General features: G+C 44.4%; 4 protein-coding genes and 1 pseudogene across 12 annotated transcripts in view; 1 reads left to right on the top strand and 4 right to left on the bottom strand.

The window, feature by feature from the left end:
• Nucleotides 1-18,397: 18,397 nt before the first annotated feature.
• LOC134729433 (serine/arginine repetitive matrix protein 2-like) lies at nt 18,398-22,149 on the bottom strand. Its single transcript, XM_063598619.1, has 2 exons — nt 21,734-22,149; nt 18,398-21,339 (listed from the first exon to the last, which is right to left on the bottom strand). Exons 1-2 carry the CDS (start codon nt 22,147-22,149, stop codon nt 20,697-20,699), a joined length of 1,059 nt encoding a protein of 352 aa, XP_063454689.1. The 3' UTR covers nt 18,398-20,696.
• A 2,745-nt stretch (nt 22,150-24,894) lies between these two features.
• LOC100967292 (pleckstrin homology domain-containing family M member 3-like) lies at nt 24,895-62,559 on the bottom strand. Its single transcript, XM_034942741.3, has 4 exons — nt 62,018-62,559; nt 27,538-27,601; nt 26,857-27,014; nt 24,895-25,655 (listed from the first exon to the last, which is right to left on the bottom strand). The coding sequence occupies exons 1-4, from the start codon at nt 62,416-62,418 to the stop codon at nt 25,577-25,579; spliced, it is 702 nt and encodes a 233-aa protein (XP_034798632.3). The 5' UTR covers nt 62,419-62,559; the 3' UTR covers nt 24,895-25,576.
• LOC100988541 (monocarboxylate transporter 7-like) lies at nt 42,879-57,587 on the top strand (annotated as a pseudogene).
• Nucleotides 62,560-69,021: 6,462 nt separating the features above from the next.
• Nucleotides 69,022-74,841, bottom strand: LOC100967639 (uncharacterized). 8 transcript variants are annotated; one of them, XR_010110702.1, is made up of 5 exons: nt 71,794-74,831; nt 70,790-70,875; nt 69,810-69,923; nt 69,475-69,585; nt 69,134-69,159 (listed from the first exon to the last, which is right to left on the bottom strand). XR_010110702.1 is itself a non-coding variant. In XM_034942743.3 (3 exons), exons 1-2 carry the CDS (start codon nt 72,462-72,464, stop codon nt 70,809-70,811), a joined length of 738 nt encoding a protein of 245 aa, XP_034798634.1. In that variant the 5' UTR covers nt 72,465-74,841; the 3' UTR covers nt 69,022-69,159; nt 70,790-70,808. The 8 variants fall into 8 exon arrangements, 1 of the variants encoding a protein (XP_034798634.1); XR_004667306.3 differs by lacking the exon at nt 69,475-69,585 and having other exon boundaries at nt 69,026-69,159; nt 71,794-74,838; XR_010110703.1 differs by lacking the exon at nt 69,475-69,585 and having other exon boundaries at nt 69,026-69,159; nt 71,185-71,800.
• Nucleotides 74,842-105,521: 30,680 nt separating this feature from the next.
• Nucleotides 105,522-144,179, bottom strand: part of GNA13 (G protein subunit alpha 13) — a 47,505-nt gene continuing 8,847 nt past the window's right edge. For both annotated transcript variants that reach the window (XM_034942744.3, XM_063598789.1), the window contains exons 3-4: nt 114,455-114,505; nt 105,522-111,049 (exon numbers count right to left, since the gene is read on the bottom strand). In XM_034942744.3, coding sequence (XP_034798635.1) covers nt 110,477-111,049; nt 114,455-114,505 — 624 coding nt within the window. In that variant the 3' untranslated portion in view covers nt 105,522-110,476. The remainder of the gene's footprint in view (nt 111,050-114,454; nt 114,506-144,179) is intronic.

Genomic DNA, 144,179 nt, shown 5'->3' on the forward strand with positions numbered 1-144,179 from the left:
TATTTCAGCTTCCCAAAGTGCTGGAATTATAGGCGTGAACCATCATGCCCAGCGGCGTATGGATTTTTTATTTTTATTTTTTTTCTTGAGACAGAGTTTCACTCTTGTTGCGCAGGCTAGAGTGTAATGGCAAGGTCTTGGCTCACTGCAACCTCTGCCTCACAGGTTCATGCAATTTGGAGTATGGATTTTAAGGAGAGAAAAAACACGTCTAAAGCAGTACTTTAGGAAAAAATTCAGAAAAATAGCATTTGGCACAGAAAGAAGGAAACAATAAATTAGGAGGCTACTGTAAATATTTCAGGAGGAAAGACCTGAACAAAGCTGGTGACAAATACAAAAAAACACAGAATACCAAAAAAGACAGAAATAAACCAGAAATGGGCTGGGTGTGGTGGCTCACGCCTGTAATCCCAGCACTTTGGGAGGCCCAGGTGGGTGGATAACAAGGTCAGGAGTATAAGACCAGCCTGGCCAACATGGTGAAACCCTGGCTCTACTAAAAGTACAAAAATTAACCAAGCCTGGTGGTCTGTACCTGTAATCCCAGCTACTCGGGAGGCTGAGGCAGGAGAATTGCTTGAAACTAGGAGGCGAAGGTTGCAGTGAGCTGAGATTGTGCCACTGCACTCCAGCCTGGGCGACAGAGCAAGACTCCATGTGGGAAAAAGAAAAAAAGAAATAAACCAGAAACTGGTTGGCTCTGGACACACTGGTCAGGTCAAGGTACCCAGCTAGTAGCTACAAATGCAGGGAAGTCTGAAGGAAGGTCAGAGTTAAAGGAAGATCCTAAATCAGCTTCAGTGGATTATGGAAGGCAGGAAAGAAGATAATTAGTAATTGCAAACAGAGAAAAAGATCTTCACAGATAGTTAAAACCATAAGACTAGAAATGTTAAGTTTACTTGAATTTCTAAGAAAAGTCCCTACTGATTTTCTGGATTTCATGTAACTCATAATCTAAAATATATTTTTTTACCTGGTTGTTGCAGTTTTCCTGCAGCGGAGAAGTAGCATCATCAGGAAATGAGCTTACATTTCTCCTCTTCAGCATCTGGTCATCCTTCTTAGCTTTCCTCAGCTCCACACTGACCTCTATTCTGTGACGCCTCGTTTCCTTGAGAAAAGATAACATGCCGTTTCACCTACCACATCAGTTTTTGTTGCTAAGTGAGGAAATTTTTAAAAAGATCCCTAAGTTTTCACCCCTTTCCAAATGTCTTCCCATTTAAATAACACCATAAGAAAGCAACAGAAGGTACTCACTGTACTGTCCTTTCCCTTGTTCTTAAATCTGTGAAGGTGGGCAGCTCATGTATTAGCATTCTCATTGGTGGACATGGTTATGAGACAAAGGGAGAAAGCTAAAAGATGGGGGAAGAGAAAAATATTTCCTTTATCGTTTTCCTTTGTCAATAATAGTACCAAATAAGAACTGAATTATCAAGCATCTACTGAATCCACACCTGTGTACTAGAGGGATATCATCATGTTTTCAGCACTATGGAATAGTTTTAGCCAACGGATAACTGTCCCCCTTCCATCTGAAGGGCTGAGACTTCCTAGAGCAGGGCTGTCCATCAGAAATAGAATGCAAGCTATATAAATTGAAACTTCCTAGTAGCCATTTTTGTTTTGTTTTGTTTTGAGATGGAGTCTCACTCTATCGCCCAGGCTGGAGAGCAGTGGTGCAATCTCAGCTCACTGCAACTTCTGCATCCCAGATTCAAGTGATTCTCCTCCCTCAGCCTCCCAAGTAGCTGGGACTACAGGCGTGTGCCACCATACCTGGCTAAGTTTTGTGTTTTAAGTAGAGATGGGGTTGCGCCATGTTGGCCAGGTCGGTCTCAAACTCCTGACCTCAGGTGATCCACCCACCTCGGCCTCCCAAAGTGCTGGGATTATAGGCGTGAGCCACCACATGCAGCCAAAAAAAAATTCAAAATTAAAAAAACCCAATAAATAATAATGAACTTAGACAAAAATACCTTCTTGGCATCTAATGAGATGATCAAAAGGTTTCGTTTCTTTAACTTTTTTCTTTTTGAGAGTGTCTTGCGCTGTTGCCCAGGCTAGAGTGCAGTGGTGCGATCTCAGCTCATTGCAACCTCTGCCTCCTGGGTTCAAGCGATTCTCCTGCCTCAGCCTCCTAGCAGCTAGGACTACAGGCATGTACCACTGTGCCCCACTAATTTTTGTATTTTTAGTAGAGATGGGGTTTCACCATGTTGGCCAAGCTGGTCTTAAACTCCTGGGCTCAAGTGATCCACTCGCCTTGGCCTCCCAAAGTGCTGGGATTACAGGCATGAGCCACCACATCCAGCCTTTCTTTGACTTCTTAAAATAGTATGGTATTAGTAATCTCCTAGTATTGGAGATTGGTGTCTAAGGTGAAGCCAATTCAGCCATGGTTTCTTATTCTTTAAATTTACTCCTGAATAGATTCGCATACCAATATTTTGAGATTTCTTATAGACATACCTATTTGCTATTAATTATTAATAATAAATATTAATAAAGGAGACAGGGCCATAATTTTCTATTTGTCTATTTCTATTTATCAAGTTTTCTAACAGTTTCACACTAACAGAAACAATAATCTGTAAAATTTCCTCCTTTTTCTATTCTGGCAGAATATCCACCCATGGGGATTGGGGGAAAGCAGGCCTGCACTTCTGCTTTTCTGACTTCGGGTTTCGATTGGGTGCCCTCGGCTCTGGACTGTGTCCCCAGCCTCTGGGTGACCTCATGGGGCTGCTTGCCTGGCCTGCTCCTCCAGGACGGGCTGGGAGCTGGGGTGGGGCCTCCTCAGGGGTCACACCGCCTGTGCTCTAAGTAATGTTGGCAGAGACCCAGCAGGGCCGCTGGGGCCAGGAGGGATCAGAAATGGTCCACGAGGGGCCAGGTGCATTGGCTCACGCCTGTAATCCCAGCACTTTGGGAGGCTGAGGCAGGAGGATCACTTGAGGTCAGGAGTTTCAGACCAGCCTGGCCAACATAGTGAAACCCAGTCTCTACTAAAAATACAAAAATTAGCTGGGCGTGGTGGTATGCGCCTGTAGTCCCAGCAACTCGGGAGGCTGAGGCAGGAGAATTGCTTGAAACTGGGAGGCGGAGGTTGCAGTGAGCCAAGATCGCACCACTGCGCTCCAGCCTGGGCGACAGAGCGAGACTCCATCCCCCACAAAAAAAAGAAATGGTCCATAAGGGAACCTCCCAGCTAGCAAAGGCTGTAGGGATGAGCCAGGCTAGGGAGGTAGGAAAATGAGACCAAGGAGTGGTCACCTTCTGCCCACCCCCTCAAACGTGTCTGTGTTTGCACCCACAATTCCTTCCCCCTCCCCCAGGAGAAGGCACAGGGGCCTGCCATCCAAGCCAACCTCCCCAGCCCAGGCCTGAAGGACCTCCATAGCTGCCTCCCACTTGCTCAGAAGTGGCTTCACCTCAAATTTCCAACCCTTCCCTTCTGACTACCTTTGTGCCTTTCTCATTTCAACAAACTCAAGGCCTCTTCATCTTTTTTTTTTTTTTTAAGACAGGGTCTTGCTCTGTCACTCAGGCTGGAGGGCAATGGCACGATCACGGTTCACTGCAGCTTTGACTTCTTGGACTCAAGCAATTCTTCTGCCTCAGCCTCCCAAGTAGCTGGCACTACAGGCCCACACCACCACCCCTGGCTAATTTTTTTTTTTTTGTAGAGACAGGGTCTCACTATGTTGCCCAAGTTGGTCTTGAACTCCTGGGCTCAAGAAATCCTCCCACCTCAGCCTCCCAAAGTGCTAGGATTACAGGCGTGAGCCACTGCACCCAGCTGGTCTCTCCATCTTAAAAAGAAAATGTTGGACGGGTGCGGTGGCTCATGCCTGTAATCCCAACACTTTGGGAGGCTGAGGCAGGTGGATCACTTGAGGTCAGGAGTTCAAGGCCAGCCTGGCCAACATGGTGAAACCCCATCTCTACCAATTTTATATATATATTATTTATATATATATATAATTATATATTATATATATTATTTATATATATAATTATATATTATATATATTATTTATATATAATTATATATTATATATATTATTTATATATATAATTATATATTATATATATTATTTATATATAATTATATATTATATATATTATTTATATAATTATATTATATATTATATATATTATTTATATATATAATTATATATATAAATATTATTTATATATATAATTATATATTATATATTATTTATATATAATTATATATTATATATTATTTATATATATAATTATATATTATATATTATTTATATATAATTATATATTATATATTATTTATATATATTATATAATATATAATATATATTATTTATATATAATATATAATATATTATTTATATATAATATATATTATATATTATTTATATATAATAATATATAATATATTATATATTAAAATTATATATATAATTATATATAATATAATATATATAAAATTATATATTATAATTATATATATTATATAATATATATAATATATACATATTATATATTATGTATAATATATATAATTATATATAATTATATATATTATAATTATATAATATATAATTATGTATATTTATATATTATAATTATATAATATATATAATTATATATATGTATATATTATAATTATATAATATATATAATTATATATATTTATATATATATAATTATATACATATATATATATAAAATTAGCCGGGCGTGGTGGCGGGTACCTGTAGTCCCATCTGCTTGGGAGGCTGAGGCAGGAGAACCACTTGAACCCTGGCGGCAGAGGTTGCAGTGTGCGGAGATCACACCATTGCTCTCCGGTCTGGGCAAAAGAGAGAGACTCCATCACAAAAAAAATAAAATAAAATAAAATAAAATAAAATAAAGTTTGTTCCCTGGATCCAGCATCCCCTTTTAACAACTAAATCCTTTTTCCCTTCCTCCTTTTCGAGCCAACTTCTCTGTCCCCTCACTTAGACAACCAGCTCACTGCTCAGAGGCCTTCCACCACTTCCTTGATGACAGACCTGGTCCTTGTTAAGCGCGTCCGTGTGAAGAGACCACCAAACAGGCTTTGTGCGAGCAACAAGGCTGTTTATTTACATCCGGGTGCGGACGGGCTGAGTCCAAAAAGAGAGACAGCGAAGGGGGATAGAATAGGGGCAGCTTTACAGGACTTGGGTAGGCAGTGGAAAGGTACAAGTTAAAGGTGGTTATCTATTGATAGCAGGGGAGGGGGTCACAAGGTGCTCAGTGGGGAGCTCCTGAGACTCACTGTCCAGGAGGAGATTGTCACAAGGTCAATTGATGAGTTGGGGCAGGGCAGGGACAATGCAAGGAGCTGGCTGTTTTACTCCTTTTTGCGGGTTTTTTTTTTTTTTTTTGGCTGCTCCAGACTTTGTGGCTCCTGCAGGCCATTTGGATGTATATGGGCAGGTCACAGGGGTTACAAGGACCTTGCTCCGGCTTAGAGGCCTGACAATCTTCCTCTGGCCTGACTTCTGTCCAGTGTTTGCTCTTTAAAATCCTCTCCTTGGGCTTTCTCGGGCCAGGCCTCCTGGTTTTCCTTCTTTTTCTCTGCTACTGCTCAGCAGTTGGGCCCCAGGCTCCATCTCCTCCGCCATGGCCTCATGCTTGGTGTCTCACCTGTCTTCTCACTCCACCGCCTTGGGAGAGCCCAGCCCCACTGGCTGTAGATCAACAACTCGCAGCACAGTCTCCAGGCTCACATAGCCCACTGCCATCTGGATGTCCTTTGTACATGTTGAAAGCTGTGTGCCCCAAATCAAATTTGTCCTCTCCCTCCTCCCTCCCCATTCTCAGCATCTGAGTGACATCTACTTCTGTCACCCAAGGTAGAATCATCCTTGCCTCCTGCTGGCTTTGCCTCATCTGTCACTGAGCCCTGTTGATCTCACCAGCCTAAACCTTGCAGACCTGCCTACCAGTTCTCACGTAACACCAGGGTTAGAAGAACATGAAAACACTGCTGCAAGGAAGCAAACAGACACCTTGCAGGCAGGCAATGAGTCAATGTCCAGGCAGAAGGAAAGGGCGGGGCTCTTCAAGGGAGATTGAAGAGACAGCCAGATACAAGGCATGACCTTGCATGGGATCCTGAACCAAACAAACCAGCTGTGAGAGAGATGTTTTAGGATAAGGTGGAAATCTGACGATGGCTTAGGTCATAGATGACATTAAGGAACTATTGTTAATTTTGTCAGACATAATAATGGAGGGTGTTCATGGAGAAAGACATCACTTTTCAGAGATGCATGCTGAAGTTTTCAGGGTGAAATATGATGCCTAGAATTTATAATTCATCAGCAATAAATAAATAAATATAAATAAACATGGCAAATATTGTTTTTTCTCTTTTCTCTTTTTTTTTCCTAGTAGAGCAGCCAGCAAGGAGCAAGTATTGTTAAATCTAGGCAATAGGTAATTGTATTCGTTTTTCAAAAATATTATTTTTGGCTCAGTGTGGTGGCTCATGCCTGTAATCCCAGCACTTTGGGAGGCCGAGGCAGGCGGATCACCTGAGGTCAAGAGTTCGAGACCAGCCTGGCCAACACGGCAAAACCCCTCCTCTACTAAAAATACAAAAATTAGCGGGGCATGGTGGCATATGCCTGTAATCCCAGCTACTCGGGAGGCTGAGGCAGGAGTATCACTTGAGCCTGGGAGGCAGAGGTTGCAGTAAGACGAGATCATGCCATTGCACTCCAGCCTGGGTGACAGAGCAAGACTTGGTCTCAAAAAAAAAAGAAAAAAATTCTTTTTGGCCAGGCATGGTGGCTCACACCTGTAATCCCAGCACCTTGGGAGGCAGAGGTAGGTGGATCTCTTGAGATCAGGAGTTCAAGACCAGCCTGGCCAACATGGTAAAACCCTATCTCTACTAAAAATACAAAAATTAGCCAGGCATGTGCCTGTAATTCCAGCTACTCAGGAGGCTGAGACATGAGAATCACTTGAACCTGGAAGGTAGAGACTGCGGTGAGCTGAGATTGTGCCACAGCCCTCCAGCCTGGTGACAGAGCAAGATTCTGTCTCAAAAAAAAAAAAAATTATTTTTACTTTTCTGCATGTTGGACATTTTCTTAAGTTTTAAATTTATTTACTTATTTTTAATATAGAGGTAGGGTTTCACTGTGTTGTTCAGGCTGGTCTCAAACTCCTGAGTTCAAACAATCCTCCCGCTTTGGCCTCCCAAAGTGCTAGGATTACAGGGGTGAGCCACCAGGCCCAGCCTAATTGGACATTTTCATAATAAAAATAAAATTTAAAAAAAAATTCCTCAAACATTTTTACTATTCTCCATCCTCACTGTCACTACCATATAAGCCTGTGCTCTCGGCTACTTGGAAGGACGAGGTGGGAGGATTGCTTGAGCCCAGGAGGTTGAGGCTGCAGTGAGCCGTGATTGCACCACTGCACTCCAGCCTGGGTGAAAGAGCAAGACCTTGTCTCAAAAAAGAAAAGAAGAAAAAGTTGTTCATTATTTCTCACCTGGAAACAGACTTGCTCTTCCAGCAATCCCTGCCCCCGATGTATTACAGATGAAGTAGTTCCTCTCCCTTTCAGACACAGCTCTGGAGCCAGGATTCTGGGAATAAGGCCACTTAAACATGCCCTGTTTCCCCTCTGCTCCCAACTGTGACCTGCTACTACTGCCTGAGTCAAGCAGAGTCTGGGGCAGTGGGTGGGTGGGACCTGGCTGCGACAGGTGAGAGGCTATGTCTGAGGTGGAGGCTCCCAGGGGAACCCTGGGGCAGGCTGGCCCATCATGGGACACCAGGGAGAAGGCAGTGTGGCTCTTGTACCCTTGTGCCCAGGAGCTGAGGGGGGCCAAACAGGTGGGCCAGGTAGTCTCTACCCATAAGGCCAGGGCACCAAGGAGACAGAGAGAATTCCTGCTGGTGTTTTGACATCACGGATGTCCAACGCCCACAGGCTCACTGGCAGAGACCACCATCCCTTCTCCACTCTAGGGCCACCCCTCCAAGTGGGGTACTCCTGCAGCTTGACCCCAGCTCTGAGGAGCAAACTCATTCTGTGACAGCTCAGCAGGGGCAACAGAGAGAACCACCAAACCAGCTGCTGCCACCAGACCCCAGCACAGCCGGGACCCAGGACGCACTAAACCAGCCGTTGCTACCAGACTCCAGCACAGTTGGGACCCAGGACACACTAAACCAGCCGTCACTACCAGACTCCAGCAAAGTTGGGACCCAGGACACACTAAACCAGCCGCTGCTACCAGACCCCAGCACAGCCGGGACCCAGGACGCACTAAAGATGCCATCACAGGTCATGGGGAAAGACAGACTTGTCAGTGAAAGGTCACAGGACAACTGGGACAACTTAGCCCATCCAGAGATAAACAAATAAACACGTATATAAATAAGGGAGGGTCCACATCTCATTCTGTCCATCCACATTAACCTTCAAAGGATTAAAGATTTACATTTTTAAAAATGAAGCCATAAAAATAATCAAAAAAGAAAACAAAATCCAATATGCTGTATGTACATATATATAAAAGCCCATATATTTTATATATATGTCTCTTTATATATATAAAAGACTTCAATACGCTGTATGTATATATATAAATATATATTATATATAATATGCTGTATGTGTGTGTATATATGGCTTCAATATGTTGTGTCTGTGTGTGTATACATATATGTATATATATAAATATAAGACTTTATAACAAAGACTCAAAATATAAAAGCCGTAAAATAAACGAGTGATACATTTGACTACATAAATGTGTTTTAAGAAAACTTGTGTGGCAAAATAATGCTATTAGCAGAGTCAAAAGACAAGCTCAGGGTGGCAGAGGGAATTACGACTCACGTAATAATAGACAAAGGGCTATTTTCTCTAGTATAGAAAAAGCTACTAGAACTCAATAAGAAAAAAACCTAACAACCCAATACACAAACAGGCAAAGGATATAAACAGACCATTCACAAAAAAAAAAAAAAAAAAAAAAAAAAAGGTGGAGGGGGACAAACAGCCCTTAAATATATGAAAAGATACTCTTTCTGGAAAGAAAAATGCAAATTTAAAGTACCTTAAGATAAGACATATTATGGTCAGATTGGCAGAAAAGGAAAGTTTGACAACAGTTAGTTGGCAAGGCTGTGGGGAATAAGACACCCTCATTGGTGTTGGTGAGGTCAAATTGGTATATGCCTCATGGGATATACCCATCGAGTATCTATTATTTACCTTTTGACCCCAAAATCCCATTTTTGGAATTTTTCCAACATCTACCTATACATATATAAAAGAGTATTCATTATGGCATTGTTGTAATAGCAAAAAATGGGAAACATTCCGAGTGCCCGTCAACAGGAGACTGGTAAAATGGATTATTTGTAGTTGTAGGGAAAGAGATAGAAACTCTCTAGGTATAATCTCCAAGATACATTGTCAAAGGAATAAATAAAAGTAAACAAGCTTGTTTTTTTTAAAATCTTGTTTTACACACAAGATGGTGTGTACAAGGTACTACCTTTGCTTAAGAGAGAGAGAAAATTAAGTAATCAGATATGTAGTTATACTAGTTTGTACTTAGAAACTCTGGAAGAATGAAGAAAGAATGAATGAAAGGGGTGACTTTTGAGTTGATGGAGAACAGAGCAGGGAAACAGGGTACATGTGAGATTTTTACTATAGATTTTTAAATATTGCTTTGATTTAAAAAACCTGTAAATACATTACCTAGTAAAATAAATTCAAGGCTATTGGCAAAATAGAGGGCCTGGAGAATGCAATTACAACTTGAATACAAACTCTTAAGGAGACTCGAATCAAGCAGAATTTTTAAAAAGGACTGATTTTTAGAACTTAAAATATGTCATTGTATTAGTTGAAGGGGAATAAATTCACTCTTGAGATTCAAATTTGCAGCCTGGAAGGTCAAAAAGAAATATCAAATTTCAGAGCAAAAGTACACCAAGATTGAAATAAAGATGCCAAAGATAAACTGCAGGGGACCCAGTCAGGAGCACTCACATGCACAGGAAAGAAAAGGTAAAAGAAACAATAATCAAGCAACAGGCCGGGCGCAGTGGCTCATGCCTGTAATCCCAGAATTTTGGGAGGCTGAGGCAGGTGGATCGCTTGAGCCCAGAAATTTAAGATCAGCCTAGGCAACATGGCGAAACTTTGTCTCTCCAAAAAATACAAAAAAAGTTGCTGGGCCTGGTGGCGTGTGCCTGTATTCCCAGCTTCTCAGGAGGCTGAGGTGGGAGGATCACTTGAACCCAGAAGGTGGAGGCTGCAGTGAGCCGTGATTGTGCCACAGCACTCCAGCCTGGGTGGCAGAATAAGACCATGTCTCAATAAATAAACAAACTAACAATAATCAAATCAAGGAACAAATAGATGTTCCTAAGCTGAAAAAAGACCAGAGCCTACAGAGTGACAGGTTCTGTGAGCTCCAGATGAGGGTGCTGCGAAAAGAATCCCCATCGAGGCATGTGCTACAGAATATGTGTTTGATTAGGAACCCCAGAGAAGGGACAGCTGCCAATAATGAAATGGAAAGTGCAACAGGGGAAGAAAAAGGAAATCGATAACCAGATCAGAGGGAAGAAAAACACAAGATAAACCAATAAATGTAAAATAAGCCAAAGGTAATTAAGTACAGTAGATCAATTGTTAAATGAAATGTGAACAGAGTGAATTCTCCCACCAAAAGACGAGTCAGCTTGGGTTTAAAAATACAGTGATAGGCTGGGCACAGTGGCTCACACCTGTAATCCCAGTACTTTGGGAAGGTGAGGCAGGTGGATCGCTTGAGGTCAGGAGTTTGAGACCAGCCTGACCAATGTGGTGAAACCCTGTCTCTACTAAGAATACAAAAATTAGTTGGGCATGGTGGCATGTGCCTGTAATCCCAGTTAATCAGGAGGTTGAGGCAGGAGAATCACTTGAACCTGGGAGGCGGAGGTTGCAGTGAGCCGATATCGCACCACTGCACACCAGCCTGAGTGACAGAGCAAGACTCCATCTCAAAAAACAAACAAACGAAAAAAAATGAAGACAACAAAAATACAGTGGTGATGGGCAACATGAAGAAACCCCATCTCTACAAAAAAGACCAAAAAAAAAAAAAAAAAATTAGCTGGGCATGGTGGCACACAGGCCTGTGGTCCCAGGTTCTCGGGGTGCTGAGGCAGGAGAATTGCCTCAGCCAGGGAGGTTGAGGCTGCAGAGAGCCATGATCACACCACTGCACTCCAGCCTGGGCAACAGAGGGAGACCCTGTCTCAAACAAAACAAAACAGTGATGTGACATATACAAGAAATTAGTAGTTTCAAAAAATGATAATGGTAGAAAATAAAAGAATGCTAAGCAAGTGCAAAAAAAAAAAATAAAGTAAAACAAGGAGTGGTCATATTAACAATAGAAGGGTGAAATTTAAGGTTAAGCACTATAATAGGATAAAGAGGGACACCATGTAATGATAGAAAAGCACAATTTGTAACGACATGACAGAATACTCAAAATCTGCAGGCTCCCGACAGCATCGTAGTTAAATATAAAAAGCAAAAACTAGGAAAAGCACCAGAAGAGCTTTATAGAGAAAATGTGAGTGGAAGGTTTAACATAACACATCTCTATCAGAATTAGAGTAAAAGACCCCTGCCCCCAAGCAAAGGACACAAAGGAAATGAAAGTTTGAATAATGTGATCAATAAACTTGATTTGATGCAGTTAGGACCTTATATCCCTTAAATAGAAAATATGCATTTTTCCATCCAGGGATTAATATGCATTAATCCCAGCACTTTGGAAGGCTGAGGTGGGTGGATCACTTGAGGTCAGGAGTTCCAGAGCAGCCTGGCCAACATGGCAAAATCCCCTCTCTACTAAAAATACAAAAATTACCTGGGCGTGGTGGCGCACACCTGTAATCCCAGCTACTTGGGAGGCTGAGGCAGGAGAATCGCTTGAACCCAGGAGGTGGAGGTTTTGGTGAGCCAAGACTGCGCCACTGCACTCCAGCCTGGGTGACAGAGTAAGACTCCATCTCAAAAAAAATAAAATAAAAATAAAAATAAGAAAATATGCATTTTTCTTATATGTCTATGAAAAACTTAGAAAAATCATTTACTTGGTCACAAAGAAATTCATAATAAATTTTAAAAGTGGAGATTTTACACATCTGGAGAAAATGAATGCTTTCCTAGTAAAATATAAAATGGCCAAAATTAACTAGAAGGTGAGTAGAAACTTAAATAAACTAATTACCACTGATGAGAAAAAAAATCTGCCACTGAAAAAGGCACCAGGTCCAGAGGGTTTCATGAGAGGGAACTGTAGAAACCTTTTGAATTCATCTTTGCCAACACCTTCCTCCTCCAGGAAGCACTCCTGGATTTCCCTCTTGCGAACAAGATTCTGGGAGGATGGCTCCTCCAACATGCCCCCCACAGCTCTTTGCAGATGCATCATGTCATATCATATCATATCTGCCATACCATAACTACCATGCCATACCATATCATAATTGGATCTGCTGTTCAATTTCTCCTAGACAGTAAGCTACCTGAGGGCAGGAACCATCCTTTATTTTTCATTGCTCCCTAGTGCCCAGTACAGCAGCTGACATTCACTGACTAGGTGAATATGGTAAGTGAAAAAGCAGAAGGCACAATCGTCATTACGCTGTGATGTCTCTATGGGAACTGCCCAAGACATACACATAAGAAGGCAGAATAAATGGGAAGAAACCAACATGCTAACAGTCATTCGATTGAGATTTCCTCCTATTATTCAAATATTTGTAATGGAGTTAAGCTATTTTTATAGGGAGGAAATAGTAATTTACACATTTAACTGGGCCAACGAGGAGAAAGGAAGGGGGAGGTTGGGAGGATTCTGCAGGCAGGCCCTTCTGCTACCTCTGCTTCCTCTTTCTGGCCCAGCCCCTAGACAGACACAGAGGCCTGGACGGGGGCCCCTGCCCCACTCCCTTCATGCCTCACAGGGGACCCACAGCCAGGAGAAGGCAAGGAGGCAGGGTGGGCACCCACAGGGGCCTCAGCTGGACAGAAGGGTCCTGCGGGGCTCACCTGGCAACAGCTCTGCAAGTTCCCTCAACACCAGAATCCTTCTGCAATCTGGAAACAGAGCTTCCCAAAATTTAGCAAGAGCACCTGTGCCCCTATGCTCCTGTGCCCCAGAGCCCTAGTCCTGGCAGCCCTATTTCCCCCTCAATATGAACCAACAGCCGCTGACCTCTCACTCCCCGGTACAGATCCAGCTCTGAATCTCCCTAACATTCAGGCATGGAGCCTCGACCGCATTTCTGGTCAGCAGCTACCCCCGGTCACGATCATGGACTTTCCCATTCCCCAGGGCCTGGCACTGACCACCCATCCAGGCTGGCATTCAGAAGTACTGATGCCCACCCTTCCCTGCACTGGACATAGTCATCTCTAAGAAGGGCAGAGAAAATAGGTCCATGGGAGCTAAGCTATGAGGAGGCAAAGGCCTAAGAATGATATAATGGACTTTGGGGACTTGGGAGTGGGGGAAGGGTGGGAGGGGGGTGAGGGACAAGAGACTACACATTGGGTACAGTGCACACCACTCGGGTGATGGCTGCACCAAAATCTCAGAAATTGCCACTAAAGAACAAACACCACCTGCTCCCCACAACTATTAAAATAAAATAAACATTAAAAAATAGGTCTAGAGTGAGGTCAACTACTGAGGCCTGGGAAGGAAGTGAGGGGGCAGGTGGGGCCCATCTCAGGCCCCTGGGGGCCGAAGGGAGCCAGGGACTAAAGAGGTGAGAACCAGGCGCAGGCTCCAGGGAGACCCCCAGAGACCATGTGGCCTGCAGGGGAGTTGGGGGGGTGTGCAGGGAGATCTCTGGGGGGACAGCAATGTGGGGTGAGGGTGGGAGGGGTACCCAAGAAGCTGCTCTCTCCTAAGTCAGGTCCTAGGCAGGCAGAGGGGCTCCTGGGACAGCCTGGGGCTGCAGGTGAGTCCCTGGGAGGGAGACAGCTGAGGCGGCTGCCCCAGCTGGAGGGTGGGGGTGAGGGTTGTTGGAGGAGGGAGTACAGGCAAGGGGCTAGCTGGAGTCCCCTCAATTTGGACTTAGCTTCCTGCTATTACCAACGCCCCTTGCCAAAGGCCCCCTGGCTGGCCCCGAGTGGGGACAGGTGGGTCTGTCCCGAGGCCAGTTTCTTTCTCTCAATCACAGCGGCCTCGGGCTGCCCTCGGAGTTTGTCCTAGGAAGTGGGTGCTGGGCCTGGATCCAGAGAGGAGGGGCCCCCAGGTGGGTTTTAGGATTTGGGAAAGGGAGGGGAGAGAGTGGAGAAACTGCTGTGGCCGCCCTCTATTCCCTCAGGGGCAAGGGCTCACTCACAGTTCCCAGCGGAGGAGGAGAAATGAGGGCCCCCGCTCCTTCTAGTCGGGGCTGCCTGCTCAGGTGCGGCGCCTCCAGGGTTGCTTGTATAAGAAGGTGCAGCAGACCGGCTGGAACTTCCCTCCCAGCGGCCAATGCCCCAGCAGCAGGGGCGGGCTCCAGGCCAGCTCCACCCACCTGGGCCTTCCCACTTCTGGGTGGGGATGGTGACTGCACCCTGAGATCCCAGAGCCAGGACCACAGCCATGGGGAAGAGTCTCAGAGGCCCCTTTATTGCACCGCCTTTGGCCTGGCTTCCCAGGGCTCCCTGAGTGGCCTCTTTGGGAGAGAGGAGGAGTCATCCCTGCTTACCTCTCTCTGTCTCCCTGTCTCCCCTCTCAGAAGGGTTTGCTTCTGCCCTCTCCTGGGCAGCAAGAGAACAGGGGACGTCCCTCTCCTGGGACATCAACTCTCCCACCACAGGGCTGGGCACGCAGGATGCTCAGAAGAAGGAGCGCTTGCTTGCCTTCAGCTTGTACTGTTCTTGCTGAGAGGAACAGGGTGGCCAACCCTAAAGGCCACCTGGCTGAAACTGAACCTGCTGTCCAGGGTGGGGCTTGGGGTCAGGGGGCCTGGAACTGTCCTGGACACAGCCACTTCCTGGCTGTATGAGCTTCGTCCTGTCACTAAACCTCTCTGAACCTCTGTTTGTACTCAGGGCAAATGGAGGTGCCTACGCCTGCCTTCCAAGCTGCTGGGAGCTTAACCCTGGGTTACAAGCCTTTGAGCAAGAGCCCACAGGACTGTTAGCCCCTTTGGGACTGCGTCTTACCACACTTTGTCCCCAGTGTCCAGCACGGTGACCAGCCCACACCAAGTACTCAATATGTGCGATTAGAGTGCATGGAGAGTGACAAGGCTGTGAAACACCATCCATGGCAGGAACTCCTCTGTTCTGGGGGTCCCTGGCCTTGCCCAGTAGCCTGCCCTAAGCCCTGAGCTGCCGCCTGACAGACGGGGGTCCCTACACACTCCCCAGTGCCCCCGTGCCATGCCATCCCCACATCCTGCCCCCTCTGTTCTGCACCCACTTTCTTCCGAGATCCCTTCTCAGCAACGATCTCCTCCCCATCTTCAGCCTCCCCATCTCCTGCCCACCCACCTGAACCTGGGGATGTTTCCATCTATGACCTACACCCCCTCTGGCCACACTGTGTCTCTCTCTCTCCTTCTGCCTGTTGTCTACACACTCAATTCGCACCCTCACTTCACTCCTGACCACTGCCCTCTGCCTTCAGCACCCCCCTGACCAGCTGAGCTTCTAGTGGCCACTTCGGATAAGTGTTATATGGCCTTTCTCTCACGTGACCTTCCTGTGCATCTTTCTTCTGGACACTTCTTGTCCTCTGAGCCAGCACTCTCATGCTTCTCTTTCCTTTGTCTGGCACCTAAATCCAGGCAGGCCCCACCTTTCTCCACCCTGCTCCTCCCCAAGTCCCCCCCACCCCCCAACTCAGTAAGCAGCACCACTGTCTGCCCACAAGTGCCAGCTGGGAATCTGGAACTCAACCCGATTTCCCTCCCACCTCCCTCGGCCCCCAGACCCTGCCCATCCATCTCCCAAACCTCTGTTACCACCACATGCCCACGAGACCACCAAGAGCTTCGGCCATTCTTGAAGCCCTGGCCACAGGGATTTTTTTCTCAATCCCATTCCTGTCTCTGCTAAAAGCCTCACAGCAGCTGCAGGATAACGTGCACATTCCTGGCAAGGGCTCATGAGGCCCTGCCCCGGTGGGCACCCACTCTCAACCCCATGCTCCACTCTGAGCCCCGGCCCCATGTCTTCTGTTGCTGGCCTCCTATCCAAGAGGGTGAGTCCCCCAGGACCGTGGCTGTGCCTGAGTCCTCTCTAGATCCAAAGGCTCACCAGGGCTCCGCAGCTATTTGGCTAGTTAATGCCTAATGAACGAGTGAATGGGCCTGGAGGATTATGGTGGGGAAATGCCGCCTGGGACAACTAAGGGCAGGGGTGGGGTTCCCTTGTGGGGGCAGGACCAACTCCCTACCCTGGACTTTGTTGGGGGTGGAGCACCAGGGAGAGCCACAGCTGCCTCTTGAATAAAGCTCCGTGGCAGGGAAGTGGTACTATTGCACTCATTGCACAGGGGAGGAAACTGAACCAGAGACGCAAAGTGACTTGTGGAGGTCACATAGTGAATTAGGGCCACTGGGGCCAGGGAGCTGCCTGTCTCTGGCCAATGTCCTAGTTCCCCCCTGGGTAAGTCCCCTGCCCTCATCACCTGTGCCCCTCCCCCCATATGCCACTGCAACTGGGAACCTGCTGGGAGCTGGAGGAAGGATGGGCAGAGGGGCCACCTGGCAGGCGCCCTGGCAGCCGGGGTGATCTGTCTTCTCAGGAGATGTCAGGACCTGGGCAGTCTCCTTCCTCTTTGGTCCTGGGGCCTGGGGTGGTGGCCCTTGGGCAGACCTACAGAGGCCTGGCTCATAGGTAAGGGGCTGCCGCACCTCCGCCCTATTCAACATACACTCTCTGTGCACTCTGTCTGAGCCAGACCCTGGGCCTGATGCGAGGTTCAAAGAGCAAGGCCATTCCCCCACCTCCAGGGGCTCCGCTCAGACGGGCAGGCACCCTCCCACCGTCACTAGGACAGAGAATGTGGAGAGGCCGGGAAGTGCGCCACCGGGAGCCTGCGCAGGAAACGGAGGGGTGCCGGGGGTGGGGAAGAGCGCTGGCATCCAGCCACCCATCCCAGAGAAGCTGCCTGGCTGGCTGGCAGGGGCGCGAAACAGAAACCAGCCGCGGTCTCCAGCCCCGCCCGCCGGGTGCCGTTTTCCACCCTGGCCACAAGGCGGCGGGCTGCCGCTGCAGGAGCCAGAGTGAAGGCGGCGCAGACCCAGGGAAGCCAAACGAGGATGACCCAGTCTGGGTGGACCCCCTGCTGCTGCCAAGCGCTTCGAAGCCTTACTTCATTTAAGGCTCACAACCCTAATCCTTAGGTATTGTGCTTACACCAGAGGACGCTGGGCCTGGGCGGGGGGGGGGGGGGGTCCTCGCTTGTAAGTTAAGTGGCTGTCAGCAGCTGGCAGGTGACCCAGCAAAGTCCAGTTCCCCTTTCCCTAGTCTCAAAACCTGAGCTCTGCATTGTAACGAGACAGGCGGAGGGAACACCCAGCAGCGGGCCTACGGAGGCGTGTCTCCTTCGTCTGGGCATCCCGGACTCAGTCCTGGCACATGGTGGGCATCAGTGTTCATGGTAATGACATCAGGCACAGCGAAATAAATCAGAGGCTCCCAAGGTTCAGAGGTCATCTGTCCATCCCCTCCCTTTGTGCTAAAGAACAAACCGAGACCCTGACAGAGGAAGAGAACTGCCTCTAGATCATCACACGGCCGGTGGCAGATGGCAGAACGGTTCTAAGCATCCTTTTCTCCCCCTCGGGCTGCCCCTCCCTGAAAAGTTCCTAAAGTTCAAAATGTCAGAGTCCCCCAGAGTGTTCTGAGGATGCAAGAGTGTTTGTAAAACGTGCTCTATTTTCGATTTCCCAGATTAACACAACTGGATTCTGAAGAGGGGAAAAAACAACCTCACTTAACACGTCTTTCTGAAATAAACCCATCAGGAGTTCTTTAAAAAAAAAAAAAAAAAAAGGAACTGAAATGCTGGAAGCACCCTCAAAGGGAAGCAGACGCCTGACTTTCACATCCACCCTCTCATCTGACTCCAGGCTCCTTGAGCTGGCGGCAGGCCCGCAATCCCCCGTTCCGTGCCCAGATGCACTTTGGAATATAGAACAGCTGGGACTTGGAAAGATAATATGTGGCACCCACCTGCTGTAGGTTACATAACCTCCCAGCAGGGCTTGGGGCAGCAGCCGGCCATCGAGCTTATTTGCATTTCTGCAGCAAAACATGAATATTCACACAAGTGCGATAAATAAAGACCATCAACAGCCTCATATCAGTTCAAGCGCAATTTTGCCACCAATTTGATTACGAAAAATCTTTCGGGCTTCCAGGGAGCTTTGGAGCCTGGGAATTGCAGATGAGGGATGGGGGCCTGCACTGTTTCGCGGTTGGGGAGAGGGAGCTCATCCGAAGTCTTCCAACAGAGGTGGGCGTCATGCCCGACGCTGAGCGGAGTGGGTCTCCTCGAGCCCAGGCTCCCTGCGGGCGCGGTCCTCAGCGAGCCTCCCCGCCTCCGCGCCCGGGGTCGTACCTGCTTCACGATCTCCTACCGCGGCGGGCCGCGTACCTCCTGGATGGCCTCTTAGACGTTCTCTGAGTCGCTGCGCGACAGGGGCAGCAGGCACACCCAGGAGCCCGCTACGCTGCAGGCCTTGAAGCTGCCGCTGCTTCCGAGGTTGCCGGCGGGAGGCGAGACGACGGCGCGCGTCAGGTCGTCCAGGGACTGCGCGGGCCGCACGGGCGCCGTGGGCCGCAGGTACAGGCAGGCGGGCAGGCCGGGCGCCAGGCTGCTGCGCTGGCTCGCGGCGCCGCGCTGCGCAGGGCCGCACAGGGAGCTGGCCCCGCCTCGGGGCTCCGCTGGGGGGCCGTTGGGGGCCGCTGCCACAGCCGCGCTCACGAACCGGTAGTCGTAGGCGAGCGGCTCAGGGGCTGCGGGTCCCGATGGGGGGACCTGGCGGCGCGTCAGCGGCAGGGTTGCCCAGCGCAGGCAGCTCGCGCACGTACTGCGCGGGCAGGTAGAAGGGGCGGCCGCCGGGCTTGCGCCGCACGTGCCACCAATGCTCAGTGCTCTGTGCTGCGCCGCAGCGGCCGGTAGCGCTCATTGGGCGGGATGGCCACGCGGCGCCCGTCCTTGCCGGTGTACTCGAAGGGGTGCTCCACCAGTACGTACACGTCCCCCTCCACATCCGCCGCCATTGCGGCCGCGGCATTTTCCTGCAGGCAACAAGGAAGAGGGCCGCGGAAGTCAAGACCACTGAGCCCGGAATAGCCCCGCACTCGAGGAGAGACTTGGGTTCGAGTCCCGATGCTGCACTTGCCGTTCGCCTTCGGGCCTCAGTTTTCCCATTTCTAAAATGGGGACTTGAATAAAATCACATGCAAGGCTTCCATTCTTACACTCAGTGCTGGAATTAGGACAACCCTTTCATTCCATGGGGTTGATGCTAAGATTTGAGCCTCGCTTCAGTCCTGCGGTGGGGAGATTGTGGGTAGTCTTGGTCCAAATCGACTGCGAGGGAAACCTTGGCTTTAAAACGAGGGGTGATTACCTGCTCTAAGGTCGACACCACGCTTGCTTGATAGTTGACCGTGCCTTAGTTTTCCCGTCAGTCCAGTGGGAAGAGCAGCCCATTTCCTGCCGCTCCCCGGGCCCTGTCCCGCCTGGACGCCTCCCGCCCGCAGAGAATCCGCAGAGGGTCCCGTAGCACCACCTCCCTCCAGGAGCCTGCGCCCCGGCCCCGGGGTCAGGGTTGGGATGCGGGCTCTGCAGGCGCCCCGGAGAACAGCTTTACCTGGAGGCTGTCCCTGCCCCGCTTAGTCCAAGGGCCTTGGTGTGGGGGCCTCCGCTGTCAAGGCGGGGGAACCGGTTCTCTCGGTTTCTCTCCCCTTCCCCAGCGGCTTCAACGCAGACGTGAGCCCGAGCCGGGCCCGCCCCCGCCCCCTGCTCTCCGGCTCTCACGCCGCCCCCCGAGAGAGGCTGCCCACCTGCCCTGTGACCCCTACAGTGTCCCCACGAGAGTGGCCCCTGGAGAATGCACTCTGAGACAGTGACTGTCCGTGCGGAGTCCCAGAGCAGGGGCCCCCAAAGCTCTCCGGAGTGGTCACAAGCCCCGCTCCCGCCCCGGCTCGGTGTGTCAGGGATGGGGGAGAGCTTAACTAAATCTGCCGGCGCCCCTCCACCAAAGCCATGAGTCGGTGGTCTTCTCCGGAAGTGCATGGCCCCTCCAAGCTCCCACACTGACCACATCTCCTCCTGCCTCCTAAGGTGACCCAGGCCAAGGGCCAGGAGACCGCGGCTTGCCGAGGCTGAGGGACCGAAGGAGCAGGGTCCAACCGGGACTCCCGTAGGGCTCCTTCGCCACTTTGTCAAGCGTTCCTCGACTAGGAAAGGGTATACACTTGAGTCACTAAGCACACTGGGCCCCGGAGGCGGGGTCATTGAGCTGCCCAGAGCCAACAAACCCCCAGGTGCACACTGCCTCGGCGCCCCTTCCCCCTGGACCCCGCAGCGCACTCACGTCTGCTGGGCGGGCCTCAGGGAGCCCAAGGGCCGGGTGGGCGGGGCCGGCAGGTTAGGCCCGGACCATCGCCCTGGGCGGGGCTTCCGAGGTGGTGCCGGAGAGGTTTCGCGGAATCGGAGCTGGCAACGGCAGCGAATAGGGACAGCGACGCTCAGGAGTGCTGTCACCCATACCCAAAGAAGCTGCGTCTGGGCGGGGCGAGGAGGAACCTGAATGCCTCTGCTGGGGACCTTGGGGGGCATTGGGACGAGGACCGGAGCAGAAAGCCGGGATCCGGAGCCAGGAAGGCTGCGTCTGAAGGGGCGCTGGCTGGTCGCTAGCGGAGCCCAAGGAGGGTGGGCCTCCCCTGCCCCGCCTTCCCCCTTCCCTTCTCCCCCGGGGATTTGCTGTCCCGGAGTCCCTGCGTCCCTCCCGCCTGCGGCTCTGGGAATGCCGGTCTGGGGCTGGTTGTCTAGTGCGGGCGTTCCCGTTCGTGGGGAGGTCATTGGCACCCTGAATCACCCACTGCGAGCCCTTCCAACCGGATTGTAGACCTGCCAGCTCCGGGCCCACCTCCCCCAACAGGGCCTTTCCCGGAGCAACCCGGCCGGGCCTGGAAAAACTCCGAGCGGGATTCCCAGCGCAGGGACGCCCACCGGAGCGCAGTGTCTCGGGCTGGATAAGAAGGGGACCCGGCCACAGCTCCTTCGCCAACCTGCGGGAACACAGAGAAGGGGAGGGATTGGTGGGGGCCGAGAGGATCCCTGGAGCGCGAGAGCGCACCCGTCGCCAGGAGGTCCCCTGCGTCCACTGCCCAGGCGACGCAAGCTACAGCGGCGTCAACGCCTGGGTCGGCGCTAGGGGCCTGGGCCTGCTCCCCTCCCGCCTCCAGATGGAGGGCAGCCCTTCGCCTACCTTCTCCTCCCCGTGGGATGCGGCCCGAGCAGCTCCCGTCCCAGCACGGAGACAAGGGGAGCAGGCGCGCGGAGCTCCCGGGTGCGGACCCGCCACCTGCCGCACCCTTCCCTCCCCAACCCTGCCCCTTTCCCCACCCCCACCCCACCTCCCACCTCAACTCCCGCTCGGCGGCCCACTGCCTGCCCGGGCACCTCGGGGCGTCCGCTCGCCGGCCTCGTCTCCACTTGTCCCGGCAGGCGCGCGTGGGCTCGGCGTCCCGCGCTCCCTCCTCGACCGCGCGGCTCCGGCGCTGCCAGGTTTCCTGTATAGCAGTATAACCAGTGAGGCACCGGCGGAGAGCGCCCGGCAGAACTTCCTCCCTGACTGGGGCTGGGCTGCGGTTGCGAGAGACAATCCCCGGCGTCCTGGCTTCCTGTAGCCTCTGGGCCAGGCCCGCGCCTGAAGAGGAAAGATGCCACCCCCTCCCCTGCATTTCCCGGGATCCTGGGCCACTCCCGGGATCCTGGCTGTCTCCAGGGAGGAAGAGGCCGCGGGGCTGAGATGGTGGGACTGGGGATGGCGGGAGTCTCCCGCGCAGCTTCTCCTGGCCAGATTGCCTTCCCACCATCCCCCACTCCCTCTTGATCCTTGCGGGGAAAGAGGTCCACCCTCCAATCCGTCCACAGGGTAAGCTCAGAACAACCTCCTGGGGGCCAGGAGTCCAGCCCCAGGGCCCTGCGCCTTGGGGGTCTTCTGTTTGGGAATTATCTGCCTCTCTGGACAAGCTGCCTCGCCCTGATCTTAGCCTGCGCTCACTCCACACATCACAAACCACAGCCCTAGCAGACCCCCTGCCCTCAGGGGCCCCCAGAAACAGTTGTGCCTATGGACCTGGCTGTGTGTGCGGAGAGCTGGCTGATTCAGGCTAGTGTTCTGGGAGGAAGAGAAGCCCGCACCCCAGGCCATGGCCCCTCTTGACTCCACCTCCTGGGGGCCCAGGGTTGGGTGGGAAGCTGAATATGGCCACACTGGTTCTGGAACTCCCTTACCTCTGTATCTTTGCCCCTGCTAGGCATTGCCCACCCGTGAGTCTACACTTCCTCTGAGAATCTCAGTGTGTCTGAGGCCTGGTGGCACTTTGGGACCCTCCAGGGTGGGCACACAGCAGAACTCAGCATTGGTCTTTGGTGCCCGACATGCTTAGAAAATAGTGACTGGAGGAATCTTCTCTCCCTCCCTACCTTTTAGGTCTCTCCCCACCTGCAGCACAGCCAGGCAGCGGCTGGCAGTGGTGATGGTCTTTGCGTGGGGTCAGGCAGGTATGATGCCCCACTCTGCTGCTTGGCGGCTGGTAGGCCTTGGGAGTTCTGCCTTATCTCTGCAGCTCAGCTTTCTTTCCTATCAATAGTAACACCCACTTCACTGGATTATTGGGAAGATTAAATGAGGTCCACTAAGCAGTGCTTATCACATGCCCAGCGTACACCATATATCAGCTATTTTTTTTTTTTTTTTTTTGAAATGGAGTCTGGCTCTGTCGCCCAGGCTGGAGTGCAGTGGCACAATCTCGGCTCACTGCAACCTCTGTCTCTGGGTTGAAGTGATTCTCCTGCCTCAGCTTCCTGAGTAGGTGTGATTACAGGCACCCACCATCATGCCCAGCTAATTTTTGTATTTCTGCAGAGACGGGGTTTCTCTATATTGGCCAGGCTGGTCTTGAACTCCTGACCTCAAATGATCTGACTGCCTCAGCCTCCCAAAATGCTGGGATTACAGGCGTGAGCCACAGTGCCTGCCTATATCAGCTATTATGACACTTTTATTATGTGATGAGCTCTTGGGGTTTTGACTGGAATCTCCAAACCACCCGTCCTCCTTCAGGCAGAAGAGAAGGGGAAGTCCCAGCTATTCGGGAGGCTGAGGCAAGAGAACTGCTTGAACCTGGGAGGCGGAGGTTGCAGTGAGTCGAGATCACACCACTGCACTCCAGCCTGGGCGACAGAGTGACTCCGTCTCAAAAAAACATGGGTGAGAAGGGGAAACAAGTGCCCTCAGAGGCGCTTGGCTGAGGATGGAGAGGGGCTGAGCCCACTGGCAGGGCAGAACCAGGTCATGTGCCATGGCCCTCCACTGGGCCTCCCTCCCCCAGTTTCTCTTCTCTTCTCTGGCCCTACCATCTATTGTCCTTGGGGGAAGCTGCGGCACCTAGATGGGCAGAGGGTGCCAACTTGTAATCTGAAAGGGGCCTTCAAGGACAGGAAATCGCAGATCTGAATGTTGTCTGTTTCCATCCCATTTTACCGCAATCTGATTTCCCTGAGAATTAGTCTGTTTCCAAGGGCACCTTCGGGAAGAATCCTCACAGGCCTAAGCCCTCCCCAGGCCAGACTCCTGCCCACTCAGGGATGGGGCAATGAGGGCTCTGACCAGGCCAGGCTTGTGGTCACGGCGGGTGCATAACCCAGCTCCTGGCTTAGGAGGTATTGGCATCTGGGCACAGGTGTGCGCCATGACCGGGAGAAGCTGTGCACAGCCTCCGCCTGCCTGCCACCGCCACCTCTGTTCTGCACAGGCATCCAGCTCCAAAGCTGGGTGGGTGACTCAGCAGCTGATCACCGCCAGGGAGGGGTGGGGGTGGGCTCATCTCTGACAGTGACAGGTGGATCTCCACCTGAGGCCTCAGACTCCAAGCTGAGCGCAGGTAAGACAGCTAGGACTGAGGGCCTGCTGGGTCCAGGAGAGATGGGAGAAGGCGACAGAGAGACCAGCAAACCCACATTTCCCTGAAGCCTGGAGGGTCTGAACTTCACTTCAAAAACAATTCCAGGCTCCCACCCCAGCACCAAGGCCCCTTCAAAGGCAGTCCTGCTCCGGGGAAGTTCTTCAGTCTCCAGTGTCCTGGCTGGGCAAGTTCAGTGATGCTTTGGGAATTCATGGCTTTGTGAGGCGGCGGCTGCATCCACAGGGCAGCTCCCCCGCATGCCCTGCACAGCTTAGGGCGAAGGACCAGGTCACTTCTCCACAGTGCAGGGCCCAGCTGCCTGCTGTCTCTAGGGTCCTGCCTATCTGTGCCCTGGCAGGGGTCAGTCAGGCAGAGAGTGTGACCCCGGGCACCCACCAAGGTGGGCCTGGAGCATCTGCAGCAGTGCCCCTGTCTGTAGAGGGGTGAGGAGGGCACGGGGATTGGGGGTGGGCAAGACGGCGACCCTCCCTAAACCGAGGAGGGCTCAAAGTGCTGGTTTCCAGTCATTTCTCCTTCTCCTAATGGGGCCAAGGCCCCAGGCTAGAGAAGAGCTAGGGGCTCTGACGCTGAGAAAGGGGTGGGTTCAGCAGGTGAGACGCACTGGGGTGGGGAGTAAAGAGGAGACAGAGAGGAAGTGGGGTCACCAGGACTGGCCCTGCCCTGCTGAGGGGCGGTTTGGCACTGGCAGTGATGGCCAGGAAAGGCACTGGGTGGGCCCACAGGCCCTGTCCCAGCAGTGGCCTGCCCAACAGCCACCCGCTGCCTCTAGGACAGGCCTGAGAGGCTCCTGTGTATCCGCTGGGGGTGAAAATGTCTGGATTTCATGGGTGACTCGCATACGGTCAAGAATAAAAAATACTTTCTGTTGAAATATGAATGGGAAAAACCCACCTTAAAAAACCAGACCTTTTAATCAGGAATGTGGAATTGAAAATGTTCCCCAAGTCCCCTTTCCACAGTGTTTGCCCAGCCCTAACGGAGGTGCCGGGATGCTGGTGAGCCAGGGCCTGGTGAGTAAAAGGCCCTGTCTGCCCCCAGACAGGGAGCATCTGGTGGTGGCCACGCCTCCTGCAGCAGAGGGGTGGGGGGAGGGCCAGGGGACATCATGGGGACTTCCTGGGCTTTCTGTAGGAGGCCAGTGCTCTGGTCACATCTGAGGTCTTCCTGACAAGGGGACACAGCTGTGACACGGTGAGTATCCTGGGCTGATAGGAAACCCAGCTGGGATGGCTGAGCCACACTCACCCCCGGCCTTCAGAGTGGGATCAGCAGAGGGGCATCAGGCGAAAACGTTCTGTTGCTGGTACTTGCGTCAGCGAGCACAGCGGGGGCAGTCCTTCTTCACCACAGCCTGGCAGCTCTGGTGGAAGACGGTCTTGCACTTGGCACACCTGGGGAGAGAGCAGCACACCTGCTGGTGCCGGCTGGGCTGGAGGTTGACCTGTGGCCACGCTGGCCAGCACTTTTGACCAGAACCCACGATACGGCTGTGACATACCGTGTAACCCATGCACGCACGCTGTGCCTTTCCATCCCGGAACAGGAGATTCTCGAAACAGTGCTTACCCATACGTCACACAATGCACACTGTGATATTCTCTGTCCTATTGCATTTTTTATAAATGCTGCTTGAGATTCATTAAAGATTTCTTACCTATATTTTTAAAAGCATTTACTTATTTATTTATTTATTTTTGAGACAGAGCCTTGCTCTGTTGCCCAGACTGGTGTGAGGCTCACTGCAACCTCTGCCTCCCAGATTCAAGCAATTCTCCTGCCTCAGCCTCCCAAGTAGCTGGGATAACAGGTGCCCACCACCACACCTGGCTTACTTTTGTGTTTTTAGTGGAGACGGGGTTTCACCATGTTGGCCAGGCTGGTCTCAAACTCCTGACCTGAAGTGATTCACTCGCCTCGGCCTCCCAAAGTGTTGGGATTACAGGCGTGAGCCACCGCACCCGGCCAAGACTGTATAATTTTAAAAACTCACTCCCAGGCCCATTCAGGGCTGAATCCCGGCCAGTGGACACCGATAAAAAAAGAACTAATGTTCCCAGTTCAGTTTTCCACTCCCACATGGGTTGCAGGAAGGTCTGGATGAATTTTTCCATTGAGAGGTTGCTGATAATGAGCAATAACTGGGAACAAGAGGGATCATTTCAGCAACCGAGGCAGTAGCAGTGGCAGTGGCAGCTACCACCCACCAGGTGCCCACTTTGTGCCTGGTCTTATGCCAACAGTGCAGGGCGGTAACTCATACAACCCTCCTCAACCCATGCATACACTGAGGCCCCAGGAGGCTCCACTCAGAGAGCCGGCAGCCACCTCTTCTTTAGGAAGACAGATGGTTCTGTAGAGGCAGAGGAGTCCTGGGAGAGCTTGTCTTGCCCCCTGAGCTGGTCCAGAGCTGGCCATGACTGCCCAGGGCGTGGGCTGCCCTGAACAACTGCACCGCCCCTTGGCACGGCACAAAGCAGATGTTCAATACGTTCCTGCCCATAGAGCGAAGCCTGCTGCCCTGCGTGCTTGGGCCAGGCTGTGGGTGTGGCGAAGGGTGGGGCTGGGAGGCAGCTGGCTGGGTGTCCCGCATACCTGACTGTGGTGTCAAACTCAGAGGGGAAGATGATGTCGTGGTGCTGGCAGATCTGGCAGATGAAGCTGTGCTGGGTGCACAGGTCGCAGTGGTAGACATGCTGAGAGGCAAATTCAATCAGGGCCTTGAGGAATCCTTCATACACCTCATCTGCGATCTGCGGAGGGCAAGTAGGAATCCTTCATACACCCCGTCTGCGATCTGCGGAGGGCTGGTAAACTGAGGCCCCAGGCCTTTCAAGCAGCTGCACTGAGTCACCATGGCACCCTGCCTAGAGAACTTCTACCCCCAGTTTCCATGCGGGCAAGAAAAGAAAACCTCCCTGAATCAGGCTGAGCAGTGGCAGCATCCAGCCCGTGGGTACTGAGGTCACTCGGGGCTTATGGGATTTATAGATGAGACCCAAATCCACTGTACCCTCCCCTTGGGGAAAGGAGTATTCCAAACTCTCTTCCCTACGATCCTGGGGTTGCTGGAGTTTTATTTCAGGGGTGCTGGGGGTATCCGTCCCTGCCCAGGAAGCTGGGGCAGCAGGGCAACCCACCCTGAGCTGCAGAAAAGCTGCAGACTGCTGTCTTCTTCAGTAAACTACAGACACCCTCTCTCCCATCTTCCTTGCTGACTTCTCCAGGAATGAAGTCTTTCTAGAGTTCTGGGCGGGGGAGGCATGACACTCTCACCTGCTGGAGGTCAGCAACACGGAACCTATGCGGAGACTCCAAGAGATAATTCCGGTGGTTGAGCCTTCAAACAAAACACAAGAGATTCTTTAGAAAAGTTTCGAAGACCCAGGCCAGCCTGTGTTGTTTATTTTCATTCCCCTGGCGCTGCTCACCAGGCAGACACCTCCCGCCTGGGCGGGGCAGGGCCTAGGAGCACAATTCAGCCTGCTTGGGACCCGGTCTTCAAGGTAACTAACTAGCTGGTTGGACCTTGGACATGTTACTTAAGCTCTCTGAACCTTGGGTTCCCCTCTCTGGGAAATGGAGTTGTCTGGATTGAGTAACTTATTGAAAGCATTTGGCTTGGTGCAGAGCTCACAGTAAACATGTAATTAATTAATTAATCATGAGGAAGATGAGTGCTGATATCTGGGACCAGGAACTGGGCTAAGAGCTTCATACGCACTCATTCATTTGATCCTCACAATAATCCTGTGAGGCTGGTACTAACACAACCCCAACTTTGAGAAGAGGAAACAGAGAGGTTAAGTCACTTGCCTGAGGTCACATATCTAGTAGGTGGGAGAGCTGGAGTTTGAACACAGGGGCCTGGCTCCTGAGCCTGCACCCTTGTCCACCTGGTGAATGCCTAGAGATGCAGGCTGTTGTCATTATTGCCACAGTCACATACCAGGGACAGTGCTGGGGACAGTAATGCACAGGATATGGCCTCTGCCCTCCTGTGGCCCCTGGTTTGGCCGAGGGACAGACATCCAAGTGTCTGGTTTCAGTGCTACATGAGAGCAACCGAGACGTATCCTAAGTACAGCAGATCCCATTTCAGAGGTGGCGGGGGGAGCAGAGGACAAGGGCTCAGCTGCCAATGCGGCTCTAATTTCCACCACACCAACGGCAGGGATCCAGCAGGCCCCATCCAGAGAGATGGAGAGGAAACACTTGCAGAAAGTCCCCTGGTACAAAACCTGCCTGGCCTGGCTGTGTGTGTTTACATGGGTACTGGGGGTGGGAGGTTACTCCAAGTCAGAGGATGCTTGGGAACCTGCTCCAGGATGCCCCAGACATCTGGGGACAGGATGGTGCCAGCCCTGGGTCTGGGCCTCCCAGGTGCAAGCTGTGGAGCATCTGGAATGGGGACTTGGCCTTGTCCCAGCTAGTGGCCTCAGCTGTGGTCCAGGGGAGCCCAATCTGGGGTGGAGAGGGTGAGTCTCACCAAGCAGCCACACAGGCCAAGATGCCAACTGGCCCCTCAGTTTACCATGCTGGTGTCCCCAGTAAACTTCCTACACTCTAGGAAGGGAAGCTGCCATTTGTCACCAAGAAAACATGGGACACAGCGGGCTGGGGGGACACAGGTTGGCCCTCAGCTGGCAGGAGGGTGGGCTGATCTGGATGGAGAATTAGCTTTGCCATCTGTCCTCTGACCACAGTCATGGAAGCCCTGGGAGCCCCTGTGCCCTGGGCCTGTCACCCTCTCAGCAAGGGCTTGTGACTGGCTTCTCCACAGTGCTCAGTCAAGGCCAGAGGGGAGAGGGCGCCGACCCAGGGGTGAGAGGCCACTTCCCCTCCTGGCTTCCAGGAGAGAAACTTTCATGCACCAGGGCACAGTCAGCCCTACTTAGGGCCTCAGTTTCTCCGCCCACACAATGAGGAGAACCTCTTTGTCCTCTGGCGTGAGGCTGGCTACCTGGGAAAGAGACCAGAGGAATCTGGACGGCTCTCCGGGAGAGAGGAAGATGAGGGGAAAGGTCGAATCTTAGCTCCTGGAATCGATGAAGTGATGGGGAAGGAAAGGGTCCGGCAAGGGCTGGAAGATCCGGGGGACATGGGTGGGGGGCCTGGGTGCCACCTGTCTCCTGAGCCCTGGCTCCTCCTCTGCCCACCCCTCCCCGGCTGTCGGGAGGGACAATGAGGTCTGGTGGGTGGACAGGGTGTGTGGCATTTCTGTGATGGCTTCCTCCCAAGGGCTGGAGAGGACACTGTCAGGGGCTTCTCTGGCCCTTGGAGACATGTCCCAGGTCTGCAGGAGAGAACCCGGCCAGGCAGCTGCCACTAGTGCAGGACAGCTCCTCCCTGACTCCCTGACATCCAAGACCTTCCCATGCCTCAGCCCTCTCCTCTCAACCTTCCCTCTGGCTGACTCGGTCCAGGCCCAGCTCCCTGGGCTAATTACTAACACCAGCTGCCACCCAGGGCTCTCCCCTTCACCAACTGCACTCCGCTGGGGCCACAATGGTCTTTTTGTGTGTTTGTTTTGTGTTTTTGAGACAGAGTCTCGCTCTGTCTCCCAGCCTGGAGTGCAGTGGCGTGATCTTGGCTCACTGCAACCTCTGCCTCCTGGGTTCAAGTGATTCTCCTGCCTCAGCCTCCCTAGTAGCTGGGATTACAGGTGCCTGCCACCACGCCCGGCTAATTTTGTACTTTTAGTAGAGACGGGGTTTTGCTATGTTGGCCAGGCTGGTCTCAAAATCCTGACCGTAGGTGATCCACCCGCCTTGGCCTCCCAAAGTGCTGGGATTACAGGCATGAGCCACCGCACCTGGTCTTTTCAGAGTGGTCTTTTCTAAGCCGCTGACCGGAAGTGACAGCCCTGTGCTCAAAACCCTTCAATGGTTCCCCACAGGTGGCAGATCAAATCCAAAGGCCTCGAGGGCCCTTTGAGTTCTGGGCACTGCACCTGAAGCCCAGCTGCCCAGAGGCCCTCAAGGGTGTCAGTGAGCTGTGCTCCTGCCAGCCTCTTGCTACCGGTCTCTTAGCCAGGAAAGCCAGGTTCTCCCCTGCCCTTTCTACTCTTTTCTCATTTTTCTAAGCCCCAGTTCAACAGACACACAATGCCACTGGTGTGGCAACATGTGTGTGTGGATGGAGTGAGGTGCAGAAGCAGGTGGTGGTGGGCTCTGAGAAGGGCTGATTGAATGGTCTCTTTATTCCCTTTCATAAATTTTCCTCGCTTGGAAGATTGACCTTTGTAAAGAAGAAAAACATTTCAGAAGGAAAAAGGAAAATATCTCTGCATGTCCTCAGCTCAGATGCCATCTCCTCTGGGGGCTCCTCTGGCCCCTGCCAAGGCTGGATCAGGTGCCCTCAGGGCACACACGATGCTGACCCAGGGCCATCTGTGGCCCAGACTCTGGGTCCCTCATGCAGCCCTCACCACTGCTCAGGAGGCCACAGGAACAGAGGAATCACTGGCCCATTTTATAGACGGGAAAACTGGACCCGGAGAAGTGAAGCAACTTTCCTGACTCACAGTGGGTGAGGGCCTCCCACGCTCTTTCCCCTGACCCACGCTGTTTCCATGGGACTTCCACAGGCATGGGAAGCAGGCTGAGTACATAGCAGGAGTACAGCGCTGCTGCCCAGGGATGGAGCAGGAGGGTCAGGGAGAGAGAGACAGGGCTGCCCCTGGTGCCCACAGAGACAGGTCTGTAAAGCTGATGAACAAACTGTCTCAGCAGGGCGGGGATGGGTGAATGGGGCTGGGGCCCACAACCCATACCACAGGCATCTGGTCTACACAGGTCTGCATGCCTGTGCAGGTACCTGGCTCCTTGACCAAGGAGGGTGATAAGGCCCCACCTGACCCCAGAGATTTCGCCACCTGGTTAGGTGGGCAGGAGGATAGTCTCTCTGGAGCCCTGGGTCATGGACTCTCAGAGGTAGGGAGTGAGTCAGCGCTTGCCAAGAGGTGGAGACCCAGTCACCCGCGATGCTTGGGATGGGCAGAGCCTCCTGGGGCGAAGCCTTCTAGGGTCTAGGGTCCCACATGGTGGTCCCTGGAAGGCTTTCTGTTCTTCCAGGCCCTACAGAGGAGACCAAGGCTCAGCTGGCAGCTGTGGGGCCAAATTCTCCTCTCTGCCTAGGGGAGAGCCCCCGCAGCACCCCTTGAGAGCCCCTGGGGACCTGCTCGAGGCACACCCTGGCCCTGAGGAGGCCCGGCTCTGGGAGCACTGCAGCCAGGATGGAGGAGGCAGTCTTCACAGAGGTGCTCTCTGGGCCAGCCCTGTGGGGAGGGAAGGCCAGACGGGGGAACCTGGAGGGGCTTGTGAACTGGTTCCTGCCCCTAGAAACCCAGCAGAGGTGGACTCGAAGCCCATTCTGGGCAGAAGGCACCGGCAGGCTTCTCCGCCTGAGGTCTGCCCTCCTGAGGGTGCCAGGAGAGCACAGCCCTGGGAAGACTGTAGCCTGGGCTGTGACCTGAGGACTGGGAAGCGTTTATGACAGACATGGAGAGGCCTAAGTCCCTGCTGAAGCCCAGCATCACATCCCATTCCTGAGCACCAAAGGCCCCAGGCCCTGGGTAAGAGAAGCTTCCTGAAGGGCATCCTGAGGGCCCCGCCCCGATCACCTCTTCTTTGGAGAATTTCAGGAGGGAGGCTGGCATGGGCCAGACGACTGGCTGGACAGGGAAGAGGTGGGAACATCTGGACCTTGCCTGCCTCTCGCCACACTCCCCACTTCCCTCGTCACTGTAGCCAAAGTTCTCCCTGTGCTTTCCACCGACAGTTCATGGCCTGTGCGTGCTATTCCTTCTGTCTGGAATGCCCTTTTCCCCTTTGCTTCCCCTTTCTAATTCGTCATTTTTCAGGTCTCACCTTAGAAGTCACTTCCTCCAGGAAGTCCTTCCTGCTTTGTCCTCCTCTGATCTGGGCTGGATGTCAAAGCCTCTGTGCTTCCAGGACGTCCTGCCTCTCACCCTCACCCCCGGATGGAGTTGCTGGCTTTCCCACTTGTCTCCCTCTCACCCTCACCCCCAGATGGAGTTGCTGGCTTTCCCACCTATCTCCCCTCTCACCCTCACCCCCGGATGGAGTTGCTGGCTTTCCCACTTGTCTTCCCTGCCAGGCCAGAGGCTTCCAGCGGGTCGGCCCTGGCTCTGCCCGGCTCAGTGTTGGAGCCCACATGCCTTGCCAGGTGTGCAGTGCTTAGTATGTTCTCAGTCCATGTTTTTGAGTGAACAAATAGATACGTGAAAAAAAAACCCAAAATCACCCCCAAAAGATGTGATCATTTCCCAGGCCCAATGGGAAGATCTCTGCCCATGTTTCCTCCAAGTGGACGCCTTGCCCTGGGCACTGCCCCCGTGTGTGTGTGTGTGTGCACGACTGCCTGCATGTGTGTACATTTGTGTGCATGTGCATGTGTGTGCAAGTCTGTGCATTTGTGTGTACATTTATGTGTGTGGGTGTGTGTGCGCATGTGTATGTGTGTATTCATGTGTGTGTGTTCGTGTGTGTTCATGTGTATGTGTGTGTGTTCATGTGTGTGTGTGTGTGTGTTCGTGTGCATGCACGTAAAGGGTGCTCACCTCCTCCTGAGCTCCTTCAGGGCACCGCTCCAGCACGGGCCCAGGTAATCCCCCAGGAGCTTTAGCTGCTCCCAGCTCCTCCCGATAAGGTGCATCCGCTCCACATGCTCGTACAGAGATGCGTTTGCCATCTGCAGGTTGATGAGGGGCTGGGCCCAGATCTGCATCAGAAACTTCAGGGCCTGCCTGCAGATCTGGCGGCACCACCAGGCATTAGGGATGGGAAGGAATCGCTGTTCAATGAGCACTGCCTGGCCAGGTGCCACATGACCTGCTCACTTACCTGAGGGGCTATCTTCATTTTACAGATGGGGAAACTGAGGCTCAGGGAGATGAGGGGATTTGGCTAGGGTCACCCAGCTTGTAAATAGTACAGTCAAGCTCTGAACCCAGTTTATCTGACTCCCAAACCCACTCTCCCTCTAAGGGCAAGGGTCGCTGCCCCCTCCCCAACCATGCTGAGATGAGGGAGGGACTGCTTTGGTTAACGCCCCCTCCCTCTGGGCCTCACAGATCAGGGTCTCTGGGTTCAGGAACCCTTGGAGTTCTTTCCCCAGAGTTGTTTCCTGGCCATGCCCATCCTATTCCTGGAGTCAGAGTGCCACAGCAGACACATCTGAGCCGAGGGCTCCCTGTGACCTTCCTCCCTCTCCCACAGAGGCAGCCTTCCAAGTTTTCTACCTCCGACTACACAGTGGAGCTGAAGGGCGCCACTCTCTGCTGGGCCCCCAAAACAAATCCAGTAAGAAGAACGTGCTGGAGGTGAGTGGTGGGGGTGGGGAGAAGGAGGGAAGGGGCTTAGTGATGCCTGCCAGCCCTCTGAAACTAGTGACCTGGAAATGACCTGGGGGTTTTTGACCCTTAATTCCCTATGAGCCAACACTGAGTGCAGCTTTTGGCTGTATTAATAGAGGTAAGAATCCAGAGCCAGAGAGGTGATACTGGTGCAGTTGCTGGCAGTGCTCTGGGACCCTTACTGTAGGCAAGCCCCAAGTAGGAGGACCTGGGAAGAATTGGGGCTACCATTCTCAGGGCTCAAGGCCAAAGCTGCACCCCCGCCCCAGGGGACCTGTCCTGTGTTTCTAGCATCACAGATTCTGCAGTTCCCCCTCCAGGAGCTGAGTTAATAATAATCCTTGCCCTGGAGGGTGGTGAGGAGTAGGGCCTCTGGAAGAGGAAATTCTCATGCCTAGAATGGCAGCCCTCGTCCCAGCCTGAGAGAGACAGGAGGCTCCGTGTCCTTGGCTGCTTACTGTGACAGGCCTGGTTGGGAAACCTCTTTCTCCCCAGGTGCCCTTCCCTGTCCCTGAGCCAAAGCCCCATTTCTGTCTGGACTGCATCCCCAGTGAATAAACCGGGGCAGTGGGCAAGACTACCAGGTTACCCCCACATGAAGGGACAGAAGACCCAGGATGGGTACTCCCAATGCCACACCCTTCACTGTCCACGTCTTATCTTGTTTTTAAACTACTCTTACCCTGACCTCAGTCCCTAGAAGGTTTGAGGCAGATCACAACAGAAACACACGTGGTGAACTGGCAAATTCACTGAAAAGCCAGGACCACAAAAAACAAGTTAGAGATGGGACTCAAGATGGAGAGGAATTAGGGGGCAGATGATGTACAGGTGCTAAGGTGTGGTTGCTGAAGAAAATTTAGCTCTGACTTTCCTGCTAGGGAAGGTGAAAAGAGAGGGGCTATCAGGTGCATGTCTCTTTGTTGTTGAAAAAATAATAAAACCCGCCCAGATGTTGAGGGAATCAAAGCTTTTTCCTAACCCTTCGCTCTTAAATTTCTTGTGTGTAGCTCCGTGAACATGGGATCTAGAAGGACAAGTCAGGTACCCTGCAAAACACCTCCAGGGAGGTTTAATGGGGCTGCTTCAGGTGGCATTATTATGATGAAGGCCAGCAGCATGACCTCATGTCTCAGCTCAGAAAAAGCAATTCTGCAAAGAACCTGACTGTGTAGTTTCTTGATTATTCACCAAGCTCCATTCAGTTCTAGAACCAGGATATCTACAAAGCAAAGTTGGAAAACTGGTTTCATCTCATGAGCTACTCTGATGACTAGGTCTGGAGTCTTGTGGGGTTTTGTTTTTATTTTTTGTTTTTGTTTTTAGAGACAAGGGAGTTTGGGTTTCCTTTCTACCCAGCAGGCATGGCTCAGTGGCAGACACCAACCACTGGCATCTGGGTTGTATTTCATAATTTGCACGGTACTTGCAGAACCTTGTCTCATTTAAGCTTTGTAATAACCCCACAAAAATAGCTGGTAGTAGCTGAATTTTACAGACACTGAAATAGAAGCTTGAAGAAATTAGGTGAAGGTCAGGGTGGGCAGCTAGTGAGCAGCAGAGCCCGCCCTCTGGTCCCAAGGCCCAGGGACCCTTCTGCCTGCCCCTGGGGGAGTCAGGGCCTTTGCTTTTTGCCCAGGGCACACCCACTGGCCGCTCCCACTGGCCCCCCGCTGTGGAGACACCTCTACACTGTAAGAACTATCCAACCAAGGGGGCCAAAGCCAGCCTTGCTCCACAGTCCTGAGGCATCAGACACTGTGCAGACTGCCCTGCCCCCTGCTGGCTGCCTGTCTGCTTCCCGTGGCCAGCCCTGACCGCGGCCCCTGTCCCCCAGCCACTTCGTTGCTCGCCACAGCCCCTACTCTGCTGCTTCCATTCTGGGGCCCGAGTGGAGGGGTGGACCTAGAGGAGGCTGGCATTGCTGAGCCAGCAGCAGGGACACTAGACACAGGCAACAAGGGTAATGGAGCAGAACACAGGCTCTGGAACCAGCCAACATGGCAAAACCCTATCTCTACTGGAAATACAATAATCAGCTGGGTGTGGTGGTGCACGTCTGTAATCCCAGCTCCTGGGGAGGCCGAGGCACTTGAGCCCAAGAGTCAGAGGTTGCGGTGAGCTGAGATCATACCACTGTACTCCAGCCTGGGTGACAGAGCAAGACTCTGTCTCAAAAAAAAAAAAAAAAAAAAAAGGAAGCACTGGAGGACATTAAACAAATAGCAGATCCTCCAGCCTGGCCAACATAAAAATACAAAAATTAGCTGGGCATGGTGGCGGGTGCCTGTAATCCCAGCTACTCGGGAGGCTGAGATAGGAGAATCACTTGAACCCAGGAGGCTGAGGCTGCAGTGAGCCGAGATCGCGCCACTGCACTCCAGCCTGGGCGACAAAGGGAGACTCCATCTCAAAACAAACAAATGAACAAACAAAACAAAACAAAACAAATAGTAGATCTGGTCAAGCCCCTCAGAGCTGTTACATAAACCAACTACTGAGGGTAAAGACCTTTGGAAGGACCATTTAAAACACCTGGGGCTTCATCGGGCTGGATTTGCTCTGAGCTACAGGTGGAATCAAGAGTTCTCTATAATCATCACTTGCACAGCGTAGTTTTCAGGGAAATATTTTCCTATTTGACAGGTGAAACAGTATTTTTCACCTGCCTGTAGGCAGTTTTGAGACAATATAGTACTTTTCCAGAAGTGCTTCCCTGAATGACTGCGCACGATTATGATGACATTCTGGAATGGGGTTTTATAGCACTTGTGGGAACATGCTGCCCCTTTAGCAATGGAAAACAGGACTTCAGAGCTGCCTTCTGAAAGGCCTGGTCCCTGCAGATGGAACCCACCTGGGACCCTCCTGGTCACCTACCCATCTGCCTCCAGTGTACCACCCGGAAGCTCTTATGCCCCTGTGCGGGGGCTGCCTGGGGGCATTAGACCAAGCATGTGTGCCTTCCCCAGGAAGCAGGCAAACCAAGGAAGCAGGCAAACCCAGATCTGAATGCCAGCCACACCACTTCATCACTATGTGACCGGACAGGTTTCCTAACCTCTCTGAGCACCCATTTCTTCAGCTGTAAAATAATGATAGTTCTTACAGTGTGTTGTTGTAAAGATTAATTAGTAGGGGGAGTTCTGAGTGGTGGAAATATGAGTGGTGGTTATTCTTGACTTTGTGCCTACCTTTAAAAAAAATTAACAGATCCTTTCCACCACAGAAGCTCCCAAGTTACTAGGAGCTGACTCTGGCCATACCACTCACTCTCTACCCATCTCCCAGGCTGCTTCCAGCAGATCGGCTTCTTCTTTGTACGACCCAAGCTCTGTGCCTTCTCTGGCCTCTATTACTGTGACATCTGCCACCAAGATGATGCCTCAGTGATTCTGGCCAGGATCATCCACAGCTGGGACCTCACCAAGCACCTGGTAGGTCTTGAGCCCAGCTCGTCACAGCCACTCAGGGCTGCTGAGGGACAGAGGGGTGTTCAATCCTCTTTGCTGCTGCTGTTTATCTGTTTAGAGGAGTTTGGCTCCTCTAAACAAGGGAAGCTGGGGTCACTGGTTCAGGCACTGTGACGTGGGGGAGCTAACCAAGAGAAAAGCTTGGTGCCTGTCCACAGCCCTGGGCAGAGCTCCGTCGGTGGCTGTCTTGGTCCCCAGGAGGGAGTCTGAGGATGGTTTCCTGCAGCTACAGACATAACCGCTTAAGGCACCAGCAGATAAATGACTGATAGATAGATAGATAGATAGATAGATAGATAGATAGATAGACAGACAGACAGGCAGGTGGATGGTGGATGAGTGGATGGGTAGGTGGATGGTTACCTGGGCAGGTGAATGAGTAAATGGGTAGGTGGATGAGTGGATGGGTTGGTGGGTAGGTGGATCAGTAGGTAGATGGGTAGATAGGTGGGTGAATGGGTAGATGGCTAGATGGGTAGGTGGATGGGTAGGTAGATGGGTAGATGGGTGGGTGATTGTGTAGATGGCTAGCTGGGTAGATGGGTAGGTGGATGGGTAGATGGGTGGGCAGTGTGTAGATGGGTAGGTGGATGGGTGAATAGGTAAGCGGATGGGTAGATGGGCTGGCCAGTGAGCTGGCTATACCTTGGAGCAGTCATCCTTAAAGACTATCAAGTAGGCGTATCCATGAATTAATGACAAGGAACCAAGAAGATAGTAAATGACAAAGCTAAACGCAGTAGCAAAGCTGATACAAGGTGACATGGAGCTCAAAGAAGGAGCAGATTTTTAATAATATGTCTAAAGCAATAGTTTCATAAATGCAATTGTTAGCTTAGAGGAAGTAATAATGACCCACATGGTGAATGGTACATGGTAGAATGCATAGCTTTCTGATTCTATAGCAAGCTGAAGAAAGAGAAAAAAGAACGTGCACTGTGGTAGACTACAAAAAACTGCTTCAACAAAATTTTCAACTGAAATTGGTCTTCCAGACCTTTCTCCACCCCTTTATCCTGAATGGGCTTCTATAAAATCCCCAACAAATAGAATATACAGAGAATGACAGTGTAGGATTTCTGAGGATAAGTCATAAAAGTTAATACAGCTCACTGTCTCTATTGAAGCTTGTTGTGGAATTTAGTACCAGGTATAAGGAAGCCAGTGCCATGCAGAAAGTCAGCATGTAAGTCTTCCAACAGATAGCATCAGCTAACATCTAAGCCAATGGCTGGCATCAACTTCCAGATTTGTGAGTAAGCAATCTTTAGACAATTCTAGCAACGAGTCTTTGCAATACCCCCCCAATGACCATGATCAGAGCAAAATCAAAATAAAATTGCTGCTTTATGAAAATAAACGTTGTCATTGTTTTAAGCCACTTAATTTACGGTTAGTTTATTACAAAGAAATAGATGACCAGTAAAAACTTTGAGTAGTGAAGATGTAAGAGCACTAAGGATTAAAAGTGCTGAAAGAACTGGAAGTGAACAGCAGAGGAGGAAAAGTTAAGAAACAAATGAGAGCTCCTGAGAATGTCAAAAACAGAGAGATTTGCATTTTGGCTGAGGATAAGAAGAATATAGATCAAAGGCATAGAGAAAAAATGTGCTTGAAATATAGACTAAACTCCCAGAGTTTCAGCTATTGATAAAATTCAGATTTTTTTCACGAGTTCAAGAGATCAAGACCATCCTGGCCAACATGGTGAAACCCTGTCTCTACTAAAAATACAAAAATTAGCTGGGCGTGGTGGCGGTGCCTGTAGTCCCAGCTACTCCGGAGGCTGACGCAGGAAAATCACTTTAACCCGGGAGGCGGAGGCTGCAGTGAGCTGAGATTGTGCCACTGCACTCCAGCCTGGCGACAGAGTGAGACTCCGTCTCAAAAAAAAAAAAGAAAAGTCAGATTTTTTCAGACAGAAGTGTTTTATCAGCATTCAAAATAAATTTACTAAGAAAATCACAGTGTCTATTTTGGGAAAAGTAACCATCTCCTAGTCCAACTGTCTACCTAAGAGAAAAGTCTGAAATATATATAGCACTTAATTGTTATTGTATTTCTTTTCTCATAGTTAAAATCATTGAATGCCATCTTTGCATGAAAACATTGTGCAGAGTTCAAAACACTAAAAATATACGAGTAGTTCTTGGTTTTTGGTCATAAAAACAAACTATATTAGATGAGATAAAAGAACTACTGCTTTTCATTTATTCAATAATAGTTATATTGAATCTTTCTGCCATTGGTCTTTACATATACTCAGTGGAAGAACGAGTTTATTAATAATATCTCAAAATTTTAAAATAAACTGAAAATTCAAAATTATAGAGCTAAATTTACATATAATGCTACACTAACAAAATTCTGTGTGGTCAAGGATATTTATTTGAAAATAATTTTATATTTAGTTAATGATAAGTAGCCAGATAATTACTTTTCTATGAAGAAATGCTGAAAAGGATGAGAAGGCACTATTTTAAAATGAACATCTGAGATTTAATCAGAAAACCATTGGTCAATAACTGTTTTAAAATCACTGAAATACAAATCATCTGACATATGTTGTTTACCTTAAGTATATACTCATTTTGTAAATTTTTTTACCCCCTGACACACACACACACACACACACACACACACACACACAAACACACACACACAAGCACTATTCCCAGCTTTCTCTTCATGGAGTAATTTAATTTATTCCATTTTAAAAATCTTAGACTCAGAAAATAATAAATAATTAAGGAATATTATAGAACTGATTACATGATTTCAGTAAGCTAAAAATGTTCACTCTGTATTTCTCACTATATCAATGAGATTCTTTATTATACAAGTATAACAGCTCTTAAGAGCAATTAGTTAAGTAAAATTTTGTCAGAAGATATGAGGATTACTCTCTTATGTAAAAAAAGTAACTTGCCAACAAACAGGCATGATTGAATTAGAGAAGCTTCAGTTTTTTGTGACCCTGCTCCTGAAGTGAAACTTGGATCCTAAACACCAAATGGTGGGTTCACCTGCCATGATACATGACATTTGTTTTATCAAACAGCATAAACTCCGTTAAAGATGTTCCTTGAAAGGTCTAACTTCATGTATACCCTGCCATCAGAGCTGATCTACCATAGATAGACTAACAAATACCAACCGAATACAATCTAATGCACAAAGGACAGAAAAATAAATTACATTTTTCCCCAAATGTACAAAATTGATTGCTCATTAAGATGTTTATGGCCGGGTGCAGTGGCTCACGCCTGTAATCCCAGCACTTAGGGAGGCCAAGGCGGGCAGATCACGAGGTCAAGAGATCAAGACCATCCTGGCCAACATGGTGAAACCCCGTCTCTACTAAAAATACAAATTAGCTGGGCGTGGTAGTGCACCTGTTGTCCCAGCTACTCAGGAGGCTGAGGCAGGAGAATCGCTTGAACCTGGGAGGTCGAGGTTGCAGTGTGCTGAGTTTGTGCCACTGCACTCCAGCCTGGTGACAGGGCAAGACTCTGTCTAAAAAATAATAATAAAATAAGAAGATGTTTATATGTACATCTTAATTTAATTCACTATCTCAGATTAGTTTTAAATTTGCCTTTAAGCTTAATGGAAAATTCCCCTGAACTGTGGTATAATTTGAGTTCAAAATGTATTAATCATATCCAAATCTTCATCTTGAATCAGGAAATGTTCATTTATTATAAGCCATTTCTAAAATTGCTTTTAAACCTATACAATATGAATATGATTGGGTTACTAAGGTAAGCCTGGACATGATAAAGTAGGTTGTAAAAATTTAGAATTTTTAATCCCAGTAATCAAATCAGCATTCTAGGAAATCAAGTATGATATCTATCGAAAGGGTGATGACACCTGAATTATGGTATTATGCTTTTATAGCCAGCTTCTGAAACTGTAATATCACTGAGTATCACAGACAAGACACAATAATAAGGTTACCCGCAGAGAGAAGGTAAAATGCCTTGTAAATTTAACTTTCTAGATTTTCAAGTTTTTGTACTAAATACTAAAGTTGTACTAAAGTTGAAGCCTTATGTTCAGAAATGTTCCTGTATCTAAAAAATAAGCTTATGGCATTTCCCCATAAAACACATTTCTAAGTCCCAAGATGGAGTAATTAGAGAGATGTTTCTGCATGGAATTCTATAAATTGTCACACCTGTTTAGTTGAACAATGAATGAAAATATGCAGACTTGAACAGAATTCAAGAAATTATTAAAAGACTTACACTTTACCAGCAGAAATTACTTAATATAGGAAAAACATCAGTCATTTTTCAGGGAGTCATCAAGGGATTTTTAAATCACTAAAAATGACAAATAAGAAGCGGAAAATTATCACAATTATATAAGCAGTATTACTGCGATGTACAGAACATCTGTCACCAGTGATAGCCATTCAACATTCTACAAGGGGAGCCAATTGACGCATTCAATATTACAAGGCTAAAAGCAGTTATTACTTTTTTTTCACTTTTAAAACAAAACGCAATCATGTAATTTTCAGTTAGTATAAAAATTGAATGCACTCTGAGTCAAAAATAAGCAGGTATCATATTTTCCATATGGCCATTTGTAGCAAATCATACATTTCATTTTTGAGAAATGGTATATTTTTCAAAGTATTTTTCTGTGTGTTAATAAAACATGGAGAGAAAGCTGTGATTCTTTCTTTCTATACATGGCAATAAGAGTGTACAATACTCAGTCAGACACGGTGGCTCATGCCTGTAATCCCAGCACTTTAGGAGGCCGAGGCCGGTGGATCATGAGGTCAGGAGTTCAAGACCATCCTGGCTAACATGGTGAAACCCCATCTCTACTAAAAATACAAAAAATTAGCTGGGCATGGTGGCATGCGCCTGTAGTCCCAGCTACTCTGGAGGCTGAAGCAGGAGAATCACTTGAACCCAGGAGGCGAAGTTTGCAGTGAGTCAAGATCGTGCCACTGCACTCCAGCATGGGCAACAGAGTGAGACTCTGTCTCAGAAAAAAAAAAAAAGAAAAAGAAAACCAGAGTGTACAATACTCAAATACAACTCTGTGATTTCAGACTAAAAAATTGTGTAGCACCTATTTTCAAATATGTCTGTCAGAAGAGAATGATAATACTTTGAACTTCTTTTAAGATTAAGAACATCCCCACATCTTGTACTCTTCTCATTATCAAACATTTATTCAATACCTTATATATGCTGTAAAATAGGGCTGTAAATTTGAATCAATCACAGGCTTTGCTGTCAAGAACTTTGCAAATCAGTAGGAGGAGTAAAGGAAGGGGATTTTTGCAGAAGTGAAGGAAAAGAAGAAAGACTTTATTCTAGAGAAGATATAATATATGAGTGACAGCAGAGAAAATATGAATGTATGTGGCCTGTTCATAATACAATCACTAACACTAGTTGATTAGAGCAAATGATTGGTTAAGAAAATATTGAAAAATGCTTATAAAAGTAGATAGACATCAATTACATAAACACCTGAATGCCATAAAAAGGATACCGGATTTGACTGTATTCACAAAATGGTGGAAATAAAATTAAATGAGAAGTTGTTATGCCAAACAATAGCAAAAGTAGCCAAAGCTAAAATTAATTAAATGCTTACCAAGTATTTTACATTAATTGGTTCATTTCATCTTAAGAAAAACACATGAAAAATGCTACTCAATTCTCTTTCCCCTTAAATTCATCCTCTTGACAGTGTTCCATTTACTGGTTTCCTCATTTATATTAGTGAATTTCATTTTTAAACAATTACCAAATTATAGTGAAGTCAGGACCACTTTACAAGAAATTGATCTTTATGCCTAATTATACATAATTGATTTTAGTTAAATGTCCCAAATTACTGTTTCTACTTGAAAGGGCCCTGTTTAGAATCACTGAAGAGTTGCTTGTTTCACTGGAAACACAGAAAAGTTCTGAAAATTAAACAGAAAGAGAGAGAAAGCCACATTGACATTTGCTGTTCTGTGTCGGTGGTGTAGCTTTTTTTCAGATGAACTCTCTCACTGAAAACTACAAAAGTTCTGTATAAAAACACACAGAAATCTGCACAAAGTCCTTTAAGAACGAACAAAACCAGGCAGAAATAGAATGCATGAGTAAACTCAAAAACTTATCCAAAGAAATTACCTAATCTGAAGAATAGTGAGAGGACCACAAATGGTTGAACTAAAATGAACAGAGCCTCAGTGACCAGTAGGAGAATTGTGAGTCTACCATATGTGTAACTGTAGAAGGAAAGGATAGAGATATTTTGGCAAATAACTCCTTGGCAAATATTTGGCAAATATCAAAAGAGGCTGAATTAAAATTCTGGTAGAATTTTTAAAATAAATTGACAAGTGAATTCTAAGATTTATATGTATATGCAAAGGATCTAGAATAGTCAGAACAATTTTGATAAAGACTAAGAAACTGGAGGATTTGTTTCATAGAACCTCAAGTTTTAATATAAATATACACTATCAAGAGACACTGGTATTGGCCAAGGAAAGAAAAACAGACCAATAGCATAGAATAGAGATTACAGAACTAGACATACACACATATGTGTTTAATTTATTTTTGATAAGATGCCAAGCAAATCTATGGGTAAAAGAAGGAGTTGCCACATGGTGCTGAACTGTATTTCCATATATTAAAAAAAATAAACCAACCTTCCATGAAATGCAAAAATTAACTGAGTGGATAATAAACGTTAACAGAGGGCTAAATAACTGTATGTATTCTAGAAGAACGCATTGAAGAAATTACTTGTGACTTTGGAACATGCAAATGTTTCCTAAAGAAGGCACAACACCTACAAAATGTGTTTTAAAACGATAAATTATTTTATTAACATTGAAAACTTTTGCTTATCAAAATACATGAAAAAAAAAATAAAAAGGTGGCCGGGCACGGTGGCTCACACCTGTAATCCCAGCACTTTGGGAGGCTGAGGCGGACAGATCATGAGGTCAGGAGACCGAGACCATCCTGACCAACATGGCAAAACTCCGTCTCTACTAAAAAGACAAGAAAAAAAAATTAGCTGGGCGTGGTGGCGCGTGCCTGTAGTCCCAGCTACTCGGGAGGCTAAGGTAGGAGAATTGCTTGAACCCAGGAGGTGGAGGTCACAGTAAGCCGAGATCGTGCCACTGCACTCCAGCCTGGCGACAGAGTAAGACTCTGTCTCTAAATAAATAAATAAATATCAAAAAAATAAAGAGCCAGAGACAGAAAAAAAATTATTTGTACTATATGCATACCTGACAAGTGACTTCTATCTAGGACATACACAGTTTGACAGATTAATTTTCCAACTTCTATCAGAATTGAGTCTCAAAATAGGATTAAAGTTCAATTATTAAACATGAAGAAAGTTATATCTGATTTAGCTCCTGCCTGCTTTTCTTTCCATGAACCAAATTCTATTCTTCATAAATTCTACCCACTGGTGAGGATTATGCAAATGGAGAAATATGTACTTTACATTGGAAAATAATCTGTCTACCCTCTGATTTAAACTGCTAACTATTCTAAATGTCTTACACTATTCTCTGCTAGTCAGATTGGATCTCTTGTTATCTGTCCAAAATGGTAACTGAAGTTACTGAACTGTAAAATTCCTATGCTATACATTATTGGTTCCTGACACATTTTCAAATATGAATGTGATGTAGAAACAGGTGATTGTCAGTTTAACTCTATCTCTAACCCCCTGCCATGTAGAGAATTGAACTAGCCCTCACTCTCATAAGTGGAATTTTAAAAAATAATGTGAGTTACATGAGCTGATAAGCACACATGTATAGTCAACGTTAAGGCTTAGTATTTATGAAATTTGGAATGATAATTTATGGCAAATGTTTAACACATTTAATAATGTAAATACTTTTTAAGGCATTGAATAGGTAGGAGTTCATATAAGTTTACTGTGGGTTGGTTGTTTACTGAACTGTAAACATTTTTTATTCATTGAATGCCATTGCAAAACCTTTTTAACATCACTCATCTTGGGTTCAAACATCCCAGCATCCTTACAAATAAACTTTCCTATCTTGAAACTAAATTTGTTTTTGTTTTTGCTTTAATTTAGTCTTAAACTAAAAACAATGAGTTTATTTTCTGACAATCACCTGTTTCTACATCACATTCATATTTGAAAATGTGTCATGAACTAATAATGTATAGCATAGTAATTTTAACATTTCCTTGCATTGATCAAAAATACACCTTTAAAATTTAGCAATAAATCTTATACAATTACAATAAATCACTTTCTAATGGATGCACAAATCTTATATAACGTTTTCAAATTTGGGATTACAATGAAGAATAAATTTTCATGTGGCTTTAGATTAGATTTTAATTCTTAATTTTACTTTTATAATGTTTGAAAATTAAGTTTGACCTCATGGCTAATTATTCTTAGATATACTCTATTTCACAATATTTGAGATATCTGAAAAATCAAGAATTTGTTTTTCTAAGAGCTCTTTAGTTTTGAAATAGGATTGTCATACTCTACACCATAATTATTTGCAGTCTTAAAGTAAATTTGTATTAGAAGTGGGTTATTAAACTGCTTTAGGTATGACAACTATAGTATTCCAAATGATATGAATTCCAAAATTCTGTTTGGAATGAAATTCAAGAGCAACGAGAATTTGACATAAAGGCTAGTTTTATAATAATCATCGGTTGATAAGGCATTAGAAATATTAATTTTCTTTTCCTTTTTTTTTTTTTTTGAGACGGAGTCTCGCTCTGTCGCCCAGGCTGGAGTGCAGTGGGGCAATCTCGGCTCACTGCAAGCTCCACCTCCCAGATTCACACCATTCTCCTGCCTCAGCCTCCCGAGTAGCTGGGACTATGGCGCCCGCCACCACACCCGGCTAATTTTTTGTATTTTTAGTAGAGATGGGGTTTCACTGTGTTAGCCAGGATGGTCTCAATCTCCTGACCTCGTGATCTGCCCGCCTCGGCCTCCCAAAGTGCTGGCATTACGGGCATGAGCCACCGCGCCTGGCCGAAATATTAATTTTCTGTACTTTTACGATGATTCATTGGAACATAATCTCAATTATGAATCCAGATTCATATATAAAATACTATATATTAATATGCACAGTTGATCATTGTGGAAAATATACATATATTAATTTCTGAAGAGTTTTGAAGAAACCAATAATAAAATATTAGAAAATATGTATGAAATAACCAGATAGATGATGTATTAGAAGGAGGAGCAAGTCACGTCTTACATGGATGGCAGCAGGCAAAGACAGAGAGCTTGTGCAGAGGAACTCCTTTTTTTAAAACCATCATATCTCGTGAGACTTATTCACTATCATGAGAATAGCACAGGAAAGACCTGCCCCCATGATTCAATTACCTCCTACCAGGTCCCTCCCACAACATGTGGGAATTCCAGGTGAGACTTGGGTGGGGACACAGTCAAGCCATATCAGATGGATAGATATAGAAATATTTTATACATCTTTTAAATGTGATGCTTCCTGTACACTTTTGGCACAGGCTGTAGGTCTCAAAATAATGCAAAAAGTACCCCTATTATAGTTACTGAACCTTCACAGGGCAATCATTCTAGTTTTCTCAGGATAGTACTAGTTTATGCTCATGGAGTAGAAGATAGAATATTGCCGAAGTATCAGTTGTCTCCATTGGAGCCAAACTTGAAGAAGCTGTGTGATAAGACTTAATGGGGAGCTGGGCGCAGTGGCTCACGCCTGTAATCCCAGCACTTTTGGAGGCTGAGGCGGGCGGATCACCTGAGGTCAGGAGTTTGAGACCAGCCTGGCCAACATGGTGGAACCCTCTCTCTATTAAAAATACAAAAATTATCCAGGCATGGTGGCACGCAGGGCAATTATCTATAAACCCTGTGACAAGACTGGTAGCCTCAATTCTCCTCTCATAAGTAACATAAACTTAACTCATAATTTGCTGTGGTTCCTACTGACCAAGCTCACTGGCAGCCAGGAAGCCTTGGCTGGAAGAGCAGTATTATTAGTAACCTTCTCTTCATACCAACTGAAATAAGGAGGAATTAGCTAGTTTTTGGCTGCTTGGGTCTTCAAAGTCCTACAAGCTGCCCTCGAATAATTGATACGATACAATTTGCATCTGGAAAGCATTGAAAAAGAGAGGTAGGTTATCACTGGTTACATTACCATATTATCCTCATGTTAAAAAATAATTTTCTGCTTATGTATATGTCTATAGTTCACACTCCTAGAAAAGATGATGGCAGAATTTAAAGCACCAAGTGGTGATTTATCAAACCCATCCCTATTTATTTTAACGCAACTATAAATAACAATACTTGGTTAAAAAATCCAGGACAAATGGTATATATATGTATATATATGTATTTTTTTATCTGAAAATTGTTCATCACATTCACAAATGAAACTATTTGAAGTAATGTTGCTGCAGTTTCCATGGAAACAGATATGTGGTTGACATTGGCCAATTATTTCTGAGCAATTCATTCCTATAACAATGAAAAAAGGTTTATTTACATTGCATGTCAATATTATAATCATCAGTTTTCCCTCAATTCTTTAATAAAAATGTCAAATTCTGACAAATGTAATTTCAGTTATGAAACCATGTTATATGATGCTGCATTTAAATTGAAATAAAAATTAATTTTGATACTTTACATAAGTTTTTCCTCTTCTGACCCCAGACTATAATATCCAAATATTTTTTCTGGCTAGTGGTATTTGAACTTTATTTAATTTACATAATATTTTAAAATTTTAATTGTTTTTTCATGGTAGATAATATTAGTACATGTAAGTACCAGTTTTTCAACTTACACTGATAATATTGCAGTGGTAATTTACAAAGTGACACATTCAAATGTGTATTGTGTCTCACCCTTATGCCCTAGCCAAGGGAACAATTCAAAATGAGAAACAGCTGCCTGGATTTTCAGAATATGTGCACAAACTTGCAAATTCAACACTTCTTTGCCCTTGCTGGCCTATCAAATTTTCCAAATCTCACTTACACATACTATTGTGGTCCCACTATATCAGTTAACACAGCCTTCCATAACATACTTGTACTATGCATATTTAATCATCTTATAATACGCTTAGTAGAGGAATGTGCCTTGGAAATCTCAGGGCATAGCAAGTGGACAAATGCTGTTACAAAACAACTGCATGTAATTTGGCAATATGCTTTTTCCCTCAGTTTAATTAAGCTCTTAATTTATAAGCAGCTTTTGCCATTATCACTGATGTCTTTCCAATTCCTTATATACTGACATCCCTGCCTCACTAATGCGGAACTCTTCTTTCTTCATTTACCTCCAAGCAATCCTAAACATAATGAAAATATAAATAATGAAATTATAAATAAAAATCATTATGTTTCAAAATGTTTTCCAAACATAAAAACTAAATTAACAGTAGAATGCTCAATAGTCCATGCCCTAATTACCTAATTAAACCTTGGTGAGTTTTATGAGCTAAATTGTGCCCACCCACCCCCACCAAATTCACATGTTGAAGTCCTAACCCTCAGTATCTTAGAGTATCCATATTTGGAGACAACGTCTTTAGAGAAGTACACAATTAAGGTTAAATAAGGTGAGTAGGGTGCGTCCTAATCCAATGTGACTGGTATGCTTCTAAGAGGAGAACATTTACACACAGACACATACATTGCTTTCGCACCAGGTAGGTGGACTACAACAGTCTAAGTATGAATGTGGATGAGGGACGTCACTCAGGTATTCTTGCTACGCTAACTTTTGCCAACAGTATGGATGACTTTAAGTGTATACATAATGACAAGTTATTTATGTCTCTTCTCCAGCTCATTTTTAGGATCTGTCCTCCTTAACCCCCACTTTGGGAATTCAGACCACCTTAATAATAGGTTTGAATTCCTAGCTGGGCACATATGCAGTGGTAGGGCTTTCTTGACACATGCATTCCAGAATAATCTAGTAATTTGCAGTTGTTCACCTGTTATGTCCTCTCCTTTTTCAAAAGAGCTACATTCAATGTGGATTTAGATTATGCTAATAAAGACAGCATTCTTACCTGTGTGCAGATCATCTCAAAACAAAATTTTTGGCCAGGCACAGTGGCTCATGCCTGTAATGCCAGCCCTTTGGGAGGCCGAGGTGGGCAGATCACCTGAGGTCACAAGTTGGAGAACAGCCTGGCCAACATGGTGAAACCCTGTCTCTACTTGAAACACAAAAAACAGCTGTGCTTGGTGGCACACGCTTGTAATCCCAGCTACTTGGTAGGCTGAGGCAGGAGAATTGCTTGAAACCAGGAGGCGGAGGTTGCAGTGAGCCAAGATCACATCACTGCACTGCAGCCTCGGCAACAGAGCAAGACTCCATCTCAAAAAAAAAAAAAAAAAAAAAAAAGATTGAGTACATTCATAATGCTGAGTACAATAAATTTCCACAAAACTTATAATGAAATCTGGATCCATATTTCTTCTTGATGGCTTCTCCCGCGTCTTGAGTCCATGATTGACCTTATATTTTATTTCTTCTGCACTCCTGCCTATTCAAGCAATTCATGGCTCTGAAGGAGCGCATTGGCTGGAGATACAGCCTCCTCTTCGTGGGCCTACTACAGTTAAACATTGTCGTCTTCGGAGCACTGCTCAGACCCATCATCATCAGAGGACCAGCGTCACCAAAAATAGTCATCCAGGAAAATCGGAAAGAAGCACAGTATATGCTTGAAAATGAGAAAACACGAACCTCAATAGACTCCATTGACTCAGGAGTAGAACTAACTACCTCACCTAAAAATGCGCCTACTCACACTAACCCGGAACTGGAGCCGAAGGCCGACATGCAGCAGGTCCTGGTGAAGACCAGCCCCAGGCCAAGCGAAAAGAAAGCCCCGCTATTAGACTTCTCCATTTTGAAAGAGAAAAGTTTTATTTGTTATGCATTATTTGGTCTCCTTGCGACACTGTGATTCTTTGCACCTTCCTTGTACATCATTCCTCTGGGCATTAGTCTGGGCATTGACCAGGACCGCGCTGCTTTTTTATTATCTACAATGGCCATTGCAGAAGTTTTCAGGAGGATCGGAGCTGGTTTTGTCCTCAACAGAGAGCCCATTCGTGTGATTTACATTGAGTTCATCTGCGTCATCTTATTGACTGTGTCTCTGTTTGCCTTTACTTTTGCTAGGGAATTCTGGGGTCTAATGTCATGTAGCATATTTTTTGGGTTTATGGTTGGAACAATAGGAGGGACCCACATTCCACTGCTTGCTGAGGATGATGTTGTGGGCATTGAGAAGATGTCTTCTGCAGCTGGGGTCTACATCTTCATTCAGAGCATAGCAGGACTGGCTGGACCACCCCTTGCGGGTAATTTAAATACACAAAATACAAACGCTTGTCTACTTTCCCTTATGAATTGTGCTAGCTTCCTGTTCAAGCCATAAAAAAACTTACTGCTGTTTTATATTTCCATTGAATTTTAGAGCTGCCAGGGATTAGAGATTACTTGAGCCAGCCCTCTTGATTTAAATATGAGGAAACTGGCCAGGCACGGTGGCTCACGCCTGTAATCCCAGCACTTTGGGAGATCAAAACCATCCTGACTAATACGGTGAAACCCCGTCTCTGCTAAAAATACAAAAAATTAGCTGGCATGTGTGGTGGCGGGCACCTGTAGTCCCAGCTACTCGGGAGGCTGAGGCAGGAGAATGGCATGAACCCAGGAGGTGGAGCTTGCAGTGAGCCGAGATCATGCCACTGCACTCCAGCCTGGGCGACAAAGCGAGACTCTGTCTCAAAAATAAATAAATAAATAAATAAATAAATAAGGAAACTGAAGGCCAAAGAATTGAAACCAAAGGACACATGGTAAATTAGTGGTTGAATCAGGACTGGAAGCTGTATCTGCAGTCCAGACTGACCCAGGCTTTTTTTTTTTTTTTTTTTTGAGACGGAGATTCGCTCTGTCACCAGACTGGAGTGCAGTGGCCCGATCTCGGCTCACTGCAACCTCCTCCTCCCGGGTTCATGCCATTCTCCTGCCTCAGCCTTCCAAGTAGCTGGGACTACAGGTGCCCACCACCACGCCCGGCTAAGTTTTGTATTTTTAGTAGAGACGGGGTTTCACCATGTTGGCCAGGATGGTCTGGATTTCTTGACCTCATGATCCCGCCCGCCACGGCTTCCCAAAGTACTGGGATTATAGGTGTGAGCCACCGTGCCCGGTCGACCCAGGCTTTTTTTGTCACCTTGCCTTCTCTCATGCTAGACAGGAACGCATGGATTTATCACCTTCAGAGCCCACCTGACTTTTGGAATGACAGAAATATCGGACTTCTGTAAGTCATCTTCCCTTCTTAGGAAAGGTATTTGGGAATAGAAAGCAGCACTCTGTAAATACCTAATTGATTTGTATAGAATATTTCCTTGTAAGAGGGACATAGGTATGTTTCATAGCTTAGATCCCAAATGGGTCTTTAAAGTGTTGTGATTAGAAATTGTACCCCCTGTCAAAAGATACCTACAGTGGCCAGGCGCAGTGGCTCATGCCTCTAATCCCAACACTTTGGGAGGATGAGGCGGGCAGATCATTTGAGGTCAGGAGTTCCAGACCAGCCTGGCCAACATGGCAAAACCCCGTCTCTACTAAAAATACGAAAAGTAGCTGGGCATGGTGGCAGGCACCTGTAATCCCAGCTATTCGGGAGGCTGAGGCGGGAGAATCGCTTGAACCTGGGAGGCGGAGGTTGCAGTGACCCAAGATCGTGCCATCGCACTCCAGCTGGGGCGACAAGAATAAAACTCAGTCTCAAAACAAACAAACAAACAAACAAACAAAAACCTAAAGTGAACTCAAGTGAAAATAATACAGTTCCTTCCTACCGAAGAATATTACCTTTTCAAAGAAGTATGCATCGAAATGTCCCAGGTTTTAGGTCCTCTGCGAGGACAGACTTAGCCCAAGAAGAACAAGTATATTGGGTGTTTGTCTCTTTCTCCTCTCCAGTCTAGTAAAGATTTCTGCCCTTAACACCCATTTTTCTTTAGAAACACAAAAGGAAACAAGGAAGGCAATGAAACTGAGAGGCTTCTGAATGGGATGGTCGCCTGGGTGAGGGGCTTATGTCTAGGAAGGATGCTGTTAACGGACGCCATGCTCTCTTCCAGGTTTGTTGGTGGACCAAAGTAAGATCTACAGCAGGGCCTTCTACTCCTGCGCAGCTGGCATGGCCCTGGCTGCTGTGTGCCTCGCCCTGGTGAGACCGTGTAAGATGGGACTGTGCCAGCGTCATCACTCAGGTGAAACAAAGGTAGTGAGCCATCGTGGGAAGACTTTACAGGACATACCTGAAGACTTTCTGGAAATGGATCTTGCAAAAAATGAGCACAGAGTTCACGTGCAAATGGAGCCGGTATGACACACTTTCTTACAACAACAGCCACTGTGTTGGCTGGAGAGGGATGGGGTGGGCCCAACGGGGACACAAGGAGGTAGAGGAGCCAACCCCTCTACTCCACTTTCAAAACTACATTTTAAAGCGAATGTGTATGTGAAGAGCACTACCAACATCGCTTTTGTTTTGTTTTGTTTTAAGTTTTCCTTTTTGCTTGTTTTTAAAGCCAAAACAAAAAACAACCAAGCACTCTTCCATATATAAATCTGGCTGTATTCAGTAGCAATACAAAAGATATGTAAAAAGACTCTTTGGTTCACATTCCAATATTAAAATAGTGACACGAACTGGCAAAGTGGTTTTAAAAGCTTTCACATGGGATAAATGATTTTCTTTCTTTCTTTTCTTTCTTCGTATGGTCTTGTCAGAATAAACTACTATCTTGAATAAAACAACATCCAACCCAGGTCACTGAAATGAAACTGACCAGTCAAAAAAAAAAAAAAGACTTCAATCATTTAAAAAATTCCTAATTTTCAGAAATATGAATAAATAGTTTTTGTTAAACCCTTTGTAAAATACTGAGGTTCCCATTAACAAATTATGGCCTCTGCTTGCTGGAAATGAAGTATAGTTTAAGACCAAACATTTTACTAATAAGCAAATTTTAAGTATATATATAACTTGAACTTCATAAATGTGAAGATTACCACTTCTTTTTATGGCCAGTCCTTACCAGAAGTATTTCAGTACAGAATATACAAAATGGCATTTCCTGTTGCTTTTAGTTATGCAGAAATATGTGACTGTAGTGTCTTTAATTTAAACCACTATGTATTATTAAGTTATTCTAGGATGATTAAAGTAATCAAAAGAAATAAAATCTCAGACATAAGCAGCATTTTTACCTCCTTTCTGCAGTCCTTTAAATGCCTCACAGAATATGTCTTATCTTGTAAAAAATACTTTCATAAAAGGCCAAGTTGTCATGATTCTTCCATTTGATTAAGGGCAACATGTGCTATTTAAAGGGGAAAAAATAACGGATAGCAAATCACCTTAGCTTTCAAAAATAATTTGTTTTATCATCTAAGAATACTTGAGGAACTTCTTTGATCAGAATTATATTTCATTGAACTGTTAAAGCATTTCTGATTTAAAGAAAAAACCATCTAATTGTTGAAGCATTTCTGTATTTCACATGGGGGTAACAGAGACATTTATGTTACAGTGAGTTACAAGTTGCAATTTACATCTTCTATAACTCACGACTTGATTGCTCTAAGTTGCCAGAGGTATCGGGTAACTGGTCATTGTTTTTGTTGTTGTTGTTGTTTGTTTTATTTATTATTTTTTTTTGGAGTTACACTACATGTATAGTATTGCTCATGTTAGCAGTTTTCTGTAAAGAGGACAAGTGTCAGGATAATAGGTGGACTTTTTACTCACCTATTTTACCACAATCTCACCCTGCAGGTGATGGTCAATGCTTGCTGCTCCATCTTTACTCACCATTAATGTTAATTTATGACAACTCGGGGGAAAAACATAACAAGCCTAGTTTGGTTACAGGTACACACAAGCTTGAATATTTCTCTGCGCTGAAAGGAAAAGTGGCATAGTTCATCACCACCTGCTACATTTTGTAGAGCATCTTACCAGCCATAGAAATAGGACAATCTATAAAACTTTGGGGAGGGTAGGGGAGGAAATGACAAAATGTCTGTCAAAAACAGGCATAACCTAAAACAAGGTGGATATAGCAAATCTCTGCCACTGCTTGAGAAGAACTTTGAGCTTGTGGCAGTTTTGCAGACTTACATGACTTCAGCACTTTACAATGTATTTTTACTATGAATGTTCAATACAATTTAATATTTATAACTGATTTCAGAGGGATCTGCTCCATGTCTATTCTGTTACCTGCATGAAAACAGAATGCATGCCAATTTCAGTATGTCAATAATCAAGGTTTTAAATGTTTGGAAGAAAATAAAAACAAGATTGCTGATTTGTTCTGTATTAGTGACATTCTGGTACTTCTAGATTTGCAATACATTTATGGCTTTTTTATTTAAAGAGACTGATTTTCTTCTGTTATAAGATTTTTTTATTGACTCTCACAGCATTCAGTATTTGATGCAATTAAAGTTATAAAAACTCACCAAAGATTCACTCCAAATAAATAATTTTTTAACGTTTATCTTCTGCAAAACCTTTTAACTCTACTAGAGACACATAAAGTTTCCCAAGAAGTGTCTACTGAACTTTTTATTTATTTATATTTACGAGTATTTTTTTTTGAGATGGAGTTTCACTCTTGTTGCCCAGACTGGAGTGCAATGGCACAATCTCAGCTCACTGCAGCCTCCCAGGTTCAAGTGATTCTCCTGCCTGAGCCTCCCGAGTAGCTGGGATTACAGGCACCTGCCACCACGCCTGGCTAATTTTGTGTATTTTTAGTAGAGATGGGGTTTCACCATGTTGGCCAGGCTGGCCTCAAACTCCTGACCTCAGGTGATCCACCTGCCTCGGCCTCTCAAAGTGCTCGGATTACAGGTGTGAGCCATCGTGTGTGGCCTGAACTTTTAAATCATTTTTTCTGGTCATTGAAAGCAGGACAATTTTATTTTATGTTGAGTTTTTCATGCAAATTACAGCACCTTAGAAAAAGACTAAATAATTCAAGAGAAATATTAAGTAATGAATAACAGGAGAGGGAAATAAAAATTAAACAATATAATCAAATGAAGAAGCATGTTTTCATCTAAGAATTAAGAATGAAAGCAGCGATGGTATTTAATTATTAATGAAAAATACATGAATGAAATGATATCATGGTAGCCAGAGTAAGCCTATCAAAAGTCATAAAGGCAAATAGTTAAAGACCACAACCAGTTACAGAGTCGTTCCAAGAACTGTTGCAACCTGTAGGTAAACAGCACAGACTCTACATGCCAGGGGTTGGCAAACTTTTTCTGTAAAGGTCCAGATAGTAAATATTTAAAGCTTTGCAGGCCATGAGGCCTCTGTCTAGTCAACTCTGCCATTGAGGGTCAAAAGCAGCCACAGACAATATATAAATGAATGAATGTGGCCATGTTTCAATGGAATTTTATTTATGGATACTGAAATGTGAATTTCACAAGATTTTCATACAAGAAATATATATTTTTTCAATCACATAAAAATGTTAAAAACACACACACACACACACACACACAATTAGCTCTCAAGCTGAAAAAAAAAAAATTCTAGCTCCTTCACCACACATCTGTAACACTGGCACAGGTCAGTACCACCAGAAGCAAAGCTCTGAAAACTAACAGTCCTGACTCATGGGAAAGGATTCATTGTGGTCAAAGTAATTCTTAGATCATAACTGCCCCAAAATAGGAAAGATCAAGCAGCTAACACTTTTTCGTTGTTGTTGTTTTGAGACAGAGTCTTGCTCTGTCACGCCGGCTGGAGTGCAGTGGCACGATCTTGGCTCACTGCAACCTCCACCTCCCGAGTTCAAGCAATTCTCCTGCCTCAGCCTCCCAAGTAGCTGGGATTACAGGCATGCACCACCACACCCAGCTAATTTTTGTATTTTTAGTGGAGACAGGATTTTGCCATGTTGGGCAGGCTGGTCTTGAACTCCTGACCTCAAGTGATCTGCCCACCATGGCCTTCCAAAGTGCTGTGATTACAGGTGTGAGCCACCGTGCTTGGCATTATAGCTAACACATTTGTTAATTATGTTTTCTTTTTTTTTTCCTTTTTTTTTTTTCTGAGATGGAGTTTCACTCTTGTTGTCCAGGCTGGAGTGCAATGGTGCGATCTTGGCTCACTGCAACCTCCACCTCCGGGGTTCAAGTGATTCTCCTGCCTCAGCCTCCCGAGTAGCTGGGATTACAGGCGTGTGCCACCACGCCCAGCTAATTTTTGTATTTTTAGTAGAGACGGGGTTTTGCCATATTGGCCAGGCTGGTCTCGAACTCCTGACCTCAGGTGATCCACCTGCCTCAGCCTCCCAAAGTGCTGGGATTACAGGCGTAAGCCACCACACCAGGCTGTTAATTATGTTTTCATTTCTCCTGATTATAAAGATTCTGCTTTAAGCTTGTTGACTTCAAGAAGTTTCGGTATAAACCTTATGTAGACTTTCTCTCCCCAAAACTAAAATTATTCTAGTTATAAAAATGAGTTGGGCCCGGCGCAGTGGCTCACGCCTATAATTCCACCTCTTTGGGAGGCCGAGGCGGGTGGATCGCCTGAGGTCGGGAGTTCAATACCAGCCTGACCAACATGGAAAAACCCCGTCTCTACTAAAAATACAAAATTAGGCGGGCATGGTGGCACATGCCTATAATCCCAGCTACTCGGGAGGCTGAGGCAGGAGAATTGCTGGAACCCGGGAGACGGAGGTTGCGGTGAGCCGAGATTGCGCCATTGCACTCCAGCTTGGGCAACAAGAGCGAAACTCCATCTCAAAAAAAGAATTAAGATCATGTACTCTTTTAAGACCTATGTATCCGTAACTAATACAAAATGTGTCCAAACCTTTTAACAAAGTTATACATTTTATACTCTAATAGCATGTAATGTAGCTTTTGAGCATTTATTTGCCTTTCCCTTTGCTTAATACCTGGTGATAAAATAGAAAATGGATTCTATGTCAGCATTCTTGTGGCGCAGATTCAAATCACCAGGTGGTATTTATTAGATTTAGATTTCCATACTCCAATTCAACTATTGTAAATTAGAAATCATCATGATCCTTCACCTAGGCATGGTGGCTCACACCTGTAATCCCACCCAGCACTTTGAGAGGCCGAGGTGGGTGGATCACTTGAGGTCAGGAGTTCGAGACCAGCCCAGCCAACATGGTGAAATCCTGACTCTACTAAAAATACAAAAATTAGCCGGGCATGTTGGTGCATGCCTGTAATCCCAGCTACTCGGGAGGGTGAGGCAGGAAAAGCACTTGAACCTGGGAGGTGGAGGTTGCAGTGAGTCAAGATCGCGCCACTGCACCCAAGCCTGGGCAACAGAGTGAGACTCCATCTCAAAAATAATAATAATAATAAAAAATAAGAAATCATGATCCTTATTTTCACAAGTTTGCAAATATGGGGCTCACAAGGAACTAGAGTTTAGAAGCCATTGTCTTTAATTCTTTAAACGGTGGCCAGGTGTGGTGGCTCATCCCTGTAATCCCAGCACTTCAGGAAGCCAAGGTGAGTGAATTGCTTGAGCTCAGGAGTTCAAGACCAGCCTGGGCCACGTGGCGAAACCAAAATTAGCCAGGTGTGGTGGCTCATGCCTGTGGTCCCAGCTACTCGAGAGGCTGAGGTAGAAAGAGCACTTGAGCCCAGAAGGCAGAGGTTGCAGTGAGTCCAGATGGCACCACTGCACACAGCCTTGGCAAAGAGTGAGACCCTGTCTCAAAAAAGAAAAATTGTAATGGTTATGCACATTACTTAAAATGACCTATTTAAGGAATTCAGACATGTTACATGCAAAAATGATCACTGCTATAAATATACATTGCATTGAGAAAAGAGAAGCTGCCCTTGTTTTCAGATTTGTGTTTATATTGCATGTGTCCTAAGTGAGGGCGATCATAGGTAGAGCTGGGCCAGCCGCCGTTGCATAAGTAAGGAAACTGGGTCCCCCTAGTGTTCAGTTCTCATAATGACTCTCGAAAGGTGCAGAACAAGAAAAGTGGCAAGAGAACTTACAACTTCGCTATCCGTGTAACAACTCACCCAAATCAAAACTACTTCAATGACTATCCGTTTCCTACAGGGAAAGTTAGACGGGAAACCTGATGCCCAGAACATTTCCCCAAATATTATTGAGAAAATACACATTGTGGCCATGTATTTGTGTCATTTATATGCCTTTCCAGCAACTCAAGAACAAGCACGCTAACTTCCCTAACAACTTATACACCCTGGAATTCAACCAAAACTTTAAGCACCTTCTCTGCACTGGCACCTCCCATTCTCAGTCCCAACTTTGTCCCTGAGCTTCTGATTTACATCTGCCCGCATGGCAGGGCATGGATATAAACTAGGCATCTTCTACTTAAAGTGTCCTCAGCAGAACTCTGGATCCTCCTCCTCAAACCCACTCCTCCACACATCCAATCGGCTCTCCTTTCTAAATATATCCAGGTGCTGACTGCTTCTGCCAACTGCACCAGGACCCTCGATCCAAGCCAGTATCATCTTAGCTGGATTATTACAGTAGTCTTCTAGCTGGCCTGCCTGCTTCCACTCTTGCAACACGCCACCCCCACCTTAATTTTCCATACAGCAGCCACAGTAATCCTCTTACAGCACAAGTCTGAAATAAATCCTTGGCAATGAGCCCTGCGTGAACTGCCCGATGGTATTTCTTTTCCCTCTGCTCCTGTTATACTAGCCCCACTGGCTTTTTTTTTTTTTTTTTTTTGAGATAGAGTCTCGCTCTGTTGCCCAGGCTGGAGTGCAGTGGCATGATCTCGGCTCACTGCAACCTCTGCCTCCCAAGTTCAAGCAATTCTCCTGCCTCAGCCTCCCGAGTAGCTGGGACTACAGGCACATGCCACCACGCCCGGCTAATTTTTTGTATTTTTAATAGAGACGGGGTTTCACTATGTTAGCCAGGATGGTTTCTATCTCCTGACCTCATGATCCACCCGCCTCGGCCTCCCAAAGTGTTGGGATTACAGGCGTGAGCCACCACGCCCAGCCCCCCCACTTTTTTTTTTTTTTTTGAGATGGAGTTTCACTCTTGTTGCCCAGGCTGGAGTGCAAAGGCACAATCTTGGCTCACTGCAACTTCTACCTCTGGGTTCAAGTGATTCTCCTGCCTCAGCCTCCCGAGTATAGCTGAGATTACAGGTGCCCGCCACCATGCCTGGCTAATTTTTTTTTTTTTTGTATTTTTAGTAGAGATGGGGTTTTGCCATGTTAGCCATGATGGTCTCAATCTCCTGAACTCGTGATCGGCCTGCCTCGGTCTCCCAAAGTGCTGAGATTACAGGTGTGAGCCACGACACCCAGCCTCTCTTATTGTTTCTGGAATTGTTCTTCTTGTTGCAAGCTTCAGGCCTTGGCATTTGTGGTTTCCTTTGCTTGGTACTCCCTTGCCTGAGATGTATATGCAGTGTGACCCTTCAATTTGATCACTTCCAAATGCTACCTCCCTAGGGAGGCATTCCTGTCTATCCTATTCAAAATGGTACTTGTTTCTATTTGTTTACTTTGACATTAGGTTATAACAGCATCCACTTTGGGAGGCTAAGGTGGGCAGACTGCTTGAGCCCAGGAGTTTGAGACCAGCCTGGTCAACATGGTAAAACTCCTCTCTACAAAAAGTACAAAAATTAGCCAGGTGCGGTGGCACGTGCCTGTACTCCCAGCTACTTGGGAAGCTGAGGCGGGAGGACCACTTGAGCCCAGGAGGCAGAGGATATAGTGAGCCAAGATCACACCACTGCACTCTAGCCTGGATGACAGAGCAAAACTCTGTCTCAAAAAAAATTAAAAATAAAAATAAAATAAAGCATCTGTTTACTCCTTGACTCTCTGTCTCATCCACTAGTGTATTAGGGTAGGAGTTCTTTGTTCACTGCTGTATTCCCAAGGCTTTGAGCAGGGCCTGGCACCCAGTAGGTGGTGCTCCATGAATATTGTTGAATGAAAAAATACATGAATGAATGAGTTATAGACTTTTTTCCCCTTTAGTTACACAAGAGAAGAAAAAGATATCTATTGACAGTTACAGCTCAAGAGAGTCTTTGCTGCTATGAAACAGCTGGATAACCACAGGACACTGAAAGCACTGTGCCGAGAACCCACCGGTTCAGCATCTGAGGATGGATGGATCTCAGACTGCCCAGCAGTAGTGTACTATATGGGTGGGTCAGTTGTAAAGAAGAAAAAACTGATCCATGAGCAGACACTAAAGAAAACAGTGGGATGAAATCAATACTGGGTTAAGTATGGCAGTCTGTGAGTTTGAACATATTGCCCCAATAGATTTTGTTTTAACTATTTTCCAGTAGACATTTTTTTTCATAATGCTTTCTTTTAATGCCTCAACTAGTCGCAAGAGCTTTACTAAATATTGCAACTCTTGGCCGGGCACGGTGGCTCACGTCAGTAATCCCAGCACTTTGGGAGACCAAGGCAGGCAGATTGCTTGAGCTCAGGAGTTCCAGACCAGCCTGGACAATGTGGAAAAAATCCCATCTCTAAAAATTAAAAATAAAAAAAATACACCGGGCATGGTGGTGCACACCTGTAATCCCAGCTACTTGGGAGGCTGAGGTGGGAGGACTACTTGACTATGGGAGGTGGAGGCTCCAGTGAGCCATGATCATGCCACTGCACTCCAGCCTGGGCAACAGAGCGAGACCCTATTTCATAAATAAATAAATATTGCACCTCTCTTTTTTTGGTACTAAGGCAGAACTGTACATAGACTGATTTCTCCAACTTTGAGCAACCCCAGATGGCTCTACTTGAACAGAAAAGAAATTGAAAGTTTAATCGTGTATAATCCCTTGTAAACAACCTGGGGGAAAAATGGTTAGGTTCTCGCTGGTGATATTTTACTTCAATGAGGTCATGTAGCACAATGAAAATAACGAATAACTCAGCATTAGGGAGAATTGGGATCTGATCCCATTTTTGCCATTGGTTACATGACACGCAAGTTTACTCGGCTGCTGCAGGCTTGTGTCCTCATGCATGAAATGGACTAAATAATCTCCACATTATTAATGCTTTACGACTCCGCTTTCCAAAAATGGAAATGCATTTGAAGACAATACCAGGCCCTTGAAAATGAAGAGGGAAGGGTAAAAAACAAGCTGCAACAGAGAATAGTATCAAGCTTTTAAAGAAACAAATTAACACCGAAGTCAGAGGCCCTTACAGTGTCTACACCCTTTCAGCTTGAATGTCAGCACTGGCTGTACGGAGAGAAGATTTACATGACCTTTTCCTGAAATAAGCCTTCCTCTCCTAGTAACTCAATATCACGGGTACATTTTTCCAGGTACACTAGAGTTGGGTACTGCTCTAGAGCTGCACTGTCCAATACAGTAGCCACAAGCCACATGGGGCTGTTGAGCACTTGAAAATGTGGCCAGTTGGAAGTAAGACGTACTGCAAGTGTAACATACACACAGGAATTTGAAGACGGTAAAAAAAAAAAAGGATATAAAATATTCAGCATTGATATTGATTGAAATAATATTTTGGATGCACTGGATTAAATAGAATATACTATTAAAATTAACTCCACCTGCTTCTTTATGCATTTGCTAATACGACTACTAGAAACATTAAGCTTACATAGGTGGCTTGTATTATATTTTTGTTGGACGGTGCCATTCTAGATATCCGAATCTACAAAGTGACTGAGATTCAAACTCTTCAATGAAGCACTTTTTAAATGCTCTACTTGAGAATTAATTCCACTCACTGCTCTGCTGCCGTCGCGGTCCTGACTTTCCAAGGCTGTGCCCAGAGCGCGGCACACGTGGCTCTCACACAGGCAGGCCTGCACGGCACGCAGCAGTGGAGGAGGTTACCCTGGGTCGCTGACGCCAGGGGAAGCCAAGCGACCGACCCCACACTTCTGGGCCCCGCCGGGGAAGTCCCCGGGCGCGGAAACAGGTGGTGCGCCGGCGGTTCGCAGCTGCTGGGCCCGCTGGCCTGGGCGCAGCCGGGGACGGCGACGCGCTTCCTGCCCGGGAAGGGCCCGAGCGCAGGGCCGGCTATAGCGGTCCCGCAGCTGCCTGCTTCGATTTTAGCACTCCTGCTCCCAAGAGGGAGCAACGCGGCCCTCTGTCCCTCGTAGGGCTTGAAATGTAAATTATTCATATCAGGGGAATGTGTGCTTCAAAAAGCAAGCTGGACAAGAACCGACGGGTAATCCTCGCCAAATTCTTCTATTTAACCCTCACCATTAGAAGTCTGAGGCCTGAAAAATCTCTTGACCGGAGAGATACTAACTCCACAGGTGCCCAGGATCAGGATCTACGACATAAATGAATCAAATTCACTGATTTCTAAGATTAGACAGTAGAAAATTATTAATCCTTTTTATTAGTTCAATACTTCATTCAGCATTTGCAGAGCAAAATCTGCTTGGATTTATTTACTGAAAATTATCTTCTAAAACTACAAAGATTTAACCATAGTACATAAAATTTAGTTGCAGTAGGCAAATTATATTTTTAAGCTGAACCCTAAGAAATTGTCCAAAAATATGTACAATAGTTATACACAGCACTTATGATTGCTGAATAAATGCATCATATAAAATTTAGTTCAGTTTTTAGCAAGAGTGAACGATTTCTTAGATGATTTTTCTCCTGGTCTCATAGTGCAGAGTATTCACAAATGGACCTTATATCTTCTCCAGACAACCGTCATCCCCAATTTATTCACCTAGGCAAATCTTAGTTCAAAAGAGTTTGTGAGAAAGGCTGACCTACAGGACTAAAACCGTGCTTACATTGTAGGCAAATAAAAGAAAATGTAATCGAATGGACAATAATTTTTAAAGCACATTATTCAAGGAGGAAATAAGCCCTGTAACAGAATCCATAAAACACCATGCTCCATCAGTCTCTTTTTGCTAACAGAATGACTAAGTGTTCTCTCCAATTAATTTTAATAGCAAACCACCATTTCCTAAAATGACTTAAATGGGTTCAATCAAGTAGGAGAATGAATCCAAGGGAAACCACTGACTAGGGGTATAAAATGTGCCTTACATCATATTGCATACATCAAACAATGAAAGAATTTAGGCTTCAAATTACAAGGAAAAAAAATACCTTTAAGTCTTACCCTCAAGGTAAGATAGGAAAGTGGGAAATGCTGTCTGCTCACTGGCATTCCATAAAATATTCACTGTAATTTCTGGATTTCCAAGATACATCTATCTAGCAGAGGTGGTTTGTCAAGTCTGAGCTTTTCCACCTGTCCACCCCCGTAGCAATGGGGCTGATGTTCACACCCTGCAGACCATCATCAGCATTCATGGCACCCCGACAGATAACCCCATTAAACTCTCTCCCTGACTCAGGTAAACACTTCACAATGTGAGAAGGTGAGAAAGACATTGTTACTGAAATAAACCTGAAAGCTGCTCTAAGTCTATAGAGAAAGTGTAACACTCACAAATATAAATACCATTACACACTATTTGTAAGATCCCTCATAAATGACTATGTTATAGCTGAGACCTGCAACAGAACTCCCACCACCAAATGTTGTGGTAGTGTAAGGACCATTGTTATTTTCACTTGCAAATATTCCTGAGAGGTCGTATTTTAAGCTGCTAAAAACTAAAACAGGAATAAGGTGACAACCAGCAAAAGAAAAAAAATGAGCTAATGCACTCGAGAGAGTAAGGAAGGCTCACGGAAGAGGAGGGCTGTGGTGATCAGAGCCCACGGACATCCAAAAATGTGACTTGGCTGGCCCTAACAGGGGAGCAGCTCTTCTAAAAACAAAATCACCCCCTGGAAATTATGTTGGTTGGTTCCTTGGGGCATCTACAGTTCTTTTTCAAGTTATTTACTTGCTCATTACCGCCAGTCCCAGCTTTCTTGGAAGACCTAAACATATTTGGGGAATGGAAATAATGTGCTTGCTGCCACAGACCAGGCCAGTAAGATGAGAAGATAAAGAGTTTCTAGAGTTTTTATTATTCAAAATGAGTTTCATTTCAATTCAGGTACTTGAAAGAAGGTTCTAGTCTGTTACTTTGACACAGCACAAGATCAATAGTTTATTCTGATGAAGTATTCCACCCAAATGAAAGCATAACATGCAAGTAGTCATTTATTTCAATCACTCCTATTTGAAGGTCCTCATTTTTGGAGAACAGTCAGGCATTTTATTATCCACTCTTTCCATTCCTTAAAGGCTTCCTTCCACGGGTTTCACTAAATTCCCATTATCCTCACGACTGTGTTCTGGAGTTGCTCCAGGTGTGCCAGAAGATTCATCATCAATCCACCTCACCAGTGCCTGGAAAAGCATGAAAGATGCGCACTTCAACAAACCACAGCAAAATACTATCAGGCAAGAGAGAAGCATTGGCTTCTAGATCATAGGGTGACATATCACCCCATGAAGATGCTGCATTTGATAATGATGGTGTGAATATGAAATAATGCTTATGATATACTGAGTGAAATGGCACATACCAAATACACACAGAATTACAAATGATGTCAAAAATACGCATTGAAAAAAGATGAAAAAGAAATACACTCATTCTTACACTTTGTTTCTAGCATGATAGGATATTTTTTCTCAACTTGCTGAATATTCTACAAGGCATTATATTAATTTGACATGTTTTGACATGTATGTATATACATATATAAGTGTCCACACAGGCATGGGTAGACATATGTATGTGAAAACACGTGTGTAGACATTTCTGTGCAGTCACCTGAATGCACAGTCATACCCATGAGTAGACACATGAATGTATATTGACGTTTGTGGGCAAGTGTGGGCACACACACACACATACTGAGATTAGGTACTTTCCTTCTTCCTTTTTAAAGAAAATCACTTTTTTTCCTCCTAATGAACATCATACCTCTGTCCCATATTTGGAAAGATAAATCCTGTCCTCACACTTATAGGGTTTAAAAAATAAACTTTGCCACACATATCAATATTTATTCAGTTTTGCAAAGTCAAGCTCTCTTGCCCTAAATGGAAGAGAAGCAGAAAATTTCTTCCACTATTTCTCATTGAACTGTAAGCATAAATCACTCAAAGGCAAGCTGAAGTTTTTAAGAAGGGCATTTCTTCGCATGTTTTTAAACCGCAGCTTCCTGCTTATCTTTACACTAATTTCCTCTGATAAATTATAACTCTAGAGAAGGATATAATAGATACATCAGTTTGCTACTCAGATAACCACTTCCCCCTCTTTACACTATCCATCCTTCAACTTACTTTATATCTTTCTACAATGCTGAAGCCAATAGCACACTGCAACTTGTGCAAACAGATAGGGCCAAGGTTTAGAGGGTGCCGGTCAGCTTCTTCCAAGTGGAAGAAGCCCCAGATTTCCCTATCAAAATCCTTTGCTGCTATCCACCATGCCTTGTCTTGTAAAACTTAATGGGCTGGAGGTCAAATACTTGAGAAACTGAAGTTTCAGAGTCTTTTCCCACAAAAGAAGTCTTTTTCTGAAAGTAGCAAGTACTCCAAATCAAGTACTCAAAAAGGAACCATAAAAACTAATCACATGGGTCAGGCATGGTGGCTCATGCCTGCAATCCCAGCACTTTGGGAGGCCAAGGTGGGCGGATCACCTGAGGTCAGGAGTTCAAGACCAGCCTGGCTAACATGGTGAAATCCTGTCTCTACAAAAATACAAAAATTTGCCAGGCATGATGGTAGGCGCCTATAATCCCAGCTACTCAGGAGGTTGAGGCAGGAAAATGGCTTGAACCCGGGAGGCGGAGTTGCAGTGAGCTGAGATCCCGCCATTGCACTCCAGCCTGGCGACAGAGCGAGACTCCATCTCAATAAATAAATAAATAAATAAATAAATAAATAAATAACTAAACAAATAAAATAAAATAAATCACATCAACAATAGGCAGTCATGATTTCACTCTTTAAGGACACGCTAAACAGATCTGTTACACGTGTGTCTGGAGGGGTTGCTGGCCTTCCCTCACGCAGCACTGACTGAGGACAACTGCCCTGATGTCTTGAAGCCCATGCTTTAAACCACGGCTTTAGACAGAATAACCTCGTCCCCTTCCCCACCCCCACCCCCTTTTTAAAGAGCAGCTCAACTCTATTATGTCACTAGTGTCTGGTGACCAGAATAAATACCCTTGTAACTGACTTCCTGTGTTACATTTAGAGTTATATCAACCATCTCTGCAAGCACAGAGAACACGGTTTGCTACATAACTCACCCTACAGGGTACTGCTTCATAATTCGACTTGTTTACATGATCACTTTTATTTATGTCTCTCGTTCAGTTTTTATTTTAAAGTAATAAATTTTCAAAGAAAATAAACCCATGGTAGGTTTGTTCAATCTAATTTGATTCAAAAACAACTTCCTCACCTCCCTTTACCCAGAAAATGTGGACTGATATTCGAAAATTAGGGAAAATAGCATTCTAGAAGTTAAGAAAACACTAAATCTATTCATGTATCACAAGTAACCCCCTCTGGCCAATCAAGTGTGAGCATATTTCACTACAGTAATACTTTCAGCAAGGACATTTCTTTCTTCCAATAATCCTACAAATAGAAGGTTATTTTCTTTCGTAGTCAATGCTTCTCAATTTAAAAATATGAATCTTTGTAAACTTGGAGAAAACAAGACCACTGTGTTAAGATATTGTCACTGTCTAATCCTGTCACTTTCCTATGTAAATCTTTCATGTCATGTAATATTTAAGAAACTTACAAAAAAAAAGAATTAAAGTAAAAACAGTTTGGGGAAATGTTTCCTGACCTCCTCAAATACATAAGATAAGTTAGCTAGTAATATCTAGATAAATGAACATATGGTTTTAAAATTATTTTTTTAGCTGGGTGTGGTGACTCACACCTTTTATCAAAGCACTTTGGGAGGCTGAGGTGGGAGGATCGCTTGAGCCCAGGAGTTCAAGATGAGCTTGAGCAACACAGGGAGATCCCATCTCAACAAAAAAAATAAAATAAAATAGCTGGGTGTGGTGGTCCTGTGGTCCCAGCTACTCAGGAGGCTGAGGCGAGGCAGGAGGATCCCCTCAGCCCAGGAGGCTGAGATTGCAGTGACCCATGATCAGCCTGGGTGACAGAGGGAGACCCTGTATCAAAAGAAAAATGAAAGGTAGATAAAATAAATTTTTAATGTTTCCATCTCTATCAGGTTAGTAATAAGAGAGAAAACTTATGATAAAAAGCTACCTCACACCACCAAAATCAGTAAGAGAGTAGTGACCCACGTCTCCAAGACTGCATGTTGGTAGGGCCACGGGGGCCACAAGAAACCTCACATAAATGGAGAATAAAGAATAAACGAGTAAGTGGGAAGAGGCTCTATAGCCCTACAGCCCCCACCTCTAGTAGAAACATTTGTCCCAAAAAGCTTACCACCCCACACAAATCCTAAGGCTAATGTAACATCCAGACAGACCATAAACTCTCAGGATAGTCCCTGTACTTACTCCCCATCCCCAGAACACTAATGAACCACTCCCCTTAGGGGGCCTTTTCCCTTTCAAGTCTGTCTTGGATTATTGGGGATGAAGTTAGAGAAGTAAGAGCAAAAATGAACGGGAGGGGAGAAGTAGAGAGATAACAAAAAAAGGTTAAAAATATAACCTGTTTCCAGAACCTTTCCCATCCCCAATATTACCATGCAGAGTTCCTAATGAGTCAATGTTTATTATGTATCTCAAATCAAAGATGGAAGTTTTTACTTTTTAAATTAAAAAACAAACAAAAAACAAATGTCGTATGATGAGAAAGAAGCAACACTTAGTCTATGGCTATCCTAACTGTGCAAGATGACTATGAAAAGAATTGAAAAACAATTAGCAAGATTTTCACATCCATTAATGATAGCTCAAACTGTAATTGGCTTAATTCACCTTGCTACTGAATTACTGACGTTTACTAGCTGTTATGCTGAATACCTATATATATGCCAGGCCTATATATGCTTTTTTTTTTGAGACACGGTCTCAATTTATTGCCCAGGCTGGAGTACAGTGGTGCGATCACGGCTCACTGCAGCCTCAACCTCCTGGGCTCAAGCAATCCTCTCACCTCAGCCTCCTGCATAGCTAGGACTACAGGTGTGTGCCACCATGCCCAGCTAATTTAGTTTTTTTAATTTTAATTTTTTGTAGACATGTGGTCTCACTATGTTGTCCAGGCTTATCCACACTTTTTATGTACAGGCACTTTTATGTAAATTATCTCCAAATGACTCCATGATGTGGGTATTGTTACCTTTAAGGTCCTGTAGGTAGTGAGTGGCCAACCAGAACCTAGATTATCGCAATCTACCAACAGCACACTTCCCATTATGGCATAATGTCTCAACTGAAAATACTATACAGTTTTAAATATCAATATGATTCTTGGTTGGAATTTTTTTCCCTCTTTTAACATCTTCAAATATTCTCAAGTTGAAGAAGCTTCTAACAACAATGCCAAAAACGGAATACCATCTGTCAAAGAGGCCTGTCCAAAGACAAAATTCCACAAGTCTCTTGGGTAAAGATCAATCATTGTTATTCCCACAACACAGAAGGCATCTTCAGGTTTCTTCTTTTTCAAGAACTTCAGGATGTCCCCTATTTAAGAAGAAATACATAAATGTATGAGTGTATATTATATACATACGCTTCCTTTACTCAGTTCAAATTGCAAAGTTGTGTAATTCACCTGCATGAATTTGTAGGTTTTGTGTGTTCTCATTGACTCTAAAGGAACACCTTGTTGTAGAAACAGGAACTGGTTTTAGCAGTTTTACTCTCAAGCGATAGAAATATGCTTTACAGTAGCCCGTGAGCCATTTAATATATTCTTCACTGATAATTCTGGTGCTTCATAGAGATCCTATAATATGGAAGAACATTTAAAAACAGACTTTTAAGACGATTATTCAGTGTTTACCCAGTCTATGAGTAAGAGGATTCAAATTAGAAACAAAACCAACTCTAAATTTTCAATACACCTTTAACATTCATCGGTGTTGATATGAATTTTAAAAAAATGTTCTAGGTCTGTTTGGCTACAAAACTTGTACCATTGCAATGAATATCAAAAATGATCCTAAAATGGCCCATCTGAATCAGACCAATAGCCCGGACTATTCCTGACAACAGAACCATTGCAAAACCGAACCCAAACTAGCACATTACCAGTATTTACCAATGGACTGTATATAAATACTGCGTTTGTCTGGAGAGGGTGTCTTTCTGTAAGGATGACTGAAGAACTGTTCAAAGTCTTGGGGGGCCTCAGGGTGGGAGGTGATCCAATCTGATGGAGAATGCAAGGTCCAAAGAGATCACTGGCTGGCTGGAATGCTTCATTCATTAAACGCTGTTCCCCAGCATCTACTTTCTCATACTGTGACACAAGCACTGGATTCTTTGAGATGACAGCTATTTTTAGTGTCTGTTCGGAATACCGTACTATTTGCATCTAACAAAAAAATACAAGCAGTCAAATATAAAAATACATATCCATATTGGGGACTTTACCTATTCTCCATATACAGCTCTGATTTCTCCCTAGAGTGAAATGACTGACTGCTAATGCTTTAGAGTGGTCACACTTAGAGTGGTTTCCTCATGTCCAATCAATTTCTTGGGGACCTAAGAAATTAAAAAGACAATCATGAAATCCATTCCTCCATCTCATATGGAACCTGCTCCCATTACAAAAACTAGTGGTGGCCAGGCGTGGTGGCTCATGCCTGTAATTTCAACACTTTGGGATAGGAGGACTGCTTGAGGCCAGAAGTTTGAGAACAGCTTGGGCAACATGGTGAGACCCTGTCTCTACAAAAAACTTAAAAATTCCCTGGGCATAGTGGTGCACACCTGTGGTCCTAGCTACCAGGGAGGCTGAGGTTGCAGTGAGCCATGATCGTGCCACTGCACTCCAGCCTGGGCAAGAGTCCAAAACAAACAAAAAAAATCTCATGGTGACCATAGGAGCAGGACCTCACACCCAATTTCCTTCTTTTGGGGAATAATATTGGCCTGGCATGGTGGCTCATGCTTATAATCCCAGCACTTTGGGAAGCCAAGGCAGAAGGATTACTTGAGCCCAGGAGTTTGAGATCAGCCTGGGCATCATGGCAAAACCCCATATCTAAAAAAAAAATTAGCCAGGCATGGTGGTGTGCACTTGTAGTCCCAGCTACTTGGGAGGCTAAGGTGGGAGGGTCATCTGAGCCCAGGAGGTCGAGGCTGCAGTGGGCTGTGATCGTGCCACTGCACTCCAGCCTGGGCAACAGAGACTTTGTCTCAAAAGATCATATTATGAATTAACTCATTAGTGCCACATGAAAAATACTCCTCGTTTCTAGTGTGACTCAAAGATCTTCAACATCAAATAAAAACAAAACTAATGTAAGCCCTATCATTTCTGCAATTTAACTGCAGGCTGAGAAGCTACGGCTTAGTCACATCACATTAGGGAAGACATCAGATGACTAATCAAAAGCCAGACTCACAATGACAGGTTTCTTCCATTCACATCGTGTTCCTATGTAGAGTTTTCATCCTTCCTCTTGAATGGGTCAGATGTTCCACCACGAGACTTTTTGAATTAGACAAGGAAAAAACTGAACATCTCTGTCTGGATCATCCCTGTCATATTTTCTAATCATCTAGATTTTGCCAGTTTAATGATAGACAACTGATGGGAAAACTTAAGCTAATGTCTGTTCTGATCGAACCTCTGAATTCTGGGGTTGAAGAGGCTGGCTGAAATTCCAGATCAAATGTCTCTGTACTCAAAGCTCTGATAAGAGCATAAGCTCATCCTCACTCCTACACAACTGGGCTGAAATCTGACTTCTACAGGACAAAATATAAAACCAGATGGACCTTCCAGTGGTCCACCTACCTTGATTAGGAAGGAAGGCTCCCATGGAAGCTTTTATCTCACAAGGACAGACATGTCTGGGCCTGGCCAGAAGGAAGTTGTGGAGTGTGCCTTCATCTTTATATTAACGAAGGCAGCGTGAAAAGTCAGGAGGCCTCCCCTTGCCTCCCAAGCCTAATCTAGGGAAGCTGCGGGAGAAGATGGGCAGGGGGCGCACAATATGGTCACTGTAGTGGGCTGGAGGCCTGGGACGCTGTGGTCCCAAAACCAGAACATCTCGGGCCAACCGGGAGAAGTTGGCCACCCTGGCTGGTTGCCTACAGCAACTCGCACTGTGGGCTCTGGTCCGTGCAGGCACAACCCAGGCTCCGGCTGGGGGTGGAGTAGGGCTTCCCCGGGGACTCTCGCTTCGCCTCTTCTTCCCCCAGGAGCCTCTGGAAAGGCCTCCCTGGCTCCCCAGAGGCACTCCGCCCCCGCAGTCCCCGCGGCTTCCGCCACGTCCGTCCCTCCTACATCCTCATCCCTCTCCACTGACCGCGACTGGCGCCCGCCTCTACGACCCGGCTGCCCCGCCCAGCTCTGACAGCACCTGCGAACCGCCCTGACCCAACAGGCCTCGACACCACTCACCCGCGACATCCCTCACGCGCGTGCGCACCGCGTCTCTTCGCACTACGCCACGCCCACTGGCGCCACGCGACGCGCCGCTCCAGCGCACACGCTCTCTGGGCCCCGCCCCACTCACGACCCGCCCGCGCCACGCCCCTGAGCGCGCCAGAGCTGGAGTTCGGCGGCCGCGGCTCGCCTTTTCCTGAGTAGAGGGTCACGAGGGGACTACAAGCCCCAGCCGTCCGCCCCCGCAGTCGCCAGTTCCCCGTCTGCCCTCGCCGGGGCTCCGCGGCCTGGTTCTCCAGAGCCACAGACGCGCCCGCGTCACCAGGGTCGCCCGTGTGGGAACGTGCTCGGCAGGCTGCGGGTTTGAGAGGCGTCCCGGCGTGACGAATGCAACCAGCGTAGCCCCCAAATGAGTCGGCGGCCGCCGCAGGTTGTCGTACAGCCGCGGCGCTCCGTGGGGCAGTCACCCGCAGGACTTTCCCTTCTTTATTTGTTGGGGGCGGCGGGGACTGGAACCCAGACGCGCAAGTGTGGGGCGTGTCCTCGTGGCGTCCCTGGCGCTCCGAGGCCGAGACCCGGATGCCAGGAGAGGCAGTGAGGTCGGAAAGGCACCGCGGGGCCAGCATTAGGGCTGAGCTAGTTCTGTGGCCTCGGGTGGGACGGTCAATCTCTCTGGGCCTCGCCATTCTCTTTCTTTTTCTTGCTTTTTGTTTGTTTGTTTGTTTAAGACGGAGTCTCTCTCCGTCGCCCAGGCTAGAGTGCCGTGGCCCAATCTCGGCTCACTGCAACCTTTGCCTCCTGGGTTCAAGCGATTCTCCTGCCTCACCCTACCCAGTAGCTGGGACTACAGGTGCCCACTATCACGTCCGGCTAATTTTTGTATTTTTAATACAGACGGGGTTTCACCATTTTGGCCAGGCTGGTCTCGAACTCCTGACCTCAGGTTATCCGCCCGCCTTTCCCTCCCAAAGTGCTGGAATTACAGGCGTGAGCCACCTCGTCCGGCCTCAGTTCTTTTGAAGTCATTTTACCATCCTCTGGATTTTCCTCATCCTAATTCTCCTTCCCAATCTCCAGGAAAGACAGGCACATTTTCTTGATGACTTCAGCACTTGTAACCCCTTGTTGGCTCTCCTTAGAGGACATTAACTCTGTGTGTTTGAACCTTTCAACTTCGAGGATCTCCTCAGCCCATCCTTATTTGTTCACCCTTCTGGATCATGAAATCTCCAAATTTGTCTTTTGAACCCAGTGCCCATATCCACCCTCACCCGAACCCATTCTTGAATAAAATGCATTCCTACCATGACTGTTCTCAAAGTTTGAAGTTGAGCATACCGATGCGCCACTCCTGCTTCAATGCTTGAGAAGTCGTAGGCTTTCTTCTATGTGCCTTTTGACTGGGCGCCTATCTCCCGACAGCCTGAGGTGGTGTAGCACAGGGGCGAAGGTGGTCTGTGCTTGAATCCCAAAACCCTCACTAGCGTGGGACCTGTGCCAGTTACTTGACCTCTTTTTCATCTCTTCACTAGTTTGTAAAACGGAGACAATTACAGCACATCTTTTATTGTTATTATTTGACACGAAGTCTCGCTCTGTCACCCATGCTGGAGTGCAGTGGCGTGATCTTGGCCCACTGCAACCTCTGCCTCCTGGGTTCAAGCGATTCTCGTGTCTCAGTCTCCCGAGTAGCTGGGATTACAGGCACGCACCACCACGCCCGGCTAATTTTTGTATTTTTAGTAGAGACAGGGTTTCACCATGCTGGCCAGGCTGGTCTCAAACTCCTGACCTCAGGTGATCCATCTACCTCGGCCTCCCAAAGTGCAGGGATTACAGGCATGAGCCACCGCGCCCCGCCTACAGCACATCTTAGCAGAATTTTAGGGATCAAATGAGTTCCTTTGGATATTGTGCCTGTTTTTGACTGAACGGCTGTCTTCTGACATCCTGAGTGGCTTCTTTAGCTTAGTTGTCACCTCTTCTAAAGCCTCATCCTGCCTCATGACAAAACTTCTCTTCTGCCTGTTCATTGCCTTGTGTGTACATAATAATACTGCAGTTGTCCTTGTCACAATGATTGTAACCTATTTCTTACATGTCACCCTTACTCAACTGTGAGATGCTTGAGGGTAAAGACTCTCATACGGGGTGTCTGAAGCATAAAAGGTATTCACTAGATTTTCAGTCAGTGTTTTTTTGTTGTTTTTTGTTTTGTTTTTGTTGTTGTTGTTGTTTTGAGACGGAATCTCACTCTGTCGCCCAGGCTGGAGTGCAGTTGCGTATCTGAGCTCACTGCAAGCTCCGCCTCCTGGGTTCACGCCATTTTTCTGCCTCAGCCTCCCGAGTAGCTGGGACTACCAGTGCCCGCCACCACGCCCAGCTAATTTTTTTTTTTGTATTTTTAGTAGAGGCGGGGTTTCACCGTGTTAGCCAGGATGGTCTCGATCTCCTGACAGTTTTTTGGTATTCATTAAAAAGAACTTCATTTTGCATTTAAACTGTTTAAATTTCTGAATCGTGAACTTTGTACTTGCTCAAAAATTTTAGGATAGCATGTTTCTGCATGGTCTAATTTTTTTTTTTTTTAAAAAACTTACCAGGCGTGGTGTCTCATGCCTATGATCCCAGCACTTTGGGAAGCTAAGACAGGAGGATCACTTGAGCCTAGGAGTTCCAGACCAGCCTGGTCAACATAGGGAGACCCCATCTCTAGAAAAAAAGCCAGGTGTAGTGACACATGCCTGTAGTCTCAGCTACTTGGGAGGCTGAAGTGGGAGGATGGATTGAGCCTGGGAGGTCGAGGCTGCAGTGAACCATGATTCACAGCACTTTAGCCTGGGCAACAGAGTGAGACCCTGTTCAAAAAAGTAAATAAACAAACACCTTAGTGCTTCAGGGGGGTTAGTTTTTTTTTTTTTTTTTCATTAGAAGAAAAAGACACTTTCTCTTACTAAGGTATTTTTGCCTGTTAACTAATATGCAGTTGCAAAATGAACCATAGGCTGTTTGCATTTCAAAGAACACTACAAGTTCTGATATTTAGAAATGAGTGTATATGCCAGTGGCCCAAGGTTGGAAAAGAAAGTTGGTAACAACATTAGAAGGTGGCAGAAATCAGGAAAGAAATGTAACATATACGGCGGATGAAGGGTTTAAAAATAGCTTTTACATATCAACACGGAAAAACACCATGACATAAAAATGAGCAAAAAATATGAACCATATAATCCGAATGGTTCATTAACATCCATGTGTTCAACTTTATTGAACACATGAATGAACTCAAACGAAAACCACTCTAATAATTTTTTCTTACCTGCTAATTTGGCCAAAGTGTTTATTTTGAAATAATTTCAAGCTAACAGAAAAGTGGCAAAAATAGTATAAAGAATCCCTGCATTCTCTTCACCCAGATTCCCCAGTACTTAACATTTTACCTCATTTCTTTATCATTCTCTTTCTTTCTGTGTCTTTATCTCTGTCTCTCTCTATATGTAAATGTACATTGTTTCCCTGAACTGTTTGAGAGTAAATTGCAGGCTGGGGGGCGGGTGCAGTGGCTCACGCCTGTAATCCCAGCACTCTGGGAAGCTGAGGTGGGTTGATCACTTGAGGTCAGGAGTTTGAGACCAGCCAGGCCAAAATGGTGAAACCCAATCTCTACTAAAAATACAAAAATTAGCAGGGTGTGGCGTTGCATGCCTGTAATCCCAACTACTTGGGAGGCCGAGGCAGGAGAATCGCTTGAACCCAGGAGGCGGAGGTTGCAGTGAGCTGAGATCACGTTATTGCACTCCAGCCTGGGCAACAGAGCAAGACTGTCTCCAAAAAAAAGTAAGTTGCAGACATGATGCCCTGCACTCCTAAATACCTCATAGTATATTCCCAAAAATCAAGCACATTTTCGTAAGTAGCCACAGTACAACTAAAACATGAGTCCATACTGACATTTCCAATTCCAGTCCAGCCTGACACCACAGAGTTCATTCATTCTAGCCTTCCATTTTTCCATATGTATGATGTCCTTCATCAGTAGAGAGAAACCTGGCTCCTGTTATTCACAATTTATTTCTTTATTTGCTCTGTACTAGAATATGTACTAAAAATAATTTCAGAATTCCTAATCCATAGCACTGCAGGAAAACAATTCTACCAATTAGTATGTATTTAAGGTTCTTTATAGCCAGAGGATATATATTAAAATAACTGTGTTCAAGTTACCTACCTAGGTTAGTTCCCCCTCCCAATTCTGCCCTTCAGTGTAGTATTGTTATTAACACGAAATATAGTTAGGTTCATTTATTTTTGTTTGCATTCCATTTTATGAATTTCCCCCCAACCTTGATCTTTTTTTGATTGTGTGATACATTAACATGGTTACTAAAAAGTTGTATTTGATGATAATGTCCAATGATGGTAGACTGTCCTGGTGGAGTGTATAAACAGGTCGAATCTTTCTGGTGAACAATCTGACATGGAGTATTAATAGCTTTTAAAATGTTCATACCTATTGACCCAATAAGAGATCTCACAGACTTATGGTTAAGGATAGTCAACAAAATATTATTTATAATTATGAAAATTAGAAACAATCAAAATATCCAGCTATTGGAGACTGGAAAAGCATAAATTATAATCATAGACCATAAATTACATGTACATTCATATGTTAGAATACTAAGCATCTATTTAAAATCATTTCTCAGCTGGGCACAGTGGCTCATGCCTGTAATCCCAGCACTTTGGGAGGCCAAAACAGGCTGATCACCTGAGGTCAGGAGTTCAAGACCAGCCTGGCTAACATGGCGAAACCCGGTCTCTACTAAAAATACAACAATTAGCCAGGTGTGGTGGCACATGCTTGTAGTTCCAGCTACTCAGGCGGCTGAAGCAGGAGAATCGCTTGAACCTGGGAGAAGGAGGTTGCAGTGAGCCATGGTCACACCACTGCACTCCGGCCTGAGCGACAGAGCGAGACTGTCTCAAGAAAAAAACAAAAATCATTTCTCAAAGACAGTAGTGACCTAGAGAAATGCTAAGGGGAAATAAAGTGTGACACAGAAATGTTTACACGTCGTAATTTATTTATTTATTTTTTTTTGAGACGGGGCCTTACTCTGTCACCCAGGCTGGAGTACAGTAGTGTGATTACAGCTCACTGCAGCCTGGACGTCTCAGGATCAGGTGATTCTCCCACCTCAGCCTCCCAAGTAGCTGGGATTATAGGTATGCACCATTACACTTGGCTAATGTTTTGTGTTTTTTGTAGAGAAGGGGTTTCACCATGTTGCCTAGGCTTGTTTTGGTTTTGAACTTCTGGGCTCAAGCCATCTGCATGCCTCCACCTTCCAAAGTGCTGGGATTACAGGCATGAGCCATCTTGCCTGGCCTATATGTTGTAATCTTATTTTTGTTTTAAAAAGATGTGCTTGGCCGGGCATGGTGGCTCATGACTGTAACTCCAGAACTTTGGGAAGCTGAGGCAGGCAGATCATCTGAGGTCAGGGGTTCGAGACCTGCCTGGCCAACAAGGCGAAACCCCATCTCTACTAAAAAATACAAAAATTAGCTGGGCATGGTAGCACACGCCTGTAATCCCAGCTACTCGGGAGGCTGAGGCATGAGAATCACTTGAACCGGGGTGGCGGAGGTTGCAGTGAGCCAAGATCGTGCCACTGTACTCACTCTGTGTCCAAAAAAAAAAAAAAAAGAAAGTGCTGATAAGTAATAATCTATGAATAATGAGATATTTGGTGGTTTTGATTTCTCTTTCTGTCTCCTGCTTTACTTGTTAATTTGCCTTTTCCAAACTTTCTACAATAAGTATTATTACTTTTACAGTCAGAAAGCAATTTAACAAGTCAGTAGTGTATTAATATTTAGGCATTCCTAAATATACAAATGACCCTTGGGCATAACAGCTTCTCCATGTTTTCTAGGTGGTTCTCTGCCTCTGTCTTTCTGCCTAGGCTTTCGGCTGCTCCTCAATCTATTTTTCTATGGTCTCTGAATTTTACTTACACCAACATACCACTAACTAGAGATTCATTTATATTAACAACCAAGCCATCCTTTGTCTTCCTAATTTGTTGACTTTATTTTAAAATTACTTTATGGACTGGGTGCAGTGGCTCACGCCTGTAATCTCAGCACTTTGGGAAGCCAAGGCAAGCGGATCACTTAGGTCAGGAGTTCGAGACCAGCCTGGCCAATGTGGCGAAACCCCGTCTCTGCTAAAAAAAAAAAAAAAAAAAAAAACCACACAGAAGATTAGCCAAGTGTGCCAAGTGTGGTGGCACACACCTGTAGTCCCAGCTACTTGGGAGGCTGAGGCAGGAGAATCGCTTGAACCTGGGAGGCAGAGGTTGCAGTGACCTGAGATCACACCACTGCATTTCAGCTTGGATAATAGAGCAACACTTGGTCTCAAAAAATAAATAAATAATAAAATTACTATATATATGAAAATATTCCAAATATACATTTTTAAAAGCTAAGAAGTACTAAAAGCATTGTAATGAAAAGTAATAGTCCCCACCCCATAGGCCAACTTCCTAGAGGCTACTGTTCTCAACTCCTTGGCTGTTTTTTTCTGGTATTTATCTCCATGTTTCTCAACAATGTGTGTATAGTGAGATTTCTTGATCTTTTGATTTTAGGTAGCATCTGTTAATTTATTGCCATGAGAGATGAGGACTTAACTCTCATACATCATACTTTCTACCTCTCATTCCTCTGGTGATTATATCACACATTTTGGTTGAATCTGGTGGTCAGTGTTTACATTATGATGATTATGCAAACATTGTGTACTACAGAGCCAAGTAGTGTACTATGACCATGCTTTCTTTCTTGTAGAACCTCTTTATTTTTGCCTAGAGTTAATCATCACTTGATTTCTATTATTTATTTTCTTTTAAAAAACTATATAACATGCATGTGCCTTATTTTTTATGATTCTCTGATTCTTTACTTTGTTTTTTAATGCTTCTCTACATGGCCCGTTTACACTAGTTACATTTTTTTTCTGGGTACCCTCATCTCCACATTCCTATCTATACTGGTCGTCCATGGGCCTACTGCATAGCTGTTCCTAGGACTGCAACTACACTTTGCTCTGTTGGATCCCCTGTTTCTTAAATTACTAAATTCTGTCTTCCTCTTTCCTGGCCTACTCCTTTGGTTTCAGTAGCACATCCCCAGAACCTTCTGGAATAAAGGTACATAGAGATAAATATTTTGAGATCTTTGACATCTGAAAATGTTTTTATCCTGCCCTCATACTTGATTGAGAATTTATTGAGTTGGCGTGGAATTCTAGATTGCAAATCATTTCCCCTCAGAATTATAAACAGTTTGCTCCAGTTTCTTCTGACTTCCAATGTTTCTACTGAGATGTTCAATGCCATTTTGATTCCTAGTTCTTTGTATGTTATCTGTTATTTTTAGGAAGATTTTAGGGCCTCCTTTTTATCCTTAGCGTTCTGAAGGGTTATAAAGATGTGCCTTAGCCTGAACCTTTCTTCTCATTCATTTTGTGGCTCACTTAGCAGGCCCTTTGATACTGAGACTCTTATCCTTTCATTCTGAGAAATTTTCTGGTATTTTTTTTTTATAATTTCCTTCCCTCCATTCTTGCTGGATGTTGGACTTTCAGAATAGATCCTCAAATTTTCTTATCTCTCACATTTTTTCCATCTTTTTGTACTACATTCTGAAGTTTTTATCAATTATTTTTTTTCTTTTTCTTTTCTTTTCTTTTTTTTTTGAGACAGAGTTTCGCTCTGTTGCCCAGGCTGGAGTGCAGTGGTGCGATCTCAACTCACTGCAACCTCCACCTCTTGGTTTCAACCAGTTCTCTGCCTCAGCCTCCCTAGTAGCTGGGATTACAGACACCCACCACATGCCCAGCTAATGTTTTTTTTTTTTTTTTGTATTTTTAGTAGAGACCGGGTTTCATCATCTTGGCCAGGCTGATCTTGAACTCCTGACCTCGTGATCCACCCATCTCGGCCTCCCAAAGTGCTGGGATTATAGGTGTGAGCCACTGTGCCCAGACTTTATAAATTATCTTCTATCTTTTCTTTTGAATACTTACTTTAAACTATTCTGCTTTTTCATAGCCAAAATCCCTTTCTTGTTATGATTATTTTATTTTGCACCCTGCAATGGTTTGAATGTCTGTGTCCCCCCAAAATTTCTATGTTGAGACCTAACCCCAACGTGATAGTATTTGTAGATGGGAACCTTTGGGAGGTGATCAGGCCATGAGAATGGAACCCTTATGAATAGTAATAGTGCCTTTATAAAAGAGACCCAAGGGAGTCAGCTCACCCCTTCCTCCACGTGAGGCCACTGCAAGAAGACACTATCTCTGAACCAGAAAGCAGGCCCTCCCCAGACACCAAATCAGCACCTTGATCTTGGATTCCAGTCCCTAGAACCATGAGAAATAAATTTCTTTGTTTATAAACCACCCAGTGTATCATATTTTGTTATGGCATCCTGAAAGTCTAAAATACATCCTATTTCATGGATAAAATGTCTTTTCTTATTTCTCTATAGATAGTAACTATACTACTTTTGAAGATTTGTTCTGTTGTTTCCTCTGTTTTGGTCTTTTTGTTTCATGTTAGAACTTTCCATAAACATCTGGTAATCTTTGGCTATCTGTTAAGATTTCATTATGAGGCACAAAAAACTGGTGGGGGGTTCTGTGTGCATGAATGTGGCTTATTCTCAGAGGCGATCTGGCAGATAATCAGCTTATTCACTGAGGGGAGTCTCCCAGTGTCTGAACCTGAAAGTTTCTTCTCTGTGACCATTGCATTTTTTTCCAGAGTAGGATCGTTTCCTAACTGACTGCCAGTGTTCTGGAAGCAGGTGCAGTGAAGAGCCTAAGAGTCCCACTAATGTGTGTGTGAATTCTGAATCCTTAGCCACCGTGTTCATCCCTAACCCATACTGCCACAAGGACTCTCAAGTCTCACAACCAATTCATTTTAACACAAGAAGATATTAAGAGGGTTAAGAGGTTCTCCATGATTCACCTACTAGTGTGAATTCATATCTTCTCCTTTTGCTTTTCCCCTGGCCCTTAGCTGATATCAACTGCTCTGAGGAAATGGAAGTCTGATTGGTCAGGAAGCAGGAATAGTGGGTAATTTGGGGTCCCAGACCCCCCTTAGCAGGCAAGCAGCCCAGAGGTGGGTAAAGCACATTAGGAAAGGGTGCTGCAATCCAGGGACTAGGGCCCTGGACCTGGACGCCAAAAGGGAGTTGAGAAAGTAGAAAAGAAAACTACTTATGCTTAAATTGTGCTCAGAGCCAGGTCTCTATGCAAAGGAGCAGCAGGTGACCTGATTTCTCCCTCCTGCACTGCAGAGAACCTGCCCTCAAAGACCCAGAGCTCAGCTTCAGTAGAAGTTAACAGCACTGTGCGAGCGAACCTGAGAACCCAGTCACCCTGAGAAAAACGGTTTCTAGGAGAAAACACATTCTTTGATCCAAACAACCAACTTACAAATGATCTTTTGGACCACGTCCTGCCTGCAAACTGAGGCTCAATTCACCTTTAATGGGCCAGCTCTGGCAGTGCCAAGGGAGAGAGGCCATTAGCAGAAATGAAAAAAGCAAGAAATCTTTTAGTCCATTAGGTTAAAAGAAGATTTTTCATGCTTTATTATTTATGATTTGCGACTTCAGTTACTGTTTCCTGGAACAAATGTTATGATTCAACTTCTATTTACTGAAGCAAATAGATGCTTATCAGCAGTCATGCTACAAATCACAAAGCAGTCAGTAAGGCCTTTGAGGCTGTGGCCTCTTTTGCAATTCTTTGATGTCGTCAGGCAACTTATTTTCTGTGCCTTAGAGAGTTTCCAAAAGCTACCACAATCTGATGTGTGTGTGTGTGTGTGTGTGTGTGTGTGTACATTTGTGTGTGTATATCTACATGCACTCTTTCTGTCTCTCTCTCTCTATATATATATATGGCATATAAATACAGTAAATTCAAAGAATTGAGCAAAAGCAGATTTTGGTTTTTACTTTAAGAATATCATTTCACTTCCTGAAAAATTAGGAATTAGGAGTCCTAAGAATACCACATAGCATTTAGGAAGACTTGAGTGGGAGCTAAGAAAGTTCGAATGAGGGGAGGAAGAAAGTCCCTGGTCAGCCTGGTATAGTGACTCAAGCCTGTAATCCCAGCACTTTAGAAGGCTGAGGTGGGAGGATTGTTTGAGCTCAGGAGTTTGAGATCAGCCTGGGCAACCTAGCAAGACTCTGATCTCTATTAAAAAAAAGAAAGGAAAGAAAGCCTGGGCAGTGGCCTCAGTGAACCCTCGAGGATGCTGTGATCCTCTTGGTGACGTCCCCAGCCTCTGCTTCAGGATGACAGCATGGTCTCCTGCACCATAGCTCGGTCTGAAATTTTCGGTTTTTCTTTCAAGTTCCCCTTTTTCAGTCTTCAAGGGGGATGGAGGAGGTGGCCTGAATAAGACATAAATGAAAGAGGAAGTGTCTCAGCACCAACCAAACGTAAAACAGCGACAGCGACCCACTTCGCTTGTGACCTCTACGGAAATACTGAAGACGTCCTCTGTGTCCTTTTAGACTTTCTGGGGGAGGGGACAGCTGCTGCCCAGAAGCAAGCAGCTTCCTTTTGGCCAGGTCAGTGCAGGGAACCAACAAAGACAGGGACCTGTGGCCAGAAGAAGCACAGCCACAGCAGGTATCTGATTGGACTGAGCCAGGAAAGGCCTTCTTGCCCTTAGGGACCCCTCAAAGCTTCTTTCCCACAAGCTGGAAACTGCTTGGCTCACTGCTGTCCTAAATGCAGGTGCCAGCCGAGGGGGTTACCCTAGGACCGTGAGCCATTAACAGCTTGTCTCAAATACGCTTCTCCAAGGCAGTCAGCGACTCTCCACTGAACACCTGTGGGTTCCTGCTGGTGCTAACTTAGGCACGGGGCTAGCAGGTCCCTCCCCTGTAGCAGATGATGAGAGCAAGTGTGGTGCAGGAGGAACTGGAAAGAGAGCATCATCAGAGGTGACACTTGCGTGGATTAAAACCATATATTCTTGTGCAATGTAAAAATGCCAACTTGCATCAGCATAACGAAGGACACACTTAGAATAGAAAAGCTGAGGAGGACAGAAGAATAGGAAGAACAACAAAATCATGCCTGGTCCTTTTGCCCAGAAATGACCCATGTGAATCTTGGCTGAACTTTTAGACTTTTTCGCGGTGCACATTTCTGAACATAATTTGACAATGTGGGACCTCTAGAATTGTACATTCTAATTTTTCAGTCCATTTATTTCTTATTCCAGAAAGAATCCATATATAAGGATGGCTCATCACAGTGTTGTTTTTAATTGTGAAAAGCTGAAAAATGGATGGTCGCCACTAGTGTTTATAAATAAATTCAATAAAGTTATGCTCTCACAATAAAATATTATGTAATCATTTAAAAGAATAATCTCATGCCCTGCGTATTATCATGGAAGGATGTCCACAAGGTCTTGCTGAAATTTTTTAAAAAGTCCCAAAACAGTGTATATATAATTTGAGACTATTGATATAAAAATATGGGTGTATATGTGTGTAAAAAAAGATGTTTGGGCCGGGCACGGTTGCTCATGCCTGTAATCCCAACCTTTTTGGGGCTGAGGTGGGCGGATCACTTGAGGTCAGGAGTTTGAGACCAGCCTGGCCAACATGGTGAAACTCCGTCTCTACTAAAATAAAAATTAAAAAAATTAGCTGGATGTGGTGGTGCATGCCTGTAATCCCAGCTACTCCAGAGGCTGAGGCAGGAGAATCGCTTGAGCCAGGGAGGCGGAGGTTGCAGTGAGCCGAGATCTCACCACTGCACTCCAGCCTGGGTGACAGAGCGAGACTCCATCTCAAAAAAAAAAAAAAAAAAAGGATGTTTGCCAAAATGTTAATAATGATTGTCTTTAGAAGGAGGGCTTTTTGTGCTGTTTACTTTCTTCTTGATATTTTTTAGCAATTTTTTTTTTGCAATGAGCATTTACTAGTTTTATATTTTTTAAACTATTTACCTTGAAAAAATTAGGTAAATCTATACTTACCATATAAAATACATTTATTTTGTAGTGAGTGAAAATGAGGGTTACAAAATATATACATAGTATAATATCATGTTCATATTTTATAGTTTTATACATAAATTTACATATTTTAGTTTGTGTTTATAAATACAAAAATACATTCACACATTTGAACATATATATAATATGCATATACATTTTACATGTATATATAAAAAGTTTTAAAACATATATTTTTATTTTTTAAGATTACTCTTTTTTTCTTTTTTTTTTTTTGAGACAGAGTCTCACACTGTCGCCCAGGCTGGAGTAGAGTGGCACGATCTTGGCTCACTGCAACCTCCACCTCCCGGCTTCAAGCGATTCTCTCGCCTCAGCTTCCCAAGTAGCTGAGGTTACAGGCGCCCACCACCACGCCCAGCTAATTTTTTGTATTTTTAGTAGGGACGAGGTTTCACTACGTTGGCCAAGCTGGTCTCAAACTCCTGACCTCGTGATCCACCTGCCTCAGCCTCCCAAAGTGTTGGGATTACAGGCGTGAGCCACTGTGCCCGGCCAAGATTACTCTTATATTTTGAATAATAATTGTATTTCCATTCTGGGGAAAAGAGTAATATTTTGGAAACCAGGCACAGTGGCTCACGCCTGTAATCCCAGCACTTTAGGAGGCCGAGGCGGATGGATCACCTGAGGTCAGGAGTTCGAGACCACCCTGGCCAACATAGCAAAACCGTGTCTCTACTAAAAATACAAAAATCAGCCAGGCATGGTGGCGGGCACCTATAATCCCAGCTACTCGGGAGCCTGAGGCAGGATAATTTCTTGAACCTGGGAGGTGGAGGTTGTAGTGAGCCGAGATTGTGCCACTGCATTCCAGCCTGGTGGACCGAGTGAGACCCTATCTCAAAAAAAAAAAAAAAAAAGTATGATTTTGGGCTAAGTCTTGGAGGGGTAGGGACGGCCAGTCCAGGGCAGCCCAGGCTGAGGGCACAGCATGTACCAAAAACACAAAGCCACAGCAGAGCAGGGCCATGCGTGGCACACGCTGCTCCTGGCACCTGATAGCACCAGTGTTCTGTCCTCCTGGAAACTCTCCTCTTGCATTTCTGGGTCACTGTTCTCTACAGGCTGCCCAGTCAGCCAAGCAGGCACCTGGGCACAGAGGGGCCCTGAGGGATTGAGGCTGTCCCGGGTAGGGGCTCCGTAAGGGGGAAGCCGACCTACTTTGCAGTGTTCCTGAGGCTCAGGCCCGTGTGCCACTGAGAGGGCGTGAACTCCACGGTCCGTGGACTTGGGTTCAACTGAGACATCATCAGCTCCTGGGTGGCACTCGGCCAAGGCACTTTACCTCCCTGGGACTCAGTGTGTTTATCCAGGGGTATGAACAATAAGAACCTCTGGCCCAAAGGCTTAATGAGAGAATTAAATAAGACATGGGAACAGCTCCTTTCAACTAACTGTTTATTACCAGAAGGTGCCCAATAACCAGGCATGGCAAAAGCCCAAAGGCAAAAACACAAAGCCCTGACATTTAACAGGTTCTTTTTTTGCTAAGAAACCAGCGCTGGAGACAAGTACTTGTGATATATCCTCGTGGCTGGATGTGTTGGTCACAAGTTCTAATTATGGAAATGCCCTCCGACAAAAGAGCCTGTTGATGTGAGTCACTATGGGTGGTTTAACTCTCTAGGCCTGGGCTGCTCCTAAGAATCATTTGCAGATACATCTATCTACCTAGCTATTTTTTTTTTTTTTTTTTTGAGACAGGGTCTCACTCTGTCACCCACTCTTCACTCTGTGAAGTGCAGTGGCACAATCAGGGCTCACTTTATCCTTGACCTCCTGGGCTCAAGCATTCCTTCCGCCTCAGCCCTCTGAGCAGCTAAGACTATAGGTGTGTGCCACCATGCCCAGCTAATTTTTTTATTCTTGTTTTGAATTGTAGTATAGATGTCTCACTATATTATCCAGGCTGGCCTTGAATTCCTGAGCTCAAGCCATCCTCCCACCTCGGCCTCCCAAAGTGCTGGGATTACAGGCATGAGCCACCGCACCCGGCCCGTAAGATACATATGTTTTTATTAAAATAATGCAGTGAGTTGTTTTGTTTTGGTTTTTGTGTTTTTTTAGAGACAAGGTGACATTCTGTTGCCCAGGCTGTGCTCTCACAGCTCACTGCCGCCTTGACCTCCTGGGTTCAGGCAATCCTTTCACCCCAGCCTCCACGTAGCTGGGACTACAGGCATATGCCACCACACCCTGGTTAATCTTAATTTTTTTTTAGAGATGGAGTCTTGCTATGTTGCCCAGTCTGGTCTTGAGTTCCTGGACTCCAGTGATCCACCCCCCTCAGCCTCCCAAAGTGCACCAACATGCCCAGTTAATTTTGTATTTTTAGTAGAGACACGGTTTTTCCATGTGGTCAGGCTGGTCTCAAACTCCTGACCTCAGGTGATCTGCCTACCTCGGCCTCCCAAAGTGCTGGGATTACAGGTGTGAGCCACTGAGCCCAGTCGCTACTTGTTCTTATTGTGCATTTATATCCTGAAGAAATGGAATCTGCCATTTGCTGTAGCAGCGATCCAGAAAAACAAAGTGTAGTTGTTGGAATAAAACACAACTAACTGACATTGAGTGTCACCTGGGGGTGACCCAGCACAGCAAGAATGGATCAGCTTAAGCAGGTGTGGTGGCGTGCACCTGTGGTCCCAGCTACTCAGGAGGCTGAAGTGGGAGGGTCACCTGGCCCAGGAGATCGAGGCTGCAGTAAGCCAAGATCATGCCACTGCACTCCAGCATGGGCAACAGAGCAAGACCCTGTCTCAAAAAAAAAAAAAAAAAAAAAGAATCAAAGAATGGATCAGCCTCATATCATCCAAGCTCATAGAGACAATGATGTAGAAAAACCCCAATGGCTTTGTATTGAATCGTCACCCTCAGGGGACATAGGTTCATAGATCAGTACCTTCACTCCTGGGAAGCACGGGAAGACAATTCCTTTTTGGTTTTTTTTGAGACAGAGTTTCACTCTTGCCACCCAGGCTGGAGTGCAGTGGTGCAGTCTCGGCTCACTGCAACCTCCGCCTCCTGGGTTCAAGCGCTTCTCCTGCCTTAGCCTCCCAAGTAGCTAGCATTATAAGTGCCCATCACCACACCCAGTTAATTTTTGTATTTTAAGTAGAGACGGGGTTTCTCCATGTTGGCCAGGGTGGTCTCGAACTCCTGACCTCAGGTGATCCAGCCACGTTGGCCTCCCCAAGTGCTGGAATTACAGGCGTGAGCCACCACGCCCGGCCAGGAAGCCAATTTATAACAAGCTTTCTTGGTAAACATGGGTAATTAGTTGATGACCCTAATGGTCCCTACCCCTCAAAGTTTGGTGCATCCTCTTTCTCTCTCCCAGGCGTGTGAGGACACAACATGAAGTTGGTCATCTCAGGACCAGGAAGAGAGCTCTCCCCAGAAGCCAACTATACTTGCACTTGACTTTGGACTTCCTAGCCTCTGCTGTGAGTGATGAATGCTTGTTGTGTAATCCACCCAGCCTATGATACTCTGTGATAGCAGCCCAAGCTGACTAAGACACTTGGCAAGTGCATCTCCACAATAAGATCCGAGCCATCTCAGCCTGGAAGTTGGTGCTTCCAGATGGCATTCAGGAGAATGACCAAAGTTTGTCTCTCTTTTTTTTGAGACAGAGTCTTGCTCTGGCTGGAGTGCAATGGTGCTATCTCAACTCACTGCAACCTCCGCTCCCTGGGTTCAATAAATTTCTTGTGCCTCAGCCTCCCGAGTAGCTGGGATTACAGGCATGTGCCACCACACCCAGCTAATTTTTGTGTTTTTAGTAGAGATGGGGTTTCGCCATGTTGGCCAGGCTGGTCTCAAACTCCTGTCTTCAATCGATCCACCCACCTCAGCCTCCCAAAGTGCTGGGATTATAGGCATGAACCACCACACCCAGCCCAAAGTTTTTCTCTTTGACCCTTCATTTTGTATTGTTGATCAATCTCCTCACCTTTTTTTTTTTTTTTTTTTTTTGAGATAGGGTCTTGCTCTGTCACCCAGGCTCAAGTGCAGTGGCATGATCACAGCTTATTGTAGCCTCAAACTCCCAAACTCAAGCAATCCTCCTGCTTTAGCCTCCTGATTAGCTGGGACTACAGACGTAGGCCACCACACCCAGATAATTTTTATTTTTTTGTAGAGATGGGGTCTCATTATGTTGCCCAGGCTGCTCTCATACTCCTGGGCTCAAGTGATCCTCCAACCTTGGCCTCTCAAAGCACTGGGATTATAGGCGTGAGACATCACGCCCGGCCCTAACCCGCTTTCTGATTGACACGTTCTTAAGGTACCTTACAAGAGGTTAGAAGTGTTTTTATAAATATACCTTTTTTTTTTTTTTTTTTACAAACTTCAGTTGTAACCAAATCTTGCTAAAGAACCCATTCTGATCTCTTAAGGTAACTTTACATTTCTTTACATTAGAACTTTATATTTCTTCTAATCCATATGCATTGGTTTTACAGTTTTACCGTTTTGTAATTGCCAAAACAATACAGGATTCTCAGTCACATCGGAATTTCAGATGAACAATGAGTAATTTTTTAGTATAAGCATGTCCCATAAATTTCATGGGATATATTTACATTAAAAGTGATTTGTTGTTCATTTGAAATTCTAGTTAACTAAGTAACCTGTATTTTTATTTGTAAAACCTGGCCACCCACTCTCCAAGGGAAATACTAGTTCCCTATTTCCAAATTGGTGGAGGTGGTGGTGACCTCATGATTGCTCATATAACCTATCCACAGTTTCAAGAAGGAAAGAAAGGTAATTCTGTATGCCAAAAAGACACATACCACACAAATAGCAAATATGTCCCCATGCAAGGCACAGTGCTGGATGACTCATGGAGAGTGATGTCTGGTCAAACACAAGCCCTCGGGCACGATGGCTCATGCCTGTTATCCCAGCACTTTGGGAGGCTGAGGCAGGTGGATCACGTGAGCCCAGGAATTTGAGACCAACCTGGACAACATGGGAGAAACCCCTCTCTACTAAAAAAAATACAAGAGAATTAGCCAAGCATAGTGGCACATTCCTCAGGGCGGGAGGCTGAGGTGGGAGGATCACTTGAGCCCAGGAGCCAGGAGATCCAGGCTGCAGTGAGCCATGGTCACACCACTGCACTCCAGCCTGGACGACAAAGTGAGACCCAGTCTCAAAAAAAAAATTAAAATTAAAAAATAATAAAACAAAAATGTAAAAAAATACATATATATGTTGCTCTACAGATTAGATGCATTCAGAGAAATTTACCTGAAAATCAATTTCTGAAAAGTAAATTTATTTCCCTAGTTTTCAACAAAAAATGAGCATACTAGGCTTTCAACCTCAATCTGCCAATTTATCATTTGGTCCTTGGCAAGTGTATAAACTAAAAACTTCATTGAGACTCAGCTTTCTCATCTGTCAAACATAGCCCAAATGGCTACCTTTCCCTCCAGCCAATGCCAGAGGAAGTGCTTGGTGAGGAAGGGGTAAGCAGCATGACAGGCCCTCCAAGATGGCCCCATGGCGTCTGTGATCTCCCTGTTCTCTTCTCAATAAAATGAATGTAGATCAAGCAACTCCTAGGTGTGAGCCATTCCGAAAGGGGCTGTGGGATAGAACACATCCCTGCATCCCTTGAAGAGTTAGACTCCACCTGGAAAGATAGGACATGTGTAGTCATCTGTTACAGTGGTAGCCCCCAGTGAAATGCACCTCTTAGTATTCATGCCCTCTATAGATCACTCAACTGAATCTGGGCTGCCTGAAACAATAGAATGTGACAGAGGTGATACTATGCCAGCTGTGCCAAGGGGCACACGTGGAGGGGCTCACTTCAGGGTGCTGGATGAAGAACAGGGCAGGAGGCCGGGCACAGTGGCTCACGCCTGTAATCCCAGCACTGTGGGAGGCCGAGGTGGGTGGATCACCTGGGGTCAGGAGTTTGAGACCAGCCTGGCCAACATCTCTATTAAAAATACAAAAATTAGCCACGCATGGTGGTGGGCACCCATAATCCCAGCTACTCGGGAGGCTGAGGCAGGAGAACCCCTTGAACCCAGGAGGTGGAGGTTGCAGTGAGCCGAGGTCGCACCACTGCACTCCAGCCTGGACAACAAGAGTGAGACTCCATCCCAAAAAACAAAACAAAACAAAACAAAAAAACAGGACAGGGACAGATGCTGGGCTTTGAAGACTGCACAAGCTCTAAGGCTACGCCTTAGGAAATCTTGGTGGATTCCACATTTGTAGTCCTGGGAACCCTGAGCCACCAGGTAACGAGCCTTACCTTCCTGTTGGAGAGGCCACATGGAGAGTGAGAGGCCCTGAGACTATATGGAGGAGAATGAGAAGCTCAGCCAGACACGTGCACATGTTCAAGCTGACCCAGCCACCCTCCGGACTCCGGAGCTACACCAGCCGGGACCCCTGACATGGGGGTGGTGAAGCCACATCTCCAACTCATTCCTGGGTGTGCAAGATGCAAGTTAACATGGAACTCATTCTTGGGTATGCAAAATATCAGGAATGTTTAAGCAAAGCAACCAATATCTACGTGAAGGTGATGCTCCCCAGACAGGGAACAGCACCCAGTATCCCCTGTTTAAATTCCAGACCCACAGATTTGTGGGCAAATAGCATTTTGGTTGTTTTTATGGTACCTCGCTTTTGGGTAGTCTGTTATGTAGCCATAGGTAATAAAATGTCAAACTCTCAGGAAAAGTAAAATGTCCCTCAAAATGTTAGGCATCTGTGCCTTCCAGCCAGACAAGTTTCTCAGGGTCGAAAGCAAGGACAGGCCCAGTTCTAACACAGGCAGGAACACTTCCTGTTGGGGACTGAGCAGGAACTCCCTGTGAGGGCCCCAGGTTTCTGGATCCTGGGTGGGTGTGGGGACAGGCACCCGGGCTGAGGGGCTTGCCTGTGTCTGTTCAGCCACGGCTGTGCTTCCCCAGAGACGAAACATCATTGGGGGCTGCGTTTGAGGTGGGGGTGTCAGTGCCACGGAATCAGGGCTACCTCTACTGTGCAGAGCACCGTGATGTCCCCTACCTTCCAGGCAATAGCAAAAACCAAAAGAGACAGGCGGTAGCAAAAAGGGAGGGTGGAGTGGAGGGAGAGAGGGATAGAGGCCAAAAAACACCCCATGAGGCAGCAAGGGAGCTGCTAAGCCTTCATTTAACCCAGGACAGAAGCAGGACTCGCCACCCGGCCACGGAGGCCAGAGGGCTGCAGAAGGGCACACATGCGGAGGGGCTGACTTCAGGGCACTGGATGGAGTACAGGGCAGGGACAGATGCTGGGCATTGAAGACAGCACAAGCTCTGACAGGGCCAGGAGGGGCCAGGATACTACACACACAGGGCCAGCAGGCCAGCACACGCAGAAGCAGCAGTGCAGGTGTCCCGCTGTGGATGTAGGCTGCTTGGGGCAGTGGTGGGTCGCTGTAGCGGGCAGGAGGAGCAGGTGGAAATGTGAATGCCAGGCCAAGGCAGCATATGGGCCAGGCTGATTGAAGGCTGGGCCTATGCCTGGTTCATCTTGGGCTCCCCAGCCCCTAGCACATAATAATAGATGCTCAATAAATGCTTGCCAACAGATGGACTTTGCTTCTAGGTCACTGGGAAACACTGAAGCTATCTCCACAGGGGTGACCCAAATGAAAGCAGTGAAAGGAATGCTGGAGTGGCCAGAGTGGCTGGCTGGAGAAGGCCCACGAGGCTTCCGCAGCCTCCTGAGGAGGGGAGGCAAGGGCAGGGCTGAGGAAGGGACAGAAGGATGGAGAGAGCCTCGTCCTCAGGAAGCATTTTGCCGATGGGCAGTCAGGGTAGGAGTGGATCCCAGGGGCCTGGGCTATGGTCCAGTCTCGCCATGAAATCACCATGTGACCCCAGCAAGTCACTCCCTATCTCTAGGGCTCAGCTCCATCTCTGTGCATCAGAGGAGTCAGATGAGAAGTTTCCCTTTTGGTCAGATTGTGATGCTGAGATTTGGTGACTGATGTAAGGCGTAGGTGGGGTGGCGTCAGGAAAGGGAAGGAGCACCAAGGGTCAAAGATAGTTCTGGGGAAGATGGTGGAGAAAATGATGTGGCTGTGGGCAGAAATAGGAAGTCTCAGGATGGGGAGCTGAGCTTGGGCAGGAAAGATGATGCGTGGGCGGCTAAGGGAGCTTGGTGGAGACGAGGGCCCAACTCCACAGCAAACGGGCAGTGGAGGCAAAAAGGACAGCCAGCTTGAACATGCCTCTTGCAGCTGGGTGTGATAGGTGAAAATGTCTCCCTCCCCAAAATATATCCACGCCCTGATCCCCAGAACCTGTGAATACAAGGGTCTTTGCAGATGTGATTAAGTAAGGGTCTTGACATGGAAGGAGATTATCCTGGATTACATGGGTGGGCCCTAAATACAGTTCTTTTCTTTTTATTTTGTAGAGACGGGGTCTTACTATGTTGCCCAGCATAATCTTCAATTCCTGGCCCCAAGTGATCCTCCCGCCTCAGCCTCCCAAAGCACTGGGATTACAGGTGTGAGCCACTGCATCTGTCCAATGCAGGTATCTCTGTAAGAGGGAGGCAGAGGGATATTAGACACACCGAGGAGAAGGCCGTGTGAAGATGGAGCAGAGAGAGATTTGAAGATGCTGACCTTGAAGACTGGAGCGATGCAGCCACGAGCCAAGGAATGTGGCTGGCCACCAGAAGCTGGAAGAGACCAGGAACAGATTCTCCCCTGGAGCCCGCAGCCAGTGCACAGCTGAGCAGTATGGAGTTTAGACTTCCGGCCTCTAGAACTGTGAGAGAGTAGATTTCTGTTGTGTTAAGCTACCAAGGATTGTGGTAATGCCAGCAGTCACTGGAAGTGCATACACTGGCCATCCCACAAATCCCAGGCTCTGAACTCACAGCCAGGTCCCTACCCGGGCTCCTGGTTAAGTGCTTTGCATGTGCTGCCTCTTACTCCTCCAATAAGCCGGGCGGGGAGGACCTATTAGTATCCCCACTTCCCAGAGGAGGAAAACCAGGTGTCCAGAGGTCAGATCATCTTCCCGAGGTTACGGAGCAGGTCTGTGACAAAGGCTGATTCTCGCTGAGATGGGTGTGACACCAGTGGGAACACTTCACCATTCTGCCACTCTGTCCCCAGCTATGAACATAGATTCCTAAAAATGTTATGTACACAAGGGTTCGAGTTCTGGTAAAGGAATTAGGGCCTCCCTCTCTCGGTGCCCGAAGCCATAAAAGTTATTATGTATAACAGCAGCAGTTCAAAATCCCAACTCAGCCACGGGGTGATGGCAGGTTAGTTTGTGCTCCTCCCTCCTAACCCTGCTGTGCCACAGGGCAGCAAACTGGGACCCTAAGAAGTGGCGGCTTGCTCCGAGTCTTAAGGCTGGTCCCCTGATGTGAGAGCCAGAATCAGAAGCCAGTTCAGAATTTCCCCACCCAGCACACAGAGTACATTTTAGGAGTAAATTAGGCAGCTGAAATGTGAAAAGAAATGGGGACTTGGTCACATGATCCTTGCTACTGAAGACAGTCCCAAGACCACTGTCCAGAATTAAACTCTAAAATCAAATGTATTTTCCAAACACATGCATGATGCCTGCCCTCCACCAGAGGTGGGAGGTGGCCAGGCAAGCCAGACTGGGCGCCACCTAGGTCACTGGAGATCAGGGGAGGACACTTGACCAGAATAGGTCCACTGGCTGACAGGTGGCCCATGAGGACTCCCTCCAATGGGGCAAACTATTGAATCCATCAGACTGGCTCCCTGCAGTGGGCTGGACAATTTGTAGAGGACTGGACAACAGAGAAAGAGACAAAGGGTTAAGGGGCAGAAGGGAAGACCCTGTCGCCAGAGCAGCCTTGCATCCTGGCAGCTTTCCCTCCTCACTCTTCATCTTGAAGGAAGCCTCCCTGGGTTCTCCATTCTAACGACTTTAGAGTCAGCCTCTCGCATAACTCTTAAGGCACAAAACAGAGTCAAATGTACACAGTAGGCAGGTCTTCTCCCAGTCCTTTTGCTTGGCATCTTTGCGTTCAGATTCCTGCAGTTTTGACTCCTTTGTGAAGTGATACACTTAAGAATGCCTTACTGAATTAATTTTGCTGCCTGTCACTCTAGCAAATCCACTTCGGGCCAGTCGGATTTGCCAGGGTTTGTTCTCCTCCTTACGGGTCCAGGAGGGCTCCCGGGCGAGCCAGCTTCAGGCGGAGACCACAGCACGTCCCCCTTTTCATACTCCAAAAGCCCAAAGAAGATGGGCTTGGGGTGAGGCAATCTGGGACCCCATTTTCTTTCTATTAATCTTGCCTGAATTTACATGTTGAAAAATGAACGTTAAGGCCGGGCACAGTGGCTCATGCTGTAATCCCAGCACTTTGGGAGGCCAAGGTGGGCGGATCACTTGAGGCCAGGAGTTCAAGACCTGCCTGGCCAGCATGGCGAAATTTCATCTCTCCTAAAAAAATACAAAAATGAGCTGGGCATGGTGGTGGGCACCTGTAATCCCAGCTACTCGGGAGGCTGAAGCTTGGACCTGGGAGGCGGAGGTTGCAGTGAGCCGAGATCACACCACTGCACTCCAGACTGGGCAACAGAGTGAGACTCTGTCCCCCCACCCCAAAAAAAGAGAAAAGTAAAGAATGTTAAAACACTCACCACTGAGGGATGTTTACTATATGCCTGAACACAATGCGAACTTTAAAAAATAGCTATTGCTCTTTGGCTCGAGTCACAGACGGAAGAAGAAAAAAAATTAAAATACACAGCTATTGTGTGTTTTCCTATAGTAAAAATAGAGGAGAGCTGAATTCTGTTGGGCATGGAGTTAATAATAATTTACACCTGTGATGCTCAGCCAACCACACAGTTGGGGTGCTTGTGAATTTTACTTACAGATCCTATTAATATAAGGCTGAACTTCTCCATTTCCACCCTCCTACTTCAACCACCATCAACACGACTCCTCTCTCAGGGGACTTTTAGCTCCACTATCACTGCAGGGTGGCAAAGGTGATGCTACAGCCCAACAATTTCACACATTTGTTTCCAGTTTATTTTATTTTATTATTATTTTTTTGAGACAGAGTGTCTCCCTTCACCCAGGCTGGAGTGCAGTGGCTCCATCATGGCTCACTGCAACCTCCGCCTCCCGAGTTCAAGCGATTCTCCTGCCTCAGCCTCCTGAGTAGCCGGGATTACAGGTGCAAACCAGCATGCCCGGCTAATTTTTGTATTTTTTTTTTTAGTAGAAACGGGGTTTCACCATATTAGCCAAGCTGGTCTTGAACTCCCAACTTCAGTTGATCCACCCGCCTCGGCCTCCCAAAGTGTCAGGCGTGAGTCACCACGCCCAGCCTGGTTTCCAGTTTCTTTGGGAGAAAATTGCCAAGGCAAAACCCAAATGAAACGAAGAGGATGATAGAGAAAGAGGAAAGAAGGAAGGCAAAGCAAAGGGAGTGAAAAAGTAGATAAAAATAAAAATAGCTGCCCCTCAGCCTGGGCAACATAGGAAGACCCCCACTCTAAGAAAATTTTAAAAAATTAACCAGATGTTGTCACACCCACCTGTAGTCCTAACTCCTCGGGAGGCTGAGACTGGAAGATTATTTGAGCCCAGGAGGCTGCAGTGAGCTATGACTGCACCAGTGTACACCAGCCTGGGCAACAGAGTGAGACCCTGTCTCTAGGAAAAAGAAGAAAAAGCTACCCCCAATTCCTATCCCATGCCTGGCACTGTAGCACTTTCTGCATTTGATGTTTAACAACAAACTGAACCTGCCGCATAGGTGTTATAGGTAAGGGAAGTGACACGCAGAGGGGCTGGCATTTGCCTAAGGCCACACAGCTCAGGAAACACAGAAGCCTGGATTTGAATCCAAGTCCCTCTTATGTTAAAGCCCATGTTCTTGCTTACTGATCACAGAAGCACCCTACTCTCATTCCTTAAAGAATCTTACAAAATAAAAGAAAAAAGTAGCACAGCAATTCTCTAGAAAATCCATTAGCGGGCACGGTGGCTCATGCCTGTAATCCCAGCACTTCGGGTGGCTGAGGCTGGTGGATCACCTGAGGTCAGGAGTTCGAGACCAGCCTGGCCAACATGGCAAAACCCCATCTCTACTAAAAATAGAGAAATTACCAGCCTGGCCAACACGGCAAAACCCCGTCTCTACTAAAAATAGAGGAATTACCAGCCTGGCCAACATGGTCCAGTCTGGCCAACATAATGAAACTTCATCTCTACTAAAAATACAAAAATTAGCTGGGCGTGGTGGCACACGCCTGTAATCCCAGCTACTCAGGAGGCCAAGGCAGGAGAACCGCTTGAACCCGGGAGGCGGAAGCTGCAGTGAGCTGAGATTGCGCCACTGCACTCCAGCCTGGGTGACAGAGCGAGACTCCATCTCAAAACAAACAAAAATTTAGCTGGGCATGGTGGTGGGCACCTGTAATCCCAGCTACTTGGGAGGCCAAGGCAGGAGAATCACTTGAACTCAAGAGGCAGAGGTTGCAGTGAGCTGAGATCATGCCACTGCACTGCAGCCTGGGCAACAAGAGTGAAACTCCATCTCAAAAAAAAGAAAAAAAGAAAAGAAAATCCATTAGTTAGAGTTGAAAGCTTGAGTGAGAAAATGTAGTGAGTTATGTCTTATGCTGGAATAGCAGTTTGGATCTCTTGTATTGTTGAGCAAAAAGGCCATTAAAGAAATGGAGCACAGTAAGGCTGGCAAGAAAGCGCTGCCCCGCAGGGCTTCATTATAATGAGGCCACGAGGGGCTTCTGGCTGAGATGAAAGATCTTGATGTCATGGATCCAGCATAACTCAGTCCTTCTTGCCTTCTGGTGTGGACCCTACTCAAGCCCAGGCTTTGAAACTGATTATGTTTACAACATTTCCCCAATGAGGGCATGATCTCCTTATTCTTTCTGACTTTTTATGATGAGAAGTTTCAAACATACACAAAATTTGGAAGAAGAGAATCAGGAACACCTAAGAATAGAATAATGGACAATTAATATCTTACCACTTGCTTTATTTCTCTGTCTCTGTCTCTCTCTCTTCCTCGATTTCCTCCTTGGCTTCCTTGATACCCCTCCCTCCGAGAGCACCCGCCTCTCTGATGCTCCTACTTGGACAGTTCTCTGTCCTCCTCTTGAAGCCAAGGTTTCCTGCTAGCCCACTTCTCTCCTGACTCTAGGAAGTCAGTCCCCTAGGACAGGGGTCCCCAACCTCTGGGCCACAGACCAGTATTGGTCCATGGTTTGTTAGGAACTGGGCCACACAGCAGGAGGTGAGCAGTGGGTGAATGAGGGAAGCTTCCTCTGAATTTACAGGCGCTCCCCATTGCTCGCATTACCGTGAGCTCCGCCTCCTGTCAGATCAGCGGTGGCATTAGATTTTCATAGGAGCGCAAACCCTATTGTGAACTGTGCATTTGAGGAATCAAGATTGAGCACTCCATATTAGAATCTAATGCTCGATGATCCGTCACTGTCTCCCATCAACCCCAGATGGGACTATCTAGTCGCAGGAAAACAAACTCACTGCCCCCACTGATTCTACTGATTCTGGTGAGTTGTATAATTATTTCATTATATATTACAATGCAATAATAATAGAAATAAAGTGCACAATAAATGTAACATGCTTTAATCATCCCAAACCCACTATCCCCACTTGGTCCGTGGAAAAATTGTCTTCCACAAAACCGGTCCCTGGTGCCAAAAAGGTTGGGGACCACTGCCCTAGAACCATCTCCCTACAACCCACAGCTTCAGCCACTGTGCGTGTAGCTTACATTCTGTGCTTTTATCAATCAGACCTCTCCACTGAGCTTGAGACCTGTAGATCCAGCTGCAGTTAGATACCCCAAAGGGACCTCAGACTCAGCATGTCCCTCAGAGCCTACCTGGCCCACCCAAGTCTGTTTCTTCCCCAGACGTCCTATTTCAGGAATGGCTCCATCCAGTTGCTCCACCAGAAACCTGGGCAGCCTGCTGGGTTTCACCCTCTTCCCTCCACCTGCTGCTTCCAAGTGCTCCGTCCAGTTTTCTGCCTGAAGTATCCTTTTCATTCACCTCCTTCTAATTCCATTGCTAATGTATAAGCTCAGGTATCTTGCTTTTCCTGTACCTCAGCAGCCCTCACTTCAGTTCTTGCCTCCGGCCAGTTGTCACCCTCACTGGGATTACTGTAATACCGCTGAGGTCATGTCGTTCTGCCTCTTGTTTTTCTTTTTCTTTTTCTTTTTTTTGAGATGGAGTCTTACTCTGTCACCCAGTCTGGAGTGTCGTGGTGTGAACTCAGCTCATTGCAACCACCTCCCAGGTTCAAACGATTCTCCTGCCTCAGCCTCCTTAGTTGCTGGGATTACAGGAGTGTGCCATGCCCGGCTAATTTTTTTTTTTTTTTTGACAGAGTCTTGCTCTGGCGCCCAGGCTGGAGTGCAGTGGCGTGATTTCAGCTCACTGCAACCTCTACCTCTCAGGTTCAAGTGATTCTCTCACCCCAGCCTCCCAAGTAGCTGGGATTACAGGCATGCGCCACCATGCCTGGCTAATTTTTGTATTTTTAGTAGAGATGGGGTTTCACTGTGTTGGCCAGGCTGGTCTCGAACTGCTGACCTCAAGTGATCTGCCTGCCTTGGCCTCCCAAAGTGCTGGGATGACAGGCGTGAGCCATTGCACTCGGCCCCATTCCACTTCTTATAATGCTTACTGGTTTTTCATGCCCATGGGATAAAAGCCAACGGTGTTGATCTGGCACGTGAGGACCTCCATGACATGTTCGCTGCTCATTTCCTCAGCTTTACCTCTTGCTACTCATCCACCACCTTTCTATCTTCCAACTGGTTAGGGTTCTTGCTGCTACCCAACTCGTAAGCCCCACACACCTCAGTGCCTTCGCACATGCGGTACCCTCTGTCTAGGACTCCCTTCCATACCTGTGTCTGACTCATCTTTTATCATAGTCTTTCGTATTTTTGTTTCCCTTACTAAACAGTGAACTTTTGGGGGTGGGGATCAGGGAACTGTTTCTCCTCCTTACCCTCATCACCTTACAGAAGGCTATTCAGTGAAAGGTGCTCGATCAAAGCTAGATAATCAAAGAACTCCCGGCTTTCTTACTGACACAATGTTCCACCATCTGGCATGCAGCCTTTCCTGCGTGTTAGGTCTAGGTAAATTTAAGACATCTTTAAAGCCCCAGCCCAAACACCTTCTCTTCCACAAAAGTATCCCTGCCAGGCTGGGCAACACAGTGAGACCCTGACTCTACAAATAATAATAATAATAATAATTGGGCACAGTGGCATGCACCTGTGGTCCTGGCTACTTGGGAGGCTGAGGCAGGAACATCACTTGAGCCCAGGAGGTCAAGACTGCAGCAAATTGTGATCCTGCTTCTGCAATCCACCCTGGGTGACAGAACGAGACTGTGCCTCAAAAAAAAGAAGAAAAAAAAAAAAGGCTGGGCACAGTGGCTCATGCTTATAATCCTAACACTTTGTGGGGCTGAGGTGGGCGGATCTCCTAAGGTCAGGAGTTCAAGACCAGCCTGGCCAACATGGTGAAACCCTGTCTCTACTAAAAATACAAAAAATTAGCTGGGTGTGGTGGCGGGTGCCTGTAATCCCAGCTACTCGGGAGGCTGAGGCAGGAGAATTGTTTGAACCCCGGAGGCGGAGGTTGCAGTGAGCCAAGATTGCGCCACTGCACTCCAGCCTGGGTGACAGAGTGAAACTCCATCTCAAAAAAAAAAAAGAAAGAAAAAGAAAAAAGTGTCCCTGATTCCACCTAGATGGAAGGAATTGCCTTTCTCTGAAGGGTTGGAGCATTTTATCTAATCCCCTCTAATGGTATCTTGGCTTAAGTATTTATGCACCTCTATTTTCTCCCCTGCTGGACTGGAAACATCTTAAATTCAACTCCATAAGTGGATCATTTTCTTATCACCCAAAGTGTCCAGCACATGGGTGACGTAGTAGACATTTAACAAATTCAGTTAAATTCTACAAACATTTTTTGAGCACTTATATATACCCATCAAGCTACTAGACTGAGGATTCAGAGGCAAATGAGACAAATACAGTGATCTCTGACTTCCAGAAGCTTACAGTCTAATCTAGAAGTCAGACTGGAAGACAAATAGTTACACATGTGATGACCAAGATCAATGCAGTAGGTGAACTCTTGTAAAGCAAGCAAGGGGAGGTGTACTCTGTGCAGGGCAAATGCAGGGCTGATCTTCTGCCTCTAAATGTTTATTAAGTTTTTTCTTCATATAAAAGCGACCAATCCTCTTCGTAGAAAATTTGGAAAAGAGAAAAGTGTAAAGAGGACAAAATACTTTGTGATTCCCATCACTCAGAAAAGCTAACATTTTGCTATATTTACTTTTAGTCTCTTTGCTAACTTTGTGGAGTGACTGAAGTCTCAAATTCTTTGAACAGCCTTATTGAGATATAATTCATATGCTATAAAACTGGAGAGCCTGTCTCCATACTGGCAGGGTGGCATTCTCTCCACTCCTCCACAGTCAGATTCTCATCACAATTTGATTGAGATTTGAATTAGATTGAGTCCGATGGGCACTCAAAGAGCTTAACAGGAGCATCTGTGTAACAATGTCGAGTTCACAGCACAGTGGAGTGGAGGAGCTAAGAATCTATGAACAATAATAGCTTCAAGATAAGGTACAGAGGTCAGGCGAGGTGGGTCATGCCTACAATCCCAGCACTTCGGGAGGCTGAGGTGGGCAGATTGTTTGAGCTCAGGAGTTAGAGACCAGCCTGGGTAATATAGTGAGACCTCATCTCTACCAAAAAAAAAAAAAAAAAAAAAAAAATTAGCCAGATGTGGTGGTGCGTAACTGTGGTCCCAGCTACTTGAGAGGCTGAGGTGGGAGGATCACTTAAGCCTGGGAGGTCAAAGCGAAAGTGAGCTATGATTGTGTCACTGCACTCCAGCCTGGGTGGCAGAGTGAGACCCTATCTCAATAAATAATAGTAATAATAATAATAATAGTAATGTAGAGTGATTTAAGTGCCCTGAAAAAGCAATAACATGGGACAAGTACTCAGAGAAAGAACTGCTTCTAGCCCAGGATGCATAGCAATTGGGATATCCTCCCCTGAACTGGGTCTTGAAGGATGAGGATTTGCCATGTGGCAAACAGAACCAGAGAGAAGAGGTGTGGGGCAAAGAAGCCATCGAGTTTAGCTAGAGTGGAGGAAGCTGGAAGGGAAGGCCGGTTAGAAAAAGGCTGATGCAGCTGGGCACGGTGGCTCACACCTGTCATCTCAGCACTGTGGGAGGCCGAGGTGGACGGATCACAAGGTCAGGAGTTCGAGACCAGCCTGGCCAACATGGCGAAACTCTGTCTTTACTAAAAATACAAAAATTAGCCAGGCATGGTGGCGCGTGCCTGTAATCCCAGCTAGTGGGGAGGCTGGGGTGAGAGAATCGCCTGAACCCGGGAGGCGGAGATTGCAGTGAGCCAAGACCGAGCCACTGCACTCCAGCCTAGTGACAGAGCGAGACTCCGTCTCAAAAAAGAAAGAAAAAGGTTGATGCTGGGTCCTGAATGGTGTGGATGCCGTGCAGGGAGCTGGAACACTCTTCTGTCTCACGCACTACAGAAAGGAATAATATCCGGTATTCCCGTATTGGATTAACGCTTCTTATTTCCATTAAGTTGGGCGTCCGGCTCTTCATCTAGAATATATTCCCTTTATATCGATGTATGGCATCTTCCCCCAGACTATAACCTGCTACAAATGCAAGGATTGCCTGCAGAAAATTAGCCTTGATCTGTAATTTCATTAATAGAGCCAAGCTGTGGGTGCTGTGAGGTTCATTTTTTATTTCTTTCTTTCAAGATTGAGTCTTGCTCTGTCGCTCAGGCTGGAGTGCAGTGGCGATCTCGGCTCGCTGCAGCCTCCGCCTCCCAGGCTCAAGCAATTCTCCTGCCTCAGCTTCCTGAGTAGCTGGGACTACAGGCGTGTGCCACCACACCTAGCTAATTTTTGTATTTTTAGTAGAGACGGGGTTTCACCATGTTGGCCAGGCTGGTCTCGAACCCCTGACCTCAGGTGATCCACCCGCCTCGGCCTCCCAAAGTGCTGGAATTACAGGTGTGAGCCACCAGCACCCAGGGAGGTTCATTGTTTTCAGAACAAAATTTCAACTAAGTCTGATGGTAAAATCAGCTAGTTAAATCCTACAAAGCTTACAAGAACTGGGGATTTTCCACGTAGAATAATGTGAAAGTAAAACGAAACAACTTTTTCTCCCCCCAAGGTCAGCAGTGCTTAGCCTTCAGTTCATCTTATGTTCCGTCTCCCCTTCAACAGTTGGCAGGGGCAGAAAATCAAGCGTGTCTAAAGCGGCAGTCTAGGTCATTACGGAAGAATCATCGACTTTAAAAAAGACTTGATAGCTTCTGTTTTCCTACCATGAACCTTCATCGGGAAAAGAAAAAGCAACATACTCCTCCACTCAGTATAAATGTTAATTCTGGACACAACTTCCCTCAGTATTCTTGTGGCAAACAGGGAAGCTGAACACAACCTCCTTGAATGGCTAATTTGTATCCCATACTTGTTTGAGCCTTTTGTTTTCTTGGTGTACTTCAAAGAAAAAGGAACACTGTGAAATATTCTTGCACAGCATTTTCATGGATACCCCTTAGGCCAACCACATACCGTATTTCAGAGGCCCCACTAATTTCTGAGGAAAAATTACATGTACTTTTATTTATTTATTTACTTATTTATTTAGAGCCGGAGTCTCGCTCTGTTGCCCAGGCTGGAGTGCAGTGGCAAAATCTTGGCTCACTGCAACCTCCCCATCCCGGGTTAAAGTGATTCTCCTGCTTCAGCCTCCTGAGTTGCTGGGACTACAGGCACGTGCCGCCACACCCGGCTAGTTTTTGTATTTTTAGTAGAGATAGGGTTTCACTGTGTTAGCCAGGCTGGTCTCGAATTCCTGACATCAGGTGATCCGCCAGCCTAGGCCTCCCAAAGTGCTGGGATTACAGGTGTGAGCCACCACTCCAGGCCTTTATTTTTATTTTAAAATTTTTTGAGATGGAGTTTCGCTTTGTCGCCCAGGCTGGAGTGCAGTGGTGCGATCTTGGCTCATTGCAACCTCTGCTTCCCAGATACAAGCAATTCTCAGTACAGGCGCCCGCCACAGGTCTGGCTAATTTTTGTATTTTTAGTAGAGACGTGGTTTTACCATGTTGGCTAGGCTGGTCTTAAACTCCTGACCTCAAGTGATCCGCCCACCTTAGCCTCCCAAAGTGCTGGGATTACAGGCGGGAACCACCACGCCTGGCCTATAGCATGTATTTTAAAACACTGCCCTGGGCCATCTGCTTTTTGAGGATTTGCCAAATTTCCCAAGTCACCAAAACAGACCTCTAGTTTAACTTGTAAACCTTGAGTTTCCTATATTCTCAGGACCAAAAAGTCTCCCTTTTCGTTTTCAACAACCCACTCTGTGGGCAATGAAACAGGTCATTTTGGGAGAGCATCCTGTACTGACATGACATCCCACAGTGCCAATTAACCAGGATTGTGCCCACTTTGCTACACAATAGTTTGTATTGTTTCTTTTTACACAGATAAATATTCCCTTGTTCCAACAACAGCATAAAAAAGGTGTTTTTGTTTTTTAAATGACCTCTTGGTTTGTTTGGGGATTCAAATGCTCAAGTGAGTCTAGTTTCAATTTTTAAAGATCTTAAATCTCTCCCAGAAAGACCTGTTTCCAAAGTCACAGATTTTTAGATGTTAAGAGTTAGACTCAAAGTCCAAATTTTCTAACCCAGTTTCTCTTGAGATCAACAGTAAAATTTCATGTTAGAGGTGAGAACCTGGAAAGGAATTTTTATTTGCCAGAGAGGTTGGAACCAGAGCAGCTAGGAGCACAGCCAGCCATTACCTCCAGCCATTTCCTCACACCTGCTTTGCAACACCAAGAGAAAGCCCTTCATTCTGTTTAGGGGAAGAACAGTACAAGCACAGCTTTATCTATCTGTCTGTCTATCTATTTACTTAGAGACAAGGTCTGGATCTATCACCCGGGCTGGAGTGCAGTGGCGCGATCTTGGCTCACTGCAACTTCCACGGCCTCCCGAGTAGCTGGGGTACTACAGGCCCATGCCACCATGCCCACCTAATTTTTGTAAAGACGGGATTTCACCATGTTGCCCAGGCTGGTTTCGAACTCGTGAGCTCAAGTGATCCGCCAGCCTTGGCCTCCCAAAGTGCTGGGATTACAAGCGTGAGCCACCACGCCCAGCCATAGCTTTCAATACATGCCAGGTAAGAAAAGGCATAAAGATGCCAAGTGATTTGACAACTGCTAACTTAGCAGGAAAGCGTAAAGGGAAAAGATGAGTAGTAACCACAGAAGGTGTGCTTGACACGATTTGATAATGATACTTTCTCTCTCTGGTTCCCAGACCCATAACCCAGTCTAATCATGTGAAAAACACCAAATTTCAACAGATGGGCATTCTACAAAATACCTGACCAGTACTCCTCAAAACTGCCAAAGTCCTCAAGCCTGTAATCCCAGCAATTTGGGAGACCGAAGCAGGCAAATCGCTTGAGCTCAGGAGTTCCAGACCAGCCTGGGCAACATGGCGAAACTCTGTCTCTACTAAAAATACAAAAAGTAACTGGGTGTGGTGGCACGCACCTGTAATCCCAGCTACTTGGGTGGCTGAGGCAGGAGAATCACTTGAACCTGGGAGGTGGAGGTTGCAGTGAGCTGAGATCGGGCCACTGCACTCCAGCCTGGGTGACAAAGGAGTGAGACCCTGTCTCAAAAAGAAAAAACAAAAACAAAAAACACCTGTCAAAGTAATCAAAAACAGAAAGTCTGAGATAAACAGGAGTCTGTTAACTACCAAGAGCTGAAGGAGACATGACGAGTGAATGTAATGTCGTGTGCTGGATGGATCCTGGCACACAAGTAAGGCATTAGGGGAAAACTAAGGAAACAAGAACAAAGTATGGGCTTTAGTGAATAATGTTATTAGTATTGGTTCATTAATTATGACAAATGTACCAAAGTAATGCAAGACGGTAACTACGGGAACTATTATAAGGGGTGTGGAGTATAGGGGAACTCTGTACTGTCTTGAAATTTTTCTGTAAATCATAATCTAACATGAAGTTTGTTTTTTTAAAAAAGATGAGTGGTCAATGTTGGTTTGTCTCCAAACATTAATTACAACAGACGTAACAGAATTATTAATACTGTCGCAGCTGGATGAACTGAGCTCAGGTACACCCTAATACAGTTTCAGTGGCCATAAGAGGAGCAGAGAAAACAAGTGGTTTCTCTTCCTCTATTCCCTTGTCAAAATATATTAAGTGTCTGAGAACTTCCTTGGAAGAAGTCCACATCTCCGTTTCTAGTAAGAAGTTTCTAGACTAATATTCAAGCCAAGTGGCATTGGGATTCTGCTGAAGTAGATTTGTGCCTTAACTCAGTCCCTAGATGAAACTTTTGCTTTCAAACTTTTAGTATCTGCTTTACACTTTACAATTACCAAACTGTTAAATAACATCATAGTATTGAATTGTTTACAAATGTTTATTAAATGTCAGTAATTTTTACAAAGCAAATATTAATAGCAAGAGGCAAATGTTTTGCAAAATATGTACAAAAGTAAAAAGCTGTAATGAACTAGCAACTCATTTTATAAAATCAAACCATTCTTTCCACTTTTAGACCTCCTTTAGAAATAATTTATTGCGCATCCTGAACTAAAGCACTGACAGAAAAATTTACAACAATTATCAGATAATGTGCTTAGTTCCTGGAAAGTTATAAAAAGATATATGTAAAAAAAAAAAATCCTAAGCCACAAATATTTTATAGAGCTAATACAAGTCATGTTTTGTTAGGTACAGTATCTACGGGGTTATTACAAAATATACTTTTTTATAAGGCTTCTTGTGGTAAATGAGCTCTCACCAGAGTAGAGTAGTTTAGAAAAGCCATTTCAAACATTTTGCGATTCTGCCTTCAAGTAAGAGGTAAAAGGTAAATGGCATAGTTTGTTGCACTGTTGCATATACTATGCAAGAATGAATCTCTACCCCTTTCTTTCCTAGTACCATCAAACAGGCATGATTAAGGACAATTTCTCACTTACTATGGCAAAAAATATTATATACAAGCTTTCTTAACACAAACCAAAGTCACATACCAAGTAGTATATGACGTTCAGTGATATTCACTGACTGAAAATTTATGCACACTGAGTTCCAGCATACTCTGATCCACCTGTAAACTTTCATCAACAGCAGATTTGTATGTCACAAAACTCTCAAGACATAAAATATTGCCATATCATTCATGCTTTCAAAACAATGTTCGTATAAGCTCTCGCATTTGAAACCAGATGGTAAGACGTGAATGCTACAAGAGTGAACATAACTTAAATGCTAACTACACGTTCAAGTACAGACATAAGAATGCTAGTGGTACAAACACTGACTCCAAATAATGTTGTTAATCACCTACCAGCCTAAGACTAGTATCTACTTGATGGAACTTGAAAAAGCCATAAAGTCCAACTTGTTTAAAATGTTCAGATTTAGACTTACACTTCAAGATCTCGTATACATTTATTAATAAGCCCTAACCTCGTACCATAAAAAAATGGGCATGTGCTATATTTGGGACATGCGGACACACCCACACCCACCCACAATCTCTCCCCTCCTCATGTTTACTAGACTGAAAAGCCACCCTGTATCCTATCATTAAAAAACAAAACAAAACAAAACAAAACAGTGCTTTTAGTCAAGCAGCACAAGGACAGATCATCTGTGATTAACAGAAGCGAACGCCTTAAAATGATGGGAGAGAGACAAATTAACTAGGTACTAAGTCAGATTTCCAAGTGAAAAAGACATGAGCAAAACTTCTGGTCTTAATTTCTCAAATAAAACTAAAATAAATGAAATGGTAACAGAGTGACTTTCTCTAAATTTATTAGGGAGTTTGTTACAAATGTTTGGGCTTTACAGGCATGATTTCACGGATTCAAACAAGAAATTAACACTGATATTTAGCCTTCTCATGACATACACAGAAATAACATTGCTACAAATTGCAATGGAGAGAATCTTGTTTCAAATGGCTTAGTTTGGGGTTTTGTCTAAATGTATCATTATATAATGAAAGCACCAATTTGAGGGTTTCTCAAATAGTGATTTGAATTTTAGGACATAACAGTATAACATGGTAACTTTATTCTTCATATATAAATAAGGCATAATCGGATGTGTAATAATGCTGAAAATACATTTTATCAAAAGCATAAATACAAGTATTTGGGTACACATTGAAAGTTAGGACTTAACCAATTTCTTCTTACAAAAAATGATAAGGACATATGGTATTTGTTGAATCTAAATCAGCACTTCTAATCATTTCTGGTATTGAGGCGATCTTTTTCCTTCTACTTTAAACCAACCACTGCCACCAACTGAATAAGGATTTCCCTAAACAGCCTCAATTTGAGACTAACCAGAGGACCTTCTCTATGCAAATTACATGCCAATACACCTTAAAAGAAAAGAAGACAAAAGTGAATGAGTTTTTTCATTCCATACTGCTTTCTTTGGTTGCAGAGCAATCCAGTGCCCTTTCCAGATAATAAAATTGAAATGAAGATTTCAATTTAATATTTGGCAGACAGCAACAATGCAGGTTATTAAAAATATTAAAGGGGCAGAGGCATGCTTTGAATTATTCAGATTTTCAGAAAACATTTGACAAAACCCTTTCTCTATAAAAGTTACGGTCTAAATTTATGTTGTTTTATAAGGCAACTGTGTATACATTTCTTCAAGGTCAATGAAGACACTTGTGTGATATTTCCTCAGAATTAAATGAGAAGGCATTCAGATTTAAGAACAGAATGTAATACAGGATTAGGCACATTTTATTCCAAATCATAACCATAAAGATTTAGAAAATCAAATACATCAAAGAACTTTAAATCTAAATTACTTTTTTAGAGACTGGGGTAAGTTGGCATAGTGAAATTATGAGCACCTTTTCAATTCTGTTCACTAAATTTCATCTCTCTCTTCATATAGTGGTATTTCAAAAGGATTCAGTTTTCATGATACAGGTATAAGACTCCTTTCAAACGTTTTAAAAATACAATGTATAAAAAAATGTGGACTGAAGCCTTTAGATTGAACTTAAAGTTCTACTGAATGTCAAAACAAGCCTAAGTTGAATATAAGTAATTCACTGCCTCAAAATATAGTCTAGATTTTAAAAGAATGTTGATTCTGAGACATTACATGCAGCAGGGAAGAAAACTGCAAATGCCCAAAATAACATGATATCTATTTGGTGTTTCAACACTTCTTGGTGGTAATTCAAAAGGGGGAAACTTGGTGATTTCTGCTTTGTCAGGCAATATCTATGGTTCGTATCACAGATCTTAACTATGACTTAAGTAAGATGAAGTGTCCTCTTTCTATAGGGATCTAACTTGAGCCCTCAGTGGAGTCAAATGTTTTGGCCATTCAATTTGCTAAATGTATGGGTAAACTCTCCAATGAATAGTCCAAATGTTACTGTGCACATATTCCGATATTCATTAGCACTGCAATTATGCTAATTTTGTGAATTTAAACAATGTATTCTTTTTGGCAAGAAGCACTAGATGTAGAACTATTCAAACATGCATGAATGATACCATGATACCATACCATGAACATGCATGATACCATGAACATGCATCACGGTGCCGGGCTACGTATGTGTAGCTCATGGATTACCATGGCATGAAAACGCTAGAAGTTACATGGATACAATGATAGTGGAAGTTCAAATGTGAGAAAAGTCAGGTATGTCAAGAACAATCCCTGGTTAGTTCACTGAAAAGCCCCACTCTCGTATCAGACAGCAAGACAGAACAACAGCCACTGACTTGGAAAGGCTGGGTGATCCATAACGACCAATCTTTCAAGGACCAATAAAATACCTGAGTACACAGTCAGCTATACAGTAAAATGACAGATATCACAGTCTTAAAATTTTCAGGAAAAGTAGAAAAGCTGTCAGACTTTTCAAGCTGTCGCCAGCCTTGGACTTCTGTTTCTCTAATTGTAGCACTACATACAGCCTAGAAGATAGTATTTCAGTACTGCAAACCAGCCATTCTGATGAGTTCACTATGAATGTATCTGCGATCACAAAGCTACTTCGTGGACACATTTTAATTTGGTAAGCAGTGGGGGGAGGTCAATGTAATCATCTTCAGGTGCGAACTAAAAAAATTACTACTGATCCTTAGAAGCATCCTTAAAACATTTAAAATATACCTCAAAAAAGCTGGACTTTCAACAACAACAATTATACAAATGTATACATACTGTATCTGTTAGAGACACACCAAGAATGAACAGGAATCTCAAATAATGCCTTCTTGAATAGTCTTGACAGAAAAATACTGCCCTTAGCAAACTCCAAATAAACAAAACGATGCCACAAATGCCACAGTGTGGAGTTTATGGGACTGGACAGGACAGCAAAAGATAGATGTTTGTGATGATACAACAATGATTTCCTACAGTAAGGATTGGTCTTTACTGACCAACTGAGATAGGGCTTAAAAGTCAAATACATGACATTCTGGAACAGGTTAAGTTTATTTAGAAAGTTCTGTTACCAAGTTGCTTGCAGTTTTTAGTTGCTGCTATGGCCAGAATGTTTCACATATGGTACATTAAACTACATGATAATTAAATATGAGAAAGGCAAATTCTATTTCACTCATTACGTTTGACCAAAACACGGTAAATAGCATTAGCTTGCCTTTTGCTCTCCCATACCACCTGTGAACTCTTCATCAGCGTCAGACCAAAGATCCTTATGTAAACTTGAAAACAGGAAGAACATTACCTTCAGAAACACAGAAATCTAAAAGCAAAACAGCTGTTGTGTATACAAGCAATTAAAATATGAAGGCTAAACCTTCTATAAACCTACAGAATGCCATTTCTTAGATCGAACTTCTAACAGCCCTTACAAAATAGGAGGTCACCATAAAGTTAGGCAACAAGTGTCACTGCTATGTGTAAGGCGGACAGAAGATACCTTGTTTTGGAACTGAATATTCCTAACCTCATCCCTACAAGTATTTAAGGACACCTTTGATACTTGGCACTGCAGGAGAATTCAGTTTGGAAAGTAGAATAATTTAAAGCCTGAAATATGCCTAGTCTGAGGTCAGCTGGGAAGTTTTAACTGGACTTGAATAGAAGCCATGGTGAAACAGATCAAAGCCTGCATTACAGCAAATCTTGGCAATGTGTCACTCAACAGCTTTCAGCCACAAACCAAAGGCCGCAGAAAAAGTACTAAGATTTTCAAGAAGTTAAACGTAGAATTAAGATTGTTCTAATTCTGGTTGTAAACTGCTATTTTAAAAAACAAAACAAACAGAAAACATCAAAAACACAAAAAGATATTAAAACAGCAAGTCTTTTGTACATCACTGTAGCATAAGCTGCTTGAGGTTGTCATGCAGAATAGTATCCTTCACGTCACGGAAAACAAGGCGGATGTTCTCCGTGTTGATAGCAGTGGTGAAGTGGTGGTATAAGGGCTTCTGCTGCTGGTCCCGGCGTTTGTTCCGGAAACATTCCACCAGGAATTTTTGGACGTCTCTTAAGCAGTGGGGATCCCCTTCAAATTCTAGGAAATAGTCTTTGATGCTCACAATTTGCACCTTCTCCTCAAGCAAGTCTGTCTTGTTTAAGAACAGAATTATGGAGACATTGCTGAAAACCCGGTTATTGACGATTGTTTCAAAAATGTTCAGAGACTCCGTAAGGCGATTGGTCAGTCGATCTTCCATAAGCACCTGGTCAAATTCACTTGAGGAAACAAGGAAAAGTATTGATGTCACACTGTCGAAACATTCAAACCAACGTTTCCTTTCTGATCTCTGACCACCTACATCAACCATTTTGAAAGGAACATTTTTTATTTCAAAGTCGTATTCATGGATGCCTTTGGTGGGTCTTCTGGCGAGCAGAATATCTTGTTGTGATGGAATATAATCCTGGAAAAGAAAAAACTTGTTTTATACCTAGTAATCCCGAAGTAATGCGAATTTTTAATGGACTACTAACTGGACTAGTGAATAGATATGCAAACAAAATGATCTTTTAAGTGACATTTTCAGATAGATTATGCTTATTATAAAATGCCAAGACTTGTCAGACATGGTGGGTCATGCCTATAATCCCAGCACTTTGGGAGGCTGAGGCAGGAGGATCGCTTGCGAAGCCAGGAGTTTGAGAGTATCCTGGGCAATATAGCAAGACCCCACTTGTGCTCCCCACAACAAAAGCCAAGATACATTAAAATGTTAGCAGGACGGGTTCAAAATTTACTACAAATGGCCAGAATCTACTTATTTTCATCCCTGCAATACTACTCAAAATTTAAGCGGAAGTCTTATCAATTGTTCTCACCCACCCTCACTGCTATATATCCACCTGCAATCTTACTCCCCACTATCAGCCACTCTTGGTTCTAGCCAGAGTGATCTTCCTGTCTGCATATCCACCTTCTCCACACTGCTCCTTGCTCCTCTATTAAAAGCAATGGGGGCTGGGCGCGATGGCTCACGCTTGTAATCCCAGCACTTTGGGAGGCCGAGACGGGCGGCTCACGAGGTCAGGAGATTGAGACCATCCTGGCTAACACAGTGAAACCCCATCTCTACTAAAAATACAAAAAAATTAGCAAGGCGTGGTGGCGGGCGCCTGTAGTCCCAGCTACTTGGGAGGCTGAGGCAGGAGAGTGGTGTGAACCCAGGAGGTGGAGCTTGCAGTGAGCTGAGATCACGCCACTGCACTCCAGCCTGGGTGACAGAGCAAGACTTTGTCTCAAAAAAAAAAAAAAAAAAAAAAAAAAAAAAAAAAAGCAATGGGATCTGATTCCAGTGCCAATTCACAAGGATCACTTCCCAGTTCCAAGTTCTGCCCACCTCTCTCTAACCTATTCTAAAAGTTCTTTTACTGTGCAACCCCACTCATGACTTAAAACTTCTATGTTTTCATTGCTGCTATATTACATGTGTGAAAAACCCTTTCTCTACTGTAATTAACTATATTCTAGCTTTCTTACTTACTGACCCAAGAACTCAAACTAGTCACTTACTCTGAGTGTCAGCACCTCTGTCTGTGAAATGGAGGTGATCACACTTCATCTATCTACCTGGGAGGGAGGGTTGCTGCAAGGATCAAATGAGCTCTTCTCTGCACTCTTGGTCAGTGAACTCTAAGACCCTGAACAAACAGAAGCTGCTGGTCACACAAGTCACCGGCTACTCTGTGATGGCACACTTCCTTATGCAATGTAACTGGTTCTTCCTTGTCAGTCTAGCATTTTTCCAAAACTACAACACAACTTTCTGGTAATACATGAACGGGACAGCTAATATTTATCATCAAGGTCAAAATATTTTAAAAATCAAGGCAGGATTTAAAACAATGCTGTTATTCACAATGCTGCACTTTATGCCTTTCTGAATAGTGTCATATGATTTTGAAATTTCATTACAAGAATACTCATTGTCTCAAAATGGTGCAATGGAATTAAGAATATATACATACACATATTTTTTTGAGATGGAGTCTTGCTCTGTTGCCCAGATTGGAGTGCAGTGGCGGAATCTCGGCTCACTGCAACCTGCGTCTCCCGGGTTCAAGCGATTCTCCTCCTCAGCCTCCCAAATAGCTGGGATTACAGGTGTGCACCACCACAGCCGGCTAATTCTTTGTATTTTTAGTAAAGACGGGGTTTCGCCATTTTGGCCAGGCTCGTCTCGAACTCCTGACCTCAAGTGATCCTCCCGCCTCAGCCTCCCAATGTGCTTGGATTATAGGCGTGAGCCACTGCACCCGGCCAGAATTTAGAATTTTTAAAAAGTAGGTGGGTTCTTAGTTACTGGCAACCAACAGCCATTCATTAAACAACTCTAGGACTCAAGTGTTAGCTTTTCCATGTTTTCTTCTAGCTTTGTTCACATACATGCCTGCTTTATTCATAATCAGCATATGCACGCAGCGTTCAGCCTACCTCTGCATTTTTGCTTAATATTTTGTGAACTGTTCCATATGCTGATACAATCATACCTCATTTCGAAAGACAAGAAAATACACCAAATGCATTAATGTGCTGTACTTTACATTAACATTTCCCTACTAGTGATCATTAAGGTTGTTTCCAATTTTTAGCCATAATTAACAGAAATACTGCAATTAAAATTCTCATGCACATATTTTTTTTTCTTTTGGACTATTTCCTAAGATTAAAATAATCAGGGATATGATTATGACGTTAAAGGTTACAAACATTTTAATGAGTCTGGATACTTAACACCCGACTGCTTTCTAGAAGGCAATACCAATTTACAGCATACGCCTATGCCAGCTCCTTCAGAAACACGCCGGGCCCTGAGCTTTAAAAAATGTAATTCCATAAAAATAAAAAGTTTTCTATTATTGTCTCTATTAAAGCTAATAATCTAGTTAGCAATCTAAAGGCTGCTTCACATGAAGCACAGAACTTCATGCAATCGAGTGCTAAATAGTCTGGCAGAGCAGAGTATGTTGATGAGGACACACACATACTAGCTGTGTGAAGAAGAAGAAACCTGCCTTATGAGGAGGCAAATGAAGCTGTGCTACATTTAGAGAGTAACAGATGACTCTAAGGCAATGGCTTTCAAAATTTTCCTAAGCAGCAGAAACCTTTCTCCCAGTGAACTCTTCTGTGTACGCCCAATACAGAGGTCAAACAAGCAAGATGCTCTGCCTGCAGCGGGCCCTGCTGGCCACGGCGCCAGCTTAGAGCTGCTGGCTCCGAGGAATACCTACAGGAAAATGATAAACTCTCTTTTCAAGGGCGACTCCCCCTACCTCGTGGAGTCTCTTCAGCCTTTAAAATCTAGCCCTCCTACTCCGTGACTCGACACAAAGGGGGCATGAATTCGAAAATGTCATTTGACAAAAGATTTGGAAATCAGTCAACCCACTGTGTTCTATTTCTGTTTACAAACAAAAACCTCTAAAGATACTAAAGTATAACAGATAATGCACAGTATCATTTTCAAACACAAACTTCTTTCTCTGAACAGTTTTACTTCCAAGAAATAGCAGATAAAGCATTCCTCAAGAAAATGGTAGAGACCTGGACAGTTAGAGGGAGAAAAAAGAAGTGTCGTGATTAAACAATAAAAATACTTTCATTTTGAAAAAATAAAAATCATTCAATATTCTGAGCTACCAATCACTCTAAATAAAGCAGGGAAGAATCAGAACGCCACCACTATTAAAAAAAAAGAGAGAAAGAAGCAAATAGCTTAATACATAATTTTTCTAAATTTCCTAACATCGATATCCTGACTTCTGCTTTCAAATGGCACTAAACATAAACATTTGGTTTAAACACTTACTGGTTCTCCAAGTTTATCCAAGTTATCCAGGAAATATTTTACAGATTCACCCTAAAAACAAGAAGAAAACAAACAGTTATTAGGGCTTAGAAATGGAAGATCTTGTTACAACAGTTTATATCATACTGTCTGGTTGTACACTTAACCCAAACAGACTTTGTTTAGTCACCAATTTCAGACAGCTAACCTTCCTAAAAACATACAAAACGTCTGCTCTGTCAGAGTGCTAAATCTGCAAAGGCAGGCTGATCTCACAAATGCTTAATAGAATCAATATCCCAAGTGATCATCTACTTGGACAGGATTACACACATGCTTTTTGCTATAACTACGTATCCACAGTGAAGACATATAATTAGAAGATGAAAACTGCTTTTGAGATAAAACATAAATCTACATATACAATTTAAGTGACAGTCTTTTTGTCTACATTTTCTAGCTTAATAGTGATGGTAGTTATCTTCAGAGACAAACCAAACCAGAGATGAGGTAAGAATACTGTACAAAATCCCCCAACCACAGGCATGGACAGGCGTGCCTTGCTCAGGAAGGCCCTGGATAGTGCTGCCAGCTTCACATCTCCAACAGGTCTTTTCCCGAGTGGCCTATCCTTTCTGAGCCCAGTTTTCTCTATGAAACTTCCAAGCAATTTCAAACATCTAAACTGTACGAGAATACATTCCTAACATGAAAACGCTTGACCAGAGGACACAGAGAAGAGGGGAACTATTTTGGGAAAGAAGGGGTCTGTGTCCGAGTCTCCTAGTCCTCACCCCCTGCGTTTCACTTTCCCGCGGGATTCTACAGCTGCAGCACTGCCCCTGCCTGAAGCTACTTCCAAGTGTTCCTGAAGCAGCACCTCATTTAGTATGCCTGGGCATCATGTGAAGATCTCCTCACACTGCAGGCTCTGGTTTAGTAGGTCTGGGTGGGACCCCAGTTTCTGCAATTCAAGGAGTGCCTGGGACCACACTTTGAGTCACAAAGCTTGAAAGTAGCAGTTCTGTAATTTTTTGGTCTCAAGATCACACAATATGATCCAGCAATGGCACTGCTAGGTATATACCCAAAAGAAAGGAAATGAGTATATGGAGGAGAGAGATATCTGCACCCCCACGTTTACTGCGGCACTCTTCACAAAAGCCAAGATTTGGAAGCAGCCTAAGTGTCCATCAACAGATGAATGGGTAAAGAAAATGTGATACACATACAGAATGGAGTCCTATTTAGCTATAAAAAAGAATGAGATTCAGTCATTTGCAACAACATATATGGAACTGTAGGTCATTATGTTAAGTGAAGTAAGACAGACACAGAAAGACAAACATTGCATGCTATCACTTATTGGTAGGAGCTAAAAATCAAAGCAATTGAACCCATGGAGATAGACAGAAGGATGGTTACCAACGGCTGGGAAGGGCAGCAAGGGTTGGGGTGGCAGGAGGTGGGGACGGCTAATAGGTACAAAAGATAGTTAAAGTGAACGAATATGAACCAGTATTTGATAGCACAACAGGGTGACTATACTCATTAATAATTTAAGTGTACATTTACAAATAACTAAAAGAGTATAATCGGATTGTTTGTAACATAAAGGATAAATGCCTGAAGGGAGAGATACCCCATCTTCCATGAGTGATTATTACGCATTGCATGCCTCTATCAAAACAGCTCATGTACGCCACAAATATATGAATCTATTATGTGCCCACAAAAATTAAAAACAGAAAAATTAAAAAAATAAAAACGGAAGACATGGAAACAAATGATGATGTCTCTGGACTCAATAAGCTCAACAGCTTCTGATTACTTCTTTTTGTGTTTAGTGTCCTCATTCAAATTTTATAAAAAGCTCAGTACGAGGCAACTGGTATCCTCTCCTCCTACCTTCCAAAAGTGTCTGGCAGATAAAATATGAATTACTGGGAGAAAGTTACCCTTCAATATTTTTTTCCTAACAATTTCAGAAGTGATCAAAGTCTTCTTGTTTTCTAATATTAATGTTAAGGAACAGATGTGAATTTCAGTCCTTTCTCTAACAAGGAGTGATCTGGCCAAGTCTCTAAACTCCTCCAGGCCTCCATTTCCCCCAGAGTTACATGAAGAAGTTCAGTGGTTCAATGGATAACCAACCACTTAAGTTCTGCCCTGTGCAACAATTTCAGTTAGTTCCACTGATTTAAAGTTAAGTTCTCCTTTCCTCATAGGCCATGTGTCTGTTAATCCTAAATCTGCTTTTCTTGTGACTCATTCAAGTGGTGCTGCTTCCACGTTCTTTGCTAATAAAGGATTTAATGTATTGTGCAAGAATATTATGAGTTTAAGACTCACTTTTTGCTGGTTGTAACTTGAGGCTCTCATATTTTTCCCAGTTCATCTTATGTTACTGAAGGGAATTTTTTTTTTTTTTTTTTTTTTTTTTTTGAGACAGGGTCTCAATCTGTTGCCCAGGCTGGGGTGCAATGGCGCGATCTTGGCTCACTACAACCTCCACCTCCCGGGTTCAAGCCATTCTCCTGCGCCTCAGCCTCTGGGGTAGCTGGGATTACAGGTGTGGGCCTCCGCGCCTGGCTAATTTTTGTATTTTTAGTAGAGACAGGGTTTCTCCATGTGGGCCAGGCTGGTCTTGAACTCCTGACCTCAGGTGATCCACCCGTCTCGGCCTCCCAAAGTGCTGGGATTACAGGTGTGAGCCACCATGACCGGCCTGGAAATTTTAAAAATAAAATTTCAAAGAAATTTCATTTCACAGTTAACACTTTAAAAACTTAAGATTATTTTATTCGGCCCTTAGCTCTTTTTTCTGTTCAGAACACTACAGGTAAGTTTCTAGGTTACTGCAGTAAGGCTGAAGAGTAAAAGTAGCATGGCACTCTGAAAAGTGTTCCAATATTTCTTTAGCCTTGTGGATATTTCAGCTCCATTTAAATGGCATAGCAGCCAGTGTATCTGGGTTCCAGCCCCAAGATAGACTTTATTACTGACAAAGTCAACGAACAGTATTAGGTGAGCTTCAGTTACCCTTTGAGTATTAGAAGTCTATGAGGTTCCACGAACCATATTTCTTACGAGTTTTACAAAATGGTGTCTAAGCTGGGAATGGCTTCAATGTTGCCCCCACTTCACAACAATAATTTGTTATAAACATCCTTTGCTTGTAAAGACAAAATGGGTCTGGAGTCCTAAGCTTGAAGGTAACAGAAAAGCTAAGAACAAAAGTTAGAAAATAATTTCTATTAAATTTATAGTCATACAGAGAGAGGCTTAGCAGCGTATCGACCCAGTTACTGAACAAGTGACATTTGTATTCAATGTTCTCTGCTGCACAGCTAAAATATTAAAAGGAAAGGACTTAGAATGTACTTCTTTAAAAGGATATGGAATTTAAGCTGGATAGCCAAAGAACACACAAGAAGAACTGATCTGCTGTTTTAGAACATACTCAAAAACACCAGTGGCTTTATGTCAATAAGAAAAGGGCAACTCTGCTTATAGAAAATAGGTAAAGAGTAGAGTTTTTTAATTCAAAGTCTGATTCATGCCTTAAGAATATAACATAAGGTTTGTAGAGATGGGTATCAAATATAGATTTTCTAATAAAAAGCAAGGTAAACATATTCTAGAAAGCAATTTGGCAATATGTATTAAGATCTTTCAAATGATCCTCAACACAGTACCACTGAAAAAGTATACACAACTACAACAGTGCTAGTGAATTACTATTATGGCAGAAGGAAGAGCTGGTTGAGAGCAAATGGATTGCTCCTTATATTTATCTAGATTCTGGACCAGGGGTCTGTCCACAAACTATACAGCCTGAAGGCCAAATCCAACCCAATGCCTGTTTTTGTACGGCTCATTTTTAAATGGTTGGGGAAAAAACTTAAAAGACTATTTCATGATATGTAAAAATGATATGAAATTCGAACTTCAATATCCATAAATAAAAATGCACTGGAACACAGCCACGCTCACCTGTTGGTGTATGGTCTATGGGAACTTCCAGGCTACAACAGCAGAGGTGAGGAGTGGAGACTGAGGCAGTGTGTTGCACTCTCATCACTCTGCACCACTGCTTGGTGCACCACAAACTGCAGTGACACAGTTATAACTTGAAAATATTCCAAGAGTCACCAGTATTGCCACACCATGACATTAAAAAAAAAAAAGGGAGTAAATACACATCCATCCAAATAAAAAGAAGGCCCTGAATACCACACTTTTAAGGCACAGTGGGATGTAAATAATTTTGCTATCAAATTCCATGGTAAAGCATTATTTATTATGCAATGACACTATAGCTATGCTAGAAGAATACAATGTATGCCAACATTTACAGACTAAGCTTTCTTCAATCCTCCCAACCCACAGAAAAGCAATGGTCATAAAACAAAAACAAAACACATGCAAAATTTTAAAATGGAATAGCTTATCACTGCAGAATTTCTTCACCAAAACAAAAAATGAAATGAGACTGCAACCAAAGTGTTTTCAAGTTTTCAAAGTTTTTGTTAGACAAGCAAGGAATGCCATTTACCAAGTGAGTGAGTAACTCATGTTTGATTGTAACAGCTGAAGAAATATGGCCAGAGAAAATAACCTTGTTTAAGACTATTAGCCTTTCAGTGAGAGCAGTTGCTCAGAGTTGAGGACACTCGGAACAACCATCAACTGTCAATTAAGAAACATGGCAAATTATTTCAGTGGTTTTCCTTGGCTCTTGCTGAGTTTATTACCACAATGCTCAGTTGTTGTTTACTTAGGGAATCAATGCCAAGTTTGAAGTGACTGAAGAACCAGCCTGTATGAACAGTCCATGTGGAAGAGCTACGTGTGAGAGTATTTTCAGAGAAGCTGAGAAAACACTAAATGAGTACAACCTAAACTGGAATATGCTAGGCTGTGTTACAACTGATGGTGGTAAAAATGCGTGGAACAGAAAAGGGGTCAAACATGCAAAACCTGTGTAAGGGTTACTCACTGCATTACTCATGAGCATGTACCTTGTGGGAAACACACGAATCTATTGTGCTCATGAACGAGTAATGTCAGTGATGAATTTAACACGCTCCTGTGAACTTGACCATCAGCAGGTCATGAGTTTCTGTCAGAAACAAAAAGTGAAAATTCTGACACAGTTCGATGTCTTAGCAGCGCTAAAGTTTTACTGACTTTTTTCTGAGCACAGGGATGGAACTGATTTCTTTTCCTGAACAAGAACTACCCTTAACCACTATTGTTGAACACTGAATGGTTTCGGAAATTAGCCTTAGGGCAGACCTGATTTGATTTCTGAATGAATTCAACCTAAAATTACAAGGCAAAATGGCATTGTTGGTGAAACTTACACTCTGGTAAAGTCATTTCGACAGCTAGCATAGTTTTAATCAAAACAATGTCAAACTGCTTTATATACTTTCTTTGCTGTCAAAAGTTAAAACAAGAAGTGAGACTTCCATTCCCATACAAATTTCCAGTGGACATAATATTTCTAAACTCTAACTACAGTTCCAACAGCATCTTTCAGACCCCTATGTAAGTGCAAAGGAAATTTCCATATTTCAAAATCCATTTAACTATGCAAATGAAGAGCTTCTACCTAACCTTCAAGTGGTTAATCTGCAATGTAATGACATGCTAAGAGGCAAACACTGAGAAGAATCTAACAGGATTCTGTAAGTATCTCTCAAGCATTGACTATGCTCAATAAAAATCATATGCTATGGCTGGCACGGTGGCTCACACCTGTAAGCCCAGCACTTTGGGAGGACGCCAAAGCGGGAGGATTGCTTGAGCCCAGGAGTTTAAAACCCACCTAGGCAACACACTGAGACTCATCTCTACAAAAAGTTAAAAAATTAGCTGGGTGTGGTGGCATGTGCCTGTAGTCCCAACTACTAGGGAGGGTGAGGTAGGATCATCACCTGAGCCCGGGGGTTGAGGCTGCAATGAGCTGTGATCATGGCACCGCACTCCAGCCTGGGCGACAGAGCAAGACCTTCTCCAAAAAATAAACAATCATATGCTCATTTGGTAGTATCTGTGTGAAAATATATTTTCAAGGATGAAATGTGTAAAATCTCATTACAGATCAGAATGGAGGAATATTTGTAACTGACTTTGACAAAAAGATGCTAAAACGTTGAATCCCAATAAACAAAATGTTATTCCAAAAGAATCCAATTTTTTTCACATTCGTAGCCACAAAAACTTGCACACAAGTTTATATTTTTAATCTCATCAATAAAAATTTTTATATAAATACCTACATAATGCCCTTGATTTCTTCCCTTGGCATGCAGTGCCTGAAATATTATACTATCTGACCCTTTACACATTTCTAGACCAATGACACTTAATCCTGGTAATCTATCAGAATTACCTAATGTGCTTATTAAAAATAGATTCCCAGGTCTCCAAACAAATCCACCCAATCAAAATCTTAGCAAGTTCCGAGAGAAGTGATTCTGATGTAGCCAGCCCTAGCATTACTTCAAATCTGGATATATATTTTACTCAAAACTAGATTTCATATTAATTTCATCTTTTAGGATCAATTACACAAAATCTGTTTTTAAAGTCTAAAAATGCCAAGATAAGAAATTTAGTTTAGTTTTATCTTACTGTAAAAGTGGGCTTGTTTTTTGTTTTCTTGAGATAGGGTCTCAACTCTGGTTATCCAGGCTGGAGTACAGTGGCACAATGTAGCCACTATCGAGGCTCACTGTAGCCTTGACCACCTGGGCTCAGGTGATTCTCCCAGTTCAGCCTCCAGCGTAGGTGGGATTACAGGCACTCGCTACCATGCCTGGCTAATTGTTTGTATATTTCGTAGAGATGGGGTTTCACTATGTTGCCCAGGGTGGTCTCGAACTCCTGGACTCAAGCAACCCACCCACTTCGGCCTCCGGGAGTGCTGGGATTACAAGCATGAGCCACTACACCCAGCTGTAAAAGTGGATTTCAAGCAGTATTTGCATTCTTCATAATTCACCACGTCTCACAAGAAACTATCAGGCCTTCTTTTGGGATATCTGAATCATAAACAATAAAATTAAGTCTATATATAGCTTCCTCTTTTAAAAAAACTTATTTGACAATTCTGACAAGCTTTATTTCCTACTGTACTACAGTTCTAGCTGCCTACTTGTCTATACCCCTAGAGCCTATTTTCAAATGTTCACCATAGTCCACAGCTTTCAAGCTAACTCAGATTTTGTGGTTAAAAATTAATGGACCTGATACTCCAGATGTAACATTACTGAACGTGCTGAGAAGCGCGGATGGGAAAAGTTATCGTTAAGTGCTACTTATATTTTAGCAATAGGACTCTAAGGAACTTGAAACCTCAATTAAACTTACAAAATTAATTTGCTTCTATAATAGACACCTAAACATTGCATGATAGGTAAATAAGCAATTAAAAATGCTTAATAAGCAGCACTCCCTGGCCAGGTTCAGTGGCTCAATGCCTGTAATCCCAGCACTTTGGGAGGCTAAAGAGCAAGGATTGCCTGAGCCCAGGAGTTCGAGACCCAGCCTAGAACACATAGAGAGATCCCATCTCTGCAAACAAACAAACAAAAAAATTAGCCAGGTGTGGTGGTGCACGCCTGTGGTCCCAGCTATTTGGGAGGCTGAGGTGGGAGGATCACTTGAGCCTAGGAGTTCAAGACTGCAGTGAGCCACGACTAAGCAGCAGCACTCTCCATCATTTTACGTGGTAACAGGTAAAAAAACTGCACTATGATGAAAACAGCAGATAAGACACAACAAAAAAAATTATAAGTAATGTATAAGGTTTTAATTTTCAGAGTTAAAATGAGAGGCCTACTCTGCCAAACATTATCATGATTTTATATATTAGTTAATCATCACTAAAAACCCAAAAACTATACAATTTTCTATATTTTATACTCCCAAAATAAGACCAAATCACTACTCTCCACCAAAATAAAAAAAAAAAAACCATAAGACAAAACAAAAATCACATCCAACCCTTAAACAAACCTCAAATCCTTCAAATCAAGACTACACTATCCCTCTGAGTCAGGTCAGAGTCCCAATACCAACATAATTGACAAATACAATTTATCACTTTATCATCTGATCCCCAAAGGGAATGATGATCTATAGTTATATCAGGAAGCCATGACTAGAAAATACTCTATGGCTTAGATGTAAGACTTTCCATTAAAAACAAAAACAAAACAGTACTCACTTTCACAAATCATAAGCCAAGTTTATATAGGCTGTAAAATAAAGCCATTTCCAAAGTAAGTATAATTAAAGAAATATTTTTTTGCCAAATGAATCTTACACTAAAGAATCACAAATTCATCAAAAATTATGAAGCAGAGGGGGTTCATTAAAATACAGAACTTCTAGATCATTCAAGATCTAATATAGTATGAACCTTTTAAGAAAATTGCATAGAAAATGAGATTATAAGGAAACTCATCAAAATGTAACAGTGGTTATAAAGACATATACATGAACCTTTTCCAAGCATATTCGATTTTTTGTTTGTTTGTTTGTTTTTTTGAGACAGAGTTTCGCTCTTGTTGCCCAGGCTGGGGTGCAATGGCAGGATCCTGGCTCACCACAACCTCCGCCTCCCAGGTTCAAGCGATTCTTCTGCCTCAGCCTTCCAAGTAGCTGGGATTACAAGCATGAGCCACCATGACCAGTTAATTTTGTATTTTTAGTGGAGACAGGGTTTCTCTATGTTGGTCAGGCTGGTCTCGAACTCCCGGCCTCAGGTGATCCGCCCACCTTGGCCTCCCAAAATGCTGGGATTACAGGCGTGAGCCACCGCGCCCGGCCTCTTTTCCCAGCATATTCTTAAGGCTCACTACTTTCTGAAGCAGAAGGAAAGAAACCATTTTATGAAAATCTAGTTTACTGACTTCCTAATAATTTTTCTACAATTCTGATCTTAACACTAGCACTTTTGTGTCCTTTCTCTTGCCTCAGAAATCCAAAGTGCACCTGTCTTTCTCAAATCATCCAGATTTATTTATGTAGTAAAGCCAAATTCCCACCTCACACCCCTCCCCCACCTTTTTTTTTTTTTTTTTTTTTTAAAGAGATAGGTTTTCACTATGTTTCCCAGGCTGGTCTCAAATTCCTGGGCTCAAGCAGTCCTCCTGCCTCAGCCTTCCAAGTAGCTGGGATTACAGGCGTACCACCACAAGCAGCCACTGGGGGCCCTTTAAAAATCTAAGAAAATCTTTTGCTTAAATTTCCATAGTGGTTTTATCAGCACCTCCTATGGCATGAGTCATTTTCTACCTCATATGCAATCATCTGTGTACTTGTTTTATTTCCTTTTCTACAATGTATTGTTTCTGGGGACAGTTTTTGCCTTCTTAGTCACTGTATCCCTCTAAATATTTGCATATAGTGTTAAATAATATATATGTTTGAAAAAAGTGAGTATCACAGAATTGGACTCTCTTTGAAACTAGGAACACTGACATGCTAATTTCTCCTTTACAACAAAAGGCTTTCCTAAGAATGATGGGAGAAGCCAAAACAAAACCAAATATTCAAAACTTCTATCAGTTAAGAAAACAAGGCTGGGCGTGGTGGCTCATGCCTGTAATCCCAGCACTTTGAGAGGTCAAGGTGGGCAGATTACTTGAGGCCAGGAGTTTAAGACCAGTCTGGCCAACATGGTGAAATCCCATCTACTAAAGGTACAAACATTAGGCTGGGCACGGTGGCTCACGCCTGTAATCCCAGTACTCTGGGAGGCCGAGGTGGGCGGATCACGAGGTCAGGAGATCGAGCCCACGGTGAAACCCCGTCTCTACTAAAAATACAAAAAATCAGCCGGGCGCGGTGGCGGGTGCCTGTAGTCCCAGCTACTCGGGAGGCCGAGGGAGGAGAATGGCGTGAACCCGGGAGGCGGAGCTTGCAGTGAGCTGAGATCGCGTCACTGCATCCAGCCTGGGTGACAGAGCGAGACTCCGTCTCAAAAAAACAAAAGAAAACAAAAGTACAAACATTAGGCGGGCATAGTGATGGGCTCCTGTAGTCTCAGCTACTTGGGAGGGAGGCTGAGGCAGGAGAACTGCTTGAATCCGGGAGGCAGAGGTTGCAGTGACTTGAGATCACGCCACTGCACTCCAGTCTGAGCGACAGAGTGAGACTGTCTCCAAAAAAAAAAAAAAAAAAATACCACCTACCATATAAGGAAGAAAGTAGAAAAAAAAACCCCACTTCACAGGTGATTCTTAAGGTTGCTCATCATCTACTTGCAAGAACCACTGTAATTATAATTTTCCTAAATGGTAGCAGTTGCCTCTTGTAATTAGCTCACTGGTACTTAGGGCATTTCATGAAATACTTGAGCCTAAGAAGACTGTTTCATGTGTCATGAGAGGTATGACTGCAGATCACTTGTCTTGGCCTCAACACTAGGATGATAGCGCCACAACCTTAAGCAACTTTCAGGTCACCAAGAAAGATGAAAGTCAAGGAATACAGATCAAACTATCTCTAATTCCTGCCTCCCTACTTTACTCTTCAGCTCCACACCACCTTCTTCTTCCGATCTGCAGCCTCCACTTCCCCCACCTACACACCTTCCAGAGAGCTACAGCCTCTACATGCAGTCTCTAGAATCTAGCCTTCCCCAACTAGGTGACAGTTTCCTTAAAGAGGAATACTATGGATTTTGTTTCTTAAAAAGGAGGTAAAAACAAAAAGAAAAAGAAAAAGAAAAAAAAAGGAGGCAGAGTTACTGATATAATACTGAGAAGTTCACCTGAATGAGAAACATAAGGATGTTGGGAAAAACTTGGTGAACACTGAAGGATCAAGGATACTGTTCAGTTGTGCTGCTGAGTCAAAAAGTATTTACCAAGAACTACCTAAAACAGGAGAAATATAATAGTATCTGATAAAATGCTGAATTAGCTATGCAGTTAGCATGTCTCGTGTTTGAAGTCTCCAGCTAGTCCCAACTGACTATCTCCAACATTATCTCCTACTTTTCCCTATGAAACAAGCTCCATGCCCATCTCCCCATGCTTCTGGAAAATTCTGTGCATATTCCTACCTCCTCTACCTAACACCATTTCCCCCACATGCCTCTGCTTCCACCTCTCCTTCTGGGGTTCTTACTATTATACAGGGAGCAAAGATAAATTTTAAGTTGGAAGACAGCTTGGAGAACAAGTAACCTTATGCTCCATTTTACAGATGAGAAGCCTAAGGGTCAGGGAAGTTAGGTGGCTTAGCCAACAAAACTGTTTCAGTGGCAGAACCAAGAATTTAATGTATCCTGATTCTTATTTTTCCCCTACCTCCACTGCAACTTCCCAACTCTTGGTAATCATACTCTTCACTCAATATCTTCTGCACTTATGGTTTATACCACTCATGGCACTTATTTTTATATGTAGTCCTACATGTCAAATTTAGACTCAAAATCTCTTTGCTACACCTCCCTGTATCCTAGGATAGCAATTTTACCCTGTACAGAGCAATAGCTACATAAACATCTGTTGAATTTTTTGTATTATAACTTCCCCTTTATGACATCCTGTTTCCATCTTATTATTTCTACAAATGTCAGAGTTGTCACAAGCATAATACATTGAACGGGAAGGTTTTTTTTTAAAGGCAACTTTCTGCCACTAAATTCCACTTGTTTATAAATGTAAATGCTAAAGACAGAAAAGAGATCAACTCAAAGGTACATGGCAAAGATCTTCAGTGGCATAAAGTGCGTGACTCTTTTCAATAAGTCTGAATGCTTTGAAGAGCACTGTAGGCAGTGGTACGGGAAGATGCTAAGACAAAATGGGAAGCTCCTACTCCATGTAAGTAACCATTCAGTGTTAACATCAATCAAAAAGACATCCCATAAAAGTGATAAAGTATCCTGGTAGTTTGAAGAGAATAATATAAAGATAGAATTTGGAAGGAGCAAAGATGATGACAAATCTTCCTAACTGCTTTTTCTCTGAGCAGATTTAGAAACTTTCAGAATATTTATAATCCTGAAGTTTCAGCGATCCAAATTCAAAGTAATGACCAAGCAGGGCTATTAACTACTCCAAGACTAGATCTCCAGATGCTGGTGAAGAATCACAGATCATGCAGAATTTGAAAGGTTTGTTTTTGTCATAGATAATATATGTTCTAATGATTAATACCGGAAATCTGACAAAGGTCAAATTCTGATAATGAGAATGTTAGGTAATAATATGCATCACACATGTAATTAACTTCATTTTACTGGATTTTATAGACTATAATGAAGGTCAGAAGACTATCACACTCAAGTAGGCTATTCGAAAGTTTGTTTGCTACTAAAATAAAACATCACTGCTTAATCTTGTAAAATGTCCACAATTTAATTGCAGGCCAATTAAGAATGTACGTAAATGGCAGAAATTTCACTTTGAAAAAAACAAGCCAACTATAAAGGACAAAATAAAGTGAATTAAAAAGTTTCCAATTTTGGCTGGGCATGGCTGCTCATGCTTGTAATCTCAGCACTTTGGGAGGCCAAGGTCAGAGGACTTTTTGAGCCCAGGAGTTCAAGACCAGCCTGGGCAACATGGCAAGACTCCATCTCAATTTTTTAAAAAAGTATCCAATTTTTATGTGTTGAGATCTCTTTAGTTATAAGGCTAACATCACCTACAAGTGTCTTTTAAAAGTAGACAACTAAAAAAATATTGAAAGTAAAAGAAAATCTATATTACCAAGATAATTAAGTAGAGTTTCTTCTGAAACCTAAGTATACATGTGATTCCAAAAATGAAAGTATAATTCAAAGTTGATATCCAGTTTTTCTTTATAGAGAACCAACCAAGTGCTATAAAGAGCAGAACATCTTAATTACTAGCATACACAGCCTACTACATACCTCGGCTACATGGCATGGCCTATTGATTCTAGGCTACAAACCTGTACAGCACGTTACTGTACTGAATAGGGTAGGCAGCTGTAATACAATGGTAAGTATTCGTGTATCTAAACATAGGAAAGGTACAGTAAAGATATACTACAAAAGATTTTTAAAATGCTACACCTGTATAGGGCAGCTCCCTTATCATCTTACAGGGCCGCCATTTTATATGCAGTCGGTCCTTGACCAAAACATCTTCCTGGCACACGACTGTAAATGTCTGTGTTCTAAAATAGCTAAGCCCAATGGTTTAAATGGTTTACACACTTCCCATGCATATATAAGTCCTTTGTTTTGCAAGTTTGGAACATTTCAAAGAGGAAAAAGAATCAAGTGATATCAGAGAAAACTGGAAATCTAAGTTTATTCATACTTAATCACAACTGTGAGTTACTCTTATTAGCGTAAGGTTTTTATATACCTATAATATACTTCTAATTTCCATCAGTGTTATAATCCCAAAACAAATCCAGGTCAAAATGTTTTCTAAATATTTATTAGGCAGGACTCATTAAGCATATGCTTGGGGAAAGCTATTCAATAGCAAACTTATTAACTTGCTTTTAAAAGAGACCTAAGAGTTGGGCATGGTGGTGCATGCCTCTAATTCCAGCTACTCAGGAGGCTGAGGTAGGGGGAACTATTGAGCCCAGGAGTTCTACACCAACCTGGACAACAGAGAGAGAGAGAGAGAGAGAGAGAGAGAGAGAGAGAGAGAGAGAGTGTGTGTATAAAAGAGACCTAGATACAGGCTTTTATCAATAATTCGCATATGTATACACTAATAATTTCAGTCCTGGAAACATCTTGATAAAGTCATATATAAATAAGGAGCTGTTCATTATAACAGTAGGCTTATAATGAAGTCTATTCAGAAGCCATTCCATCTAGCATGTACTTACTAAAGTTTTCAGCAAGAATTAAATGCCAAACATAAATAGATACAAAATGGAAAACTCTGGGGTTAAGGCTGGTTAATCAACCAAGACTTTTCGATTCAACCCGAGGATATGGCTAGTAAAAAGACAGAAGGTAATATTTATTAGTACTTACACTCAATTTCCCACCCTATCTGTCCTCTCTCGTCTCTCCACATATTAACATAAAAATATGAAATATACCATGATATTGTTCTGCCCACACTATCTGAAATCTATTACATGCAATTCCTTAAAGACAGTAAATACAAAACCAGGCCTGACTACATTTTAAGTTTATTCACAGCTTTGAAAATGATTTTAAAGTTAAAAAATCTTGGAACCATCCTATTTCAAACATTTGAAATATACTACCTCTTATCCTAGGTCTTTCTCCCTTTAATTTTTATTTCAAATTAAGTGTGATAATGACTTGAGAAGGTCTTCCCAGTCCAGAGGCTGGCTTTACATACAGCATACAAAACTCTCCTCCTGGTTCTCAGAGCTTACCATGGACCAGTTTCACTTCTTTTATTTAATGCCTTTCCAACATTTTCATTTTGCTTGGTTGTCACAAGGGACCTATTCTATTGGTCTTTATCTTTGATATTGCCTTTTCTGCCCCATGGCTTTCTCTATGACTTCATTTTTCTCTGGAAAAAAACACAGTATTAGGCTGGGTGCGGCGGCTCATGTCTGTAATCCCAGCACTTTGGGAGGCTGAGATGGGTGGATCACCTGAGGTCAGGAGTTCTACACTAGTCTGGCCAACTTGGTGAAACCCCGTCTCTACTCAAAATGCAAAAATTAGCCGGGCGTGGTGGCTGGCACCTGTAATCCCAGCTACTCAGGAGGCTGAGGCAGGAGAATTGCTTGAAACCAGGAGGCAGAGGTTGCAGTGAGCCAAGATCGTGCCATTGCACTCTAGCCTGGGCAACAGAGCGAGACTCCATTTAAAAAAAAAAAATCACAGTACTTGATGTGATGTATAGGATATGTTTTCAATGAGGGTAATACTGTCATCGTTATCATTAGAGCATAGTTAGGCTGGACACACTGGCTGACACCTGTAATCCCAATGCTTTGGGAGGCCAAGGTGGGAGGATTGCTTGAGCCCAGGAGTTCGAGACCAGCCTGGGCAACAGAGCAAGACTCCATCTCTAAAAAAAAAAGAAGAAATCAGCTGGGTGTGGGTGTGTGGTAGACCTGTAGTCCAGCTACTAGGAGGCTGAAGCAGAAGGACTGCCTGAGCCCAGATGTGCAAGGCCATAGCGAGCTATGATTGCACCACTGCACTCCAGCCTGGGTGACAAAATGAGACCCTGCCTTTAAAAAAAATAATAAAAAATTAAAAAAATTACAGCATACTCAAAGTACCACCAGTCATGCCTTTCTGTTTAGTTCAGGAGGAGTAAAATGTTCAGTTCATGCGGAACAAAACTTATAGCCGACAAGCCATTTTCCTTTGCTGTGTAGATACATAAAAATTAAGCAGACTCCAAGTGAATACACAGTTCCAAATTTCTTGCCAGCAATTTCTATGTACATCAGTTAAAATTTCCAAAAGAGGCCGGGCTTGGTGGCTCACACCTGTGATCCCAACACTTTGGGAGGCCGAGGTGGGCGGATCACAAGGTCAGGAGTTTGAGACCAGCCTGGCCAATATGGTGAAACCCCGTCTCTACTAAAAATACAAAAATTAGCTGGGCGTGGTGGTGGGCGCCTGTAGTCCCAGCTACTCGAGAGGCTGAGGCAGGAAAATCACTTGAACTCAGGAGGCGGAGCTTGCAGTGAGCCAAGATCACCCTGCTACACTCCAGCCTGGGCAACAGAGCAGGACTCCGTCTCAAAAAAAAAAAAAAAAAAAAAAATCCAAAAGAACCAAAATTAGTCAGTTACATCATAAACCATTCCAATATTTGAAAATTCCTTTTTCAAACTAAGTATCTTTCCAGACCAATGTAAGACAGTCTACAATAGCATAAGTAGAATACTACCTTTATCTCACTTAGATAAGTTATTTCAATGTTTTCTAGCATATAAGCTACAAAAATAAACTACTGCACATGAAGTAAGAGCTTTTTTGGAAAGAACTTATTACATTATTCTAGAAATTGCCTTTTTCTTGTTGCTGCTCACAAATTAATAAATTCCTCTTTATATCAAGTTTTTGTGTTGGCCTTATCACCAAAATAATTTAAGGCTAATAATTTTTTTTTTTTTTTGAGATGGAGTCTCGCTCTGTCGCCCAGGCTGGAGTGCAGTGGCGCTATCTCAGGTCACTGCAATCTCCGCCTCCCAGGTTCACGCCATTTTCCTGCCTCAGCCTCCCGAGTAGCTGGGACTACAGACATCTGCCACCACGCCCAGCTAATTTTTTGTATTTTTAGTAGAGACGGGGTTTCACCCTGTTAGCCAGGATGGTCTCGATCTCCTGACCTTGTGATCCACCCGCCTCGGCCTCCCAAAGTGCTGGGATTACAGGCGTGAGCCACCGTGCCTGGCCCAAGGCTAATAATCTTAATGATCCAAGTGTTCTAGGAGTATTTCCGTAGTCCTATCAAATGTTAACACAAAATGTACAACGCAGTTTAGTAATTCTCCTACTACAGAAGTCACAAAAAAAGGACCTTACTAAAATGCTTCATCGTGGAGAAACAGAGAAAAAAGTTTTAGCCATATGTTTAGTATTTATTTTATTTTATTTTTTTGAGATGGAGTTTTGCTCTTGTTGCCCAGGCTGGAGTGCAATGGCACGATCTCAGCTCACTGAAACCTCCGCCTCCCTGGTTCAAGCGATTCTCCTGCCTCAGCCTCCTGAGCACCTGGGATTACAGGCATGTAACACCACGCCTGGCTAATTTTGTATTTTTAGTAGAGATGGAGTTTCTCCATGTTTATCAGGCTGGTCTTGAACGCCCGACCTCAGGTGATCCACCCGCCTTGGCCTCCCAAAGTGTTAGGATTACAGGCGTGAGCCACGGTACTTAACAAAATTAAGTACAAATTTTAAATGTGAGAAAGGAGTTTAATACTGCAGAAATGGGTCAGCTCTGACATCATACACATTGCTGATCAGGTAGCAACATGGTAATATTTACCCCATATTTGTTCCATGTTACCATTTAGCACCACTATCTTCTGTTGGCTAAAAAAACACATATATAGCGGGAAGAATTTTCCATTTAAATAAAAAATCCACATCTATTTCTAAAAAATGCCTTGTTGTTCCTCTGAGAAAATCACCTCCTCCAGGAAATGCTCATGATGCAACATTAAATGAACAGGATATAAAGTTGTACAGAAAGTACAAACAAGCTTATCTCAACATCCAATATCGTATTCAAATACTGGAAGGAAATACACCAAAATGTCAGTGGAGATGTCCTAAGGTGGTAGGATAGTGGCTAACTGGATGATATTTTACAATGAACCATGTATGTTTAAAAATGTTAAACTTAAAAAAAAAACAAGCTAATTAAGGTTCTGGAGCCTGTAAGTCATGAACAGACAAAAACCACTTTCCTACTCTTCAGTTTTCACATAATGATAACAACAGAAAGCTTAAGAATTCTGAGCCTTGAAAAATCCCTCAAGGTTAAAATACTTTTTTGAAAAGGGCCAATCATATATAATCCCATCAGCATATCAAGAAATATTTAGCTTTGTCAGAACTAGAACCCTTAGTTGTAAATTTTTTTTTTTTTGATTCCCAAAAAGCAATGACTTCAATTGTTAAACAGAAAAAAAGTATATGCTGTTTTCCAACACAGGACATACTTCCCAAATACAGTTTCAATTCCTCCACTATCTAAACAGAGGCGCCTATAAGAGCGCTTCATAATACCCCGAAGTCCTCGTGAATGCACTCCAGGTGGAAAATTCTGCTGTGATGATGTGCTAAAAAATACCCTATAACTCAAATATTACACAATAATCAACACTAATTAATAAGGTAATTCTACGCCTATGATCACAAAAACAGGTGAAAGGAAAACCCAGGTGACTTTATTCCCAGTTTAGAGTTCAATCATTATCCCAACCAAACTCTCTCCAGCAGAAAATTTCCACACAGCCTATAAGGAGCACTAAATACCTTCCCATCCTTATCCTTCACAGTCAGGCAGCAAAGCAAGCCAACCTGTAAATATTTTCAAAAGCTGATGAATGTGAAAATTAGCTCAAAATGTATACTGGCACATCAGTTCCTGTTTCCAAGCCCCGATTTGGTCAATTTTGTTACTAAGGAAGCAATAAAGCAAGGCAGCTGAGTATCAGCCTCGGGCTTTGGAATCCTACAACCCGGAGTCTGAATCTTGGCTCTATCACTAAAACTAGCTGGGCCAGGCACGGTGGCTCACGCCTGTAATCCCAGCACTTTGGGAGACCAAGGTGGGTGGATTGCTTGAGGCCAGGAGTTTGAGATCAGCCTGGCCAACATGGCAAAACCCCGTCTCTATTAAAACTACAAAAATTAGGTGGGTGTTGTGGTGCGTGCCTGTAGTCCCAGCTACTCAGGAAGGTGAGGCATAAGAATCGCTTGAATCTGCAAGACAGAGGTTGGAGTGAGCCTACATCGTGCCACTGCACTCCAGCCTGGGTGAAAGAGTGAGACTATGTCCCAAATAAATAAATATATAAATAAATAAAACTAGCTGTGACCCTAGCCTCTATGTGTCCTTCACCTCTGTGGCAGTATGCTTTACTTACAAAACGAACAGAACTCGACTACATGCTCTCTCAGGTCTTTTCTAGGTTAATAAAGAGTGATTCTGCACACTCTTGGCAGAACAGCTGCTAGTGCAGTAAATGATCGCACTGATCATTTCATTTGCTCCCCACTAGATTGGGAGCCCCCATTAAGGCAGCCAGACAGGCAGTTCACTTGGGTTGCTAGGGCCTAGTATGGGCCAAGAACATACTAGGGGCAGGTATTCAGTACATGTTTGCTGAAGAATGAATGAGTGCAATGTATATAACTGATCAGGTTATTACCCCAACTAAATTGGAAATGATCATAAGTAAAATAATCAAGAATAAAGTGAAAAACTCTTCTGTATTTGCCTGACCTAACAGATTAACAATCCTATGAACTAATATTTAATACTTCTGAGACTGAAATTCAAATAAATTGGTTAATATAAATACAATGTCCTCTCAAACTTTAAAAAGGTCAGAAAAACCACAACTTACTAAGCCAGAGGGTTGAAAGTACTGTAAAAGGGAAAAGAGAACAGTGAGCTTGACTTCAACTGAATCTTCTCCACTTCCTCGCCTCTCTCTCCTCTTAAGCCCTTCTAGGCTGGCCTCTCCCTCACCAGGGCACCTGCTGCCATAGTCAGCATATCCAACTTTCCTGTGCCAACATCGATGAACATGTCATTCTTCCTAGACCTCTCAATGGCACAGGACACCACTGACCACTTTTTTCTTCTTGAAACACTTTCCTGGCTTCCATGACGTGACATGTGCCTACATTTCTCCTACCTTTCTGGCCACTTCTGCTAGGATCTCCTCCTCTGAACATTCTCAAAAGATGTGGAGGTTTCTCAAGACTCTACTGTCAGACTGAGCACAGTGGCTCACACCTGTAATCCCAACACATTGGGAGGCCGAGAGAGGCAGACTGCTTGAGCCCAGGAGTTCTAGACCAGCCTAGGCAACATGCAGAGAGACCCGGCCTCTACAAAAATGAAAAAAAAAAAAAAAAAAAAGACAACAAGACTCTACCGTGAGCCCTCATCTCTTCTTTTTACACCCTTTCCCTGAGTAATCATATCAGAAAAATTATACTCAGTAATTATTTCACAGACATTAAATATCTCCTAGATACAAACACCTCCTCAATTTCTATCTCTAGCCCCAAACTGTTCTGGATTCAAGACTCATGTATCAAGCTGTCAACCTGGTATCTCCACCCATACATCTCACAGAGATCTCAACCTAGTACTTAAGCTCGTTGACTTCCAACAGGGTTATGCCTCAACAAACCCATCACTTAAGATGAAAATATCGTTAAGTCAAAAACACATTTATGGCCGGGTGCAGTGGCTCATGCCTGTAATCCCAGCACTTTGGGAGGCTGAGGCAGACAGATCACAAGGTCAGGAGTTCGAGGCCAGCCTGGCCAATATGGTGAAACCCTGTCTCTACTAAAAATACAGAAATTCACCGGGCCTGGTGGCACGTGCCTGTAATCTCAGCTACTTGGGAAGCTGAGGTAGGAGAATCGCTTGAAGCTCGGAGGCGGAGGTTGCAGTGAGCCGAGACTGCACCACTGCACTCTAGCCTGGGCAACAGAGCAAGACACCATCTCAAAAAAAAAAAAAAACCATTTATTTTTAGAGACAGGGTCTTGCTTTGTCACTCAGGCTTGAGTACAGTGGCATAATCACGGCTCACTGCAGCCTCAACCTCCTGGGCTTAAGGGATGCTCCCACCTCAGCTCTGAGTAGCTGGGACCACAGGCATACACCACCATACCCAACTATTTTTTTTTATTTTTAGTAGAGATGGGGTTGCGGGGGGGTGTTTCTCACCATGTTGGTGAGGCTGGTCTCGAGCTCTTGAGTTCAAGCAATCCGCCCACCTTGGCCTCCCAATGTGTTGGGATTACAGGCGTGAGCCACTGTGCCCGGCCCAAAAATACATTTAATACATCTAACCCACCAAGCATCACAGCTTAGCCTAGCCTCCCTTAAACATGCTTGGAACACTTACATCAGTTGATAGTTGGGCAAAATCATCTAGCACAAAGCTTATTTTATAATAAAGTGTTGAATATCTCACAACGTTTACTGAATACCATACTGAAAGTGAAAAACATAACGGCTGTATGGGTACCTGAAGTACAGTTTCTACTAAATGTGTATTGCATTTACACCACCATAAAGTAAAAAAATCATTAAGTCAAACCACAGTAAACCAGGGACTGTCTGTATGCCCAAACTAAACTCTTAATCATCCCCCTCAAATATCATTCTCCATGATCCTGTGATTTGAGTAAATAGCACCAATATCCACCTAGTTGATAAAGCCAGAAACTTGAGTCACTCTTAATATATGCCTTTCTTCCCTACCCCACATCCAATCTAGCAGATCCCAATGATTTTCCCTACAAAGTATATCCTGAATCCATTTTCTTCTCTTATCTCTTCAGCCACCACCTGACGACAAGCTGCTTGCTCTGCAGTAGTCTCCAAACTCTGGAACCGGTTAGGACGAAGAACAGTAGCTGGTGCAAAGGCTCTCCCTCACTCCCCTCTAACTTCCACACAGCAGCCTGAGTGATCTTGCTTAAAATCCTTTGGTGGCTTCCCAAGGCAGTCAGAGAAACCCCAAACTTCTCAACATGGGCTACAAGGCCTGGCAGTCACAGGCTGCTGCCTGCCTCTTCCACCTCAGTTCTCCCTCACTCACTCCTCCACCCTGGCCTGGATCATGTTTTCTGACCAGCAGTAAGTTTTTTTCCAACTTTGCACATGGTGCTCATTCTGCCTGGAGCATTCTTCCCCCTCCTTTCCTGGAGGACTTTCTCATCCATGGGATCTGAACCTAAATGTTGCCTCCTCAGACCATCCTCTTGGTCTCTCATTGTTTCTCTTCCTTCACAGCATTTACCACATGTGTAATTACATATTTGTTTGCATATTTCATGTAGATTACTCCGACTAGCATCTAATGTCAACGCAGAGATTACTTTCATTTGGTTCACTAGCAAACACCTAGCCCACAAAAAGGTAACTGACTCATTAATAGGTGTTCAGTAACACGTGACTGCATGGCTGCTGAAAGCTACCAGAGAACTGTTACCAGACCTGTTTCAGAATAACACATTTCCTGTAATCCACTACCCAGGGCTTTCTTGTCTCCTCATCACTTTTTACATTCGCTAGTTACTTTTCATATAGAATAAAATATAATTACATATACAAATATCACATGAACATATTCTTACCAGAAAAAGTATTTCTATAGAATGAAGCTTTTTAATAAAATACTTTTTCAAAAAAAAAGACACAGTAAGGCCAACTGTGCAAAATACTGTACAACAAGGGGAACCTTGGTTCTCTTACTAAACTATTAAACTAAACACCAACTTTAAAATTGGTTGCAACATTTAATCATAACATACCATAATTGGAAAAGTCAAGAAAAAATGGAAGCAAGTATAATTCTCCTTGTTCTAGTCTAGAGTTGAAATGTCTATTATCTTTATGGCAACAGTTTAAAGTCCCCACCATGTTTGAAGCTGTGGCAAATAGTTTAACAGTAAATGTGGCAAGCTGGTAACAGTTAAAAATAGCAAATCATTTGTATTACAATATTTTTAACTGAATTGGATAAATCACATTTTCTTTTTAAAATTTGCAATTAGGATAAACGGTATTTGCAACTTTGTGAACATACAGTATTATTTAGGTTTTGTTTTTTTTGAGACGGAGTCTTGCTCTGTCACCAGGCTGGAGTGCCGTGGCACGACCTTGGCTCACTGCAACCTCCAACTCCCTGGTTCAAGCCTCAGCCTCCCAAGTAGCTGGGATTACAGGTGCCCGCCACCACGCCCAGCTAATTTTTGTATTTTTAGTAGAGACGGGTTTCACCATCTTCGCCAGGATGGTCTCGCTTTCCTGACCTTGTGATCTGCCCGCCTTGGACTCCCAAAGTGCTGGGATTACAGGCATGAGCCACTCTGCCCAGCCAATAATTTAGGTTTTTAAAAACCCGTTAGTTGAATAGCAATTTTATCTGTCTGAAGTATACCCCCGTACATTCTCTCATGTGTTAGGCTTACTGTAGCAGTTGGCCAGGCAATAACTTGTGAGCAACTCTCTAGCAACATGGAAATTCTGGGGCAGCTGCTCATTGCTAGTAGCTTCCATAAATGTTTCTTTTATTTAATATCAATGAAAAGATACAACCACATTTCACATCATGATGCTTAAAAATCACATGATGATATATCTGATTTTCTATATAACTTCTGAGCCAATTCATCCTATTTAGCAGAAAAATAATTTTTTAAGAAGAGACTAAGAAAACAGTAACCAAGATGTTGAAAAGGAAAGTGAAAGTCTCTCACCCCAATTATTCATTATTCCAGCTCTTTTTCTTTAACCTTTCCAAAAGAGTTTAAAGAGAAAAGAAATGGCCTATTTACAAGCTAAATATAGCTGCCTTGGCTCAAAAAACCCAATGACATTGTTTTATGTTTTTTGGGGAGAGGGAGGTGGTATAGAAGAGTTTTGTCTTTAAATGCTAAAATCAATACTTTTTTCTTTGAGGGGAGCAAATTTGAAATTTGCTAATTTTGCTCCATGAGAAAAAGTAGATATTCTCTAGACTTTTTAGTTGGTTTTTATACAAAATAGTCAGAATTTTTAATATCTCACCAAAAACATGGAATCTAAAAAAAAATAAGTATTTTTGTGAACATATGAATTTTTTTACCTTGGAAATGAAGCTCTAACACCCTCTTTAACTAAGTACTCTCAACACCTCTGCTAAGTCACAGGGCAGAGAAATGACAGAAAGGGAAAGAGTACGTCTGTGTGTGCGTGTGGAAGGGGTGTGGGGAGCACCTCAGAGACAAAGGTGAAGGAAGAGGGGATGAAAGCAGCACATTCAGTGGGAGTGGTGTGCACTCTGCACCTGAGCCAGAGGTTATCTCCCCATGCCTCCAGCAGGAAGATAAATGACTTGTCTCACTCTGGTACATCTGAGGCGTTTCAGGAACACATTCTCCAAACAATCAAATAATTCTGGCTACAAATGTCATCGTGATGAGAAGGATCAATACTGGTTAGTTTCACCAACCATCTATATAACACTCTATTATTTTCAAATGACATTTGATTCTTTAGAGTTGTAAGTTTTTACATTTACAAAGACACACAAGGACTAGCCATAAAAATGTACACCCATTGTTTGTAAAATGTTTTCACTTGTTTAAAAAGGTACTGTGAAAAAATGAAGAACCAGCCAGCCGCGGTGGCTCACGCCTGTAATCCCCGCACTTAGGGAGGCCAAGGCAGGTGGGTCACCTGAGGTCAGGAGTTCAAGGCCAGCCTGACCAAAATGGAGAAACCTTGTCTCTACTAAAAATACAAAATTAGCCAGGTGTGGTGGCACATGCATGTAATCCCAGCTACTCGGGAGCCTGAGGCAGGAGAATTGCTTGAACCCGGGAGGCAGAGGTTGCCATGAGCTGAGATCACGCCATTGCACTCCAGCCTGGGTAACAAGAGCGAAACTCCGTCTCAAAAAAAAAAAAAAAGAAGAACCACATCATAAGTTTTTGATCTAAAAATCAAGCAAAGCAGTATCACTAGGCAACAAGAACGAATGTAACATGGTGGCTGGGCACGGTGGCTCAAGCCTATAATCCCAACACTTTGGGAGGCTGAGGTGGGCGGATCAATTGAGGTCAGAAGTTTCAGACCAGCATGGCCAACACGGTGAAACCCCATCTCTACCAAAAATACAAAAATTAGCCGGGCATGGTGGTGTGGGCCTGTAGTCTCAGCTACTTGGGAGGCCAAGGCAGGAGAATCACTTGAACCCGGGAGAGGGAGGCTGCAGTGAGCCAAGACCGCGCCACTGCACTCCAGCCTGGGCAACAGAGCGAGACTCCATCTCAAAAAAAAAGAACTAATGTAAGAAGGAAAACTTCAAATCTCTCTTCAACATGTGGTCCTAGAGACAATATACAGTCTAATAAGAAAACACAATATATTCTACATTATTCAGAATTTTTTATGTTGGTAATCAGGTTTAGAGAGTAAATCAAATCAAAGTTTATACTGCTTTATTTTTCTATGCAGCTACTTAGGTGCATAAAGCCCATTAGGAATATTAATAACTAATATTAATAATATGGTTAATACAAGTCAGGTACTGTGGGGCTTTACATGGGTTATCTCATGTCCTCGTCACAATAACAACAGTAGGTCCCTAATAATAGATCATTCTCATTTCACAGTTGCAGAATTAGAAATTCAGAGGCCGAAGGACTTGCCTGAGCTCACACAGCGAGTGGCAGCCGGAAGACGAACTCTGGCTGCTGCCTTACCCCACTTTATCCCACAGCATGGCACAAAACCAAATCCAATCTTAAGGCCACCACATGAAACCAAATGTAAAAATGTTTTGCGATATATACAATCATTAAGTTTGAACATGTTTATTAATTTTTTTTTTTTTTTGAGACAAGGTCTTGCTCTGTCTCCCAGGCTGGAGTGCAGTGGTGCAATCTCAGGTCACTGCAACTCTGCCTCCCAGGGTCAAGCAGTCCTCTTGTTTCAGACCCCCGAGTAGCTGAGACCACAGGTGTGCACCACCATGCTCAACTAATTTTTGTGTATTTTGTAGAGGCAGGGTTTTAGCATGTTGCCCAGGCTGGTCTCAAACTCCTGGACTCAAGCAATCTGCTCACCTCAGCCTTCCAAAGTGCTGAGGTTACAGGTGTGAGCCACTGCGCTTGGACTGAATGTGGTTCAATTTGTATGGAAGATAAAAGCTTTTAAAAAGTCACAGATAGCACAACCAAGCACACAGATTTTACTATTTAGATTAAAAAACAAAAATATCTGTAGGCCAGGACTGATAAAAAATGAAAACAAGAACACAAAAAACAAAAATCAACGAAGAGTTCCACTAAAGTATTCTGGATCTACTGCAGAGTAGATGGGGATGAAAAAGTTTACCCACTGCATGGATTTAAAAATCCTTTCGAGGCTGGGCACAGTGGTCACGCCTGAAATCCCAGCACTGCAGGAGGCCAAGATGGGAGAATCATTTGAGGCCAGGAGTTCAAGGCCACCCTGGTCGACACAGTGAGACCTCATTTCTGAAAATAACAAAAAAACTAGCCGGGTGTGGTAGTATGAGCCAGTAATCTCAGCTACTCGGGAGATTGAGGTGGGAAGGTTGCTTGAGCTGGGGAGGTCAAGGCTACATACAGTAAGCCATGACTGTGCCACTGCACATTGGCCTGGGGAACGGAGCAAGACCCTGTCTCAAAAAGTAAAAAAAAGAAAAAATACTTTCAGTTCATTTTGCCAAAGGAAGAGTGATTATATTTGGAAGATTAAGATAAATAGCTACCATCAACGCAACAGATCGGTACTTTGGCCAAGTGCACTAAAGTTCAGTTCTCAAAACAAAACTATTTTCTTGATCCATATCAGCTCATTCTAATACTGCTCTGCTAATGTGGCTATAACAAGTTCTTTTGAATAAAAGGCATCTTGTAAACAAGATAGGTTCACAATATAGACAAAGGTGAATAGTATATAGCTAGGGAAAAACGAAATACTTTCAAGCAGGGAAATAAAAATCACTTCTAATTTCCAGAAATACACACTTAAAAAAAATTAGGTCACTTTTAACTGGAAAAAAATGTGTGACAAGCCAGGCACGGTGGTGGCTCACGCCTGTAGTCCCAGCACTTTGGGAGGCCAAGGTGGGAGAATTAATCGAACCCAGGAATTCAAGACCAGCCTGGGCAACCCAGCAAAAACCCCATCTCTTAAAAAAAAGGAAAAAAAAAAAAAGAAAAAACTTTGTGAGAAATTGCAATCTCGAGTGCTCACAGGCAGTATGAAAACTGTGACATGATTACATGAGAAGCATTTCAAAGGAGTTCATAAAAAGTTAACAATAGGCTGGGCTCACGCCTGTAATCCCAACATTTTGGGAGGCTAAGGCGGACAGATCACTTGAGGTCAAGAGTTCAAGACGAGCCCGGCCAACATGGTGAAACCCTGTCTCTACTAAAAATACAAAAATTAGCCAGGCATGGTGGCCCATACCTGTAATGCCAGGTACTCGGGAGGCTGAGGCAGGAGAACTGGCTGAGCCTGGGAGGTGGAGGTTTCAGTGAGCCAAGATCACGCCACTGCACTCTAGCGTGAGCAACAAAGTGAGACTCCATCTCAAAAAAAAAAAAAAAAAAAAGAAAAGAAAAGAAAAAGTGTTCTGGTGTCCCCTTCTCTAAAACAAAAGCAAATCTGACCAATTACATAGAAGACAGGCACTAAAGATGGCACTGTCCTAGAAAAATGTTGGCAATCTCTTTCAGCTAACTGGTTGCCATTAAACTTCTATTTTTCAGAATACATTAAAAACTGTGTTCAGCCAGGCATGGCGGCTCACACCTGTCATCCCAGCACTTTGGGAGGCTAAGACGTGCAGATTACCTGAGGTCAGGAGTTCGAGACCAGCCTGGCCAACATGGTGAAACCCCATCTCTACTAAAAATACAAAAATTAGCTGGGTATAGTGGTGCACGCTTGTAGTCCCAATTACTTGGGAGGCTGGGTCAAGGCTTGAACCTGGGAAGTGGAAGATGCAATGAGCTGGGATCATGCACTCCAGCCTGGGGAACAGATCAAGACTGTCTCAAAAAAAACCAAACTGTTTCCACTGATGAAACATCAGTTGAGAATCACTATTACAGTTAGTTTTCAAGGAGGTAAAGATTCAAACTGAACCTTTACCAAGCTGAATAGTGATTAGGATAAAATGTACCATTCAAAGTTAGTAAATTTACTATTAAACATTGCTTAAGATCACTTATATCGTTACTATAATAAAGAAAGAAGAAATGGTACAAAGATATTAGGAAAGTTCAGGATATAAAAATAACTATGTGACTATCAGTGTAACACCAAACATTCTTAAATAAAACCTTACATGCACTTAAAATAATGTGCTAAAACTTAATAGGGGAGTGTTAATTATTTGTATGTATGGGTGGTGGTCAGAAGAAGTTGGGAATGAAAGACAAGAAGAATGCTCCACAGATGCCATGTTTGAGTGCTAGTAAAATGGTTTGGTGGCCAGAGCTGTGGACTAGGAGTCAGCAGATTGGGACTGCGGTGTCTATTCTATTATTATTTACTAGGTCTGTGAACTGAAGCATCTCAAGGAATCTTTCTGAGTCTCCATTTTTTAATCTGTGAAATGCAGATAACAGTATATCTTGTTTTGCTTTTTTGTGGACCTGACACTTCAGGATTCTTTCTCCTTTTTAAATATAGCACTATATGATCATGAATGTGATAGGGATTTGAAAAGTGCAAAGCAAATGTTGTTATAAAACGTAAGATATTAAACAATTATTATAATTATATTAAACAATTATTATAATTATCAGTACTATGAATTAATTTTATTTTTATTTATTTTTGAGACAGGATCTCACTCTGTCGGCCAGGCTGGAGTGCAATGGTGCTATCATAGCTCACTGCAACCTCAAACTCCTGGGCTCAAGCAATCTCCTTCTCTCAACCTCCCAAGTAGGTGGGACTACAGGCACGTGCCACTGCGCTTGGCTAATTTTTAAAATTATTTGTAGAGACAGGATCTTGCTATGTTGGCCAGGCCGTTCTGGAATTCTTGGCCTCAAGCATTCCTCAGCCTGAATTAATTTTCTGAAGAAAGAAACTGGCACCTGTTTTGGGCTAAGAGGACTGGATACCCCAACCTGGTTGGCTGCGCATATCTGTGAAAGATAAGCAGGGAACATTCATCCAAGGAGTCCTTTGGCCATTATGCTTTTCTTTAAAGTAAGCTCACAAACCTTTTTCCTGGGTTAGGTACACACTCTAGGTAAAGAGTTCTGAAACTAAAGTCTACTTTTCATAACAAAACTATTTACTTGTTCCATCTCTTAGTTGTTTAATAAACATTTTCAGAGAATCATAAATTATTATGCCCCTAGCTTTGTTTAGCAATAAAAGGTAATATAGAAAGCAGCACAGTATTTTCCAATTCCGCTTTAGCACCAAGAACCCAGACATCCTACAGCCAGTCAAGTTTTCACCCAAAAAAATGCGAACATGAAAATTTCAACATAATAGAATACAACAAGTGATACCACCTATGTGTGCATGCACACACACCTCACAAAGTTGTATTAAAACTATAAGTGTAAACTTAAAGGAACTGATGGAAATTTTAAAAAAGAAATTAAAAAGAAAAAAAACTTCATTTTTAACGTAAATAAACATAAAGCTCTGGGTTTACAAGATTTGGATAAAATGTAACCACTCTGACATCTGATCAATTTCATCAAAAGGAAATTAAACTCAACTTTAAAATCTCTACTATCTCTGGCTGGGTGAGGTGGCTCACTACTGTAATCCCAGCACTTTAGGAGGCTGAAGCAGGAGGATCACTTGAGCCCAGGAGTCCCAAGGTTACAGTGAACTATGATCACACCACTGCACTCCAGCCTGTGTAACAGAGTGAGACTCTGTCTCTAAAAAATATTAATAAAGTAAGATAAAAACCTCTACTATCTCTAATGTTATATATAATCTTTATTTTATATGGGATGAAATATTTAACACTAATCCTAGAATCAAGATACCCAATAGGTTTTTAGCAACTCAAAGTCCTTGCTTGACTATACTTATAGAGAAAATGGACCAATCATCCAAAAGAAACATAGTATTTTACAACTGAAAGTAGCAATTCTTTAATATTTAAAGCAAATCCAAATTAGCATTAATTAATAAATGACTCTGATTCTTTTTTTTTTTTTTTAAGAGGGAGGGGGCTGTCCTCACTATGTTGCCCACATTGGACTTGAACTCTTGAGCTCAAGCAATCCTGCTGTCTCCCCAGAAGCTGGGACTACAGGAGCTTCAAATGACTCTTGATTGTATTATATTTCCAATACATGCTGCAGTGCAAATAAATAAATAAAAAAAATTAGCTGAAACTGAAGTTTCTAGAATACTTAGCTGGACCTCCCCTTTTTACAGGCCAATCATGGAGCTAAATGGTTACTTTGTTACACAGATTGAGGGAGTAAATCTCTGTGTTAATGAATACACTATCTTATCGGCTTCAAGAAGAGTAACCTCAA

The sequence above is a fragment of the Pan paniscus genome, chromosome 19 (assembly GCF_029289425.2).
Source record: "Pan paniscus chromosome 19, NHGRI_mPanPan1-v2.0_pri, whole genome shotgun sequence".
Lineage (NCBI taxonomy): Eukaryota > Metazoa > Chordata > Mammalia > Primates > Hominidae > Pan > Pan paniscus.

What these genes read in the sequence shown, in the direction of transcription:
- LOC100967292 (XM_034942741.3), bottom strand. Translation starts at nt 62,418, where the DNA reads ATGAATAATTTACATTTCAAGCCCTACGAGGGACAGAGGGCCGCGTTG. An exon ending in ACCGCGACGGCAGCAGAGCA is followed by an intron (nt 27,602 to 62,017) that starts GTGAGTGGAATT and finishes TTTTGTTTGAAG; the next exon opens with GCTCAACCACCGGAATTATC. An exon ending in GAGTTTGACACCACAGTCAG is followed by an intron (nt 25,656 to 26,856) that starts GTATGCGGGACA and finishes CTCTCTCCCCAG; the next exon opens with GTGTGCCAAGTGCAAGACCG.
- LOC100967639 (XM_034942743.3), bottom strand. Translation starts at nt 72,464, where the DNA reads ATGGCGAGGCCCAGAGAGATTGACCGTCCCACCCGAGGCCACAGAACT. An exon ending in GCGCGTGAGGGATGTCGCGG is followed by an intron (nt 70,876 to 71,793) that starts GTGAGTGGTGTC and finishes TAATTCAAAAAG; the next exon opens with TCTCGTGGTGGAACATCTGA.
- LOC134729433 (XM_063598619.1), bottom strand. Translation starts at nt 22,149, where the DNA reads ATGGTGGGAAGGCAATCTGGCCAGGAGAAGCTGCGCGGGAGACTCCCG. An exon ending in CGGCGAGCGGACGCCCCGAG is followed by an intron (nt 21,340 to 21,733) that starts GTGCCCGGGCAG and finishes GTGTTCCCGCAG; the next exon opens with GTTGGCGAAGGAGCTGTGGC.